At 57.5% G+C, this 137,185-nt stretch overlaps 4 protein-coding genes across 17 annotated transcripts in view; 3 read left to right on the top strand and 1 right to left on the bottom strand.

Moving 5' to 3' along the window:
- PLEKHG5 (pleckstrin homology and RhoGEF domain containing G5) overlaps positions 1-62,690 on the top strand; it is a 76,453-nt gene extending 13,763 nt beyond the window's left edge. Inside the window, exons 1-23 of one of the 8 annotated variants that reach the window (XM_059716896.1) lie at positions 6,500-6,711; positions 20,104-20,180; positions 42,935-43,064; positions 43,476-43,578; positions 43,945-44,005; positions 44,129-44,272; positions 44,377-44,468; positions 45,156-45,292; positions 46,002-46,165; positions 53,461-53,646; positions 54,093-54,263; positions 54,802-54,897; positions 55,375-55,425; positions 55,980-56,129; positions 56,212-56,322; positions 56,408-56,557; positions 56,839-56,976; positions 57,057-57,176; positions 57,489-57,621; positions 58,215-58,330; positions 58,750-58,907; positions 59,260-60,228; positions 60,562-62,690. In XM_059716896.1, the coding sequence (XP_059572879.1) occupies positions 6,579-6,711; positions 20,104-20,180; positions 42,935-43,064; positions 43,476-43,578; positions 43,945-44,005; positions 44,129-44,272; positions 44,377-44,468; positions 45,156-45,292; positions 46,002-46,165; positions 53,461-53,646; positions 54,093-54,263; positions 54,802-54,897; positions 55,375-55,425; positions 55,980-56,129; positions 56,212-56,322; positions 56,408-56,557; positions 56,839-56,976; positions 57,057-57,176; positions 57,489-57,621; positions 58,215-58,330; positions 58,750-58,907; positions 59,260-60,228; positions 60,562-60,571 (3,600 nt within the window). In that variant the 5' untranslated portion in view covers positions 6,500-6,578 and the 3' untranslated portion in view covers positions 60,572-62,690. The other 7 variants (XM_059716897.1, XM_059716898.1, XM_059716900.1 and 4 more) reach the window with 7 other exon arrangements.
- Positions 62,691-66,739: 4,049 nt separating this feature from the next.
- TNFRSF25 (TNF receptor superfamily member 25) lies at positions 66,740-73,523 on the top strand. Of its 2 annotated transcripts, none has more exons than XM_019498425.2 (9): positions 66,740-68,980; positions 69,431-69,562; positions 69,719-69,871; positions 70,124-70,205; positions 70,568-70,632; positions 70,886-70,993; positions 71,118-71,152; positions 71,454-71,610; positions 71,704-73,523. In XM_019498425.2, exons 1-9 carry the CDS (start codon positions 68,968-68,970, stop codon positions 71,991-71,993), a joined length of 1,035 nt encoding a protein of 344 aa, XP_019353970.1. In that variant the 5' UTR covers positions 66,740-68,967; the 3' UTR covers positions 71,994-73,523. The 2 variants fall into 2 exon arrangements, with proteins under 2 accessions (XP_019353970.1, XP_019353969.1); XM_019498424.2 differs by having other exon boundaries at positions 71,115-71,152.
- Positions 73,524-74,431: 908 nt separating this feature from the next.
- ESPN (espin) lies at positions 74,432-119,804 on the bottom strand. Of its 5 annotated transcripts, XM_019498426.2 has the most exons (14): positions 119,157-119,793; positions 116,337-116,530; positions 105,160-105,346; positions 104,677-104,859; positions 104,186-104,317; positions 102,707-102,926; positions 99,963-100,252; positions 92,644-92,805; positions 91,923-92,115; positions 83,876-84,021; positions 82,895-83,170; positions 75,592-75,671; positions 75,487-75,498; positions 74,432-75,309 (listed from the first exon to the last, which is right to left on the bottom strand). In XM_019498426.2, exons 1-14 carry the CDS (start codon positions 119,451-119,453, stop codon positions 75,162-75,164), a joined length of 2,520 nt encoding a protein of 839 aa, XP_019353971.2. In that variant the 5' UTR covers positions 119,454-119,793; the 3' UTR covers positions 74,432-75,161. The 5 variants fall into 5 exon arrangements, with proteins under 5 accessions (XP_019353971.2, XP_059572300.1, XP_059572302.1 ...); XM_059716317.1 differs by lacking the exon at positions 75,487-75,498 and having other exon boundaries at positions 119,157-119,792; XM_059716316.1 differs by lacking the exons at positions 74,432-75,309; positions 75,487-75,498; positions 75,592-75,671 and adding an exon at positions 77,740-80,644 and having other exon boundaries at positions 119,157-119,804.
- A 7,929-nt stretch (positions 119,805-127,733) lies between these two features.
- HES2 (hes family bHLH transcription factor 2) lies at positions 127,734-129,296 on the top strand. Of its 2 annotated transcripts, XM_059716354.1 has the most exons (4): positions 127,737-127,884; positions 127,980-128,075; positions 128,218-128,302; positions 128,400-128,740. In XM_059716354.1, exons 1-4 carry the CDS (start codon positions 127,804-127,806, stop codon positions 128,675-128,677), a joined length of 540 nt encoding a protein of 179 aa, XP_059572337.1. In that variant the 5' UTR covers positions 127,737-127,803; the 3' UTR covers positions 128,678-128,740. The 2 variants fall into 2 exon arrangements, with proteins under 2 accessions (XP_059572336.1, XP_059572337.1); XM_059716353.1 differs by having other exon boundaries at positions 127,734-127,884; positions 128,218-129,296.
- Positions 129,297-137,185: the final 7,889 nt, after the last annotated feature.

Below are 137,185 nucleotides of genomic sequence, written 5' to 3'. Positions count from 1 at the left end.
CAGAAGCAAAGTAATTCTCTTCTCGCTGATACCATGGCTGATGAAGTTCTTGGGTGTCTTCTCACTCATACTGTTTGCTTTGAGGAGGAACAGTTGGGAAAGGCCTTCTGTTGTGCAGGAACAGACTGCTAGGTGCAGCTGGCATCAGCTAATTTGCTGAGTCCATTGTGAATGTGCAGAGCATGGAGCAGGCAGCTCACTTGCTGATGAGTGGGCCAGGGCCAGAGCAGGTACTCCTGGTTTGTGGCTGTTACACAAGTGCACCTTATATTTTTTCTGTTATCTTGTCCTGCTAAAATGTGGTGACTCATGCTGCTTTCTCCCTCTTGCACCCTGCAGCTTTGGTCCTGATGGACCTGGGCTGAGCAAGTGCAGTGGGATGCTCTGGCTGCTAGATTTCTTCCAGCTCCACTGCAGAGTTGTGCACAGCAAGGTTTGAGTTGTGCATTGGGAGCTCTTTCTGGAGAGGGGCAGCCTGACTTGGTTGGCAAGACCACAGGTGCTTATGGATTCTTCCACGCTTGGCCATGACTAGGAGTGTTCACCCCTCCTGTTGATAATCCCTTGGTATGGATAAGGTCAGGCAGAAGTGTTCTGCACCCACCTTCCAGTGGGGCACAGCCATTTGGGTCTCCACTCTCTGTTCATGTTTTCTCTACTAAACTCACTCAATCTGTAGTTTCATGGCTCACCCCCAGTTGGCACTTCCAGCCTTCTGAGACTCTGGATTGTGGTTGGTTGGTTCTCTTTGAAATGCAGCTGTTCTCCCGTCACTTGTTTTACTGGCTGTGAGTCTAGCAGGCTGACTGTCGTGGCTGGTCTGGTGTACAGGGTGAGGGAAACGGTCCCGTTCACCCCTGCTCCAGTACCAAACAGCAGTCCAGGCTGGCCTTCTTATGTTGTATATCCATTGTAAAGACAGAGATCCAGGTGTGAATACTTCATTTCTGCTCCTGGAGGACTCAGTTTCTCAGACAGCATTCAAGGCAGAAGAAAAGCTAGATGCCGGTCACCTATCTGCAGTGGATATGCCCCAGCCCCCCAACGCACGCACATGCACCATCATGCAGGGTGTTTCTTTTTCCTGTGCATAGGGTCTTATGCTAATCAGTACAGGTTTGGTTCTGTCCTTCTGGGCCTGGGCTTACCTTAGAGTGCTGGTGTTGTCTGTCAATCTGAGGCAAGATTGAATTTGTATCAAAGAAACTCCAGACAAAGCCGAGAGGACTGGCCTGAATAACCAATGAGCAGAGAATATGAAGCTGAAAGAAAAGCTTGTGTAATCTGCACAGAAGAATGCAGGCACAGAGGCTTTGGATCTTCTCCGTGGCAGAGTCAGTTTATGGAAAATGTGGTTTGATGTAGACAAGCCTACCACAATAAGTCTGGGGCAACAAACCAGAAACAAAGTGCACTCTCAATGGAGTGGCTGTGCAGCAGCATAGCTTCCCAGGGAGGGGATATGAAGGTGGTTATAAAAGAATGCTCCGAAACAGCCAGGCTGCAGCATGGTGGAAATGCAACAGATATATTGCGGGAAGTGTAAGGGAGGGACTGCAAATGGGAGGAAGAGGCAGGCAAAGAGCAGTGGCAAACTGCGGGGCTGGTTGGAACAGCATCTTCCCAAGGGGCCATTCCTTGGAAGCATACTGGCCACATCAAGTCCAGAGCCTACCCTGTCTGGGGCATCTTCTTCCTCCACTGCTTTCTGCCCGCCTCCCTTGGAACCTGACTCATTCTCCGCCGTGCTCTCTGCCTTTATCTCAGCAGGACATTGGGTCACTGTGTTAAAACTGCCAGAGCGTGTGGGCTTGCCAGAGTACAGGCAGGTTGCAGTACTCTGAACTGGGGGCACCCTGAGGAATGAGAACTGAAGGTCATAGCCAACAGAGATGGGAGAGGTCACAGGCAAAAGTGCAAAGAGTGACAGAGAAGCCTTCGGGGAGGGACAGGGCTACTGTGTCAGAGTAGTTTACCTGACAGTGTTTGGCACTCACTGGGTGTATGGTATTCCATGCCACCTTTTTACAGGGAAGTGACTGGTTGTCTGCATCTGTGACAGAGCATTCTGGAGGAGCCCTTGTCTGGAAGGATCTGACAGGCAGAGCTGAGAAACTTGGGAAAGGAAATGATTTCCTCATTGAGTCTGACCTTTCTGTGTCCTTTCTCCTCACCAACTTGTTGGTTCTTGCATTAAACTGTTATTAGTCTGTGATCAGGCTGTTGGGGCCTGGCCTGGTGATGCTAAGTGCATATGGTTCACAATCTAGCACAGCAAAGCACTGCATGTTAGGGAGATGGTGTGTAGAGGTGAAGTCAAAAAAGGTGAGCAGGTCCTGCCGCTGCCTTGTCCTGTTCTTTTGGTTTCTTTGTCAGAGCCCCCTCCCCCCCCCGCTGGAGGTAAATGAACCCTGCTCCTGCCCCTGGCCCAGAGCAGTGTTATGTTCCCCAATGCCAACCCTGGGTGCAAAGTGAGCATCTTGCACTGGCACAGAGGCCAGGTCCCAGTGCTGGCCGCCCAATGGGAAAAGCAGAGGGGGTCAAGATGTCACCTTGGCAGGAAGTGCTGCAGAAGCCCTGAGCACTTGAGCTCCTTGTGTGCTGGGCTGGGAGCAGAGGGCTCTGTGCCAATGTCATGAGAGCACATAGCTAGAGCTCAAAGGCCCTCGGGAAAGTTGGCCCCCCTTTTTTTTCCCAGAAACATTTTTCTTTTGCTTGCCTTTCACGCTGATGACCCTCAGAGGAAAGACCCGGACATTGGCATGGAGTCTGCCAAGCTGGTAGCTTGCCAGAAGCTGGAGGCTTGTGCCTGATTTACATATATATGCATAATTGTCTTGAGTGCGCACAGCCACATTTGGTGCCTTGTTGGCTGGGTAGACCTTTGTCTGATCAACCTTTGTGCTTGTCCCGCAGCCCTTCAAAGGGAATGACCCAGGGGCTGGGTTCTTTATGTCCTGGGTTAGGTGCATCTCTTCAGCCCCAGCCCATGCTTGCAGGACTTAGGTACTGTGGTGAATGGCTGACAGGCCCTTGCATTGTGTTCCCTGGGGAAGAGCATATTTGGGACTCTGGGGGATCCAAGGAGGTTGTGAAGGGCTGTGCTGCAAATCTGATCACTTAGTGGAAGAGCTGTGAGCAGCTGCTCCATGGTGACTGCAGGTTTCTGTGGTGAGGGCCTGAGTTTCCTGACTACGCAGTTGTTCTCACTGTAGCCAGTCCCTCTGTCTGTGGTCTTCCTTGTTGAGGGGACAGAGAAGCTGGTGAGAAGGGGGAAAGAGGAGAGCAGGGTGGAGCCATGGGAGAAGTTTAGTAAAGGAGGGTTCCATCCCTTGGCACCCTGCAAGCTCCCTTCTGTCCCCCCAGCCTGTGGGAGGGGAAGAGTTTGCCTATCTCAAGCTGTAGACATTTGTGCTTTTAAGCTCTTGAGTTCTCCAGTTGACTATTGCACATAGACAAGCTGGCAGCTGCCACACAGTCCCACTCCAGACACGTGTGGCAACCTGTGATTCATAAACCAACTGTTCTCTTCCGTACTCACATTCTCACAGTGGCACCCAGCTCTCTGTGCCTGGAGCATTCACACTGCATTTGCACTTTCCTGACAGCCACTTGCCCCAAAAGCACATGGACCAGGAAGCAGTCAGACCTTGGTTGGTCAGTCCCTTCTTGTTGCCCTCAGAATTTCCTATGGCCGGTGGCTATTCCAAACCTGGCAGGTTTGGCTGCCATTGGGTGGACCTCACTACAACTCCTTATTAAATAATAGGATGGTATAAATTCTGGTCAAGTAGGAGGTGGCTACCGGAAGCCTGAATGCCTCCCACAGCCGAAATGTGGTTGCTTATGGCCTGGGTCTGAGTCTCCTTAGCTCTTTCCTACCCTTGTGAGACTTGCCCTCATTCAGTTGTGCCTCCTGGTCGCAGGCTGACTCCAGGCAGGAGAGAAGCAGCAGAATGAGCCAGCTGCAAACCTGTCTCCATCTGCGTCCTCTGCCCCAGAACAATACTTCCCCATAGTGCTTTGCGGTCTCCCATATCATCTGATTCTGAACAATTGAAAAGAAAGTGTCAATGAATCTTGCATAACTAGGGAGAGATGACAGGTGTAGGTTGTAGCCGTGTTGGTCTAAGGACACAGGCAGACAAGGTTCTTTGGGTGAATCTGATATCTTTTATTAGACCAACTTAAATAGTTGGAAAACAATTATTAAGCAAGCTTTCGGGTTCAAAAACCCTTCGTTAGGCTAAGGAAGTTTCTGCAGTTGGTGCATGCTCTTCCTGGATGGAATGGAAAGTAAAGAAGCCAGAGGCTGGTCGGGTATGCATACAAGACAGGTAGTCAGTGAAAATGCAGATCGAGGAGTCAATGGGTGAGAGACAGGCTGGGGGGGAGAGAAGGGGGATGAATAATGGAGAGAGACCTGGGGAGTCAGATGTCAGGCAGGTTATAATGTGTCATAAATCCAATGTCTATATTTAGTCTATGATTTTTAGTATCCAGGAGGTGGTTGAAGTGGAGTTCATAGGCTTGTCTCTGGGAACCAGAGCACATACCAGAGCACGTACCAACTGCAGAAACTTCCTTAGCCTGATGAAGGGTTTTTGAACCCGAAAGCTTGCTTAATAATTGTTTTCCAACTATTTAAGTTGGTCTAATAAAAGATATCAGATTCACCCAAAGAACCTTGTCTGCCAGGGAGAGATGCACATTTGCAGTGCAGCTGCTGTGGGTGTATCCTGAATTGCTCTGGGGTTCTGTGGCCAGCAAATGGTTTATCTGAAAGGGCAGGCCGAAGTGCTCAGCCAAGCCAAAAGGCGTCCTGAAGCTGGTAACCCAGAGGGACCAGGCGCTTTCAGTATGCAAGGGAGGGATGTAAGTGGCATTGCCTCCTGTTGCCTTTGGTCCTGCAGACTGAATAACCAGGTGCCCATTTGCGTCCGGGTCAGCCTTTGGCAGGAATCCAAAGTGGGGCTTGAACTCTTGCTTGTGGAGTCACAGCAAGAATGAAACAATCCAGCCCCATCATGGGCAGGATCTGTCTGCTGGGTGGTTGGGGTTTCTTGGGGCTGTAGAGGACTGTGAATTGTGCTGTCATCCCCAACCCTGTTCCATCACCAAACTCCCTAGAAGCTTTTTGCAGACTGCTTCTGAAATTGCTTGTCAAGAAAATCTGTGGAGAGGGCCTGGCCCACGGAGCTAGCTATGCACCTAGCCGGGTTTTAGACCCTGCACAAACCTTTTCCAATTGCTCATACTGAAGGGGGAAATTCCATTGTGTGAGCCAGGGTGAGCTGGAACAGAACTTTACCGCAGTCTTAAAACTTGAATCGCAACCAGGTGTCTGAACAGAGAGTGGAAATTGGGAGCATTAGTGATGTTTGCTGGTGCCTGGAGCATGTAGTTTAACTGTTGTGTTGCCAGGGTCTCCATGCTGGCAGACACTTGCTAACCAATGTAGTGTTCCCGACACCGTGGCTTGAGCACCAAGGTGAAACACTCTGGTTTGTCAAGTCTGCTATAGGGTATTTATCGAGGCATGGCTTCATGCTGTCATGAATCCTACCAGTGCCATGGGTGGTTGTGACTTCAGCATTGTCAGATTTTCATTTGTGATCCCTGTGATTGAGCTCTAATCCCTGTTCAGAGAACTGGGCAAATGCTGGGGTGAGTTGGTATCAAGCCCCATGCTGGTGTGGTTGCACCCAGATTGGCCCAGGCACTCTGCACAAGATGCCTTAATTGCAGCATTCCCAAGTGCTAATCCTTGGCTCAGGATAGGGCTGATCTCTGGGGTGGGGATAGTTGGTGTTTCCTAGATGAGCCAGATGGGGAGTGATGGCTGGAGCTCCTTATTCACTGTTCAGGGACTGAGCTCTCTTGTCCCATCTGGAGAACAGCATGGCTAGGACTCTTCCCTTCTCCAGCATGGTCTCTCCTGTCTTTCACACAGCTGCAGCCTGCAGTCCACCCACCTGACACTGACCCCTCTTTCTCCAGGGCTGGAAATGGTCAGTGACTTTTCTTAATGGTAGCAAAATGCGTGTCAAAACAGGCACTGTCCATACCTCATGCTGGCTGTTGCAGTTAACACTGGGTTTGCACTGTGAACTTCCTTCCTGGGGAAAAGGTGCAGGAGTAGGGGATGGGGAGACATTCTTCTTTTGGGAGGTTATTGTGCAGGCAGAATGGCTGAACTGCCCTATTCTTCCCAGTGGCCAGAATAATCACATACGCGTCCTGTCCCCTCAGCTGATTTTCTGTCTGAGATGGTGGAAAGTGAAATGTGTGCAATGTCTGTAGGAGTCTGAAGAAAGCCCCTTTGTCTGCCCCTTTGAGCATCGCCCAGGCTCAAGCAGCACCCTCCACCACTCCAGGACTCCCGCGCCTCAGGATGAATGCAGTGCTTGTCCAGAAACCGGGACCTGTTCTGTGCAGCTGAGTTCCAGTCTTCTTCTGCTAGTCCCACAGATGGTATTGCTGTGGAAACATGCTGCGGGCACCCTTTCAAGCAGCAAAGAGCCATAACCCTCTTCTGGTTGTTGGGCAAACAAGGAAGAGACCCGAACCTCTTCAACATGTTTCTGTACTGGAAGAAGCGGGGCGCATATGAGCTGGAAGCTCTCCCGACATCTCTGACAGAGCTGGAATATGGGGCAGTGGAACGCTTCTCCTGGAGCTCCACCTTGGATATTATTGAGGACCTTGGGGGTAGGTTGGCTTTGCTGTGGGGATGGGAAGGTTGCTCCGTGGGCAATGGCTGAGGTTGCCCAACTAGCATGCACATGCTGTTCCTGCTGCTGAGAGCCAGCTGGCAAAGAAGCAACCAGCTTTTCCTTCATAGACATTTTGTGGGGGGCTCTGCCCCAGCCCTAGATGGGTGACCTACATTGCACTCAGCAGGTGTGAGAATGCAGGTCTGGCTTGCCAACCTGCTGTTAGCTCTCTGCAGCTCTAGGCTTGCTCCCATGTGGGGAGGGTAAGGGCAGGTTACAGATGAATGCTGGGATGGAGCATGGAGTCACTTGCCTCTAGTGCTAGGAGAAAGCTCTCCCAGGAGGTATGGATATATATGACAGCTCCCAGCACCTGGTTTCTGTTAATCGAAAACCAATTGCTGGGGCCTCCCTTGCCCATAGTGCTTGCTGCCTGCTGTCTGAATGTTTAGTTTCAGTCCAGATAGGCACCGAATTCTGGGGGTGTTTTGTGAGGTGGGTAAAGATAGTGATGAATGCACCTTCCTGTCTGGGCAGTGTGAGGGGCAGGACTTGGTGCCCTGCCACCACTTTGCTTCCCTGTGTCACCTGCATAGTAGGAGCATGACTTAGCTGGCAGCACTTGGGTGTTCAGAGGGCTGATGCTAAGGGCGGGCAGCCTGTCTACCTGGCTTAGCATCTGACATCCACCTCAGCCCACAGGGTGTGGGCAATGAGTGGCTCATGGTCTGAGCTGTGCAGGTCTGCCTTGCTCTGGGGTGAAGACTGAGAGAACTCTCCCACCAAGTCTGGAATTGGGGGCTTTCCAGGTAGACCCTGAACCAACCAGGCATGGTAGCAGGAGGGCAGCATATGTTTTCCCTAGAGTCTAGAGGTTTTCCGCTCGGCACTTTTGGACTTTGCTCTTAGCATAGAAATAAAGGAAAGATCTGGCTTTTGGGTGGGGTTTGGGATGAAGCTCCTGTCCCAGCCTGCATCTGATCCTCAGATTGGGTTTGGGTTTGTGCATTTTCATAAAGCCTATCCCCATTGCAACAGAAAGTCCTGGGTCCCCCTGAGGCCAGGCCATAACTGATTGCCAGGATGAGGCCAGCAGGGCTCCATCCCTCTTCTCCTACCTGCAGGGCAGAGCTGTGCTAATGCAGGCCTGGCGTCCCGGGTTTGGCCAAGGGCTGCCTGTCCCTTCTCTGTCTGAGTTTTCAGTATGTTTAAAAAACTTCCTCTTGCCTGCATGAAAGAATTTCTGATTTGTGCCCATTATTATTCATAATAGGTCAACTGCAATGATAATTCCAGCAGGCCAGCCAATAGGGCTGCTGTTACTAAGCCACCAGACACCATGGCGATGCAGCCTCGGACAGAGTGGTTATTGTGTTCTCCAGGGACTGGTTTCAGCATGTGGGCAGCAAAGCTTCACAGCAGGCACATTACTCCCATCCCTATCCGATAAAGTCATGAGTCTGGCCCCGCTCACCCTGGGGCTTATCACTAGCAGGAGCCTGTTCCCCAGAGCTGTGGGCCTCTCCTCTCCTGGCCCTTGTGCTACCCATGGGATCCTGTCCCCACTCTTGTGGTATACATGTCCCTGGCTGCTTCCAGGGGCTGTGGCTGCATGGCAGTGCATTCCACTGTGGCAGGGGAGTGCAGATGGAGCCACCCTGGCATCTGACCTGGGGAGGGGTGAGGGGCAGCTTTGAAGCAGCCCATCATGTGGAGGAGCTACAAGGGACAGAGACTAACCTGGCTTGAGCATGTGCAGTCTTAGGGGGCTGAAGAGGGCTGATATCATAGGCCTGGGGGGTTGTGGTGGGGGTTGTGGTGGCTGCTGGGGTCAGCTTTCATGACGTAGAGGCTGGGGTCAGCTCACACAAACTCTAATTGAGCTGTTGATACAGGGGAGAAGGGAATATGCCTCAGGTCGCTCCTTGCAATCTGGTCTCAGATGTGCTGAAGCTCAGCTCAGCTTGGTGTAGCCTCTCCTCCACATACCAGCATACAGCCCTCTGGCCTCCAACTGTCTGCTGCAAGGTCTCCCCAGAACAGCCTTCCTCTAAGCCCTATGCTGCTGCAACTGAGAGACTGGAGGCTTCAGCCCACCCTCTCAACTGGCTGTCACCAAAGGATGTGTGGCAGAAAATGGCCTGTTGCCCATCTGCATGCACACACTAGTACCTGCTATGGCCTGGTTGGCCACATCTCTGCAGCAAGCAGGTGAAATGCTCCTCTGGTTTCTGCAAGGCTCAATGCTGCTAGTTTCTGTTGGCCCAGAGAATAAGCTGATTATCTCTAGCCTGACCAGCACATTGCTGTGTGTGTCTGCTGCTGGGAGCCAGCACATCTTGTCTGGATTCTGCAGAAGGAGGCATGAGCAACTGGTTTCTCCCAAGTCTGGGGGGGGGTGGAACTCGCAGAAGGTGGTGGCAGCAGCGGCAACCCTGTAAGGGGGGGCATGTGCCCCCTGTGCTCTCCTACCAGTCATCTATGGAAGGAGGGTTTATTCTCCCAGCAGGAACAGTGTTAACTGCTCTGTCTGTGTTTGTGCGTTCCCCCCTGTCAGTCTGTGGGGATCCCAGTGGGAAGAAGCTTCTGCAAAGGCATGTGCAGGTTGAGGAAAGGGACCAGGGGTCAGATTGTTCCCTTCCAGAAGACAAAGCTCAAGTAGTTCCTGCTCTGGCCCTCAAAATCAAATGGTATGGACATGTTTGTTCCTTGATACAAGGAAGCTCCTCAGCTTTGGGATCACAGCCTGCTGCTCTGGACTCAAAAGCAAAAGACAAATTTGTGCTTTTGAGGCAAAAAAAAAAAAAAAAAAAGAAAGGGCTAAGGCCCCAAGCATGCCAAGCATGTGCTTCATATACCTGAATGCCCTCAGTGTCCCATGGCCGCTTCCTGCTGAGCAGTGGTATTGCTAACTGTGCCACTGAGCTGCTCTCCTACTCACTAGGCATGCATGTGCACTATCCTGCAGGCCCTTGGCATTTGATATGAAGGCAGACCCATGTCCAGCCCCAAGAAGCATACAATGTACAAATAAGCCAGGGAGAGAGGCAGCCTGCTGACAGCTGACCCAATGGATGACACAGAGCTGCTGAATTGGGTGTTAGAAATAGGAAAAGAAAGAGGAGAAACCACCTCTGGCAACACGGAAGTGGTGACTCATGGATGCTGCATGGAGGCAGAAACCAGCCCAGTTCTGGGAGACATCTGGTCTCTGGCCCATCATGGCAAACCCTGACAGGTGACTGCAGGCCATGAGTGAGGCATTTTGGCCCACCCCTACAACACCACTTCTTACAAAGGAGCATTTGCTGCAGAATGTGGTGCTCGTTCCTGAGATGGAAGCTCCTAGTTTCCATGGCATTGCTCCCTCACTTGGCAGGGACTACGGCCTGTGTCTCGGGCTCTCTCAGTGGCCTGGGAAGAGTCAGTTCTCTCCAGTGTGTACCACAGTGTCCTGAAAATGGAAATCCATCCCCCTGTCTCCTCACTGCCCTTGGTGGCTCAGTCCTATACCAGCCCAATGACAGTTCTACTTGGATTCTCGAGCAGCACTCGGGTGTTGGAGGAGATATGAGATTTTTTTGGGCCAAGAGCAAGGAGCACTGAATTGCTGGGGCTGGGAACTCCTCCCCGTTGCCTTAGCTGGACTCTGGTCTCCACTGATTCTGCTGAGGGGCCTGAGGCTTTGGGGGACTGAATTCAGGCAGTCCAAGAGAACACTGTGTGTGGCTAAATATGTTTTGTTACTAGTTCCTAGGATGTCCGTCTCTTCTAAGCACCACAAATACCCCAAAATATTAATGTGATGGGAGGTGGAGGGGCTGCCAGCCAGTCGCTGGAAGGAATAAGCACGCTTCATTCAGATTAAATGAAGGAGCAATTAAATCGTAGCAGAAACTCCAGGGTCACCTTGAGGCCAAGTCTTGCCTGATTGCCAGAAGGAGGCTGGCAGGTCCTTTTTGTGGTGAGAGCTGAAGCAAGGTACAGGCCAGCATAGTGAGTACCAAGCAGTAAGTAGCCAAGCGGTGAGAGCTGAGGTGTTTCTCTGGTACTAGTCAGCGGATGCAGGAGTGGGGGCATCATTTGGTTTGCATGTATGTACCCTTGCCTGTGCCAGAGACAGGTGACAAGAGCAAGCAGAGAGCCAGAGAAGCAGTGGTGAGCATGGCTCTAGGAATAAGCCGGGACTCAGAGCTGCTTGTGGTCACAGGTCTGGCTGGAAAGGCAGCCTTGGCTGTCTGGGCAAGGAGACTGCTTGCTGTGTTCAGGATTTGGTGCAAATAAATGACAGTACCCAGAATTGTCTGACTCATGGGAGAAGTCCAGCAAGGCCTTAGGCATTGGTGAGCTGCATGAGCCTTTAAGAAGTGTTGATGGTCTAAGAGTCTTCATCAGTCTGAATAAAGGAGGCACTTTTCAGTGAATCCTGCTCTTAGCCAAGGCTGTCCCTTGCTTCTCCCACAGGATTCAGCCTGTGAGCAGCAGCTGAAGCCTTGGGAATCTGGGCAGGTGGCTGCATGTAGGACTCCATGAGGATGGATGGGAAGGATTTCTGTGCAGAGGCTGGGGTACATGTTTCCTTGCAGTGACATGGCTCAGCCCTCATCAGATACCACATTCAAGCTGGAAAACTGTCCTTTCCCAGGAGATCAGCTTCATGTTGGTCTCTCTCCTGTTGGGTCACAGCTCTGTCCATTTCCTGGCTGAGGTGGATTCTTTATTCTGGCTTTGCCTTCCATAGCAGGGTGTATAGGCAGCTGCTTGAGATGACTGGCCTTGGCTGTGAGATGCCTTGAATGAAATGGCCTGACCCAGGCCCGTGTGGTCTCTGCCTGCTCACCCTTGCCTATTCCTCTCTTCCCAGCAATGGGGTGACCTGCACTAAAGGATGTGAGCATGAAACTTGGCCAGCAAGGGCATGCTCTGCTGCAGGTTGCTAATCTGCACCCATTCTCTTGGGGCGGTGTGTTCTGGAGTGAACTGTCATGTTGCACTGGCTAGTCTGGGGTCAGGGAGTGAGTGATGATGAGTCATTTTGTTTCAGCCTGGGAGCTGCTGGGGCAGGGAGGATGAAGCCTTAGAGTGGAAACTACAGCCTTATATTTGTATTGGCCTCACACAGAGTGCCAGAAATGCTGTGTTTGGCTAGTCTTTTTGGTGGTTTTGAAAGGACAAAGGCAGCTTTTCCACAAGCAGTCTTGCCCTCATCCTGGCTGACATGCTTTCCCAGTCTGGCCAGTGCAAAGAGCCATTCTGACCAGTGGTGCTGACCAGTGCACATGCTACCCAACCAGGGGAACAGAGGGGACAGCTCCTGTCATTCCTGGAGTTCCTGCCTCATCTCCAGGCCACAGAGCACTGCCACTGTTCCTGGGTACTGTGGGGTTAGCCCAGCACCAGCAAGTCCCATAGTCTGTACAGGTGGTATGGCTCCTTGGCGAGAGCAGTGCTGGGGCAGAGCCCATGGGTCCCAGCACTACTGAGGGTCCTGCTACTGTCCTTGGGATTTAGCTGCTCATCGCATCTTGCGGGGGGGGGGGGGGTGAGGGGGTAGGGGATGACCTTCCTCTGTAGCATGGGTCACAGCCCACTTCCTAGGGTGATCACCTTGTGGGCATTGCTGACACCTTGGAAATTCACAGTCTCCCTGCTGTCTCCCAGTGCTGCCCTGTTGTTTTAGAGGCCTCTGGATTTCGTGCCACAGACTTCAGTGTGTGTTACCGGGAAGTGGGGTGTTGGGGGCTCCTGGAGTGCAGAAGAGCAGGTATGGGTGTTTCTGCAGATCCCTCTTGGCTTGCAAGATTGCTTGTGATCACATTGGCTGGGCTCTGATCCTCCTAGCCCTGTGCAGTCCTGTAGGTATTACCTGTGCAAAGGAGGATCTGCCTGACACCTGTCAGTATGTAGTGGTGGTGGTGGTCGTGGCGGTGGTTGTGGAGTGGGGATTGGCTCTTGGAGGAGCAGGACTGATTTACTAGGGGCTAGCAAGCAGCCCTGTCTTGTCATGTTCAGGGTTGCCAAACCTAGTGCCCACAGAAAGCAGTTGGAGCAGGCAGCTTGTGGGGGTAGGTCCCTGTGCTCCAGTGAGCCAAGTGAGGCTCCCTCTTTTGTGTCACTGTGCTGGGGGAGAGAATTTGCCCCTCCTCATGGACTTCCTGCCCACTTGTCTCCTGGGTTTCTGCATGGCGCTGGCCATTTGCTTTTGGCTAAGTAACACACAGCTCCTGATGCCAGATTGGGAGGAAAGTGGGGTTGGGGAAGAGGAGACAACAATGGAGGCTGTGGCCTGGGCATGAGCTGAGTGTCTTAAGGAACTAGATTCCTCATTTGCCTAAGCATCCTTCTGGCCCAGGCAGCTCTGCCATGTGGAGATTCCCTGTTCCTGTTGTGCCTGTCACTTCAGTGGCTGCATTCAGGTCAGGCTCAGGATTGAGGTCCCCTATGTTCCTGCCTTGTGTTAATACAGTGCCTTTCCTCTACAGCACAAAGTCCCAGAGGAGCTGGGTGAAGCCATCTCTGACTGGGAGCTCTGGCTGGTGGCTCCATCCCTGCACAGAGTCAGAAGCCTCAGGCTCAAGAGTCTAGTGCCCTGCATAGACTGCAGGGCACTTCCCAACACGGTGCTCCAGGTCCTTGCAGTCTGGGAGAGGGGCTGGGATTCCAGAGAGCTAGGTCCACCTTCCTCCTCCACCACTCGCTCCCTGGGCCAGTCACTGCACTGCGGATCCCCCTGGCTTAGACACTGGTGCTCTCCCTCACAACCAGCTGTCCTTGCAAGGGTTGGAAAGCACCCTACAAGCATGGCTGCCTGCAGTGAGAGGGCAGCAAGAGGCCATGTAGCAGGCTGGTCTCTGCTCAGCACAGCATTCCCTCAGGCTGCTGGGCTTGGCTCCCTGTGTGTTGCCACTGGCACTGAGGCTGTTCTTCATGCTGCTTGCCCTGATTCCCCATGTCCCACACACCATACCCTGCAGAGCCCCGTGCTTTGCTGTCTCTGTTCCTGCTCCCGGCGTAGACTCGGCTGCTTGGGGCAGGGGCTGGGTGGGTCTAGGTGTCCCCTCCATATCAAAAGACACATGGGGATGAAGGAATGAGTGCTCCAGCCTTGACTAGGTCATGCTGCTGTGTGTGTGACAGGAGGTGCTGACACCCTCAGCCTGCAAAGTCATGCTGGGGGATGCAGAGGGGTCCTCTGGGGGAGGCAGAGCTCTCCATGCTTCACCCTGTCCTCTTGTGCTCTACTCCCTTTGCATGTGCTCTGTATTGTTGCTCTGCCTGGCCTTCTCCTACTTGCTATTTTTTTTCCTTGGTTCTGTCAGCACCTGCTTTTGCCTTCTGCTGGATCCTGTCTGCCTGGCCACATCCTTCCTTGCTTAGCCTGCCTCCTGCCTTTGCTCCTGGGTTCTTCTCCTATTGCGTAAACAAGGAGGCCCTGAGGGAATGGCCTAATGATAACATCTCCCTACTGGGGTATGGGCCCCTTTCTGGGTTTGAGACTAGCAGGTGGAGGTGGAAGCTGGAGCTCCAGATGTGAATTAGAGCCTAGGATCAAAGGTAAATTCTTTGATATACAATCAAGTTGGATGGAAGCTTGTGGTCAGGTTGGCAGGAACAGCCTAGGCCTTGGCTGCAGGCTTGGGGGTGAGATGTTAAATATAAACTCAGGCCACATTTCCTAAGCATGGCAGCCACACACACTGCCACCTGCACAAAGAGCAGCCCTGTTCTGACTCATTTGTTTGAAACTTAATGTCTTGAGCCAAATCAGTTCTATCAACTGAGCACAGCCTAATAGTTCAAGTCTGTGTGGCATTACCACCAGCAAGTATCCTGCCTCCTAGACTTTTTAGCCTGGGGCTTCTGACTCTGTGCAGGGATGGAGCCACCAGCCAGAGCTTCCAGTCTGAGATGGCTTCACCCAGCTCCTCTGGGCCTTTCATTGCAAAATTGCTGGAAAACAGAGCTGTGGCTAGTGCTCAGCTGTCTGCATCTCAGGCATGCTGAGCTATAGCTGCATACTAAGTTACTGCCATGTTTGTCTTGGGGACAGGACAGGAGAGTTGGATGGTGGCCAGGTGTTGTGGGCTGGGCCCCAGCACATGTGCAGCTTGAGGCTGCCTGTATGCTGGTGGTTTTGCCTATGGATGCTGGGGTTACCTCTCCCAGGGTCCTACCCATTGCTCCATGCTCTTTCCTGACACACGGAGTGTTTTCGCACCCCTTGGCCTTGCTGCGGGCATGAGAACACTCCCTGGGGCCCCATATTCTCAGCTCTCAGGGTTATCATCATGGGGCAGTCATACTGGCATTGGACCAACCCTGACTGGGATGCCCTGATGGGAACAAAGCCTTTCTGAGGGAAACTGTGGATTGCAATCATTGCATTAACCCATGAACCCCAGGCCCTTCCCAGCCTGCCAACCCCGCACATTCCTAAGATGCCTGGCTGTCGCCTCTGCAGGCTGATGGGCGGCAGCAGGACAGCCTGAATTATACTCAGAACCACTCTGGGGAGCAGCCTGTCTGGGTGCAAACCCTGCAGTCACCTACACTGGGCACCTAGATGCAGGGGCACAATGGAGATGACAAGTAGGAGCCCCAGGAGCCTTGAGAAAGCAGCTCTGAGGAGGTGCCCTCTGAGACCACGCATAACCATCCAGAGTGCACAGATCCTAGACAGCCCCTTCCTTCCCCTCCTTGGTGCAATCCCTTCCACCTGTCATGTCGTCCATCGCATCCTGCTGCTCCTGTTTTGGTGTTCATGTTTCATGGTAGTGCCTTTGTTCGTATGTATGTGAGAAGCTCAGCAAGTTGGATTGGGTCCATGCAGAGATGTGTGGGGGATGTGCCCCCTCCCCTCTGTTCTGATGAGCCCACTTCAAAGTGGAGTCTGATGCCTGAGCCTCAGCCTGCAGGTGGGTCATCCCACTTACAGCTGCACTTAACCCACGAGGAACTGAGGGCTGCTGCTCTGGCAACGCACATTATTACCTCAAGGTGGTCTTGGGCAAAGCCCTGGGAGTGTGCTAGAGGCAGAGCAGCCCTGCCAGGGCCCACACAGCCTTCAGGCCAGTCTCAAAGGGACTGGTCTCAGAGGGCACCTCCTCAGAGCTGCTTTCTCAAGGCTCCTGGGGCTCCTACTTGTCATCTCCATTGTGCCCCTGCACCCAGGTGCCCTGCACACATGTGCTAGAGGTCCAGATTGGTCATCTGGACCAATCCAAAACCAGTCCCTTTGAGACTGGCCTGAAGGCTGTGTGGGCCCTGGCAGGGCTGCTCTGCCTGGCTTAGCATTTCACAGCATGTTTAGTAAAATGGGAAGACATTTGTAAGCATGAGGCTGCAAGGGCCACATTTGGTTTGGAAAGGGTGGAAACAAGCTGGTTTAACTTGTGTGGAATTTCCTTGCTCTTCAGTGCAAACAGTTTGCTGACACCAAAACGGATTTCAAACCCTTTCCTTTCAGTATTGTCAGAGCGGTGGGTTCCTCCAAGCAGAACTTGGTTCTCGAGCTTTGACAACCTCTGTGTGGGCTTGGAGCCCTGAGAGCTGGGGGCTAAGCACTGTGCAGTCTTGGAAGCTGCTGTGTGACTGGTGGTGGGATCCTGGAGGAGTGGGGTAGTTCTGTCTGCGCCAGCACTGAGGCTGTGGGGGCAGCTGCAATGCCTGCCAGCAGGACCAGAGGAACCCAGCTACATTCACGTAGACTTTCTCTGCTAAGCCCAGCAACTGGGGTAGGGACAGCTCCTTAAATTCCCTCCAGCCTGATTCCTGGGGCTTAGGGTCACTACAACAAGCCACAGGACTTGGCTTTTCTGCATTGATTAATGGCCATAGAGACCAGGAGTTGGTCCTGACAGCTAACACAGGCAACCCTGCAGCTCAGCCATGCGTTTGCTTGCCCCAGGGCAGGTATCCACAGCCTGGATGAGCAGAGCAGTCTTGGGGCAGAGGCATCAGCTTACCATGGCTCCCCTGAGCAGGGTCCAGGGCACCTGGCTGAGACAGAAATTCTCAGTACCCACAGAGCCAAGACGCCACCTTGCCCAGGAGGGCACTGTGCATCTGGCATGCCTAGCTGCAGATGCCTCTTAGCAAGGTTGCGGCAGCATGGCTTGTCTGTTGAGATCATAGCTCCTTTTGCTGCCCCCTCCCTGGATTCCTGCAGGGAGCTGCAGCTGAGCTCCAGCTCTTGCTTCTGCGTGATTGTGTTCCCAGGCAGTCTGTGATATACACACTTCTTCAGTGTGCGGTTGTGTCTGTATCTCCCTGCTGCGCTTCTCGTTCCTGACGGGTGCTCGCCTTGGAAACATTCCTGCTGCTCCTCTGCTCTGGCTTCCATCACTGATGGGTGAGTGTTGGGCTCTTTATGGGGGCTGGGAGCAGAGCAGCTCAGGTCTCCCCTTCTGCAGAGGGCTTGGGGCAGGACCAGCTGGCTCTTTGTCACAATAGGCTCATTAGTAGTAATGCAACATTGAGAAACCACATAAGGGAAAGAAGATACTGCCAAAATAATCCCTGCAAAGTCTCTGAACAGAAAGACTGCACAGTGGCAGGATAGGACAAGATGTGGTGTCTGGAGTGCAGTGCCATGCAGGTGTAGAGGAAGGAGCCTATCTGCTTCCCCATCCTGCTGAGTGAGCCCTGGGTACCTGGGGAGCTTCTTGAGAGGGGGCAGCCTCTGAGAGCCTTGAGCACTTGTGGGGGCAGGGGTAGACTGCTGTATTTTGTCATGTCCTGTTGCCTACCATGACAAGAAATGACAATGTGTGCATTGTCCAGCTGTGCTCTCCGAATGGACTCCCAGGGCATATGTATCTGCTTCTAGCACAAGAGCTAGAACTAGATAGGACATGATAAAATAGCTGGGCTGTACCCTGTGCTTGTACCTTGTGGGTTTGGTACTTATGGGATGGTCTTTGAGCCTGACTTCATTGCTCAACCTCTGGATAGTAACCTGAGCTGGAGCCTGTGCCTGCACATCCCTGCAGCAGATCCAGAAGCAACCTTCCGTGTCTGAAACCACCCAAGTGCTGCAGTTGCCCAGGGTGTCTGTATTTATTAGCCAGGAGACGGATCACACATAATCCAAGTGACACAGCTCTACTGTGCAGCTTACAGAAGCTGAGGCTGTAAGGTAGGATACAATGGCATTGATGTTGGCTCTCTGGGCATCTCCTTTCCCTGCTTTCAGGATGCTGTACAACGGTCAGGATAGGTAAGAGAGCATCTCAGGATGGTGGGAGCAGTGCTGAGCCAGTGCTAGTAGCACCTCTCACAGGTGGCCACTCTGTTGGGGGCTTTGATCCCAAGAAAACACTGTATTTTGATACAGATCTGTTGGTAGTCACCTGCTATTAGCAGCAGCCATCATGTGACCACTGTGTGGTGGCACCATGTGGACCCCGCAGCTGGGAGGGGATCCAGATTGGCCTGCTGACCTGTTTGGGGGGGGGGGGGGGGGCTGGTTGTGAAATCCACAGTTTGGATCCCCTGAGAACTGAGGGCTCTGACCTGCTCTTGGCACTAGCAGCCTTTGGAAACCTCCCCTGTGCCTTCACTTGTTTTAGTTCTGGGGCACCCTGAACCAGTGCTACCAGGGCTGCCATGCTGCCTTCTATCACGCTACTGATTCCTCCATGCAAGGACCCCTCCTGTGCTATGAGGGAAGAGAGAGGGTGGATAGAAGTGGCAAGTAGGTTTCGAACCGAGCTGGGACACAGCTGTTGGATCAGGCCTTTCTGTTCTCACTAGAAGAGGGTCTATCTGTAAGGCTTCTGAAAAGGCCTGTTGGTCACCTTGAGAGTGATGGGTGAAGACGAACAGCCATGAGCTGGCTGTCTCAGGAAGCCAGGGGCTGCAGTTGGCTGGAACCATAGCTCTGAGCTACCTGTCAGTGGTAAGGGTAGTGGCCTTTTAAACACTCTGTGTTTATGGTATCTCTGCACTGCATAATCAGAGCCTTAACATAACACTTCAGCCAGTTGTAGTCTCCCAGAGCAGTTGGCAGTGAGGTCAGAGGTTTCCTACATGAGGTTGTGCTCCAGCACTGAGCCATAGGAGTTTTGTTCCAGCACTTCCCAGCACAGCTGCTAAAAGCCTACACTGGGCTCCAGTGTTTGCCAGTGCCTTGCTGCCCTTTCTTTGTGTAACTCCCAGACAGTGCTGGGGTCTCTGGCACTGGCCCTTGTGGTACTTAGTGCTACCAAAAACAAGTGCACCCGTGTGTAATGCAGAGGCAACCTTTCACTGAGACCTGCTGGGTGACTGCAGAGCAGGGTAGGACTTTCCTGGCCTGCAGTGAGATTGCAGTTACCTTGAGAGGGGCATTGCATCCAGAAAGAACAAAGGGGGAATAAGTCTCGCACTCAGCCTCTTGGAGATCTCTCTGCCCCCATTGCTGAGCTGAGCCAGAACCACTTCAGGGGCTGAAAGAACTGGACAAATCCTCCTTTGCCTGGTTGCTTCCATTTGTAGGACAGGGCCAGCATGGACACCTGACATGGCAGTGATAGTGCCAGGTGAGGGTGCCTGACTGCATGTCTCCACAGGATGCCACAGTTATGCAGTAATATGGCTGTGCAGTAATACTAATCATCAGCTTGCTGCTAGTGGGTCCCATGGGGGCTGAGGAATGGGGTCTGTACTGGGCTGGCCCCATCACTGAGGGTTCCCGGGCACATGCCTGTGGCAAAGGGGTGGCCATCTCTCGGCAGGAGAGGGCAAATCCCTCTCCAGACAGCCTTGCTCCCCTTTCTTTGCTAAGGGCTTTTACTGACTTAGGACCCAAGACACCAAATAGAGTGAGTGGTACAGTCCTGTGCCCTCAGAGCCCCACCACTATGCTCACAGCTTCCCCAGGGCCAGGGGGGAGGGAAGGGGCTCTTGCACTGGTCAGATTGGGCAGCTCCTTGCTGAGTTCCTACAGGTATATGACTGACAACTCCAGCCCCAGGGGCTAAGCAGGCAGGAGACAGGTCCCAACTCTGAAACAGTTTTCATACTGTGTGCAATCCAAGGCCCCAGCCAGCTGCTCCAGCTCTGCTCTGCTGTGTAGAGAGGACGCCTGTAGGCCAGCACTGCTGGTGCAGGGAGCAGAGCAGCAGGAGCAGGGTTTTTGGCACACTCCGTCTGCGGTACAGATTTCCTGTGCATGGGTGCCAGCTCCGGTTTAATGGTGTTGTGCCCCAAAGCTGATGCTATCCAAAGGGTGCTTGTGAGTATTGGACTTGGCTGGCTCCTGAGTTGCAGACCTGGGAGGGAGCGCTGTCACCTGAAAGGAAGTGCGGCCTTCCAGGGAACAATCAGAAGCCTCGTCTGGCTGTGCCTGATGATTGCCTCTGTAGCCCAGCTCTGCATGGCTAACTTCATCTTCCTTCTTCTCCAGATGAACGGACGGCAACGGAGGAAAAGGTTCTGCATTGCCAAAGCCCAGATTGCATTGACAGAAGGAGAGCGGTCAGGGTAAGGTTGCAGCTTCTTTGCTTGGGAGAGAGGGCTCAGGATGTGGCACTTTTGGAGGGGGTAGCGGGGAGTGCTTGCTGGGTATAAGGAGTTTCATTGAGGAGGGAGACAATGTTCTTAGCTCTAGGACTTTCTGTGACTAGGCCTACCCTTGGAGTTGGCAAGGCCAAACCTTCTGGGTTATCTTGTTGGGCAGAGGTTTCTGCACAGAGCTTTGGGGCTGCCAGAGCTTTCAGTGGATATTAACTGAGCTCGAGCGTTCTTGGTGGTAGTGTTGAGGGAAGTAGCTGTCCGTGGACACAGCCAGTGCGATGGGGAGCCTGGTGAGACATCATGCATCGCAGGGCTGTTGGGATGCAAGAGGGATAAAGGAGCATGAGGGCTTTCCCTCCCCTTCCTCCTGCTGCAGTGGGTCTCACATAAGGTTTTTCAGGTTGTTGGCAGAGTCACATTTTCAGGCTGCCACAGGTGCCGGCTGCTACCAAGCCAGTTGTTTAAAGTTGGTTATTGGGCTTCGAATGCTCCTTGCAAGAAGGACTCTTCCTCTGCATGGAGTTGAGGCACAGGGAGCCTCCATTCTGGGGCCAGCTGGCCTCCTGCTGCTTTTGCCTTTACTAGAGCAATAAGGGGAGTGGCAGGATCCCAGCGAGTACAGGCTGAGCACAGTGCCAGGACCACTGATAAGGTAGATGCAAGGGCATACAGCAGGGGCAGGCAATTATTTTGAGCAGAGGGCCACTTACTGAGTTTTGGCAAGCCATTGAGGGCCGCATGACAGGCAGCCAGGGACAGATAAATATTAATTTTCTAAAATTTTTAGAGGCCCTGTGGACCAGATAGAATGGCCTGACGGGCTGCATCCAGCCCACAGGCCACATTTTACCCACCCCTGGCGTACAGGGACCCAAGTTCCCCAGCAATGCCTGATGCTGACATATGACTGGCCTTAATAGTGTGTGGGAGCAGGGGAGAGGGAGGGGGCCACGTGGTAGGGTGACCACCTTTTACAAACTGGAAGGTGGGACACATGTCCACTTCCTGCCTCCACTCCCCACCTCCCCCCTGTGGCATGGCCAGAGCAGAGTGGAGCAGAGCCCATGGGGGGCAGGGGCGGATGTGGGCTGCCCGCTGCAGGCTTGGGGCTCCCCGCCCTGCTGTTCTGCCCCAGAAGCCTCGCACTGGCCGCACTGTTATGCTGAGGTGCCCGCTGCCAGCCCAGAAGCAGTGAGGGGCACAACTCTGTGCTGCTGCTGCTGGGCGGGCAGGGAGTGCCTCACCATGGTGACATGGCCAGCCCCAGGGGCAAGATAGCATGTCAGGGAGCCCCAAGCCCAAATCCTCACCCGCTCTGTGCACAAATCTAGGGGACGTATTCCTGACCCCTGACAAGGGCGTATTCCTGACCCCAGCCAGGGGCGTATTCTTGCACGCACACATGCACATGGTTCCCCCTGCCTCCTGGTCTCCCCAGCCCCTTGCAAGCTGGAACTCTGCCAGCCTGCAGGGGGAAACCTGCCATTTCCCATGCTTTTTTTTCTCAATGAACGGAAAACCCGCACGACACTACGAATCTGGGACAAATGCTGTCCCAGAATCATGCACCCCAGGACCAGGACTTGATGTTCCCATTCTGGGACTGTTCTGCCCGGTTAGTGATGGATGGTCACCCTACCACATGGCTGGATCCAAGGTGGATGGCAGTGGGGTGGGTCTGGCCTAGTTTGAGTCTTGAGCAATAGCTGGACTCAGTGTCTCCTCTCATGGGTCCCTGGGGCTGAGAGAGACAAACTGCATTGAACTGTGTGGCTTGAGGAGCACTCTGGTGCTGGGCACTGGCACTGTTGGGAAAGGGAAGCATACCTTTTGCGTTTGCTGTCTGACGTGCCTACAACTGCAAGCTGGATGGGAGTTAGTAATCAGGGATGGCCATGAAGACTACTGTTTTGCCATTGCTGTGACCCAGCCTGGATGTTTTCCACCTCTTTGACTTTTCTGAGCTGTTCTGAAGCCTGAAGGTGAGAGGCACTGTATTAGACTGCAGAACTGGGTGGGTGGGGGGTGGAATGCATATGCATGTGTGTACAACATGCATGCAGCGAAGACAAGGGCATGGGGGGACTGGTTGGTCTGTTACATGGTTTTTATGGAAAGGCTCTTTGCTGGGGCAAACCGTTTCAGGGCAGATGGTGACGCTTTCTGCAGCCTGTTCTATCCAGTAGTTCAAACACTGCATTTACTGAAAGCCATGTAGTTATTGATAAATGGAGAATGTCAGTAACTGTTTCGGAAAATACTTGGACAAAAATCTCGGCTACAACATCATGAACAAAACTCAGAGAAGTGGAAAATGGGACCATTTCAAACCCAGAGCTAGAGGGGGAGCTTGGACACATTTCTTGCAGTGGTTTCCCCATGTTTGCCCAGTCTCGCTCTGTTACATGTTGATAATGAATTCTGGCTGGGATGAGCCATCAGCCATCAGGAGGGATGTTTAAGAGGAGGGCCGGGCCAAGGGGACTCCAGGCACAGCACATAGGACTTGTGGGGAGGGTCTGTTGTGATACCCCCGAGGTAGCAGTTCTAGGGCTCAGGGTTGTGGTTCGCCAGCTCAGTGGCGTATACCACTCCATGGTGTTCTGGTTTTAGCTCTCTCTGCTGTGTTGTGAGCTGGGGGCACTCCTCCTGCAGCCAGCCCCTGATGCAGGAGTGGTAATGCTTGCGCAATGGTTTCAGTTGTTTCTCACGCTTCATTTGTGTCTCATGTCATATGAGTCTTCGCTACCCCTGTGTGCCTGCAGTGAGAGTTGCCAGGATTCTCAGCTTATCTCCAGGGATCCTGGTTTTCTCTGTTTAAAAATCACAAGTTCTCTGACAATAAATCACAAATTCTCTGATTAACACCCCCCACCCACTATCTGCATTTTTCTGCGATTAAAATGAAATGTTACTATATATATATAGGTATTAGTTGAACACAATGTTTTATTGATATATTTACAAATTTAAAGCAATTTGGGAGCCTACCAGTGCCTCAATCACTATAATAAAATAAATTCTAAATACCTATAAATTCTGGCATTTGATTTTGGGGTTTTTATTGGAGAAAATCTGCCTTCTTTACTCACCAGGCCACAGATCCAGCTGCATCTGTTCCCCTGCTGCTTTGTGGCACTGAGAAGCCTTGATATGCTGGTGCCTTGCCCCTGCCCATGACATTGTCCCTCAATCCCGACCTACAGCCCCCCCGCCTTGCCAGTGCCCCCCTTACTTTCAACCCACAGCTGTCCTGCCCTGCTGGTGCCCCTCACTCCCGACCCCCAGCCTTGTCAGAGCCCTTCACTCCTGACCTAGAGTCCACCAGCCCTGCTGGTGTCCTTCACTCCCAACCTACAGCTCCCTGGCTCTGCCAGTGTCCCTCACTCACAGCCCATAGTCCCCCAGCCCTACTGGTGCCCCTCGCCTCTGATTCCCAACCCAACGCCCCCACCCTCAGTGTATGAGGAAGGGAGTGCATGTGTGGGGAAGGTGGGAGGCACAGGTAGGGGGGCACGTGCCCTTCGAGATCTCTGCACCCACAGCAGGGTGCTGGGCTGGAGCCTGGCCGGACGAGCTCCGTGGCCCAGCGGCTGGGATCCAGCACTGGAGGGAGTGCTGCATTGCTATGATGAAGCATGGAAGCAGCAGTGGTGTGGAGTTGTGCCCTTGGGTGGGCAGGAGGCACCTTACCTTGGCAGCCATGGTGGCATAGTGCTGCTTCCAGCACCAGGTCCCCCTGCTGGGCTGTGGAGGTGGCTCCTTCAGAACTGATTGGGCTTGACTTCAGCCCTGGCCCTGCTGTAGGCACAGAAATCTTGGGGGGCACATGGCCCCCCCCCCCTCCCCGCCGCATGGCTCGTGCCCCCTTGCCCTCTTCCTGCATGGTGTGTGCTCCTCCCTCCCCCAGCCCCATATGTGGCCTATGCCCCTTCCCCCCACATAGACTTACCTGCAGGAAACCGTGGGAGCTGTTCTTCACCACTGCTTGGCTGCCATGTGCATGTGTGTGCATGCATGCATGTGGTACCCCTTGCCCGATTGCCCTCTCCTGCTCCCCGCAGCCTCAAACAGTCTCCTTGCAGGCTGGAACTTGCCAGCCTGCGAGTAGAAACCTGCCGTTTCCTGCATTTTTCTCCTTTTAAAGGAGAAAATCTGTTGTTTTCTCCTTTAAAAGAAAAAAATCCATGTTTTTCTCCATAAAAGAAGAAAGTCCTCATTTTTTTTTGTGCTTTTCTGCAGCAAATGGAAAACCCAGATCCCTGTTCATCTCTTATGCATTCAGCTGTTACATAAGAAATACCAACTTTCCACCTCACTGATTTATTTTTGCACATGAGGATGGGAAGGGCTTTTATGGTTTGTGTAGACTGCAGAGCTGTTTCCAGTGAAGTGTGGACTGTGTCTGTCTGTCTGAGGCTCTTTCAAGAGGGGCACACAGCAGCTTCTCTGCATTTCCAAGTACCAGTAAAGCAGGACAGTGGAGCTGATGGGCCAGGGCCATTGGGAGGATGGCAGCCAGTTCTCCCATACTGGTCATCTAGCTGAACACCCAGATCTGGCCCATTGGCCAGCCAATCCAGGCTGCCAGAGCCACTCTTCACATGCCTTATTTTGGAAGCAGAGCACTTTCCATAGCAGGAACAGCATCCAAACTGTAATATTACCCAGTTATCAAGAGGTGCAACTTGCAGGACTCCAGTGCACTGACCTCTGTGAGCTTTGAGTTGTGTGTGCTCCCTGGAGCGGCCTGGGTTCAGTTGCCAGGGCAGTGGGATGTGGGCCTGGGTTAACCAGCTGGTGCTAATGGCTGGGCTGCACCCTCCTTGGCAGATGGGGGCCACCAGCCTTGTACACCCAGGCCAGGAGCATCACCCAGAAGGGCACCTGTATATCTGGGAGCTTGAGGATCCCTTTATGTATGGCACACACCTCTCAGGCCCAGCACACAGGGGGCATGCTTTTACAGGGAAAGGGGAGGTGTCCTTCTCACTGGTGGAGTGCGGGTGCAGTTTCCCATCTCTTGGATTTCTGGGTGAGTAGATGAAGTGGAAGTCAGGTGTGTTTCTAACCTACTTTTATACAGATCAGACATCTGTTTCCCACTCCATCAGCTCCTGGGCACCCAGGGGTTGGTGAGTGTGGCACAGAGGTGGCAACCTCCATGCCTGTGTGGGAATCAGCAGAAAACAGAGCCACTCCCAAGTTCTCTGAGCACCCAAGGGGTACAGGAACCCTCCAGGTGGCACTTGTCCTGGGCCCAGTACCTGCATAGGAGTGAGCTTTGAGTTTCAGGCTGTGCTGCACAATGGGCTCATTGTGAAAGCCAGGCTCCCTTCAGTGCGGGAGTCAGGGCATGCACAAGAGGCTGCTACTGCTGCTCTGGCACTGACATCAGTGCTAACGAAGACAGGAGTCAGAGAATGAGCTCATGCTGCTCCCAGGCCTGCCAGGAAGTCTCCGTTCCTCCCTGGCTGGATGCACAGTGTAGCCTGCTAGCTTCAGCCAAGCAGCACAGGGAAGAGCAAAGCAGAGTACAGTGAGCACACTGGGCTGTACTCTGCCCTGGGCTTTTCTTCCTGGGCTTGGCAGGGAGCAGTGCCCAGCTTCAGGGCAGGCTTGGAACTCCCACAGCTCTGGACTCTTCTCATAACCTGAGAACACCAAGGCTGGTGCTGGGTGGTCACTGCTCTGTGGCCCAGGTGGATCCAGAGGGAGCCAGCAGACCACAGGGAGCCTGGCGGGGCTTTAGCTTCCCAGCCACAGCTGCTCGCATTTTTCCCAATCTGATATAATTCAGTTAATCTCATTGAGCCTGCTCATCCTGTTTAGCTGCATGTAAAGAATTAGCTTGCAAGTTGACACGAGCTGCAGAAGAAAGCACCTTGGATTGTACCCCAGGCAATCTGTCCCTGCAGGGTTCTGCATCTGCTCTCTGCCAGTGCCGTCCCCTCCCTCCCAGGATCAAGGCAGATGGGAGCAAGGGCCTGTGGCATGGCCCAGGGGCTGAAGGTGCCCATGTCCTGCTGCACACTTCTTACTTAAAGGCATCTGGGGCAGGATTACTGCACTCTGAGCATGATGGCATTGCCCAGGCACTGGGAATCAGGGCAGTGAGATCTGTTGAGGGCACAAGATCCATGGGAACAGCAGGTGTTCGTCACAGCCGCATCCTGCCCTCAGATTTATCCAGGCCCAGTGTGCTGGTCAGGGGAGCATTTCTAGTGACTCCAACTTTCTGTGCCAGAGGTGCTGGCAACCAGATGGAGCCAAGGAGCAAAGTGTGAAGATTAGGGGCCACCACTGAGAAGCATCTTCAGGCACCGGTGGGGATCTGTAAGTGAAAGGCTCTGTTGGCCATTGCTGTGCTCTGTTGCCCACTCACTGTGAATACGATAGACCAGAGGTCTGCCCCATTGCTGCCAGGGGCCCACAGAGGCACCAGGGAGTTTTAAAGCCAAAAAGAGTTTTCCCTCTCTCCCTGCCTGCTTTGCCCTGGAAGCAGCAAGGGCCTCAGCCAGGTGAGTTGCACAGCTGTGTGTCTGTTCCTGAAAGCTGACAGCTGTAACTTGGTGGAGATGCCTGGAAACTGCTGGTAAAAGCCAGTGCATCTTCATGCCCCAGAGAGCAGAAGCTGGAGCAGCCTTTGTGACTGTGGTGTCTCATGGCCATAACCACCCCCTCTCCTGCAGCATTTTCAAGCTCCCTTGAGTGGGGCTGCCTGTGGGAGGCCATGATTTACAGCCTCCTGGGGATACATATGCTCACACATGCTGCATGACTGTCGCACAAGGGGCCTGGCCGCAGAGTGGTGGGTCAGTTCATTCTGCTTGGAGGCACCTGCACTGAACATTTACATGTCTAAGCTTGGTTCTGCCCCAGAGCAGAGGGTCTGCGAGTCACTGACCCTGCAAGATCCCTCAGGGCATGGGGGACAGTCTCTGGCTGTCTTTCTGCACATCCCTGTGACTAGAAATAGCACCACACTGGACCTCTTCTAATCTAATTGATCCTCGCTGTCAAGCTGGAGTGGATTTAGGACCTCTTATCTTGTGCTGCTCAACCAGCTCGGTTGGTTCGGGAGTGTGCTCTGGGAATGCTCTTCGCGCCTTTTGCACCAACACTCCAGGAAGCTGTACTCCCTGCTACCATGTAAGCCATAGCTCCTTTCCAGGGCCTGCTTTATCCCAGGTAAGCATGTGGGTACAGCATGTATTTGGGGTGCCTGGGGCAGGATCCAGCAGTGTCATGACACTGGAAGTGTAGTGAGTGTTTGCTGGCATAGCAGCCTGCTTGCATCCAGCACTACCTGGCTTGCCCTGAGGCTGCCCTTCTAGAGGGTTGTTAGTATTCCCATAGACACAGCTTCCCTGCCACTCAGGTGGCCTGATGGTAGGTCAGCCTGCTGCCGGTGACAATGGTGGCTGGGGTGAAGTCAGCAAATGCCAGTACCTAGCAGAGATAGGCTTGTGCCTTGAGCAGGCACTGGCAGGCATGTGTGAGGCAGGCTCTCCTATCTGCTGGAGGAGGTGTTGTGCCAATGCTCAGGCTGTGCCATCCTACTTCTGACTGCTGTTGGGTTTGACTCTGCCTCTCCGGGGCCAGAAGATCCTCTGGGAGCTGCAGCTCTTGCTGCAGAATGAGGTGCCTAGGTCCTTGATGCTGCAGCCTCTTGGAGCTGCACTCCCTGTGAGCGTGGGTGCAGCACAGGGATTTATGGAGGGATCTATGTTGCCTGGTCCCAGCTCTCTAAGAGTTCAGGTCTGTGAAGGGCTGTCCTGGCAACTGGAAGAAGTTAGGATGCTCTCCTGAGGAGTCCTTGTATACAGAGGGATTTGCCTGACAGCCCCTCTGTTGAGAGCTCCCTACTGCCCCTCTTGGTCCTGCAGAACTGTAGCTGGTTGGTCTCCACAGCAGGGGCTGAGGCTTACCTGGCCATAGCAGCATCTGTCAGCTCTGTTGTGGAGCACAGGATGGGCACCAGGCACTGTGCTGTGCCCTCAAATTAGATTTGGATTACAGAGGGGTCTGTTCTAGGGCTCCCTACTCCAGGAGCTGCTGCTTGTTTTGTACATGGGTGCTTGGCTGGGGGGTTCTTTGGGAACTCTCTGAAGAGATCTTGTCTGGCCTGGCATGCTGTGGCCCCACAGAAGGGGAGCAGAGGGAGCTAGGGCTGCCCTATAAACCCTGCTACTGCTGCTGGGAGGCAGCAGTGATTGGGACAGACCTGGAGCCTAGGGTTATAGTCCAGCCTCTGCCACTGACTCACTGGGATCCCTGGCCAGCTCAGGCAGCCAGTCTGTCTCTCAGTTTGCCTGCTTTTGGCCATCTTGGCACAGACCCTGTACAGTCTGCTCTCATGTCATCCCCACCCCACCCATCTCAGTGTTGCTTGGCTAGTCTGATCTCAGCAGGGCAGGCTCTGTCCGTCAGGGCACTACAGAGGTAACATACTGCCTGCAATGCAGAGGGCAGCTGCTACTGCCCAGGCAGTGCAAGTGGCCAACTGAGGTTGAGGGGAGGCACATTTCCTGGCCCAGCCCAGCACTGTCTTCTAGGCATTGCCATTACCTTGCTCAGCTGGGTCACAGGCTGGTAGAGGCTGCTGCAATGTGCCTTACACCAGGCCTAACCACTGGCAGAAGAAGCACTGCCAGATGCTCCTGGAGCTGCAGGCACTACAGGCAGCCTGGAGCAGCTTGGACACCATCCACCAGCCCGTTTCCCTGCAGCTGCGCAGTAGGCAGGTCCTGGCAGCAGGATGCTCCATTGCTGTACAGCTGCTGACAGCCAGGAGCCAGCCAGATCCTGGGAGCTTGTGGGCTGGGCTCTTCCTGTGTTGTGGCCACATCTGTCTGGCACTTCTGCAGCGCCCCAGCAGATGGCATCATTTGCCAGTCACTGGCAGCCAGGGTGCTGATGTGTGGCAGAGATCCTTGCCACCCAGTGGCTGGCCATCTTCCCTGTACAGCCAGGGCAGAGGCAGGGGGTGATGCTGGGGGTTCTCTGGCCTGGCAGCCCTCTCCCTGCATCTTGTGCTCCTGGGAGGCCTATGAGAAACTTGCATTGCACTCTGGTACTGGCATGGCAGCTGCTGCACAGTCCTGTGGCTGGGAGCACTGGATTCCTCTCACAGGCAGGCTGGCTCCTGGTGGTCAGCAGCGGTGCAGCAGTGGAGCATCCTGGTGCCATGACCTGCCTGCTGCGCACCTGGGAGACAGGCTGGATGGTGGCTGAGCTGCTCCAGGCTGCCTGTAATGTGTGCAACTCCAGGAGCAGCTGGGCCTGTTGTGAAGCACATTGCATCAGCCTCTGCCAGACTGTGCCCCTGCTGAGCAAGGTACTTATGCCCAGAAGATGTAGCTGTTGCCCATGGCACTGGTGGGACAAGGACTGAGAGCAGGCTGGGCGGTGGGGGAGAGATGGTGTGAGTGGGATTTCCTCTCCATGAACCACAGCTCAACCCTGCAGGCCCTCCAGCTGATTGGTTACCCATGGGCATCTTCTCTGGGAAATGTGGGTTGCAGGGAAGGAGGGCTTCATCAAGGAGAGGATGGTCCTGTGGGCGGGAGGTTAATGCAGCTGCTGATAGTGCCACCCTCTCCTCATGCCAGTGGGGCCTCCTGCAGGGCAGGGCAGGGCAGGGCAGGTGTGCGGCCTGGTGGTGCTGCCAGCCTCAGCTCAGCCCGGCGGCCCCGGCGGAGATCTGCCAGGCCAGCTGCTTGGACTTCCTTGGCGCGGGTGGCTCCCCGGGGGCTGCGGCAGACCCAGGCGCTGGGGCAGCTGGTACCAGCGGAGCGCCCCAGGGGTCGATCTTGCGGCCAGTTTTGTTCAACATCTTCATTAACAATCTAGACGACCAGACGCTGCTGCTTTCGCCACCGTGCGGGGCCTTCGGGGCCCACGGGGCTGCCCGGCGCCACGAGCCGCCAGCTCCGGAGCGGCCCGCGGGGGCAGGGCGCAGTGCGGAGGAGCCGGGCCGGGCACGGGAGGCTGCGCGCCCCGCCGGGGGTCCCGCACCAGGGCCGGAGCGCTGCCGGCGCCCGGCCGGAGCCCGCGGCCCGCCTCTGCCTGCGCGCCGCGCTCCCCGGGGACGCGGCCCGGTGCCGGCGCTCGGGGCGGGGCGGCGGCGGTGCGGCAGCGGCGGGGAGGGCAGGAGCACGCCCGAGGCGCGGGGCCCGGAGGCCGGTGAGTCGGCGGAGCGGGGCCGGCGCGGTGCCTGGCCCCCAGGCAGGGGCCCTGGAGCGGGGGCCGGCCCGCGGCTTTTGCCCCCGTCCCAGCCGCAGCGGAGTCCGCGGGGTGCGAAGTCCCCGGGGCAGCGGCCGCTGCTGGTCCCAGTCCGCGCCGGGCTCCTTTGGGCAGGGACCTCCGACAGCAGCCGCCGCATGCCGGCACCCCTTGCAGGCTCGGGGGCTGCGAGCGCCGCTGGTAAACCGCGGGGCTCACGTGCGGGCCGGGCTCGCCTGCCCGCGGCTGCTCCCTCTCGCCGGCTCAGGCCTCCATCTGCCCGCAGGCCCCGGGCTCTGCCTCTTCGTGCCCAGGGATATTTTCCTGCGTGTCTCTATCACTGGAGAATCTGGGGCAGAGACCGGCTGGCTGGGGGAGAGCTTGCTGCCACCAGCCATTTCTTCACCTGTCCCACATACCCTGCCAGAGGCACCCACTCTGGCCCCAAGCCTGTAGCTGCTGCTGGAAGGTGCCAGCCAAGCGCTTCTCCTTTCGCTGCTGGGCCATGGCTAGTCCTGGGTTTCCAAGGCAGCTCTGTAATTGCAAGGAGCTCTGGGCGTGTTTGTCAGCAGCCGAAGGCAGGTGCTGTTGGTGGTGAGTGCTCAAATGGCTTGGATGAAAAGCTGGCCGGGGGATCCCACATGGCAGATGGCAGGACCTAGCTGTGTGGGAGGACTGGGGGCTCCGGTGCCAGCGGAGGGGACCAAGTATATGCCATTTTCCCAGGGCTCTTCCTCACCTCAGTGGTGGGTCATGTGGGAGGCAGGTGAGATCTGGAACCTGAGTGGTTTGTTTCCAAGCGGCTCTGAGCCACTAGACGCTGACTGCTCCCAGCATGCTCAGGCAGCACAGGCAAGGCCAGGCTCCCATCTATGGCACCGCCTTCTCAGGGAGCACAGCCTCTCCGTGGAGCCGACCTCTGCACAACACTCAGTGCTGCACTTGCCAATGAGGTCTGCCCTGGAGCTTGGTGGGGTTTCAGGCTTCTGCAGAGCCTCAAACGGCATCCAGGGAGTGCTGCCTGCACTATGCGCTCCAGCAGCCCAGCAAGAGCCTGGGTACCCTGGCAAGTACAAACGCTGTCCCAGCACGCCCGGCTAGCCTGCTCCACCGCTCTCTGTACACAGGGCCAGGCCACCTGACAGGCTGAGTCCTGTTGTCTGGAGCTCCCAGGAGGATTCTGCCTGTGGTGGGGATTTTCCATAGCACAGTGTCCCTGCTTGAGTGCCTGCTGCCCAGCCTCCCTGCACATGTCTGGCACCTGGACAGGGGACCCCCTTCCCAGCCAGGGGCCAAGGCTAGGGGACTCCGGCTGATAAGGGTAGAGCCATTGGCCCCTCCCACAGGCGTAGGCTGGGTTGCAGTCCATCTTCTTTCCCTTTGCAGTTGCATAACTGCCTGCAGAGACTAAGCCTGGCTGTGTCTAATTCCCATGTAAGACTTGGGAGAAGTGAGCCACAGGTCCATGCGCAGGGATGTTCCCAGCTTTGGGGCCCATCACTGGTGCTGTGAGGGACAGCGCACATCTTGCAGCTGCCTCAAAATGCTTCCCTCCTGCCTTGCACACAGACACGGGGGCTGCATACAGGCCCATGGGGGAAGGAAGTTGCATCTGCAGCATGGAGGGGTTGGGAGGGGTCTGGCTCTGAGGGGATTCTCATGGCTCTTGCTACAGAAAATGAAAATTGTGTTTTCCCTCAGGCTCCAGCTGTCATATAATCATAGAAAGTTAGGGTTGGAAGGGACCTCAGGAGGTCATCTAGTCCAACCCCCTGCTCAAAACAGGACCATCTCAAACTAGATCATTCCAGATAGGGCTTTGTCAAGATGGGCCTTAAAAAACCTCCAAGGAAGGAGATTCCACCATATCTGTAGGTAACCCATTCCAGCGCTTCACCATCCTCCAAGTGAGAAAGTTTTTCCTAATATCCAATGTAAACTTCCCTTGCTACAACTTGAGACTGTTGCTCCTTGATCTGTCATCTGCCACTACTGAAAACAGCTTAGCTTCATCCTCTTTGGACCCAGAACTAGACGTAGTTGAAGGCTGCTATCAAATCCCCTCTCAGTCTTCTTGTCTGCAGAATAAATAAACCCAGTTCCCTCAGCCTCTCTTCATAAGACATGTGCCTCAGCCCCTGAACCATTTTTGTGGCTCTCTGCTGGACCCTCTCCAACTTGTCCACTTTCTTTCTATAGGAGGGGGGGCCCAAAACTGGTCATAGCATTCCAGATGTGGCCTAACCAGTGCAGTATAGAACAGAATCATTACTTTCCTTGATCTGCTGGCAGCACTTCTCCTAATGCAGCCCAATGTGCTGTTAGCCTTCTTGGCAACGAGGACACACTGTTGGCTCATATTCAGTTTACCATCCACTGTAACCCCCAGGTCCTTTTCTGCAGAGCTGCTGCTTAGCCAGTCAGTCCCTAGGCTGTAACAGTGCATGGGATTCTTCTGTCCTAAGTGTAGGACTTTGTACTTGTCCTTGTTGAACTTCATGAGATTTCTTCTGGTCCAATCTTCCAATTTGTCTAGGTCACTCTGAATCCTAGCCTTACCTTCCAGTGTATCTACTACATCCCCCAGCTCGGTGTCATCTGCGAACTTGCTGAGGATGCATGCTATGCCATCTTCTAGATTGTTAATAAAGATGTTGAGCAAAACTGGCCCCTGGATCGACCCCTGGGGCACTCCACATCATACTGGCTGCCAACTAGACTTTGAGCCGTTGATTACTACCCATTGAGCCTGACAATCCAGCCAGCTTTCTGTCCACCTTAAAATCAATTCATCTAACCCATACTCAGGGTTGAATTAACATATAGGCACATGCCTAGGGCCCTAAGTGAAGAACAAGTCCAGTTGTGCTTATTTTACATATTATAATTATGGAATGAAAAAAGTAGGGGGCCATGTCCTGCCCATACTTCCTCAGCTTGCTTGCAAGAATGCTGTGGGAGGTGGTATCAAAAGCCTTGCTAAAGTCAAGGTATATTATGTCCACTGCTTTCCTGGCATCCACTAAGTCAGTTATCTCATCACAGAAGGCAGTCAGGTTGGTCAGGCATGAGTTGCCCTTGGTGAATCCACGTTGACTGTTCCTAATAACTTTCTTCTCCAAGTGCTTAGAAATGGGTTCTTTGCGGACCTGCTCCATTATTTTTCTGGGGACTAAGGTAAGGCTGATCAATCTGTAGTTCCCTAGATCCTCGTTCTTTCCTTTCTTAAAGATGAGCGCTATATTTGGCATTTTCCAATTGTCTGAGACCTCCCCCGATCGCCATGAGTTTTCAAATATAATGGCCAGTGGCTCCACACTTCCCCAAGTGAGAGTAAATGGTTTGTGTATTCCCTGACCTTCCAGATTGGTGCATTGTGGGGACAGGGCTGGTACTAGGGAGCATGGGGCAGAGCCAGTCACCTGGGGTTTGGGGCAGAGCTGGTGGCACCTACCTGTGCAGTGTCTGCTGTAGCCAGTACTGTCATGGGGTGTCCTTGTCATCCATACAGGTGAAGTCTTGGCCTTTCTGTGCAGGGGAAGCAGGGCCACCTTTTCCTGTCTAGCATGGGGTCAGGGCAAGCTGAGTTATAAACCTTTGTTTATAAAACATGGAGCAGCAGCATGGCATCCCGGAGCAGTGGGTTGGAGCCAGCTGCCCAGTGACTGTGGCCCCAGTACCCAAGTGATGGCCCCTTGTAGGCCAGAGATATGCCTGGCTGGGCTTTCCTGCAGCACTAGCAACAGGGTCCCCTGGGGCAGGAACTGGGTTCCCTGTTGGGGTTAGAGGTTCCTGAGCCCTGTGCTTCCTGCTGAGGATTTGTTATTCATTCAGGGCCAACTGGTCTTGAGTATCTGTTGCAGCAATTCAGCGGTGAGTCATAAACGGGGAGAGAACAGGCTAATGGATGTGTCTGGGCTCTGCTGAGGGCCAGAGCAGGATCTCAGCTTCTTGCCTTGATGGAGGGCTGCCTCTGCTCTGAAGGGCTGTCCTGTGAGTGGGACTGCCTCCAAACCTTAAAAACACACACACACAAACATCATCATCATCTAGCAAAAGCTTTTCTTCACATACGTTATATCACATTTAAAGCCCATGCATCTGTTACAATAAATGCACCCGTGGATCAGCGCTCCCGCGCACCCGACCACAGCCCTTTCCCTAACCCAATCACTCTTTTAGTCCTAGCCCCGATTTTGGGGTTTACATTCTCAGCTCATTCACTGTCATTGTCACTGTCACAGTTGCTATCTGCTGTTGCTGTCCCCAAGTCTGCCGGAGCACAGCCTCACCATGGCAATGGTGAAGGTGGGGCTGGGCTGAGCATGGTGGAACAAGCCAGAAGGCATGTCCTTCCAATGGGTTGTGTAAGTCTTTGCCTCAAAGTTGGGGGACAGGGACAGGAGAGGTTAACGCTGGTGAGGGCCAGCTGGGCAGGGTGTGAGGTCCTTCTGCTGCCCCAGCACTCCTGAGCGGGGCTGCTGCCTCCTGGCCAGGCACCTTGTACAGGAGCCTTACTGCCCTGCATAGGGCATGCTTATTCCCTGGTTCAGCAAGCAGGAGCTGCCGCAGCTGCGGTTGGGCTCTGCTCCTCCCCACAGCTGCCACCCTCTGTTCAGCCAGGATGACTCTTCCCCAGGAGCAGGTCCTGGCATGCTGGGCAGGGAGGCTTCCCGGCAGCAGACACCACCAGCAGGGCCTGGGAGCTCCACAGCCCTACTTCTGTCTAAGTGGGGGCGGGCCCCAGGGGAGAGGTGGGGATGAGGAAGAGGGTGGTGCAGGTCCCAGGTGGGGCAGACACCATGCATAGGGCTGCAAGGAGAACACTGCCTCTCCCTGTGCTTGCTGCTGCGTCCCTGCAACTTTGGGCTGTCCTGGGCTGCTTCATTTCATCACAAGGCAGCTTCCCTGTCCTTCCAGAGGTGTCAATAGGGAACCTGGCAGGGGAAACATCATTATCAGCTAAAGCGGTTTTCCTAGGAACAGGGGATAACCACATTTCTGACAGAGGTAATGTGTTCATTGCTTTATGCCCACTTTATGGAAGTGGGAGACTTCTCCCTAGTTCGCTCCTGCGGCCGTATGGCTGAGGGCAAGCGAAACTCAGGGGAATCTGAATCCCAAGCCTCTGGGCTTGGGCCTGCACATAGGATGCCCGCCAAATGATCTGGAAACAACTGAAGCCCCAGGTAGGGGTGGAGGATGTTTGCGTGTTGCAGGGCCACATATGGTTCTTGAATGACTCATGGATTTGGAATTTGACTTGGAACATGAACATTTTTACTCAAAAAAAAAAAAAAAAAAAAAAAAGTCAGTGGGGTTGAAGCTCTGGGATGTTCCTGCTCCAGGCTCTGCACCCTGGCCTGACTATTTAGAAGCATCTGGCCAGGGGTTGGTGATGTTATCGCCAAAGCACCTTTTGATGAGGTCCTAAAATAGAACCCAGGTGCCCCAGCTCTCAGTCCTTTGTGCAAAGTGCAGGGCCCTGCCTGTACTGCTCAGGCAATGACCTGTGTGTTAGCCCCATGGCTGCTCCCCAGAGCTGGCTTTTCCCAGCAGAGCTGGCCCAGCTCTCACTGCCATGAGCAGGCAGCCTGTGCAGCTGCCGTGCCTCTGCAGTCTCCATAGCAATGGCTATTTATAAGCCGCCCCCTTGGGAATGGAAGGCTGAATTCCAGTGGATATTTGGTCGCCAGCAGGGCAGGGCCTGGCGTTGCTAGGGGCTGGGCTGGGCTGTTCCCAGGGCATCTCCGGAGATGGTATCGTGCGTGGTAGGCTGCTCTGAAGTAATGCATGGCTGTTTTTTTGGCTGCACTGAGGCACTACCAAGCTGCTCAGCGCACAGCACAGGGAGCTTGGAAAGGGCCTCACCAGAGCGAGGAGCGTGTGGGAGCTTCCTGGGCCTCGAACCAGCCATGAAGGCACATCCTGAGGAGTGAGTGAGGGGGACAGAGGCTTTAATGTGGGTCATGCTTCCCCGTCAGAGGAGTTTGCCTCTAAGCAAAGTGGTGGGACTTGCAGGGAAGGGATTTGGCCTCCAGCAAAGGGACATTTGGGGTGAGCACGGCCCACTGGAGTGGGAGGGGATGGGAGGAGGAAGAGGAGCTTAGAGCATCTGGAGATAGGGTATATATGCATGAAAACTGCCATCCCAGAACACAGCAGAGCTGGACCAGGTCTTGAGATGAGAGTAGTGCATGCACGGTGGTACTTTCTCACCAGGGAGCCCAAGGGAGTGATCTGCCCTCAGCCTTGCCAGCACTTGAGGCTTTAGGGCAGGTTTGGCTGAAAAGAACAGTTAGGGACTTGGAGGCACATGGAGGTTGGGTTGATGCAGCCCGGGACTTTTGGGGTGAGGTGACTGCTGTCAAAATGGGGTGGACTGGCAAGCATCTGACATGGTGCCAGGTGAGGGCAGAGGTGGAGCCCAGGAAAAGAGGGGAGAGGTAGGAAGTAGCTATGCAGAGGGGTTGTTTCAAATGGGAAAGCTGGACAAGGGGATCGGTGGGGTTCTGTCATGGGGCTGCTATGACATGAGATGCCCTTTTGCGAGGCTGGCACACACTGTCCCAAAATCTGCAGATGGTTTGTGCTGAGAGGCACTGCTCTACAGAGTGCCTGCAGGGTGCCACTCCATGTGACTGCACTGGCTGGTCTACAGGTATGGCCCCCTGCTGACTGCCCCTAGGTGGTCCACAAGTCAGGCCAGGGCTGGGCTGGGCACCTTTTGTTGAACCCCACCCTTAGCACTGTGTGAACTTGCTGCAGCTGCAGCAAGTCCCCAGGGGCCAGCGCTGAGCCCTGGCTGAAACAATGCTACATTTATCCAGGAACAATAGGAGCTGCTGGGACAAACAGACAGACTGGCTTGGAGATGGAGGTTGATAAATGTGTGAGTGGGACTGCATGGCGAGGGGCTGCGACTGCAGGGGAGCAGGCTCAGGGGCCAGCAGGTCCCTGCTTATTCTACACCCCCCAGTATCCCAGCCTTTGTGAAGTCCAGACCTGCAGTTGCCCCAGCATCTGAACCCAGGCACCCCAGCTTGGACACCACTAACTGCAGGGAGAGGACATGAGCACAGACAGGGCTGCAGCCTGGAGTGGCTGTGGGGGCAGGCATGGGGACAGCAGCTACTGGGAAGGGGTACCTGCAGAGTGGGCTGGTCCATGAGAGAGGAGGTACTGTTTCTGTTGCAAGGCTGTGGCCTGTGGCTCCACAAGTGTGGCCAGGATGGGGGTGGTGGTGGCAGTGTGAGGCTTAGCTCTGAGCTTGGAGGCAGGTGCTGGATGGAGGTGGTGGTGGCTCCCACCAGCCAGATCTAGGCCTAGCAGCTCACCAGGCTCTGTGCTGGCATGCCAAGAAGGCTGTCCTGGTACCCTGCACATTGGTGCGTGGCTTCCTCCTGGCTGTGCTGTGGAAACTTTGACCATGACAGTGTGGCATCCTTTGGGCCTTATTTGCCATGACATTAACCCATCACTCTTCTCGCTGTCATGGCTGCAGAGGACTAGCAGTGAAATTTCATCATTGGTCCTGGCTGTGTAGTGACACAGGCTATTGGACAGCAGCAGTTCACTTGCAGGACTTGGCCCTTGGACACCAGGGCCTGTGGCACTAGTTTCTGTGCTCTGCTGTCCAGCCCCGTGAGCTCTGCCAAGGGAACCATGGTGTCCAGGCTGGCTCTCCAGATTGTCTTTTTGCAAGCTGGGTGATGGGTGCAAGGGGAATGGGTTTTGTTCCTGTCTTCCCCAGTGTCCCATGGTTCATACTGGAGGTGCTGCCTCAAGAGCTTCCTGCAACTGCTGCTATGCCTAGGAGTGCCAGGCTGAGTGCACAGCGTGGGCTAGAAGGTCCTTTTTGCAGTGCATGTGTAGCAGGCTGTGATGGGATCCTCCTCCCTCCAGCTCCAGCTCTGGCTGCAGTTCTGTGGCATGGAGAGCACTGTGCACACAGTCCCTGCTCTGCTTTGTGCCCAGGTCAGGAGTAGGGGTGCTGGGCTGCCTTGGCTTCCTGCCATAAAAGCCCTGGTGTTAGGAACAGTGAGCTGGGCCAGTGCGCAGTGCAGAGCATAAACGCTTGGCGTCCACTTTTGACCTGGTAGCTGGCAAGTCTGGCCCCCGCTCTGCTGATTGCAGGAATCCGGAGGGCAGGCCAGTGCAAGAGCCACTGGCAGGGCATGTACCTGCTGTGGCCCGACCAGCGTGGTGTATGCAGATGGGGGCTTCAGAAACCTGACACTTGAGCTCATGGTTAGGTTACTGATCCTGCCGCTCATTTAGGAGGGCATGTATCTTTCCAGGAGCCCTGGAGGCTTAAGTTCCAGCTGACAGGTGTGTGTGTGTTTGTGGGGGGCAGGGGAGCCAGAGCAGAGGCCAGCTCAGGAGGGGTCCTCCCCACTACAGCCTGTCTGCACAAACAAGGTGGAGCAGATAGGGCACACTGACTTCTTACTCACTCCAAACCCCAGTGATGCCCCACCTGCTTAGTCAACAGCCTGTCACCGGGGAGATTCCACCCAAAGCCAAAGCCTGCCCAGGAAGATGAGTCAGTGAGGTTTATGCCGAGGATGCAGGCAGCCCAGCTTGCTTCATGGGCTTTGGGGGAGTCTGGGCTGCTGGACAGGACAGGCTGCCCCACAGAGCAGAGCACTTTCCTGTCTTGTCATGGGTGCTGGCTGAGCTGAGGTCCTCATTTTCAGTGCTGGCTGCTATGGGCAGAGGTGAGTCTGGAGCCGGGGGATTAGTGGTTTGTGTTTCCCAGGGCCTGTGTCTGCCTTGTCAAAGGAGACTCTTTGTTGTTCTTGCCGCCTGGGCCATGGGCTGCTGGCATTAGCTTTCACAGTTGCCGCAAGCTGCTAGTGATATACCCCTGAGCTGCAGCTGCTGTGCTGTGTTCCCTGCGTCAGGCGGACTGGACATTTGCCTCCTTGTTCCAGGGGAGTCCAACTGATTGCGCAGGCAGCGTGTTCCCCCTCACAGGCCTAGGTGGAGTAAACGCCCCTCGCTTCTCCTGTGTGTGCATGTGCATGTGCATCTGTGTGTGCATGCGCCTGTGTGTGCTATCATATTTGTCTAGTTCCCTGCAGAGGCAGCCTGGTTTCCCCTCCCCCCAGTGGCCTTCCCTTCCCCCAGCTCCTTCCCATTCATAAGGCTGCATTGCAGCGGCTGTGAATAGCTGCCTGTGCCTTCATACCGAATCCAGCCAGACAGGCTTACGGGGGTGAGTGCTGAGGCTCCATGCTGTGCTCTGGGCTGAGCCCCTGGGACTCTGGTGGTGTCAATCCCAGGGAGGGGTTGTGCCCAATCTGGGTGACATTGGGGCACAAAGTCCTTCCCAGGGAGCAGGGATGGTGATGTGCTGGCAGCAGCTGCAGGCGCAGTACTGGTCACACATCTGGCAGGCAGATATTTAGTCCATGGAATAAGAACCAGGTAGTGATGTGGCAGGGAGCCTGGGCATGTCTGGGGGACGCTGCATGGCGGGACCAAGCAAACTTCTCCCCGGGAGGGGAGTCCCAGAGCTGTGCCTGGGTCTGGGTGGCTGTGCTGTGGGAGGGCTATGCCTTGTCTGGGGGAGGTGGTGTCTGGTGAGGACTTCCGTTACTGCCTGTGTTTGCTTTTCTTGCCATGCTGCATCTCATCACAGGTGCTGTCCCCTTGCATTTGCCGCTGGAGCATCCTGGCCCCAGCCCTGCAGGGTGTTGGTGACGGAGCCTGTGACAGCATTTGGGAGCTCTGGCTTTGTCCCAGGCTGCAGTCAGGACCAGCTGGCACTTGTCTTGGTGCTGCCCTTCCCAGTCAAACCCTGGGTGGCAGCAGCGCATGTCCAGGGGACTGGCTCCAGGGGTGTGTGAACAGGGTCCTGGGGACAGCTCCCAGAACAGGGCAGATGTGTGGGACCTGCAGGTGCTCCTGGCATGAGCACACATTTGTGGGATCCCAGGGCACATGGAACTGGGTGGGAAGGAATGTAAACACATGGTGGCGCTTTTGGCATTACGCCTAGCCCTGCTTCCGCATGAGGGCAAAACTAGGGCTCTGCCCCAGTTCTGCCTGATTTTCACACTGCATTACCTGTCGCTGGTTTTGATATTCACAGCCCTGGGGTGAGGGCACTGTGCTTGCAGTGGCTATCCTGTTGCTGCCTGTGGGCTCTGAGCTGGACTTGGGGAGTGTGGCAGGGAGCTGGCATGTTTGGGGGCCTGGAGGTGTTGTACATTCACTGGCAGGCTTCAGGGCTGGCCTTCACCTCTAAGCATAGCCACAGCTTGGGAGCTGCATTGCTCATTTGCTCTGAGCTGCCAGAGCTATTACCAGTACCCAGTGGTGCTGGCCACCTGGCTCTGGGGCAGGGAACTTGGTCCCTGGCTGCATGCTCCCAGCTGCAGCACTATTGAGTGAGTTACAAACCTTTGCAGCGTTCTCAGGGCCTGCACGCGTGACCTGCACACGTGGGCTGCTTGCACATGTGCTCTGTCTGGGAGCAGGGCAGCCAGGCTGACTTGGCTGGGGCTGTGTAGGGCAGCTCAGATCCCCTCCAGAAGGCAGAGCCAGTAGTGGAGGCAGGAAGGTGGAGCTCTGTGGAGACTGGGAGGGGCCAACTCCCTGCAGAACAACCCACTCTGGCTATCTAAGCTGGAGGTGGGTCAGTGCTGCGTGCCCCTCATAGTCTTGAGCTCAGCACACAGTACCATGAATCTGCTTTTCACTAGCTTCAGGTCCTTTGGGAATGGGCCAGCAGAGGCTGGTGGCAGGATCCCCCAAGGAATGCAGCTGGGGATTGCTGCTTCTCCAGCTCTGCTCAGAGCCACAGGAGGGGCCCAAGCATTGGAGGGACTAGGGACGGAGACTGAGAGGTAGAGTCTGTGCCAGGGGAAGAGCTTCCTTGGGTGAGTCACAGCTGGGGACAGCCCAGCATAGCTTCCCTGGCCTGGCCTGCCTTGGCCTGGCACAGTTTTTCCCTGGCAGCAGCCCAGCCAGGGGGAGGCAGCTCCCAGCTCTGGGCCAGCTCAGCCTGGTTCCTGTTGGCTCAGTCCTGGGAAAAGGGCTCCCAGCTGGGATTGCAGTGCCCCCTGCCCTAGGTTTGTGGTGGGGAGTACTCCCTGCCTTGCCTTGCACTCCATTCCTGCCAGGGCATATTCCCCTGACCCTACTGGCCCAGATGGCCAAGGGAAGTGCCCAGGCACTATGTTGTTCTGCCACCACCTGGGAGACCCCAGAATGCCCAGTGCCATTGTGCCCACATATGGGGCAGAGCTGGCATACTAGTGGGGCTTGGCATGAGAGAGTGCTTCAGTTCTGATGTCAGTGGGCCTGGGTAAGGAAGGAGGGCAGAAAGGGGGCAAGGGCTGGAAATGAGGGACTGTTTCCTCTTCCACCCTTCATGGAGCTCAGGCTGCATGGGGTCCCTCTGCTCCCTGGGGTGCTGCCTCCTGGTCTGGTGCTGAGAATGTTCCCTGTGGCCTCAGGCCTTCCAAAGAGGCGTCCTTCCAAGGCCCTTGGTCCAGCAGGGCATGGTGTGCTGTCCCCTGCTTAAAACAATTTCCTGCATGTGCTGCCCTTTGTTTGTTTCCTCCTGAGGACATCCTACCTCCTGAAACACAGGCACTGAGCACATAGGCGGTACAGGGCACAAGGGCTGCCAAACAGAGCCACATGGTCTGTGGGTCCTGGCTGAAGGCGTGGAGTACTGTGGGGAGCATAGGACTGAAACCATGAGGCAGGCAGGAGGGAGAGCACCAGGGCAGCCTGGCTGCTGCAGGCTGGGTGAGCCATGCTGGCCAGGGGTCATGCCCCACACAGCGAGTGTATAAAAATAGTTCCCGTGGCTGGTGAGAAGTGCAGCCCTGGGGAGGCCGCACAATGGGAGGAAGGCGGCCTGGCTCACAGGCATTGTTTCACAGCAGACACTTGCTTCCTCAGCCCTGTATTGGGGACACTGATATTTGAAACACAAAGCAACCAGCCACAGCCTCTTCTGTGTGCCCAGGGCTCGCGATACAATAGTGCTTGGCCCCAGGAAGGCCCTGGCCTGGGAACCTAGCAGTGCCTCCTCAAGCTGTGCTCATGACCAGGGTACTATCCATCTGTGGAGCCTGGTGGCCCCAGCCATGCTTGCCAGGCAGTGAGTATGGGCAGGGCAAGGGGCATGGGGCAGGCTGAGTTGGACTCTGTGTGCGTGGATGGGCTGGGTGCAAGGGGCAGTGACCCTCTGCTCACGAGGCCTGGCTGTGCCAGAGAGCATCCCTCCCTTAGCATGGGACTCCAGCCATGAATGAGCTGAGCTGCAGTCTGGTCCTGCGTGGCAGCCTGGCCTCACCTGGCCTGCAAGAAAGGTCTATGCACATGGATGGTGGGCAGGCTACAGGGCAGAGGGAGCTGCCTGGTAGCCACATGGGCTCAGAGAACCCCTCCTGTCAGGACCTGGGGGCTGCCTCCCTGCACTTTGCCATGTGTAGCTCTGGCTCTATGTTAGGGCACCTTGTATCTCACAGGTATGCCATCATGCGGAGTGCCAACAGCTGAACCACCACAGTCCCCTGAGCCTGTGCGAAGCCTGTGACAGCAGGTTTCACAGCACCATGCACTTTGATGGACACATACGCTTCGACCTGCCCCCGCAAGGTGAGAGTGCAACTGGTGGAGGGGGCCCAGCTGACAATAGCCTAGCCACCTCGTGCATGTATCATCTCCTTGGGCAGGGCAGGGTGCCTGGTAGCTGTGCCAGAGCAGGGAGAAAGCAGCAGCAGGGCCAGGGCAGTTTGCTCCCAGCTGCATCCAACCATCTAGCCTCCCCTGGAGAATATTCCCAGGGCTGAGGGCCTCATGTGTTGTAGCATGGCTATGCAGGGGGGGATGTCTTGCCCAGCAAGGCACCAGACAGGAAGGGGAATATTTTAAGAGGAAGGTTTGTCAACACAGAGGTTGCAGTGAGGGGCCTGTCAGCACAGAGACTGCCCCACCCTCCAGCCAGCCCCTGTCACATGGGGAAGGGCAGACCCCATGGTGTGACATGTATGTCTCTTCTGGTTGCAGGTTCCATTCTGGCCCGGAACGTGTCCACACGCTCATGCCCTCCACGCACCAGCCCTGCCTCTGACGTGGAGGAAGATGATGAGGGGCTGATGGATGGGAAGGGGTGAGTGCCCAGCTGGGCAGGGCTGGTGGTGGGCCTTGCTGCTCTCTGGGGAATGAGATATGTTGGGCCCAAAGTGAGTGGGGGGCTGGGCCAGGGGCATTTAACACAAGAGAACATAGCCCTGGGGAACAGCTCAAGGCACAACTTACTCTTGAGGCACCACTGCTAGTGCCTCAGTGAGTCTTGATGAGGACCCAGGGTTCCTGGCTACTCCAGAGGACCCTGACCTGACAGCGTGCTGAGTGCCATCCTGGCAGGGACTCAGCCATGCTGGTGAGGGCTAGCCTTCAGGGAAGCCCCTGGTCTGGGATCAGAGCCCCAGAGCACAGGTGTTCCCTGTAACCATGCATTCGGTTGTACCTATAGAGACAAGAAGAGCTCGGCACTGAAGCTCCCCAAGAAGAAAGCCCGGCGGAGACACACGGATGTAAGGAGCCCAGCCTGGAGTGTGGGGCGGGGAGATCTGGGCTGGCGCAGGGGTGCCAGGCCTGAGAGGTGGAACAGCTGTGGAGCAAGCACCCTGGTGACCCTGGCCTGTGTGCTGTGGTAGTCTGCAGGGTGCAGGGAGCATGAGCTGCAGCTGAAACAGCCTCAGAGCCAGCTGCACCCCAGCTGTACAGACAGGCCTATACCTGAGAATGGGTCGTGGAGCTCCATGGAGCCAGGGGTTGCTGTACCTACAGGGGACTGCCAGGTGGGTGGGAGCCACAGGACTGACCCTGCAAAGGGTGAGGGCTGGTGATGTTGAGCCCCAGGGTGTGAGAAAGGGTCTTGCTGACCAGCCTGCCCTTGCCTCAGGACCCCAGCAAAGAGTGCTTCACCCTCAAGTTCGACTTGAATGTGGACATTGAGACAGAGATTGTCCCAGCCATGAAGAAGAAATCCCTGGGGTGAGTCTGCCAAGGCTGCCTGCTGGGCATGGGACTGCCTTTCCCCTAAACAGTCTTGGCCCTGGGACTATTCCTGTGGGTGGGGAGCATGGGTTTGGCTTGGGACTGCAGGCGCCATCAAGAGAGTATCCTGGACAGGGCTCAGCCATGGAGCCTGGGTGTTGAAACACCAGCGTGGCCACCTCAAAACCCTACCTCCAGCCCAGCTCCTGGCTCAATGGCACCCCGTGCCCTGGCCTCCTTGGGCTTGGGCTGGGCTGCTCAGTGGTGCACCAGCTGGACCTGGTCACGTGCTTTTAGTCCTGCCCTATGCTGAGGCAGTGGGTACAGGCCTATGGTTGGCTCAACCCTGCAGTTTGACCAGAGTCCTTTGCTTGCCAGCAACACTCACCAGATTGCTGAATAGGCATCTGCCATGTACTAGTGCAAGGAATCACCCCTCTCTTGGCTTTGGCAGCTGTTGAAGGGGAGAATAGCCAGCCCTCCCCTTCCCCCTGAGCTCTCACTCTCCCCCTGGGGCCTGGAGCCCTCTGGCTGGGTGCCTGGGCCCTCTCTCCCTTGTGGCCTGTCTCAGTACAGTCAGCCTGGCACACCCAGCCCAAAGCCTGTTGATGGACCCTTCTCACTCCGAGCCCAGATCTGGGGGCAGGAGGGAAATCCTGCTACTGCCTGCTCCCGTGTGCGCAGGGAGGTGCTGCTGCCAGTGTTCGAGAGGAAAGGCATCGAGCAGAGCAAGGTGGACATATATCTGGACCAGTCCAACACGCCTCTGTCACTCCACTTTGAAGCCTACCGCTTTGGGGGACACTACCTGCGAGTGAAAGGTGCGTCCTGCATCAGGTTAGGCTGGGAGATAGCCTCAGAGCTGGTGGATTGACAGTGCATTGCAGAGAGGGCAGTGTGCAGGTGGTGGACGAGTGGGATGTCCCTCCTCCCCTCTGTTACATAGGCTTGGTTGCATCCCTCGGACGAGGAGCAAGTGAGGAACCTTCCCTGAGAGGGCACCCGGTCCCGCTCAGCCTGGGTTGGGGATGCTGCCCTGTTCTAAGCTGGTGCAAATTCAGACTGTGCTGGGAAACAGCCCATGACCTTACCAGAACCAGCCTCGCTGTGACCTGCCACAGCCCTGGACATGGGCTTCCTTCTCCTCTGGCCAGAGAGCTGTGCCGGAAGGCACCTGCTGCAAGCCACAGGAGCCATGAGTTCCAGCAGAGCTGAACTTGGCACACTTGCCCTAGGGGCTGGGCTGGACATGCTGTGGCGCTCACTGGTGAGCATCAGACTTGCAGTGCTGGGGGAGGTCTGGGCTTCACCCTGCCCCTGTGCTGATAGTGCTGCAGTTGCTGCGGGTTCCCCAGACCCTGCACTATTCCTGTTCTCAGACTATCTGGCAGTGCCCTTGGTGGGTGTCCAGCATGCTTGTGTGGGTAACCCTGCCTGTGCTCAGAGGACATGACCAGCTAGCCCCAGCATGTGGGTGGGTGCTGTACAGGAGCTCTGCCACTGATGGCCCTACCTGTGCTTCCTTCGTAGCCAAACCTGGAGATGAACTCAAGGTGGAGCAGGCTGTGAAAGATTTCAGATCCCTGAGCCTGCCCATCCTGCGGTCCTCAGGTGCTGGCTCCACTGTCCTCTTCACTTCTGTGCCCGACCAGTTGGAGCAGCCACTCTTCCACCGGGAGAGCATGGACATCCTGGTGAGTGTGGCCATGGTCTGGTGTGGTCTGTGCTCATGGGAAACAAGTGGGAGTCACTGAGCCACGTGGCAAGACTCAGTAGGCACCACTGTGCTGCCACATCTGAGAGGAAGTGCCCATGGCAAAGGCTATCTGGAAGAAATGTCATTCAATGTAAGAGGCAGCTAAGTCCTCATAGCCAATGCTGGTGGGCTCTGGGGAGATTGCACTTGTAGTGGATTTTCAGGTCAGGCTGGACTGTGGGGGCTGTTAGAGGTTCCTCATTCTGCATTAGCAGCATGACCTGGCTTATGGAGCAGAGACAGTGTGGTCAGGCAGCTGGCCCCACAGGTGGGTGGTATCTCCTCGAGCTGAGAGGGCTCTTCTTTCTCTCTTCTGAACCTTGGCTGCCACTGCATCATGTCTGTATTTCTGTAACTAGCCAGTAGGCAGATAGGATCAGGACGTGGGCAATAAATGGAGCCATAGCTGGGCATGTGTTTATTTGTTAAGTGATAGCTTCAGCTCACCAGGGCCTGGCTCCTTGATAAGGTGCAGTTGTGGTCCATAAGCAAATCTTCCATCTGTCAGCCCCAGTGGATTGTTTGCACACCAGGGACAAGGCCATGTTGTGGGGAAGTCCCTCCCCCCACAAGCTGTACCACAAAGTTCCTCCCATCCTTCTCCCCCTGCCAATCATCTCCTGTATCTCCCAATCTGCAGGGTGCAAGTGCCTCCTACATATTGGCTTAGAACTGCTTCCTTCCCTCCCTCCCTCCCTGGAATGCAGCTGCCTCTGGGTTGAGCTTAAAGCAGATGCCAGGCAGCAGAGTCCAGGCAGGGTTGAGAGGGTGAAGGAAGATTGCTCCAGCTGCCACTGTGGCAGGGACTCAGGAGGCACAGTGCCAAGAAGAGGCTGTGAGCTCTGCATACTCTTAGTAGGTGCTGAGGCATGGCTGGAGGAGTTTTTTTGGTAAAAATTATATATATATATATATATATATATATATATACCTGTACTTCCAACACAGTGCCAAGTGGCCCCTGTAGTTCATTTGGCAGACCAAATGCCAGAGGATTTGGGGTTTAAAAAAAAATATATTTGTGTGTGTGTGTGTGTGTATATATATATATATATATATATATAGTTACATAGTTACATAGATGCACACGCAGCATTCCGCATAAGCATTTCTACGCAAATCTTAAATGTATTTAAACCCCGCGCACACATTACAATGGTCACACCTGTGCATCGATGCGTTCCCGCACACCTGTCCACAGTCCTTTCTGTAATGTAGTCTCTTAGTTCTCCCCCTGCTGTTGGGGTTTACATTGTCCGTTTATTCCCTATCTTTTTTGTTGTCACTGTCACGCTCACTGTTGCTTCCGCTGCTGCTGACACTGCTGTTGTCATCGTTGTTGTTTCAAGGTCTGGTTGGGTCACTGTCATCTTCATTATAGCTGAACACTCCGCCTCTCAGAGTGTCCTTAAATAGCCTTTGCCAAGAGTCCCTTTGCCAAGTGGAGTTGGCTGTATCTTCTCCGTCCTCTCTCACCGCTTTTTGGTAGCAGGACTGGAGTTCACTCAGAAACATTTTGACAATCTGTTTCCTCGACCTCTGTGTGTCTACACTAGTTGGTTCCTGCATTGCCACAGGGTGCTCCTGACACAGGACACAAACTAGTCGATGCAAGCTGTTAGGGACCCCTGCTGTTTAGCTAGGTGTCCGTACAGTGCCACCTCCCTTGTCATCAGCCTGACGCCTGTCACCTCTTCTGAGCACCAGCTGCGCTTTGCAAGTCCTGACTGTGGGAACCAGAAGAGCTGCTAGGAGACAGAGCAAATAGCCAGGGCAGGGAAAAGAGGGTAGGATGAGCATGGTGAAAACAGCTGGGTGGGGTGGAGCCATGTCACAGCCAGGGGTGAGCCCAGGCCATACAGATGCACCTGAAGTTAACTCTCAGCCTGCTGCCAGGAGTCCCAGGATCTGGCTGCTCTCTCTCCATTGGCCCCAGGAACCTTCCTAAGCACCTGGCCAACAGCAGGTGGCTGGCTGCTGGCTCCTGGAAGGGGCCCATGAGGCACTGTGTTTTCATGGCAGTGAAGCTGGGGCCTGCGTCAGTAGAGGGCAGTGTTGAATTGGCTGTTTGGGCTCCCCTTCTGCCTGGGCTTCAAGGTAGAGGGCTGGGAAGCATCTGCAACAAGTGAGACAGGGCAGTGGCCAGAGGCCCTGTCTGGTGGGACTCTGAGGTGTGTGTGGGGTGGGTGGTTTGTGAGGATGTGTGTGTGTGACCCTGCCTGGTATGTGAGCTTGACCGATGGGACTGTGCAGCCCTGCCTTTGCCTCTGCTGCTGCCTCTGCCTCTGTTGGGTGCATACACAACGGCAGGGTAGGAACCAGGCTGCTGGGCCTGGCTGCCTGTCTGGGGCAAAGCCCAGGCCTTTGGCCAGTGCCACCTCATCTGGGAGCAGGCAGGTGCACTTTTCTGCCAGAGCTGTTGCACAGGTAGCAGAGTGCTTGTGGCCCATCCTGGCATGTCCTGTAGCCCCAGTTGACAGTGTCCAGGTCTGGGCCTTGTTTCCTGAGAGAGACAGCCTGGCACCACTCCTGGTAGCTGGCTTCAACCCTTACCCCTGCCCCCACCCCCACATAAAGCTTCTCTCTGTGCTGAGCCCAGGCAGGGGCTGTTTTTGCTGCAGGCAGGAAGGCCCACTCCTGCCTCTGTCTCAGCTCCTTACACTTCATTGCCTCACAGCTGTGAGGTGGCAGGTCCTGCTCTGCCAGGACAGAGCTGTTGGTAGTCTGAGTTGGGGCAGGTGCTCAGCCTGGCAGGGCTGCCCACACCTTCACAGCTGACACTGCAGCAGATCCTGTGTGGGGTGCCAGGGCTGGGAGCAGCTTCTCTGCCCAGCTTGCAGCACGCAGCCCCATAATCTGTATGCAGACAGACAGTGGGGGTGTCAGGAGACACCCAGCTCCTGCCAGCTGGCAGTGGTTGCGTGTGCCTGGTGTAGGTGGGGTCGATGCTGATACCAAGATCAGGGCTGGTTGCCACAACAAAGGCAAACAGGAACTAGTCTTCAGTGTGCACTGCATTTCTGAGGGCCTGGTACTGGAGCCTGTCCTAGTCTGGGCTGCAACTTCTTGACCTGCCGCAGGATTGGCTTGTCTCAGAGTCCTCACCAGGGGTGTGCCGCCCCAGCTGGGCAGTGCCTCTGTAGCTTGCTCCCCGAAAGGCCCTATGGTTCCTGGCAGGCAGGTGTGAGCAGGGCTCCACTCGCTTCCCTTGAACCCTCTTCCAGGGCTGCACTGTGGACTCCTGGCCTCAGATAAAGGATGATAACAGGGCTCACCCAACCCTTGCTGCAAGAGCAGACTTCGCTCCAGTCTGGGCCTCCACCACAGTCGGCCTGATGCTGAGCCCGCGATCCAAGACCTGGTATTTCAAAAATGATAGGACCTACCAGGTCCCTGAGCAGAGCTACCTCACGCGCTTCAGCCCTCTCCCTGGAAGCCCCCCGACCCCAGCTAGGATACCTACCCTGGTGGAAAAGCTGGCGGTGTCCCCTGGGTTTGTGGCTGAGCGAATCCAACATTACAATGCTTTTTTGGGGGCTCCCCGCCCCCCCACGAGGATGGCTGGCCTGGGGATGACCCCAGCAGGAGAGAAGCCAGCAAGCCAGGAGCATCGGCAGAGCAATGCCAGTGGCCGAGGATTTAGGCCATGCTTCAGGGGGGAGATGCAAGCTCTGGAGCTGGACTGCCACAGGGCAGCCAGAGACCACCTGGGACAGGAGGTGGCAGGGTGCACAAACAGAGTGAGTATCCTCAGGGGCAGCGTGGTGGGATCCCCTTGGAAATGGAGGCTGGGCTCCTGCCCCTTGATGAGAGAGTGCTCAGGAGCAGGGGTCACTCTGGCTTCTGGGACACAGGGCAGCAGTTTCACTTCCCTGGGGAACTTCCTTGCCTAGCTATGCCTAGCCTGCCTGTGGGAGCACCCCTTCTGCCCCTCTGCTCTTTCAGCCCCTCTGTCCAGACTTTCACAATCCCTTGCTCCCACCGTTATGGATGCAGCTAGTCCCATCATGGGTTGTCTTCAGCTACTCTGATTCCAGCCCCTGTGCAGACATGTCAGATGGGTGTCCAGGTGCTTCCCTCCACAAGGTTCTTGGGGCTGCCAGCAGGCAGAACTTGTGCTTGAGTACATCCAGTGTCATGACCACATGAGTATAACAGCACATGGAGAACTCCTCACAGGGTCTGGGATAGGAGTGTCCCCAGGAGTGAACTCTGGGGGCGTCAGCAGGCAGCACCAGTCACTTGCCTTCACCATCATCTGGTTATAAAGGGCAGTGCAAGCCCCAGCCCTGTGACTGCCCTGCCTGGGCCAGCCTGCAAGATACTCTAAGGCCATTAGCACAGTGCCAGGAGAAGGTATGCGCCTGGTGTGGGCAGCTGACAATACCGGCATCCTTGTGCTGAGAGACGGAGGGGAAGCCCTGCACCCTGGCATGTTCCTAGTGGGCAGGGGTTCCATCTCCAAAGGCCAGGCACACAGATCTCTGCCCTGCATCAGCCCACAGGGAACATGTGTGGCCAGGGGGGTGCCGGAGGGGGAGCGGGTAGGCTGCATCTGTGAGGAGTGACAGGTGGCAGCCAGGCATGCTGCCAGGCAGTAGCCATCCCTGGGCAAAGCGGGTAGGATAAGGCTGGCTTGTCATCTGCGAGCATACAGGGAGCTGGCTGCAGGGGCACAATGCAAGAGAGGAACAGCTCCAGAGGCGTAGCTCCAGCAGCAGCAGCTACCCCCACAGCACCAGGGTACTGCTTTGGGGAGCTGCCAGGTAGAAACCCACTCCTCCCTCCAGGCCACTTGCCCCTGGGCCCAAGGAGCTGTAGGTCCTGATGGGTGATTGACAGCTGGAGGCCCTTTGCAGCACAGTCTGCAGCCTAGAGGAAGGGTTCCTTATCTGCAGCCAGCTGCTCTCAGACTCATTAGTACCCTTCCTGCTGCCTGTGCTCCTGACTCCTGGGCAGGGAAAGGGCTTGGAAAGGCTGCCAGGCCAGCACACCAGGCTGCAGCAGTCCTGGGGCTTTGATCTTGACCGCTGAATGGCTCCAATCTGTTTAGTTTATCTAGACAGGAGGGTAATTAGGTTTTCTCTGCAGGCCCCACCTCCCTTTGTCAAGTAGACTCTCAATCCCTCCAGAGCAGGGCTGGGTGCTTTCTGCTGGGGACTGGGGCTGAGGGAAGACCCCCTGAGTCTCTGCTCTGCTGTGGGGCCCCCAGGACTTGGCCTGGCCTGCTGTGGGGCTCAGGTGGGTGCCCTGCACCCACGCAAGGGTCAGACATTGTTTCCTCTGTGGCCCTGTCCTTGGCACGCATTGGGCACTACCTCAGGCTTGGCATGAAGGAGAAACCAGGCATTACAGTGATGTTTGGCCCCCCTCAAGGCTTGGAGGGGGCCTATGCTCCATGAGTGAGGGCGACACAAGGATTCCCTCCAGGGACGTGGTCAGCCAGGTCAGTGTGCTGTGGGGCAGGCAGGAGGGGCAAGGCACTGCTGCCTGCAGCTGTGCTCGGTTTGCAGCTCAGGGAACTGGGCAAGGTGCTCTGATCCGCCAAGAGGAGAGCAAGGGGAGTGTGGGAGGGAGGGACCAAGACCTCCTAAGTCTGGCTCAGACAGTGTGTGGAGGGCCAGGGGTTCATGGGAGAGGTGCTGCAGCTGGTCAGGGTCTGAGCCCTCTGGGCAGTGCCTGGCATTAGGTCCAGGCCCATGGCCAAGGTTCTTCCTCTATGCTGCTATGCTACATGGCCTTGCTGCTCCCCCTCCATGGCCCTGGGCACTGAACCCCTGTGTCCTTCAGCTCCCCCTGCCCCCAGCGGCAGGGCAAGCATCTGGGTGGGATGGTATTGAGAGACTGAGTGAATATGCTGCTGTGAGGCACTCGGGCACTGCCTCCATGAAGAGGAAGGGTACATTTGTGTGTCTCAGTAGTGGTGAGGGTGGAGGTAGACAGCTGCTGGCTTCAGCTTCTGGAGTGAGAGGGACAGCCTGAGCAGGTCAGCACCTGGAGTGATTCCATCAGGAGATGGGAGGAGTGTGGTATCAGGGAAGCAGTGGGGGCTCCAGCTAGGTCTGGGCTGTTTTTGATGTGGGCATGGGCTGGGCTGCTCCTGTGTGCCTTTGGCAGGCCACAGACTTAACTGTCCCCTGACAGCTTGGGGTGGAGAGGTCTCACTGCACTGTTTGGCAATGCTAGTACTTGGGGTTTTTCCCACTCTGCTGGTGCCTGCCTGTGCTAATACTGTGGTCCAGGGACTGGGACCAGCTCTGAGAGAGCAAAGGTGCTAAACTGAGGGGTATGCTATGGGGTTGGAGAACATGGCTGTAGCCCATGGGCTGTGGAGACCAAGCTGAGCCCAGCCTGACTCAAGAGTCTGGGTGAAGAGTGTAGAGCTCTGTGCACCCATCCATCCCACAGGCAAGGGCTGCAGAGGCAGCTGGGAGTTGTGTGCCCACAGCAAGCAGCATTGTCTGGCTGTCATTTGCTGATCTCTGCTTGGAAGGGCAGAGATGAGCTGTTGCAGATGCAATTCCTGATGCATAGGGAGCATGACCCGCTGGGGAGCTGGGGTCGTGGGGCTCATGGAGCCATAGAAAACACAAAGGGGCCTGGAATTTGCTCTTTCCCACCTTCCCACATGAGGCTATGGCAGGGCTCTGGGCTTTGCTCTGGAGCTGAGGTGCACAGGTCCCTTCTGCAGGGACTGGTGGGCTGTAGCCACCTGGGTGAGCCCATGGAGATATCTCCATCCGTCTCTAGCAGCATTGGTGCAGGGCCCAGTGGTGCAGGAACCTGCAGAGCCTGCTTCCTTGAGAGTTGAGGCCCAGGGGGCCAGCACTGCCCACTGCATTGAGTGGTGGTGCTTGGGACCCAACATGGCCCCTGGTCCTGAGTTTCCTCAGCCTCACAAGTGGTAGGGAAGTAGTGATCACCAGCACCATAAGCTGCAGGTGCCTGGTGCTGGGCATCCCCAACAGACCAGTGCCCAGTGAGCTGCCCAGAACATGCTCAGTGTCTCTGGCCACAGCCTCCACCTCTGGCACCCAGAGAGGAACAAGTACATGGGACAGGCAGCTCCCAGGGGTGCAGGGTTATACCCACCTGTGCACACCCCACATGTAGGTGGTGCAGGCAAGGTGCTGGCTCCTGTGGATGCTGCCAGGGCAAGGAGAGACAGAGTGAGTGTCTGCTGTGCACTCCTTGCTGCTGCCTCAGGTTTTGGTTCTACTCTGCCTGTTCCAGGCACCAGGTCGACGGAGGAAGAATATGACTGAGTTCTTGGGGGACACAAGCATCCCAGGGGCTGAGCCTGCACTGCATGGCAGCAGCTCCCTGCCTAGCAGCAGCAGCGACACCTGGAAGAACCGTGCTGCCAGCCGCTTCAGTGGTTTCTTTGGCTCCGGTGCCAGCACTGGCCCATCAGGACGGGTAGGTTGTGTGAGCCAGCTGAGCCACAGTATCTAGGGCTGGGTGGGGAGTGACTGCTAAGGGCTTCTGCAGTGGCATGGAAGGGACAGGGAGGGTGGGCAGTGCAGTCCATACCCCATACCTTTCCACTTTCCACTGCCTGTGGGCACTGTGCGATCTGGGGAGGTCTGGTCCCACTCCCTTGGGTGCCCTCTGATCTCCACGCTGCCCATGCATGCGAGCAGTCTAGGCAGTGACTCTGCCCACCCCTCCTGGCACGAATCTCCTAATAGTCAGGCCATGCATCCATGTTGCTTAGGGCTCAGATACCTGCCCGATCCCTTCCTCGCCTGTGGGGCTGGGAACCTGGGAGCTCTGCTCTTGCTCCCTGGAGCAAGCTGCCTCAAGGGGGTCCAGACATGCCTAGGCCATGACTCCTGACCAGGGTGCTGTGCTCTTCCCTCCAGGAGATCGACAAGATGGAGCAGCTGGAGAGCAGGCTCCACAGCTACAGCATCTTAGGACTCCCCAAGCCCCCACAGCAGCTCTACTTTGACAAGGACTCCTGGGAGGAGAAGGGTGATGATGCCAATCTGTTCATGGAGGACAGCTGGCAGGAGATCATTGAGGGCACAGAGGTGGGGCACAATGCACTCGTGGATGTTGACTCAAGCCAGCCTGCCGTGATGGGGGTTGCCACAGCCCTGGCACCCTTTGTAGGCTATGGGCAGGTGCATTGGGCTGAGGCAGGGGCGGGGGCCTGCTGCCTGCCACCAGGAGCCTCCTGCAGAGATGCTTCCAGCTGCTGCTGAGTCCCTGGGGATCCTTGTCCCCTCCCAGTGCCTGTGTGCAGCTGGTCAAGCATAGCAGCTGCCCTGAGCCTCCCCTGGTCCCATCAGGTGGCCAAGCAGGTGGGGTGGGGGCTTTATCTCCTGGGCTCCTCCCTGCTCCTGCCTGGAGTGCTATCCTGGTGGTATCTGATTCCCTAGAGCCTGCATGCCCTGAGCCTTGCCTAAGCTGCCTTGGAGCCTAGGGCCAATAGTGGCAGGTGGGAGTGCTGTCACCATGGAGGCTGGGCTGCGAGATGCTATCTTCCTTGGTGTTGCTGCTGCCTCTGTCAGCTGCTGGGTTTTGGCACCACAGCCTTGGTGCTGAGCTCTCTGTGCCCTTCTGTAGGCCCTGACACGCCGGCAGTGCCACCAGCAGGAGGCCATCTGGGAGCTGCTGCACACAGAGGCTACCTACATCCGGAAACTGAAAGTGATCACAGATGTGAGTCCCATCCCACCCCTGCCACAGGCACTTGGGCAGAGCCAGCCTCCCAGAGGGCCAGCCAAGGGGACAATCCTTGGGGGTGCGGTCGCAGAGACCTCCTGGTCCTGGGAGGCAGTGATGACTGTGCTAGGGGCAGAGGACCAAGCCATGGGCCTGTCATGTGGCTCTGTCCATGCTAGGAGCAGGGGTGGACAGGTTCTGTGGGTGGCTGGCCCTCACCCTGCTGTGAGCAGTCTTGGCCCCTCCTGCAGGATTCTGTGGTGCACCTATCAGCCCTTCCCTGCCTCCAGCCCCCAGTGGGCAAGAGAAGCTGAGAGACCAGCCAGGGCACAGGGCAACCCAGGCAGGTTGGCTCTGCCTTTGCTGGTCCCTGTAACTTTTCGTACAGGCTGGAGACCCTGGCAGGTGCCAGGGAAGTTTACTGGGGGGCTGGATGTATCTGCTCTACACTATGCTCTCTGCTTATTTGTGCAGCTTTTCCTCTGCTGTCTGCTGAGCCTGCAGGACTTGGGGCTGCTGTGTGAGGTAAGGGCTTGGCGGAGACAGGACAATGGACAAGGGCTGCTGGCCACAGAGTGTTTCTTGGGCCTGAGCCTGGGGCTCTCAACAGCCTGCACCACAGGCCACCTCAGGGAAATGTGTGCCCCTTAACCAGCCCTTCCCTCCATCCACACAGTGCAGTGTCACAGGGACGTGGGAGGTGTCAGACGAAGAGGGGGTCCCACCTCCTACTCCTGCTGCTGAGGGGCAGGACTTAGGCTTGGGTCCCTGGGATAAACACCAGAAGCTCAGCTTCTGGGACCAGTGGAGAGCCCCACAGAGCATGTGGTGAGACCCCCATCCCCCAGGGCCCTGCAGTGAGCATGTCCTTATTCTGAGGCAGCACAGCCTATGCCAACTCCAAGCATGTTTCATGGGCTGCTGGAGAAGCTAAGGGAAGGAGGCAATCGCGGTCCCCTGCCCTGTGGGCCAGCATACAGGGAGTTCCTGGCTGCAGTGCATGCTCCTGCTAGGCCCTCTTGGGTGATCCTTGCCTTGCTCTGAGTTGACCCTGCTGCCATGCCTTGCCTTCCCTGCAGGTAGAAGCTGAGCGCCTGTTCAGCAACATCCAGGAGATCATCCAGCTGCACTGTTCGCTGTGGGACAGTGTGATGTTCCCTGTGCTGGAGAAGGCCCGTAGGACCAGGACACTGCTGGACCCTGTGGACTTCCTGAAAGGGTTCAAAGCGGTAGGTGGGGTGCCCGTGCCTGGGCTGGGGGCTCAGGTGGGGGGTTCTGTGCACCCACTGAGTGGTCTTACTTGCCGTGCAGTTTGGCACTCTCTTCCAGCCCTACATCCGATACTGCATGGAGGAGGAGGGCTGCATGGAGTACATGCGCATGCTGCTGAGAGACAGCGACCTCTTCCGCGTCTACGTAACAGTAAGTCCTGAGATGGGGTGGGGGCAGGGATGATGCCAAGGCCCCCCACAGCCTAGCCCCACTGACCCTGTCCCTGTGTTTTCAGTGGGCAGAGAAGCACAAGCAGTGCAACCGCCTGAAGCTCAGCGACATGCTGGTGAAGCCGCACCAGCGCCTCACCAAGTACCCGCTCCTGCTTAAGTCAGTGCTGAAGAAGACAGATGATGCCTGCACCAGGGATGCTATCATCACTATGGTAACCTGTCAGGGGATGCCTGGACACCAGGGAGGCTGGGAGGGAAATGCCTGTTTTGCTTAGACAGCATGCACCTGGGCATTGCTGTCTGCATGCCGCTGTGCCAGGCTGGGGCACCCTGTGCCCTGCCTGAGGACACAGCTGCTTATGGAAGGTGCTGCACAGGGAATTGTCCCCAGCTTCTGCAGCAGGAGTCAGTTGTGCTCAGGGGGACTGACACCCTGGCAGAGGTTGTGAGTCAAGCCTGTTGGTGTCTGCTCTGAGCGCTCCCGCCATTGCAGATCACCTCAGTGGAGCAGTTCATCAACCACGTGAACTCACGGATGCGGCAGCGGCAGGAACAGCAGCGGCTGGCTGCCATCATCAGCCGCATTGATGCCTACGAGGTGGTGGAGAGCAGCACCGATGAGGTGGACAAGGTAGGCTGGGGCTGAAGCTGGCCAGGGCTAGGTGTGCCCTGCACACCACACCCTGACTGCCTCTCTGCTCTGCCCTGCAGCTCCTGAAGGAGTTCCTGCGCCTAGATCTGACAGCCCCCATCCCAGGTGCCTCCCCTGAGGATACACGGCAGCTCCTCCTGGAGGGCAGCCTGAAGATGAAGGAAGGTAAAGACAGCAAGGTAAGGGACACCACCAGAGCAGAAGCCCCTTGTAGCTGGCCTTCGACTTATCAATATCTTGGCTCTGTGGTTAAGACACTGCCTCCCTGGCTTCTCTCTTGGATGCTGTGGGCTTGACACAGAAGCTTCTGGGTGGGTGGCAGTGCCTGTGACTGCAGCTGCTCTTGGGGGCACTTCCCCTGCCCACTGGGAGGGTTAGCCCAACTGAGGTCAATGGTGTGACATTGCCTAGGGGTGTCCCCTGGGCTGAGGAGTCCCTGCCCTCCAGTTGTACTGCAACACAGTCCCATGGCCTATGGCTCTTGCCCCCAGATGGATGTCTACTGCTTCCTCTTCACGGACCTCTTCCTCATCACTAAGCCAGTGAAGAAGGTTGAGCGCACCAAGGTTGTCCGGCAGCCTCTGCTGGTGGACAAGATTGTCTGCCGGGAGCTCAAGGACCCTGGTGAGGAGCATGCGGGTCTGAGGGCTGGGGTGGGCACGGGGCTTTGCACTGCTCTCTCACCTTTTGAGTTTTTCCTCGTGGTCCAGCAGAGCCATCCTGCCTTGCCTTAGTTGGGAGAGGTCACCTGAGGACTCCCCTCCTTCCCCCTGCCCTGCCAGCTGGGACTCTTCCCTTTGCCATCCTGGGCACAGAGACCTGACCTCTTGATGATGCTAGCTTTAAGGGCAGAGGAAAGAGCCCCATCATGCCACCATGCCCAATGTGGGCTGTTGCCAGCTGGACCCACCCTTGCCCATGCCTTCTAGGTGCTGCATGGCCTATCTTCCTGCACCATCAGTTCTGCCCTTCTGCAAAGGAGTTTGGCATTTGGTGGCCTGAACCTACCTCCGTACTACCCTGGCCTGCCCTAGAGCTGTGTTCACCCTGCAGCAGGCTCTGCTGTCTGCCCAGCCTAGCCTGGGGATACGGGCATCCCCCTGGCCAGGCAGCATATCTCTGGTCTGGCCTGCACTGGTAAGACAGTGCCTCTGCTGCAGGTCCCTGGGGGAGCCCCTTGCTTACACCTGGCTTCTGCCTGCTTGTGCCCCCGGCAGGCTCCTTCCTCCTGATCTATCTCAATGAGTTTCGGAGTGCTGTGGGTGCCTACACCTTCCAGGCCAGCGGGCAGTCCCTATGCCGTGGATGGACTGATGCACTTTACAATGCCCAGGTAATGCCTGGAGCATCCAGCAAGGTCTGTGCCTCAAGGCAGTGGGGGTTCTGTGGGGCTGGTGTTCCTGTGGGGAGGAAACAGCCCCATGGCCAGTGCTGTGGCCCTGGCTTTGGCATGGTGCCTGGTCTGGTTTTGCCTGTGTTATGCTGGGTACCCATGGAATAGCATGGTGTGTGCCCATGGCCCATGCATGGGGGCAGAGTCTCCATGGCAGTAGGGGTGAGCTGTGTGCCCTGGTGTGGCAAGGCCACTAACCTTCTCTCTGCTAGCTCTGGGTGATAAGGGAGTGAGCTGCTGTCTTGGGACAGGACACTCAAGCAGGCTACGGCCAAGCAGGCTGCTCCTGACAGTGGGTCATGGGGGCATGTCACAGTATGCAGCATTTCCATGTTAAAGGCTGTTCTGTCTGCCTGCAGAATTTGCTGCAGCAGCTGCGTGTCCAGGAGCACCAGCGCAGCCAGCGACAGCAGCTGCAGAGCCTGCAGGAGGAGGAGGACGGGGAGAGTGGGGCCTCGGCTGCCAGCTCGCCTACCATCCTGCGCAAGAGCAGCAACAGTCTTGACTCCCAGCAGTGGTATGGCCCAGCCCACCCACACATGCCCACATGGTACAGCCCAGTGCTCCCACACCCCCCCCCAGGACTTCAGGCCCGTTCGGGTGGGGTGGAGATGGGGAACTTGACCCCAGTGATGTATCTGCAGTGACCAGCCAGTGGGTAGTGCACCCCGGAGCTGGAGCCACCTGCTGCTGGAATGGCCCAGACACTTGCAGACTGGGATTCTCCCCACCACAGGGGCTGCCTCCCCTCACTGTCTGCTCATGCCCCTACCTGGTCCTGCTGTCTGCAGCATCTCACTGCCAGCCCCATACCCTGCCCAGTCTCCCCATGCCTTCAGCTCCTTCCTGACAGCCTCTCTCCCTCTCAGCCCCTCTGATAGCTCCACAGAGACCATCTCGGTGGTGGTGGTGGATGCCAGTGGGGAGCTCTCCTCCCCAGACTTCGAGGTGGAGCCATTCAGCTCACCATCAGATGAGACCTCCATAAGTACCACCGCTTCATCTACCACGCCCACCCGGGAGCTCCTCAATGGGAGTGGGGAGCCTGCCAGTGCCCTCCCCATCCCTGGCACCCACAGCAGCCTGGCACTGGAGACCGGCAGCACCTGGTCAGCATCCATGGATAGTGCCTATGGCACCTTGTCGCCTGCCTCCCTGCAGGAGTTGGGGGAGGTGCAGCCACCAGGGCCAGCAGGGGAAGACTCACAGCGCATCTCGCCCAAGCTGCGCCGCCGGACACCCGTGCAGCTCCTGCCCTGCCGTGCCCGTGTGCTCAAATCCAAGTCAGAGGCCAGCCTCTTGCAGCTCTTTGCAGCCTCCCCATTTGGCCCAGAGGCCTCCCTCACCCAGAGCAAGAGCCTCTCCGACCTGTGCGCAACTCCATCTTCATCTCCAGGGCGAGTGGTGTTCCTGGCTGGCTCGGTTGTGGGGGTCCCAGCCAGCTGCCCGAGGACTAGTGGGTTGGGTGGCAAATGCATTGGAGCCCCACTGGACAGCAGCAACCTGCAGGGCAGCCGGGCAAGTGGCCTGAGTGCCTGCAGCAGCAGCAGCGGTGGCAGCTCTGCCTCAGAGCTCTCGGAGCCTGAGGAGCCTGTGTTCCACCAGGGTCTTGCCTGCTCTGCAGGGAGCCCTGCAGGAACACCCCCAACTGAGCCTCTGGTCACTGATGTCCCCTGCCGGGCACTCAGCACCTCCCTGACAGAGTGTTGCCCAGAAGAGCTGCCCACTGCCCGCCGGACACTCTCAGACCCACAGGCGGCCCAGCACCGCAAGCTGACGTTGGCGCAACTCCACAGGCTCCGGACCACACTGCTTCTGAACTCCACGCTGACTGCCTCGTAAGTGCTACAAGCCAAGCTACAGCTTCCAGCTCCCCGGCTGCCTCTGGGTAGAGCCTGCTGATGCCAGGAACCGGGGGGCTGGGCTGTCTCAGGTGCTCAGGTCACCATGCAGGGCATTGGCGGGGGAGAACCAGGGCTTCTTACAGCCTCCTTGCAGTTGGAGCTTGCTTCCTAGCTCAGCAGTCTGGAGATCATCTCCTTGCAGTAAAGAGGAGATAATGCTGTGAGGGGAGGGCTCTTAGACAGTGAGGGTAGCATGTGCAACTGGCTATGGGCCTGGAGAGCACCCACCAATAGGCTGCTAAGAGCTGCTCTGTCTGTGTCTTGCAGGGAGGTCTGAGCCAATGGGAGGAGCGTGACGCCAGCACCACCTGTTCCACCTCTCCATGACGATGTAGCATCATGCCCAAGGTGGCGGGAGCTCTAGCTGGCCTCTGCCCTGTCTACATGTGTGCATGCATGTGCCTGCACATGGTGAGCAGGGACCAGGCTGCATGGGTGTGCATGCACGCAGATGCACATGCACCAGGTGTATGTGCCAGGATGGCATGAGTGCATGTGCACACCCAGGGCGGGCTTGTACTGGGAGCATGTACACATAGGAACAGTGAGCCAGTGGAGCTGTGACTGAGTGCCTCTCGAAGGAGGATGCCTGGGCAGGGCAGGTGGCCTCCCCAGGACTCCAGCCAGCTCGAAACTTCTTCCTTGCACTTGGCATCATCAGGAGCTGCCTGCCCCTTTCTGAACTGTGGGGTAGGCATCAGGCAGAGGGTGTAACTTACCTGCCCCGCTGCTTTGCATGGAACAATTACCAGCCAGACATAGGACAGCCTTGCCCACTGGGCCACCTCCGTGGATGTAGCTAGGAGAGACACAAGTGAAACACTGCGTGCAGAACAGGCACACAGAGGCTGGGCAGAGCCCTGCCCAGACCCTGTGATAGGAGGGCCCTGCTGAGCTCTGAGTCACACCCTTGCCATCAGTGCCTCTTGTCCTGGGCTCTGCGATGCTCGATGGCAGGTTATTCACATGCTAGCTTCCTGCAGTGGGGACAAGGCTGCCCAGGTACCACTCACCTCATCCTGGCAGGACACAGCAGGCCCAGCAGCCGCCCCACAGCTTGTGATCCTGCCCAGCTGGGACCCAGGGCAGCTGATCATTTGCCCCTTGCTCTCCAGAGTCAAGCTGGGGGTACTGGGCCCAGTGCACTTTACCTGCTTTTCCTGCAGAGGGGCTGACCCCATAAAAGTGGGGGAAGGCAGTTTGGCTGACCTCAGGGCTCCCAAGTGATCTCCCCTGGGGGACAGGGAGCACATGTAAGTGTTTCCTGGCAGGAGGAGCTATCCTGAAACTGCAACCTCGCTATAATGACCACAGTGGTCCAAGGTGTGTGTCTAACATGCCAACAGGAGCCTAGAGCCAAAGCCAGGGTGACCATAAGAGCCCCCAGAGCCCAGGCAGCTCCTGCTCCATCACCCCTAACCAGTCTGCTTGGTCCTGGATAGCCTCCCCAGTGTTTTACCTCCGTGGGCACCATGCACCCTGCTATGTATTCCTTTTGGGACACTGGGTGGGATATATTGGACATCAGCTCTATGGAGATACCCTTGAGATACAGGGAAGGGATCAGTATGTTGGCAGTGGGTGCAGAGGGCAGAGGGCTGTGGTGGGCAGGCCCTGGGCTGGCAAGCACAGTGCTGCATGCACGCACCCATGATGACCAGGTGCCTCTTAAGGCCACAGTGGGCAGGAAGGTGGCAGGCTTTAACTGCTGGCAGTGTTGGGCCACGAGGGCAGCAGAGTGTGGCTGGGAATGCAGGCACCATCGGTGCCCCAGAGAAAAGAGAAGACTGAGGAGCAGGGGGCTGCTGCTTGCCCAGACCTGGCTCAGCTGGGAGTGGGGCATGCTCCTTGCTCGTTGCTGCAGCTTCATTTGCTGGGGTGAGGCTGGGGGCTCACACACTCTTGAGGGAGCCAGTGACTGTGGGGGAGACCAGCCACTCCTCTTCTAACAGGCACATCCCACTGACAGTGGGACAGGCTGCTGAAAAGAGGTGCCTGGGGAATGGCTGGATGGAGCAGCATGGGAGCAGGACTGACAGACATGGCCCCTGTGGCCTGGCTCCCATGGGGGTGCTGATGAGGGAGAGAGCAGGGTGTGCCTGGCAGGAAGCCCTAGGCCATGTTCCTGAGCTGCATACTTATTCATCTTGGAGTGGGTTTTCCAGAGCTGTGTCATAGCAGTGGGGGATGTGGGGCCTGGCCACTCCCTCTGTGCTCCTTGGGCCAGGGCCAGGGAGGAGTGAGGGTGGAGGGGCCAGGGAGTGTGGTGCTCTGGGTTTTCAGAGCTGTCCGGTATTGTCGTCTAACACTAACCTCTTCAGTGCACCTACTCCCTGCTGCACATCCCACTTACGCAGTATTTAACAGGTGAAGCATTAAACATAGCTGAGCGCACACTTCCACTGTCCGCCTGTCCTTCTGACTTGGGGGTGGCTTGTTGGCTCCACAGCTCTGGCATCTCACACTTACTGCCAGGCTAAGGCAAGGGCAGGGTCTTTGGGGCTGGCAGGGGTGAAGGAGAGCCACCGGATGCTGTTCTCCCCCCCAATAGTCCCGGGGAGCTGTGGGGGCAAGAATATCCACCATGTGATGCCCTGATGAGTCCCTGACAGGGGCAAGTCCTGGGGCATGTTTAGAACCTTCCTCCCAGTCCTATGCTGTCTGGGGTCTCAGGGAACCCCATGGGCTTCCAGGGGTGCAGAACAGGGCCTCCACTCCACAGCAGTCCAGGCCTGCTGTTTTGGGGCAGCCCCACATCCTGGATGCTGCCACCCCCTGACACAGCACACTTGCTGTGGTGGTTTTACCTGGAAGGAGAAACTGTGAGCAAGCAGTTGTGGGTTTCCCCAGGAAGAAGGAAGAAGGTCTGGGGGGGGTGATGCTTGCTTCTCCCCACACAGCACATCCGGTGGAGGCCTGTGCCTCCTGTGGCAGGAGGGGTTGTGGTACCTGGTGGCTGGGGGCTTCCTGCAAGCAGGGCCCTGCCCTCTGCCATAAAGCTCCTGTGTATCTCCCCCACAGGGCATGACATGGCTTGGGGCAGTTGATGAAACAAAGCTGCCACGGAACAGCTGATCTGGAGTGTTAAGTGCCTCTCAGGCCTCCTCCAGCCCAGGGCATCCCGAGGCTCTCACCATGCAGCCAGGAGTATGGTGCTGGGGCCCAACTATGGCCTGCTCCAGGCAGATGCTCTTTTACAGGTCCTGGCCAGCAAGAATGGCTCTGGCTCCTAAAGGGGCTCAGCTACATGCAGGGTGTGTGCTGTGTGTGTGTGTGCGTATGTGTCCACAGGTGTGCATGCCTGCCTGCCTGCGTGTGTCTATGCGTATCTGCATGCATCTGTGCATGCATGTCTGTCTATGTGTGAATATCTGTGTGTCTGCATATCGGTGCATGTCTACTTCCTGCAGGAATGAGGAGTTTCAGCCACACGGCTTGCCCAAGGGCCCTCCCTTGGCCCTGGTGAGGGCAGGTGCCCAGGCTTGGCCTAGCCACATGCTTGGACTCCTGGACAGGAGGTGGAGCAAATGAGCTGTATGCAAAAGTGCAGTGAGCCATGTCGTGTCCATGGGGCTGTGCAGATGGCCTCTGTTCAAGCTGCCCTGGAGTCAGCGCTGGAGATGTATGCACATGCTGCTCTTTGCTAGAGACAGACAGCATCAGCAACAACACCTACAGGGAGTGGTGTCAGAGTGGCCCCTTCTCATAGCCCTGGGGACAGGGGCCATGGTGCCTGCACTGTGGCTCCCAGAATGAGTGCTGGGTGTCCTGTCCCAAGTTTGGCCTGGAGTCAGGAGCCTTCAAGCTGGCAGATGTCTAATTGCCTCTTTGCTCCCTCGGTGCTTCCCAGTTCCAAAGGCAGGAACACCCCCAAAGGCTGTGCGCTGGCATTCTCCCACCAGAGCTGGACCTGAGGGATGAGGAACTGTGGTCACTGGCCTGAGGTGGGAGAGTTGTGAAGGGACCAAGAGGGGACCAGGCTGCTGCCCACAGGGGCCTGGCTCCCAGGAAGGGAGGTGTGGGGGGTACCCAAACCACAGAGGGATTCCAGGCTGGGATTCCTGAGTGCTGCCCTGTGCTAGTGGGCACCCTGCCAGGCAGATCCCCTGCGCACGCAGCCCCAGGATGCTGTCATGTGGTTTCACACCCCGGGACTCATTTCCAAACATGTATTTCCTCTGCTGCGGTGTGTGTGTAAAAGCCTCCGTGGGCAGGGCTCGTGCTCACTCGCCTCCTGTCACGGCACACAGGCTGCTAGCAAGAACATGGGCTGCCTGCTTGCCTGTCGCTCTTGTACCAGGCCATGACCCCCTCGGCTTGCTGGCCACTCCACAAAGGACTTTCTCTCTGCATCACCCTGTTATGACCAGCCCAGATCGGGCTCAAGGATGAAGAGCTGGTCCTTGATGGTAGCCTGGGTGAGTACTGTGTGGGCTTGCAGCCAAGCTGGAAGTGGCAGGGACCCAGGGCCCTGAAGGTGGAGGGGCTGGCAGGCTGCTATGCTGTCTGCTCCTCTATTTCCTACAACTCCAAATTCTATTTCTCCTGCTTCTCCTCAGTGGCTCAGGGATGGGGGAGCCAATAACAATGTCTCAGTTCCTGCCTGATAACTGGAGCCCTCTGGCTGCTGCCGGGAAAGGAGCTGGGCTTGTGGGTGGAGGCAGCAGGTCAGACTCAGAGGCTTTCCAGGAAAGAGCTGACAGCTGCGAGTACAAGTGGGCAGGTGGTTGAACCACCCACCTCTCTTGATCATCCAAACCTTGGATACGTAAGGCTTCCTTGGCTCTGGGCTTAAATGCAGGTACCTCTGGGGTAGAACTTGGTGGCTTTTTAACAGTGTACAGCAGCACAGCAGTCCTACATCCAGGGACCAAGTGAAAAGGTGCAGGAGCCAGGGCAAAGGGGTCTGAGGCTACATTCCAAACTGCAGGCCCCAGCCCCTGTGCAGATGAATAGCAACACAACTTATGCCCCAGGAGGAATCAAGGTCACGGGCTGTGGCTGATAGGGGAAAGCCCAGCCTGCAGTTCCCGGCGTCCTGGGGTTGGGGCTTGGGCTATGGAACCAAGGAACCGCAGAATCAAGGTCACAGTCACTGTGGGTGGCTGTGCTACCCCATCTGGCTGGCAGTGCTAGAAGGAGGCAGCTGACAGAGCTGCTTGTGCTCTGCAGACTGGGCTGGTTTCTCACTGTGCTGTGTGTGCAGAGGTGCAGCAGGAAGCAGGCTTGCTTCCCTACATAAGGCAGCCCTCTAAGGGTGTCAGTGCTGCTTCAGTGGTAAGGCTGTGCCATGCTGGGGCAGGGGCAGGGCTGGCATCACCTCCTGGCACAGGTCTCTGGGGGGACAACACTGGCTGGCTGAGCTGCTCAGGGGGCTGTACCCCTCTTGCTGGTCCTGCCCCAGCAAAGCCTGGTTGGGGGCAGGCTGTGGGTGGTGTGTAGCCTCCAGCCCCTGAGGGGTGGAGGGAAGCTGTAGGCGGCCCCATTCAGGGGTGCATAAACTGCTCTGGATGAAGTGGTGCTATGTCAAGGGGCTTGTCTAACCTGTGGTTCAGGGGGATACTTGATGCCTGGAGGATCTGACCCCTGTGTACCTGGCCTTGGGAGCCACTTGAGGGGACAGTGCTGGCTAGGCATGCTGCCTGCAGCAGGAGGGTGATGGACACACACCAACCCTGCCAGCACTCAGAACCTGTTTTATGTGAGGGGCCCAGGGAGAAACAGGATTGCCTGACATGGGGCTGGCAACAATGGCAGTGGCCTCTACAACCTGGTCAGGGATGGTCTTGCCCTCTGCGTGCAAGGTTGTGGGGAGGGGTGCAGGACTATGAGCAGCAGCGCTGGGTTCAGCTGTCTAGCACTGGGGCAGGCTGGAGGCTCCCCCCATTGCACAGTCCTGGACAGAGCTAGGAGGTGGCTTGGCTGGAGGCTGCATGGGGGTGGGGGTCAGACAGCCCAGTCCATTGCTGGTCACCTGCCACCTCAGGGCATGGGGCAGCAGGATGCTGGAAGAGTGGGAGCCAGCACTGGTGTGAGGCGCTGGGGGCAGGGAGCCAGGTCACAGGGCAAGGGAGAAGTTGGGCCTCCCTGGCTTGCAGGGTCCTTGCCATGCACCCAATGGCAGAGACAGGGCCCAGGGGGCTTGCTGTGTTAAGCTCGGCTGGTACTATTGGCATCACACTGCAGCCCCTGGGCTGTGGGAGGATGGTGCTGTGGGGTGAGCAGGAGCACTGACTCAGCTATGCCACAAGTGGGGGGGGGGGGGGGGAGGAGTCTGGGTTCCCCGCAGAGGCCCTGATCTGATCACAGAGCTATGCAAATGGGTGAATGCCTGGATGGTTTCCAGCCAAGCCATGGAGGGTGTGATAGAAAATGATGCAGCCCTTTAATCAGGCAATCTTGGCTGGGAAAGCCGCCCACAGTGCTGGAATCCCCAGGACCCGCCCCCCCCCCCCCCCAGCACCAGCCCAGGACCCTGGAGTGCCGGCATATGCCCCTTGTAAGCTCACCCACCTTCCCCAGGGAAGGCCAGGGCCACTGTGCCAGAGAGCATCCCTGCTGCTATGCTGGCAAGGCCCAGGCCCTGGCCCCCAGCGCTGCCATGAGGGGCAGGTCAGGACTGGGGGTGGAAGGGACGACAGGGTGGTGGCATTGCCCAGGCAGGCCCTGTGCTCCACTAAGCTAAGTGTGGGACCAGTTCCCTCCTCCTGAGACATGAAAGGCCAGCTCTGTTGCACCCTTGGGGAAGCGGTGACATAGATGGGAATGTACAGTGCCAAGCACAGCTGGGCCACAGGGCCTCAGGCCAAGGGGTTGAGCAGGGACCAGCCCCACTGTCTGAGACCCCACTGTTGTCCCCCTCCACTCCTACCACATGGCCCAGCTGAGGGTGTTGGCTCCAGAAGCCCCCGCAAGTGGCTGAGCTGCCATGACCTACTTGGGGCATGCGTCACCAGCGCGATACCATCGAGGAGCTTGTGTTCTGGGCATGGCTTCCTCCTCAGGAGGAAATCGCCGCCTCCAAGCCCAGACACCAAGCACAGAGATAAAAGAGCGGGGAACAAGTATTACGCTGTGTTAACCCTTCATGGCCTGGCCTGCTACACACATGCACCTGCCTGTTGCCCCAGCCAGCCCTCCCCCTGCACATGCTGATATGGGGGCAGGGGCCATGGGCCATGGGGGTAGCCTGGGGGTTGAGGAGCAGGGCTGGTAGAAGGTGTTGGCAGAGGGTTGGGTGTCTCAGTCACTGAGGCTTGTCCTGTGCAGCTGGTAGTGAGGAGCCCAGAGCCCTGGCATGGATGGTCCTATCTGCTTCACACAGAGTGCACCCTGGTCTGGCTGTGGGGCTTGGAGCTGAGCTGGCTGGTGGGCACTGAGGTCTTTCAGCTGCTACCCTTAGCTGTTGCCCCTTTAGCCACCCAAGGGGAGTAAGCTCCCTGAGTTTGGTGCCCTGCTCATTGCCCAATCTGGGCAGGGTGCTGTAGGGTCTGGGAATGCCCAGATGGGCAGGGCAGGATGCACAGGGGGGCCAGGGGCTAGGGACTGCCTGCTGAGGTGCCTGGGGCTGGAGGTGCTTGGGTCTGACTTGGCAGCAAGGCTGTGAGGTTGGAACTGCCACGAGGATGTGTTGACAGGCTCGGGGTCTCACCCTGCTGTTCTGGGGTCACCTCCATTGCCCCAGCTGCCTGCAGTACAGCCAGGCTGTGACACCAGTGGGGCAGTGGCAGGGTGGAGTAGCACTGAATAGCTGGTTGGGGGCACCTGCAGTGGAGGGTGCCCAGCCCTGCTCCATGCCCAGCAGAGCATAAGCCCCACGTGCTGCAGGGCAGAATCATGGCTTCCTTTTTTCCGAGCAGCCCGCAGTTCTTGGGAAGGTGGCGAGTAGCAGTGCCACTTCCAGGAACTGCTGTGCTGACTCTGTGCATGCAGCAGGCTCCTTGGCCCTCACCACCAGCCTCCCCATTACCAGCAAGCGGGGGAGTGGCCCTGACTGCGGTCACATGTCCCCAACAGCACTTCCCTGTAGCATCAGGCAAGCCAGGTCCCTCTGCTCACATGCTGTGGTGGGTGGGGAGCGCTGCTGGCATGCGTGAGGAAATATGCTGTGGGGGCATTCCCAGTGCAGGGCTGTGTGCCCAGGCCAGCCTATGAAGGATGCCCAGCCCTGTGCCCTGTGTGCCCCAGGCCCAGGGGAACAGGCACAGGTTGGGCAGGGCGAGGCAGGGTAGAGAGAGCTATGCAGTGGGCCAGGCCTGGGCCAGGGAACCTGGTGTTGCAGTCATTCTGGTCTGATAACATGACCTGTTAGGGCTTCAGAGAACCTCCCCCCTGACTGCCCCCCCAGCTCACAACAGTCCCACCCCCCCATTTATACCTGTCCTCCTCTCCCCTCATCACAGCAGCAGTGCCACCTGGTGGGCAGCTGGGTCCCTGGCGCTGGGACTGCCCCTCTCTGCTCCTGCCCTGACCCCTTCTCTCTGCTCCCAGATTTGTCTGACTGCGCTCCTTGCGGTGACAGGCAGCAGGTCTGAGCACCCAGGTCCCAGGTGGCCTCATGCTTATGAGCACCGTGACAAGTTGAGGAGGGAGAGGAGCTCGCTGGAGCAGGCTTCTAAGCTCTCTTGCCCGGATGGTCAGTTGCAGCTTCAAGGCACCCAGCACTGCTGCAAAATGTGCCCACCAGGTGAGGCTTTCTACTCACAGGGGGTGAAGACCTGAGGGGTCTGGGAGGGCTGCAGCACCTTGCTTTGTGCCAGCTACCTGAGGGGCATGAGGGCTGCAGCCATGATGGGGCTGGGCTGCAGAATCATCCTGTCGGGCAGCAGGGAACTCAGGGATAGCATGCAAGGGGTTTGCCCATGGGCAGCTGAGAAGGAACCCAGGCATCCAGACACCCAGGCCTGGGCTTTAACCACTGCAATTGGCCTCCCCTGCACATAAAGAGGGGTGGAGGTGGGAGCAGAGGCTGGATCCAGCCCAATGGAGGCAGAGCAGTGCTGGGCTCTGAAGTTCTTAGCTGGGGAACCCCTGCTCCCTGAACAGGCCTGGCCAGGCTCTGGGCTTGCCTGCTGGACCCTGCCTGTGAACCAGGTGGGGTCCAGTAGCACATTGCCAGCTGCTGCTGTTTGCATAGGGACATTCATGGAGTCCCCCTGTGCCTACGCTGGTGAGGAGCCCACCTGCAGGCACTGCCCCACTGGCACCTTCCTCTCTGCCTGCAACACCATGCTTGAGTGCCTCGCCTGCTCTGAGTGCGATGCCCAAGGTAGGAGGCTGCCTGAGCAAAGGCACTAGCCAGGCTGGGACAGCAGCCAGGCCAGGCCCCTGTGCTGGTGGGTGGTGGCATGTGGGGACATGTGCTACCCTGCTTGCCGGGCACGGCCCCCTCCCTGCCCTGTGCACTAAGCCTGCCTGCATTCAGTTTCCGAAGTTGTGCTGAAGAACTGCACTGCCACCAGCAATGTGGAGTGTGGCTGTCGGCCAGGCTACTTCCAACGGTGCAACCAGCCTTCCTGTAAGGACTTCACCTGCACACAGTGTCGCCAGTGCCGGGGCAGATCCACTCGCCGCAACTGTGAGTACCTTAGCTGCCCCTGAGCCCCCACACTACCTCCTGCCCTTCCCTGCTGCCCTCCTGGCTGTGCTGTTGGAGTATCACTGCCTGCAGTGAACCCAGCAGCACTGCATCAGAAGCAGCTGCAGCAGCAGCTGCTCCTGGCATGTGGCAAGTGTGTTGCCACAGCCCTGCTGTGTGACAAAATGCTCCTTCTGCCATGGGCCTGGCCTGGCTCAGCTTGCAGGTGGTAACAGATGCCATTGCTTTCAGGTTCATCCAGGGAAGACACACAGTGTGGGGACTGCAAGCCTGGCTTCTTCCTAGAAGGCAGCGAGTGCCAACCCTGTGCCAGGTAAATCCCAGGCTCTTGTCCTGCTTCCTGCCCGAATACCTAGGTATCTTGCTCCACTCCCTGCCTCATGCACCAGCCAGCAGGACACTGTTCCAGGGGCTGAGAGTACTTCAGCCTCCTGTGATGCATTCATCCCCTTCACGGAGGCAGGGGCTGGGCTGGCCTTGGTGGCACCCTGTGTCTGAGCAGGCATGGGGCAGCTGTTTGCATGCCTATGCATCTGTGTGTGTGCGTACACTGGTGAGAGGGTCCCTGTGGGTTAGTGTACTCTCTCCCTGTGCAGGCCATGCCATGGAGCAGGCATGCCCTCAGGCCAAGTGGGGAGCTGCCCACAATGCTTGCCTTCACCATTTCCTTTCCAGCAAGGGCCTCGAGTGGTGTGGTGACAGCTGTGAGAAGACATGTGGCAGCCCCAACCTGCCTGCAGGTATGTGGGGTATGGAGACCAGGGGTAGGGAGGTGCCAGGCCTCATTGGAGCTCATGGGCCCCAAACATGCCCTAAGGTGCCATGGGGTATGAGTCCAGCAGTATCGTTGCAGGAAGCCTGGGCAGAACAGCTCCTGCCTCCATCTGCAGCCAGGTGCATGAGGACTGGCCCAGCACAGGGACAGTCCCATGGTCTGGGGCACAAAGTAGGCAACTGGGCTCTCTGGACACCCTCTCCCATGGCTTATTGCAGGAACCGGCCTGGAGTACCTCCTGCTGTGCCTCATTGGGCCCCTCCTCCTGGGAGCTCTTGTCGCCTACCACAAGAGGAGGCAGCTTAGCCAGGACACCTTGAGCACTGGTAACCCTCCCATGCTGAGCCAGCAGCCTCCCTTTGGGACTGAGCTCTGGAGCTGGCCAGGTGGCCATGCCCAGGGGCAGGGCAGGGTTGTTCATCCACTGACTTCTGCTTCTTTCCCCAGCAGATGAGGTTGCAATTCGAGACTTGATGCTGCAGAAGGTGAGAGTCCATGGGAGCCTGGGGCCTCTGGCCCGTGTATGGTGTGGGTGTGTGGCCACCCAAGGCCAACCAGAAGGTTCCCTGCTGCACACCCCTGCCATGCCCTGCCCCATAGGTCTCATAGGGCTCCTTGGCTCTGGCCTTGCCTCCCAGCCCCTGGCCTCCTGGCCAGTGAGGAAGCTCTGCTGTTCCTCCTGTCCCCTGGCTAGTAGTGGCTCTCAGCCCCAGGTGTTTCTCAGTGTCAGGGCTGGCCTCTTTGGGGTCACAGCTTTCTTCAGACAGGCTGCTCTGCTCCCTCCAGGCTGAGCCGTGTTTGCCTGATGCCACAGCCCCAAGCCTGGAGTCCCAGAACCTGCTCCAGCTGAACCTAACAGAGTCACTGCAGATGAATGGTGCTGCCTGGGCCGCTACTGCCTCCTGCAGCTTGTCCTCCAAGGAGCCCCACCAGGATGCACCAAGTAAGCAGTGCCTTCACATCCCCTGCATGGCTCACACTTCTCCCTGCTGCCTGATGGACAGTTTGCGCGCTGACCCCACCTGCTGTCCCTCAGGCCCCCCACGTGGCAGCGTGCTGCAGCCGGGCAGCCAGCTGTATGACATCATTGATGCGGTACCTGTCCGGCGCTGGAAGGAGTTCATGCGTGTGCTGGAGCTGCGGGATGCTGAGATTGAAGTGGTGGAGATGGAGTTCACCCATGTCCGGGACCAGCAGTATGAGATGCTGAAGCGCTGGTGCCAGCAGCGGCATGCCACGCTTAATGCTGTCATCCATGCCCTGGAGCGCATGGAGCTGTCTGGCTGTGCTGAGGAGCTCCGGCATCGGCTTCAGTGCTTCTCGTGAGCCAGTGCCCAGCCCATCACCCTTAAGTGACAGAGCCAGCCTGGAGGTGGGGGCTTGGGGAGCACATTGATAGAAAGGACTTGCTGCATCCCTGGCATTAGCTGGATCAGGAGGCCCTGGCTTCCACTTGCAGCAGGTGCTCGTGCTCTGCACTGTGTTGTGAAAAAGGCTCATGGCACAGCCAAGCCTGTGGCAGCCCCTCAACACTGCAAGGGCAAGAGGCATGCAGGGAAGCACAGCATAGCCTGCTCCCTGCCCTGGCCTTCCTAGAGACTTCAGCTCCAACTCTATAAACACTAGGACCACAGGAGCACAGACCCTGCTCATTTGCCCCCTGGACACAATGCTCCCTGGGGGCCTCAGGGCTCACACACACCTGTGTCAGCTACCTTGGCACTTCGGCCTGCCTCATTAGCCCTAAGCTATGCCAGTGAACCCTTGGGCATGCTCAGCTAGCTGCACAGGGCCTGGTTCAGCACAGGGGCTTTGCCCCAGGTACTCCCATCTAGTGCCTCACTGACGGAGGCAAATGTGCCCCGCTGATAGTGATGAAGCATAGGCAGGGTGAGTTTCCCAATCATGGGGGTGTTTGATGAGAGCTCCGTCTGCCACAGGCCACTCAGGAGGTTGCTGGGGAGTGGGATAGACCTGTGGCTCTCCCATATTGCTCAGGGAGTGGCGCTCAGGCTGTGGGTGGGTGGGCAAGTGGGTGCTGTGTACCAGTAAGTATTGTTACTTATCCTCTGTAGACATTTTATGTCAGTTACTTGTGTTGGCTCTGCCCAGCAGTAGCAGGGCAGGGCTGGTGTGTTCTCAGCCATCAGTATGATGGGACTGGACTGCAGTTCTCTGCTGGGGGTTCCCTGCCTCAGCCAGGGGATGGGACAGCTGTTGGCTTTATTTATATGCTTTGTGTTGCTGAATGATCAGAGCTGGGTTACATCCGTGGAACCCAGGGCTTAGTCCTGCAGGGCAGGTGGGATGGGGGAGGGAAATTCCAGGGCTGGCATCTCTGTGAGGGGTGGGGGGTGATCAAGGAAAGCATGCAAGATGATTGGGCAGGGGGTATTTCTTGGTTGGTCTGTCTGGAAGATAAAAGGGGATGCCCAGCTCCTGTGGTATCCATTTGTGGGTGCTGCATCTCTTATGGGAGTGTTGGGGCACATGACAGCACCCTGGGACTCGGGGCTGGTGGGGGTGGCCTTGCTGTGGAGCTGCCTATGGCAGAGGGGTACACCACACGCATGAGGGAGGCACATCAGTGCAAGGTCAGACAGTGAGAAAGGGTAGAAGCAGCTGAAAGAGGAACAGGGCCAGTGAGGCCCAGCAGCAGGTACTTGGAATGGGTCCTGTGGCCATGCCAGCACCTGGCTTAGGGTCGGACAATTCCTCACCCCCAGCCTAAGGTGGATCTTCCCCTTAGCTGCTTCCCTGCTGTACCTCCCCTGTCTCCAAACCTCCCCAGAACCCCCTGATCTAACATGCTGGAACATTGGATCACATGCAATAAAATGGTCTGGACTGAGGTGAGCAACTGCAGCTAATTTTGTTAATGGTTAACTCCTGGTCTTGCTGTGTAATGGCCCTCACTGAACCCATCTCCTCCCTTCACTGCACTCAGTGAACTTGGGCAGGGCAGTCCCAGCCCCACCCTGTGCTGTGTGGGGTTGCCCAGGCCCTGGTCTGCCTACTGGGAGTAGCTCTTTTCTGGGGGCGGGGGAAGTGTTGTGCTGCTGTGTGATGAGCACTGCTGTGCAAGCCGATGCTGCCCAGCCCATGCTGCCCACCCTGGGGACCAGCTCATAGCCAGCAGACATGCAGCTGGGCACTGCTCTTAGGTGCTGCTGGACTAAAGCAGAATGGTAAGGGGGCATGCACCTGGGTGTGTGCAGTGGGGTGAAGTCCTAGTACAGTGTCAGCTGCCTGCAGCAGGGGCATGGGAGCAGCCACTGGCTGTACAGTGCTGGTACTGAGGCTCAGGCCAGTGAGTGAGTACCCCTGTCCCATGGGATATATCAAGCACAGCCTCACTAGCCTGCCAAGCTCAGCCAGCAGAGCCTGGATGTCCCAGAAGCACCTAGAGTGCTTCTAGGCCCACCCAGGGGACCCTGCAGCAGGTGGGGGTGATTCCCAGCCATGCAGGTTCCTCTTGCCTGTGGCTTACCAAGATTCTGCCCTGAAGGTGTGACTGAGTGGAGGCACCACTGGGCAGACCAGCCTGGATGCAGCTCAGGCCCCAGTCTGGATGGTGTGGGTATGACAGAGCCAGCCAGCCCCTGGTATTGCTAAGGAGTACAGAGCCCTGCTGCCTGAGAAGGCTGGTTGGGAAAAGCTGGGACAGCCATCATGGATGCCTAGGGCTGCTGTAACTGGGTGTGTGGGGTGGGCCTCCCCAGGCTGGTCATGGGAAAAGGCAAACCTGGAAGGAGACACTGGGCAGGGCTTTACAGTTTTAATCGGCGAAACTGCAGAAGAGCTAAGTCAGAAACAAGCTGGAGAGTCCCTCGCTAGAGCGAACACATGACAAAAACATATAGAAAACAACATGACCCCCCGCTTCCCTCCCTTCCCTCCCCCTGGATGGGAGCAGGGCTCAACATGATATGGCAGCTGAAGAAACATCTCACCCCCTGGCTGGCCCGTGGACAAGTCATCCACCACAGGCTGCCCTGGAGAAGACCCTGTATCGTGAAATACAGATGTACATCTGAAGTGCGGGGCAGAGGCTGAGGGCAATGGGACAGCACTGGGAAAGGCGCTGCTGCAGCAGAGCCCAGGTGCACTGCATCCCTGAGCCCACAAGCAGTGTGCTTGGGGAAACCGCTAGGGTTGCCACCTACCACAGGAGAAGTTGGGGCTCACAGTGAACAGGTGACTGGGGCAGGGGAGCCAGCAGCGTGGTGCAGCATGGTAGGGGACAGTTCAGTGAGGGGATGAAGGGAACCTGGCCCTCTCCCTCCACGAGCGTCTCTGTCTGCGGCATGCTGGTGGGGCCCCACAGTCCAGCACCATGCCAGCATGGAGGGTAGAGCCACCTGCTAGCAGGGCCTGCAAACATGGATGGCCATGGCGAGTGGCTTTCCCCCTCCTACTGAACAGCTCGTGCCATGGGAGAGCAAAGGAAGAAAGGGCTTACATTCACGCAAGGGAGGCAGGAACATGGGGCAACTAATGCTTTGCTATGTCCCCTTTCTTCAGGATAATCTGCCTCTGCCAGGGGGCCAGCTTTGTCTCATCGTACCCCAGAGTCCTTAGCTTTTCTGACTGCTCCTTCTCCTTCTCCTCCTCTTCCCGCTTCAGCTTTTCTTGCTCTTTTCTATTTGGGAACAAAGCAGAGGGCTGTGTTGGTTACAGTACCCAGACACCTGCGCCAACCCCTTCACAGACAGGGGATCAAGCCTGCAAAGCCTCAGATGCCAGCCTCCCATGGCCACCAGCATAGGCCAGGGTGTGGCTCCACATCTGCAGCGAGGGAGTGGGAAGAAGCACTCACCGTTTCTGCTCTCTGTGAAAGCAAGGAGAAGAAAACCATTAGCTCTGAGTCATGGGACAGTGGGTCAGGCCCGTACAGACTGTGGGGGTAAGGGGGACCGCTCACCTCTCCTCCTCCAGCTTCTTCCGCAGGATGTCTCTCCTCCAGGCTGGCATCATGGCCAAGCGTGCTTCCTCCTCCTGCTCCTGCAACACAACACAAGGCATTAAGGAGGACCCTGGGGGTAGGGGTGCGGCAGCAAAGGGAAGTTGTACTGGGGAGAATGCTCCTCTGAGCTATCCCAACCCTAGAGACAGCCCCTGGACAGCCCACTGGGAAGGGGGACAAGAAGTGCAGGCTGCAGGGGAAGGAAAAGTGTAGAGGACAGCCACTGGGAGATGCAGAACAGTTCATTTTCCCCAGGAAGGAGGAAGGTCCAGCTTCAACCACACAAGAGAAACAGAGAGTGTTTCAGAAAAGAGCTGCCATGGTCCAGGTGCAGAGAACCCAGAGGGTGTGTGGCTCAGGGTGTACCTAGATGGCCCCAGCCAGTGAGGTCTCAGTAACCCAGCAGGAACACCCTCACCACCTTGTCTGGGCTGGAGGAGGGCCTCTCTGGTTTGGAAAGGCTTGCATAGAGCAGAGATGCCAGAGGCCAGAGCTGCAATTCCAGGAAGCATGGAGGCCAAGCAAATGGGAGCAGGGCTCAGCAGAGGCAGTGAATTTGCCTCCAGGAGCTGGAAAGCTACTTGTGCAGGTGATGCAAAGTGGAGGAACAGGTACCTGTCCTGCAACACGTGCCACAGGCTGGCAATCAAGTCCTGCTGGAGCCAGTGCAACAGGTGATGTTTCAGCACCAGACATGGGAGCAGGACTTCACCGCCTGCCTCACTGGCACTGCCATGGGGTCCTCCAGCTGCCATGGCATCCCAGGCTCAGCAGCAGCATGTACCCCATTGACCTTGGCAGGGGCATCAGGCCATGAGCTAGCCTCTAGCCCAGACACTGAAGGGACACCAGGCATGGGGCTTGACAGCTCTTGTGCTGCTACAAGCTGCGGCCAGTGCTCCCCATCTGATCTCCTCAGGCTGTGTCCAGGTGGTACCAGGGCCACTCACGGTGCATGGATGTGCTGAGCTTTGACACTGTCTGCCAGCTCTCAGGCAGCAAATCAGCAAGGTAGGCACCAGCAGTGATCCTGGCCTTCAGGGCTGTGCTGGACAAGCCCTGGGGCAGTGTCCTGTGTGGGAGCTGCATCCTGCATAGAGTGTAACCACTAGCACAGCTGCCAGGGAAAGAGTGGTTGCCTAAAGCAGCACCTGTTGCCAGGGTCCTCTGTCCCTTACCAGGGACTGGGGCCATGCACAGCTGCTGGTATCTTGCCCTCTACTCTGGTTAATTACTAATTGAGGGGGGTGCTGCTCCCACAGGATGCAATGGTCCCCAAGAGACTGTCCAACCCCTGCAGCCCATCATGGCCTGACCACCTTGCCTGTGTCCTCTCTGGTGTGGGAAATGTCATGAGAATGCCTCCCCCCTCCCCCCCTACATGTTCCCAGGGATTCAAAAAACTGCTAGGCTGGGCAAGACCCAAGCACATCCCCATAAAGGCAGCAGGGAATAGGAGTGGGCCCGTGTTTCTGCTGGGGCTTGCTCTGTCACAGCATTGCCCTTGCTGTCTCCCAAGCTCTTTGCACAATGTATGCCCCCCCCCCCCCCCCAATGCTCAAGGCTGCTGGGCTGGAAAGGAAGCCCCAACTGATCCATGCTGGCAGAGAGAACTGTCCTCAGGACTGCCATTGCAGCTGCCCATTAGCAAGGACAGGTCAGGCTTTCAGCACAACACCGGGGTCTTGCAGGACAGCACAAGGGCACTGGCCCTTAGGGAGCCCATGCCCCTTTGAATGCTCAGGACTGCCAGGGCTGGGAGATGCCTGCAGGGAGACTCTGTATATAGCAGTGACTCCCTCCCTCTCATCTCTAGATTACTGTTTTCTTGCTGCAGTAACCAGGCTGTGTGGTTGGGACTGTGCACTGTGGCAGGCAGCATGCTGACCCTGCACCTAAGTGCTGGCTTGGCAGCAGGTCTTGACCAGTTTTCCCTTTGCTGCTGTAGCTACAGCATCAGGTCCTGCTGATCACAAAGTGACTTGTCCTTTTGCTTGGGTATGCAGTGCCCCCTGCCCCTGCCCAGCAGCCACAGACAACCCAGTGACTGCACCCTGTGCCCCCCAGTATGGTGTCTGTAAAACTGAACCCCCTGACCCATCCCTCCAAAGCAAAAGACATGTGCTCCCTTCCCAGAGCAGAGCGCTTTATTATTTAACAGTAGCACTAATCCTTACAGAAGCTGCAAGACACATGCACACACAGCCTGCTGCACAGCACACCTCACTCCCAAACCTATGTACAAGGAGCCAGACTTGTGTCTCTGCTACAGGTACGGGTAGAGCACGCAACACACTTTGCAATCGTTAAAGGTTCAAGCAGGTCTGTGGTGGGGAAGTACACAATGCAAAAGGGAATTTTCCACAGGGCTGGAAGAGAAGGTCTGGAGTAGCCTGCTGGAACCAGAACCCAGTGCCTGGAGACCAAGTAGTAAAATCAAGCCGGTGCTGGGTCTGGAAACTGGGTTAATGAGGCCGTGGTTATGATGTGCTTTTGCACTGGCTGAGGATGGCTGGGAGATGCTTGCTGTGCTGCGTGGTTCCACAGCACCTCCTCCCCAGCAGCAGAAGCCCAGTGGCATCTGCAAGATGGAGCATGCTGGAAACACAATGGGATTCCCATGGTCATAGGGGATCACGGCCTTCCGCAGCTTGTGCAGGAAAGGAGAAGGCAGGCTGATATCTGAATGCCCCTGGAGCCTGGTGCATGCTCAACAATCCTCAGACAGCTGTGCCCATCAGTGCCTTGAGGGGCTGTTGTCTAGACAGAGGAACAGTGTGATTCCAGCCTCACAAGGACTCTGGGATGGTGGCTGCAGTTCTCGCCCAGGCAAAATGGTTGCAGCCTTTAGTGGAGTTGCTGTGTCTGAGGCTCCTGCATGACGAAGACGAGGACAGGAGTCCCTCTGGTACTGTGCTGACTTGCTTCTGCTCAGAGCCCCCTGTCTGCATGGCCAACACCTTCCCAGTGAGGTGCAACTGGGGACTGGAGCCCTCGCAGGTCTCTGTTCTACAGCTCTTACCCCAGACATGACACATGTCATGGTTTCTCTGCACCGCCTGCAGAGGTCATCTCAGAGAGTTGACAGAGCCCAGACCCTCTTGCCTATATACAGGGTTGTCCCCTGCTTCTCCAACAGTGCTGCCCTCCATGCTGATGGGCGGCATGTCCCTTCCACAGGGGCTGTGGTGGAGGAGTGGCTATGGCCAGTGCTTGGGGCCCACTAGTTGCTGGGGCTGGGGGTGAGCGCGCCTCCTGCAGCATGCATAGGGGCCCGCAAGAGCATTCAGATGTCAAACATCTCTGCCTCCTTATCTTTCCAGAATGAGAAGCTACGGTCTATGTAACGACAGATGTCATCGCTGCTAAACTCCCCCAGCTCAGACACCAGTTGGACGGAGTTCTTCCGGGTTTTGGGTAGTGGGGCTCGGCCTGGGTCCATAGGGATTGGGGCTGGCTGTGGGGTGTCACTGGCCAGGACCCTAGCAGATTCCTGATGGGGTGGTGGGGCTGGTGGGGCTGGCGGAGCTGCAGCTGGTGACTGTGACAGGGCAGTAGCTGTGCCCCTGAGTCCCAGGCTATCCCCAAAGAACTCCTGTTTGAGGTCCTCAAAGCCATCAAGCCAGTCGCGCCGGCCAGCCTCTACCTCCTCGAGCACAGCCTTGTGGAAGCTGCGGATGAGCTCCCAGTTGTGACTGCCCAGCCGGTCGAACATCTCATAGCAAAGCAGGTGCCGGAACTTGCGCTCCTCCCGTGTCAGGTTCATCTCGAGGAGCTGGAAGTAGCCCAGCATGAAGAGGTCCAGCGAGAGGCTGTCATAATGCACGGGCGCACCCCCTACGTGCGGCAGGAAGTGCTCTGGCCAGTACAGCATGTTGGTGCGGCTCAGGCGCCGGATCTGCCGTGTGGGCACCTGGCTGATGATGTCCCGCCACTGTGAGAGCAGGTTCCCCACCACCTGTCGCTGTTTCATGAAGTACAGGAGCCGGTCATCCTCGCTGGGTGGCTTCCCTGCTGCCTGCCGTATGGGGCGGGCCTGCCGTACTGATTCAGTGAAGGTCCACTTCCTCCAGTGCTCCAGAAAGAGGTAGACAATACGCTCCTTGCGCATGTCAATGTAGTCCTGCACGCAGCTCAGCTCTGTCTGCACTGGCAGGCTCCGTGTCAGGTGGTCAGGACTAAACAAAGCCTCTGCAAAGGGATCTGTTGCCACCTTTTGTGTCTCCACCTCTTGGGAGAGTGGGGGCTCTGCCTCAGCATAGGCCAGTCCCAGGGCTGGCTCTGTGCCATTGGTGGCCACCTCCTCACTCACAGTGGCAAAGGGGTCACTGCTGGTAACATAGTCTTCCTCCAGAATGGGTTCGCGGTTGTAGCCATAAGGCACAGTGCCCACGGGTAGGGACCGTTTCCTTTTGTACACCCTGCTGCCACTGCTGCACATGTCGTCGGGTGCCAGGGACTGTGTGTACAGCTCGTAGTTGGCCTTAAGGTTCTTGACTGACACGCCGCACTGCAGGATCTCCCTCTCTACCTCCTCCCTGGTTGAGCTGAAGGACTGCGACCGCCCAATGTTTGTTGGTGCCCCCTCGGGTGGGACGCTGGCAGCACAGGGTGCTGGCTCTGGCAGGTCAGGAGTCAAAAGGTCACCCAGCTGGACCTCCTTGCCCCCAAGTGTCGCCAGCAGGATGGCCATGCTCTTCAGCAGGGTTGAGATCTTGCTACACCAGGCCGGGAGGTCATCGGCACGGCCCTGCATGCGCTTGGGGTTCACTGTGAAGTGCTCCTTCACCAGGGCAGCTGAGACAGGCAGCAGCTGCTGCAGCTCGTGCTCCAGCTGTTCCAGCTCGCTCTCCACCTTCTGAACCTTGTGCATCACCTGGAGATTCTCAATCTGCCGTTCAATACGCAGGATGTCCTCCTCCGTCATGAGCTGCCCAAAGGGTCCCAGAATCCCATTATGGGCATGGGAGTATCTCCAGCACTCCTGCGGATAGTAATTCCCGGTCTCCAGCTAAGGCAGGGGGGAAAAAACAGAGGGAAAAATGTCTCCCTCAGGAGCTAGCTCCATACTGTCCTGTCTCTGCACACGTGCGCGACTTTACATGTCCTTAGTGGTGTAATGGCAATGGCCAGGCTGGAACGCTGACCGCAAGGAGGGCGGGAGAGCAGAGGCAAAGGCGGCAGGCACAGAGCGAATGGAGTGAGTCAGTGGAGCTGGTGGAGAGACCTCGCTGTCTGCATCTCGCGCACACGGCAGGAGAGAGAACTTTGTTAAGGAGGTGCTGTCCCAAGTCCCTGCCCGGAGGAGACGGCCAGGGGTATTTCCAGGAACCGTTCACTCATTACACCACTGAATGACCATGTAAGGCATTTAAACCTGCAGTATCATCTTGGCATGAAATCTGGGACTTGTGTTTCTCAGCTGCCCCTAGGTTGGGATATTGGAGTAGATCCTGACAGCTATGCTCCCAAGCCTAACATTGGCTATGCTGTTGTCTCTGCAGCCACATTTGCCCTGCAGCCCATGGGGGAGCTGGTCCCCTTGGGTGCAGAGTGCCACCCCACTCCCTGCTGCCTGCCTGGAATACTGCAGTTTAAATGCATTTCGCAGCTGACCAGAGCAATGCAAAGAACGTAGAACCATGCAGGGCATGCAAAACTCCACCGCACACATAAAACACCCCAACCAACCTCATGGTAAGGTGGAACCGGCACCCCTGCATGACCTCAGAGCCCAGCTGGGTCTCAGGCCTGTGCTGGTGCTTGTTTCCTGGTCCATGAGCACCCCCAGGTTAATGAGGACACAGGAGATGATGCTGTGAAACATCCTGTGTGTCTGCCTTGGCTCTAATAAAACTGTGTGTGCAGTGCCTCCCCCTATCTGGCCTTTCTATCGCTACGCTGGGAGCCCTGCCCAAGCCAGCACTCTACAAACACTATTTACCCACCATACTCTGCATCTGGCTCCAGCAAATCAGCTGTGTCAACAGGCGGAGGCCAGAAGCAGCATGTCTCTACAGGGCTGCCAGCAGCCAGGGCCTTCCTGCCTCTGCTGTGCCCTGGAGAGTCCACTAGCCTGCACTGTCCTTCCCTTCAGTCTGGTTTCTGGTGCTTCCCTGGCCTAGCCTGTGGGCAGCTTGGAGAAGGCTGTTCCCTGCTGTCCCAGAGGGACCCACCTGTCAGTGTATGCCCTGCTCCAGGGCAGCCTCAGCTGCTGCATGTGGCATGGTCTCCAGTCGAGCAGCTCAGCCAGGCTCTGGCTCTGGCTCTGGCTCTGGCTCTGTTGGGTGGTTTGCATGCTCAGGCTTCACTGCAAACACCTCCATCACTGGGGCTACACTTTCTGCTAGGAAGGCACTGAGGTTTGTTGCAAACAGGTTTAATCTGTAAGTATGGTGTCCATACACCAGACAGGGACCTCATTAGTATGGCCAGGGCTGCTCTGCACCTGCTGGGCAAGCAGCAGTCATGCTGGGCATGTGCCTGCTGGAGCCACCTGGGCTTAAGTGGCAGCTGTGCTGGGAGCTCAGCAGGGAGGGCCAGTGTCCTAGAGTCTATGGCCTGCTTGCAGTCCAAGGAGGGGCTCCAGGCTGGAAAAAACCCCACTTCCTGGCTCTAGTCCCAAGGAGTCCATCCATTCCCACCTTCAGACCCTCTCCCAAGAGCCCTAGGTAGAAGTATTACAGCTCCTGCCCCCAGCCTTACTTGAAGGCAGTGCAGAGCCAGAGTATTGACAGAGCCAGGAGGTCAGACATGTCCCTGAAAGCATGAAGCATTAAGCCCTGGCCACCAGGTGGGGAAGCTGGGGTGTGTGCAGGACTGAGTGAGTCATCCTGGGCTTTGCTCTCCCTCAGCATCAGGCCAGGGTTGGTGGAGAGGCTGGAGCCTTTCTCCTGAATCTCCCTTTTCATTTGAGTCAGTCCTTTTCCCTGCATGTTGCTATAACCCCTGAGACAAGCCTGTGAGCCAGGGCACAGTGGCCCAGCCCTGGAGCCTGAAGATGCTGTGCAGGAAAATGGAATCTCCCACAGTGCACTCGCCCAGCGGGGAGGGATAATGTGGCCTGGCCCCTGACCCCATCGGGTCCTGCTGGCTACCTGAAGGGTTTCTGCTGCCCCCACCTGCCAGATCCAGCCTGAGGGTGTTTCCAGTATTTGCCAGGGTGTTTTGCATGCACAGGAGGAACACGGTCACAGGCCCACCACCCCACGTGGAACAGGCAGGGCACACAGGCAGGCATGCATGGCACCCACCCTCATACCTTCCGCTTCTGCTCCTCCTCCTCCTGAATCTTCATCTGCAGCTTGCGCACCATCACCTGCCGCTTCCACTCGGGGATGGGCCGGCCCTGCTCATCATGTGTTGGGATCAGGGCCTCTACATCCACCTGGTTGCTCTGAACTGAGGCAGGGAGTGCCATGGTGCCATTGACAACTGGCTCAGGGGATCCAGTGGTTGCGGAGCCGACAGTGGTATCTGGGGTGGCTGGCGGGGTTGGCGTCTGAGCAGGAGATGGGGAGGAGGCTGGCATCTCCATCTGAAAGGGAAGAAAAGACAGGGAGCTTTACAAAGGGCAGGTGCCTCCATGTGGGGGGCAGTACAGGGTCACCCTGCACGCCAGCCCACACAGGGGACACCCGTCATCTCTGGCTGAGCTCTCTAATCCATGCATGGCATGCGGGGCTCAGGAGCCCCATGGGGCTTTGGAAGCAGTGTCCAGGGCTATCTCTGAGGATGCTGGAGCACAGATGCTTGCCCTGGCACCATCCCTATCCCCGCTCCCCACTCAGGGCAGTGCCTGAGCCTGGGCAGGATAGTGAGGTCAGGTGACAGTGGGCTGGTCCCCGCAGCCTCCGTTGGGCTGTTTCCCCTTACTGACATGCTTGTGTTGGCAGCAGCAGGAGTCCTGCTGGTACCTACACTTGCCCTGGGAACATTCAGACCCTGGCAGAGCCAGCTTTTCCCCATTGATCTAGAAATGCAAACCTCCAGAGCTCCGTATGCCACAGGGGCACGTGAGACCTATGGCTGCCTGAGGGGAGAAATGCCTCCCCAACCCACCCCAATTCCCAGCCTCACAGCTCCCTCCCTGGCTGCTAGCTACTGCTTACAGTGCAAAATGGATTCCAGCTTGCTGTGACAATGCCAGCCAATTCAATTTGCCATCCATAATTAAGAGCTAATCCCCCCAAGCCCAACTGTCCCCCTCAAAGCAACAAAGACACTGGTGAGCGTGACATACATTGGCCCCCACTTGGCCACTGCCTGAGAAGACTGTGGTGAAGCCTTTGCTCTGTGGGGTTGGTTTGAGGCTCTTCCCTGCCTTGATCTCAGCCAGGAGCTCAGAGTTGTCACCAGTGGGGGACATCATGTTGAACGACTTGGTACCTGCAGGTGGGAGATGGTTGCAGGTGAGAAGACACAGAAAATGACCCTAGAGGGACTGTACCCCAGGCCCCCCACTCCAGCCCACAGCTGGGCCTGGTGCTGCAGCTTGGAGCAAAATGGACTGCAGTGACTGGGCAAGAGGCCCCATCAGCAGCTCCCACTCCCTGGCCCTCATGATGCTACCAATATCTCCTGCAGCTATAGGCAGGGAGTGAGGCTGTGCTTTGGTTGCAGGGGTCCCCACTATGTGGGACTTTACTGGTCACAACTAACCCACCAAGTCCCCCTTTGGGAGCAGCAGGTGGCCCAGGCAAGCCAGAGTCCTGGCTGCCATTCTCCACACCAACTGTGCAATCCCACAGCACTGTCCCATGTGGAGTTTAGCACAGCAGGAGGGATCAGTGAAGCTGTCTCAGGCCTTGTGAGACAATCCCACCCCAGCAATCCAACTTGCACCAGCCCAGGCAGGCTTTTCTGGCCCTTCCCCTGCCCCTGGCTTGTGCAAGGTCTTTCCAGGCATCTGTTGCCCAGGCTCTGCAGAACCCCTTGGAGCCCAGTGTCCCTCATGGAACCTTGCCCATGTAAGTAGCTGGTCTTTCATCCTGTCACCACCAACAGAAGCAACCACAACAGAAGCAATGTTCCTGCTTCTGCCTCCAGGGATGTGGCCATGTTCCTCATGAGACAAGAAGCAAACTTCCAATCCCCCATCCCACACAGTGTAAGCGCCAGCCCAGGTGGGGGCCCCACAGCAGGCCCAGACTGACCTTCCCACACTCACAGCTGAAGCAAGCTGCCTGGAGCTGCTGCAAGGGCCTGAGCTGCCAGGTACCAGACCCAGTATCACAAAAACCCTGCTCATGCCCCAACAAGCCTTGCCTACACCTAGAAATAGAAATGCAGAGAGGAAGAAGGTGCCAGTACTCCAGTGGGCCACAGCTCACTGCAGAGCTTGTAGAGACCCCCCCCAGTCCCAGTTTATCTCACCAGCACACACAGACTGCTCCCAGATCAGCTGCCCTGGCCAGTGAAGGATGGACTCACTAGGCACCTCTCCTCTACTCAACGCTGCTGAGGCCAAGCCTCCCTGTTCACTCCCAGTCCAAATTAAACCTCAAGCAACCATGGCTGGGAGTAAAGCAGAGCGCAGTCACGTGGGAAGCCAGCCCAGCCAGTGTAGCTCCTGTTCCAGGGTGCTGCCTTCCGGCAAGGTCAGAGCAAGCACATCTCTGTGCCTGCTGCCTCCTGCTCTGCCCGCAGTGCTCAGTGCCCTGCTCCTTTGCTGCCAATGTGGGGATTCACCACTCCTGTCCGAGGAAGCCACATGTGAGATTAAGCAGGGATAAGCAGATGGGCAGTGGGATCAGAGCAAGGGCAGCCAGGTAAGCCCAACTCCCTGGCCTTCCTGGTCCTTTAGCCCGCTGACCCCTGTGCTGGAGAGAGGGCAGCCCCATGCTGCATGCCACCAGTTCCCCAATACAGATGGGATCTGGGGTGTTAAGGCAGGAGGGGAGCATGCCCAAACGCAGCCAGCATTCCAGTTAGCTTGGCTACAAGCCACTGTTATGAAGTGGGACCTACAGGTTGGTTAGAGCAGGTCTCAACCACGTGGGGATGCGCCACTGCCCAGCAGGAGCTGAGTGCAATTGCTGCCACCCTGGTTCCCATACTTGCCCTGCTGTGCTCGATCTGCTGCGGTGGGGGCTGTGCAGCCCCAGACCTTCTGCCTGTCTGCAGCCCCACGCGAGCGTGCTATCTCCTTCACCCAGCACACAGGCTGGGCCATGGGAGTGAGTGGCCAGGACGTCCTACCATCCCATTTGATTGCAGGGAGGCCAAGTGCTTCCCCTGCTGATGCAGAAAGTGGGTTTGAAGTGCTCTCCCCTTCTGCTGGGGATTGGGCTGCTGGACAAAGGGCTGTTGGGACGAATGACCCACTTGGGACAAGGAAAGGTCATTAAGCATCAGCTGAGACCCCAAATCCCCCTGGCCTTGGTGTTAATCAGCCAGGCACAGCTGCCAAACTGCCAGCAGTAATGAGCTGTTGGTGGCCAAGGCCCCGACAGGATTCACGTCTTGCTAATGCCGGATGTATGAGCACACACAAAGGCGCTACTGTGTAGGCCAAGGGTAGCGCATCCTGGAGCCATGCAGTTTGCAGCGGGAGCAATGTCCTGACAAGAGTGGTCACAGTCACCCTCATCAATGCAAACCAGCAAGCAGGTGGCAAGAGGGGCTGCAGGCACCATAGCAATGACACTGGCAATTCTGGGATTGCGGGTGCACTGCCCTGTGGCCCAGGGTCACTGACGAATCCCAGGGAAAGGGACTGGAGCACACTTCCAGGGATGTGAGCTTGACTCTGCTCCCATGGTGCCAATGGTGCCAGCCAGGCATGGATTGCACCTCTGCTGCAGGACCCACGAGGTGGAGGGCGGTTCTCCCAAGGACTCCATTTGCTCTCATCTCACTGTCCCAGAGGTCAGTAGGAGCTTGGCCACTGCCTCCCTGTGAGCTGCCTTAGGGGAGAGTGGAGTGCCTGGAGAGCCCCTCCCTGCAGGTGGGTGCTGTGCTCAGTGGGCATTATGGACTCTTTATTGGGTGACAGAAGCACAATGGTGGCCTTTGTCTCTAACCTGCCCCAACCCCGCCGCTGTAACTGCTGCCAGGTGCCTGCTTAGTGGGCTTAGCTCAGCCCCTTCACACTGGAATCCAAATCCCCTGAATGTTTGAGCCTTTCAGTCCAGGGTCAGAGCTGAGAGGGGATCACTCCAGCCCCACCAATCTGGTCCCAGACTGCCAGTTGTGCTGGTCACACTGAGCTGGGGTCCACCCCAGGGCAGGACTACGCTGGCTTCCCTGGAGCACAGCTATCATTACTGGGGGTGCAGTTTGCAGGTGCATGGCCTTGGCAGCTCAATGGCATACTCCTGCTAAGCAGTAAGAGCAAGGGGCCCATGGGGCCCTTCTTGGCCAGCAGGTGCAGGTAACGGTGTGGAGCATTCTCAGGAACACTCTAACCTCAATCATACCATGGCAAGGCACAGCTGGCAAGCAGGCCTCTTTGAGACAGCCTCCTTGGCTTGTATTGGCCTTGCTGTCCATGCTCTCAGTACAGAGAAGCTGGGGGAACGGGGGTGGGGGGCAGCCTCCAATCAGCCATCATACCAGGACTCTCACATAAAAGGGCTGGATCTGCACCCCCAAGACACACTACCCTTCTGTGAGGCAGGGCCTTTCTAATAGCTCGGCCATATGGCTGCGGCATTCTGACTGGCTGGGCTGACTTGGGGGCAACAGCACGTGGCACACTCAGTCCTGTGGCAATAGCCAGTGTTCTGTCCTCCAGCTTCCCACTGGAGCTGGGACAGTGAGTCTGCATTTGGGGCAACAGCTCTGTGCCCTTGCCTCAGTTTCCCTCTATGTAAGAGGGGCCTGATGCCCACCAGGGTCTGGTTAGCTTGTGCACGAGGGCTAGCAGGTTGCTGCTGATGTGTCACTCTTGTAGACAAAACAGGCCACGTGGCACTATTGCTTGTGAGCTCTGCCAAGCTGGCTCTGCTCAGGAGCTCATGAGGTTTCTTGCTTCCTTTCCTTCTTGCTCAGGAGGCTTTTGTTTCCTTTAACCCTTGGTACTTTTAGATGGCTCTTGTGGTTCAGTTTAGCATTGCCGGCCCCCCAAAGTGGCACTGAGTTCCTCAGGCTCCCGCCTCTGCTCTCCACAAACCAGGTGCAGGGAGACACCTGAAGGACCAGGTCTCCAGAGACTTGGCTCAGGTCTCTGCAGTATCCCTCCGCCCCAACACCAGGCTGCACAGGGGCCCAATTCTGCCCCACCAAAGGAGGCATGAACTTCACCACCCAAGAGGCCTGGGGCACAGTCACCAGCAGGGGCCACTTCCTGCCACATACTGGCAATGGGGGCACGCATGGCAAGTTTCTCTCAGCCCCCATGGCACCACCCAAGAAATTGCTCTGCAGCACATGCAGGGTGCACACAGCTGCTGAGCCCCACTCTGGCACTCCTGGCAACAGAAACCAGCCTAAAGCTGGCACCACACAGCAGCAACTCCCCAGCCCCACCCCCCAGAGAAGCCTCCCACTGGGCTAAATAATGCATATGTGGGAATGGCTGGGGCCTGTTCGCCCCGCCACCACAGGTTGTGCACTGCTGTCATCAATATTTGATAAGAGAACAGAGGGGCGGAGGCACTGTTGTTCCCCTGGCACCAACAGGTGCTTGGAGGGGGTCTCTGTTGCTGCAGGGCAGCAAAGCCCACCAGCCGGAAGCCTCCAAGTCTCTCTAGCTTACCCTTGAATCTGGGGCACTTTGGCTCAAGTCCCTGTGCATGACCCCCATCCTCTGTGTTGCCCCTGCATTCAGAGGACACTGGAATAGGAAGCCAAAAGAGAGGAGGGCAGGCAGCAAGGGAAAGGCTGTCCTGCTCTGCATCATCCACTCCAGCATGCCTTCAGTGGCTGCCAGCTGTTAGGCTGTGGAAAGGGGACTGGGTCCTTGCCAGCAGGAGGCACTTGCAGCACACTTGCTGCATGCCAACTGCCTGGTTCAGTGGGAGGATGGCACCTTCACTAGTAGCCCGGACACACTCCTACCAGAGCTCCCTGTACAGGTTAGGCCCTGTACTTGAAGTCAAAGAGCTGTGCCCTGGGCCTGACCACTGGATGCTGAGCACGGGTAGGGGCTGCAAACTGCAGGCTGTGCAGCCTCATCTCCTTGCCATGCTTCACCCTGTGGGCAGTTGCTGGGTGTGGGGAAAGTTAGCTGGGCTCTGGGGACCTCCCTTCTGACAGCTGGTAAGACCACCTTCAGTTCCTAAATGCCCCAGGGACTCACCTCCAGGTTTCCCCATCCTTAAAGTGTTTCCTGCCCCAGTTACAGTGCCTGTGGCAGACAGGGAGAGGTTTGCAAGATGGGAATGGACTGAGCACTATTAAACCATGCAGATCAGAAAGGGCTGAGCAGGGCATGGCCCCTCTGCCCACAAGCCAGCCACAGTACTTACTCTTCATTTGTCTCAGAGATTTTCCTTCTAGGAGGCAGAGAGAGCAGAGAAGCAGCACAGTGTGGTTAGGCACAGAGGCATGCAGTCACCAGAACATAAGACAGGAGAGATGGAGCCGGCAGCGAGAGCAAGTGGGTATGAGAAGGCATGAGTGACATCCCGCAGAGCGAGGCCGTGAAGAGAATGACAGAGAAGTCCAGGAGGGATGGAGCGAAGGTGAGAAAACAGATGAGAAACAAAATGGACAGTGAGTGCAGAGGAGAGGGTGTTCTGGGCACCAGCCATGGGGAGATGCACCCTAGACCCAGCGCTGTGTGGCAGGGCTCACCACCCAGCCATGGCGTCTGCTAAACCTGCCTTCACCTAGGCATGGGTGAGCAGGGGCTGCTGGCCTCCACCCCAGTGTTGCATTGAGAGCAGAGACCTGGGGGGTTGGGCTCAGCCCCACACTGTGTCTGTACTGCTGTAGCCCATGTGATCAAGGCCCACGAGCCTGAAACCTTGAGGGAGGGGCCAGGGGGCAGCTTCCATGGTAATTGCCTTTCCCTGCCCAGCCAAGCCCAGCCCAGCCCCAGGTGTGAGTGCCTCATGCCCTGATCTGTGAACTATGGGCACAAACACTCGGCCTGCTGCACACGGCAGCGCCCCAGGTACCTTCTCTTCCAAAAGCCTGGCCCTGGACAAGGCGGGTGAGCCCAGCCCCAGCCCTGCCTCTGAGCAAGGCAGTCAGCTTAGCACAAAGGGAGAGAGACTTTCCACAGTGTGGGATGGTGCCAGGCCCCAAGAGCCCTGCTGTACCCCCTGCCTGGGCTGAGTGAAGGAGGGTTCTTGATCTAGGTTTGCCCAAAACAGCTCAGGCACATGGCAGACCAGCTTTCTGCACAAGATCACCGCACACACGGGGTTGTAACATTACAACCCCCTGTCCCCCTAGTGTAGAAAGGCTGAGGAAGATGCAATATGGGGAGCTGAGGCTTTGGGAAAGACATGTGCTGGGGCTCTCTAAAGGTGTGTCTTCTACCTTCACTGGCAAGGGAAGAATTAACCTATTCCTCTAGCCCAAGGAAGGGATCTAGGTGCTGGTGCTGAGTGCAGGGCCAGGGCTGGGCCAGCTGCAGACCCTTGGGCTGTTTTCCCAAGCAGTTTGAAAAAAATGGGCTGCTTGGGGCTGGCAAAGCTTGACAGCATAAGTCGAGCATGGGAAGGTGGCAGGGCTGCCTCTGCACTGGTGGAGCTCTGCAGAGTCTGGGGAGCTTGGGGAATGCTCCTTGCAGAAGCTCTACTTCACTGCACTCACTTCCTATGGTGCTCTCAATGGAAGGGGAGGGATGGGCACTGCCCTGCCAGGCCCAGGAGCAGGGGCACTGGCTAGGTTGGGATAGGGGCCCCCGCAGGACAGTGCCATTGAAAGCCTTGGGGACCTGCCATCCCTTCTCCCTGGGTCTCTGCCCTTGTCCAGGCTGCCAAGGCCAAGCCCAGACCAGACACCCAAGAATGCTTGAGACAGGGCCAGACTTTGCAGCCCAGCAGCCTGCCAATGAAGAAGCAGGCTTCACAGAGATGCCAGAGAGAGGGTGCACTTTACCTGTGGCTGCTGTGAGCAGTGAAGGGCACAAGGAGGGCAGTGGTTCCCCTAAGAGGGGCTAGACAGGGGCACTGCCTTCCTGGGGGCTGCTTCAGTCCAGTAGGCTCTGACTGCCTGGCCTTGCTGGGCTGTGAGAACAGTCCTCCATGTGGTCCTGAAGAGCTGATCCCTGCAGGGGCACTATGTGATGCCCTACACACAGGGATCATGGAGACATAGATATCTACCTTGGTTAGTCTGTCAGGTGCAAATCTACCCTTCCTGCTACAGGACAGGGGACCAGGTCCAAGCTTCTGCTGCAGCCTCACTAGGCCAGTTTTGGCTCCTCTGGTGCCTGTGAGTGCTCACCTGGCCCACAGGATTACTGCTGTGGCTGGTGTGGCACATGTCCCTGCCCAGGGGCACATGGAATTCAAGCACATTGGCAATGGTGGTGCAGAAGGGCACACACACCATGCTGTGTTGCACAGGATGTCAGAACTACTGAGCTGCCCAGCAGGGCCTGGTGGGGAGAAGGGTTGTTGTCTGCACTGCACTCCACTGCTCCATTCTTGCCCTGCTCAAGAAGACTGAGCAGAGACCTCAGATGTTCTGGGGAGTGGGGAAGGGGGCAAGCTCTGGGTTGTGCTGCAGAGGGAGCTCCGCACTGGTGGCATGGAGGGGGCTGCTATGGAGCCAAGGGTAGCCTGGGGGAGCTTGGCTCAGGCAAACAGCACCTGGCTCTAAGGAGGGGAGGGGTGGCCCTGTTGATTGACTTGGGTTCACCCACACTCCTTTGCTGAGCTCTGCACACTCCCTGGCCCGGCTTGCACGCGAGGGAGGCAAAGGTCAGGGAACAGTGTGAGTACATGGCAAATGCCCAGGGCTCTAACCACAGAGTCCCTGCCCCGCCTCTTCCTCCTCCTCAGCCTGTTGGCTCCTGGCTGCCATCTGGAGAGCTGCTTGGTCTCTATGCAGGTGCTGCCTGGGAACACCTCATTAGAGCAGGCAGTCCCTGGATGTCCCTGGCTCCCTGCCCTCCTGCCTGCTAAGTGCTGTTCTGGGCTGCAGCTGCAGCTTTTGCGACAAAGTGGGGACTATCCTGTGGGTCAAGAACCATCCCTGCAGTCTGGCAGTGCTTTGGGCTGAGGACAAGGTTGTGACAAGCTGACCACCCCACAGGTGGTCTGTGTCCCTTAGTAAGGCCTTGCGGAGTGTGTTCTGGCTGCTTGCTCTACCAGACCCCTTAGCAATGCCCTGCTCCCTCACCTGGGCACCCTGCATGTAACAGAGTCCCAGAGCTCACAACTTACTTCCCGTGGAGGAGGACGCACGGCGCTGGCTGGCAGCAGGCACCTGAGTCTCCGTTGGCAGCGGCGGGGGTGGGGGTGGGGGGCAGACGCTCTCGGGGAGTGGCGGGGGTGGGGGTGGGGTAGGCAGCTCCCCCACAGACTTGTTCTCCACCGAGCTCCCATTGTGCATGTTGTTGTTGGAGAGCAGAGAGGCCTTAAAGAGATGAAAATAAGGCAGTGAGGTAGGGCCAGCGCTCCAGGGAGGCGTGAAAGCTCTCTAGTGGGGATACCCCTTGCTGGGGCTGAGGAGGCCTCTCATGGCCAGGGCTCAGAGTGTCTGCAGGCTGTCTTGTGGCTTGGCTTTGCTTTGCTGTCAGTGCAAGGGGCTGTGCACTGCTGGAGACGGAGCTGCGGGGCACACTCAGCCCACTCCCCACCAAGCATCTGACTTCGGCTGAGCAGCGGGATGAGGCTGAGACCTGCCCACCCACTTACCCAAGCAGCTGAACACTTGCTGCTAGTCGAGGCTGGGGCTAGACAGGCCCCCATGGTGGGAGTCCATGTCCTAGCCCCCTCTCCAGACTCACTTGCACTTCAGGCTCACTTGCAGGCTGAGCCATGAGCTATGGCTGGCATCCCCTCTGCTCCCCACTCTTCACTGCAGACCCAGCAGGCACTGTCCAGGCCTGGGGACATCTGGGGTCTGCATGTCTGAGGGGCTGGGGCTGGGACTGGTGCTGACCTCTTCACTGTGCGCCATGGCCTGGGTGCTGGGGGGCTCCCCCGCACTGCTGCCCAGGTGCTTGTAGTAGTCTCCTGTGCTGGGCTGCTTGCTGAAGTTCCTTGACCTCCTGCTGGAGTCGACTCGCCTCAGGCCTTCGGGGCTGTTGTCTCGGGAGGTCAGCTGTAAACAGCAGAAGCCAGGGCTGGTTAAGGCAGAGCGTTACAGGCCCAGGCTGAGCTCAGGGCTCCATGGTGCCAGGCCCTGCAAATACATGGGGGCAAGGGAGATGGTTCCTGCCCCATCTACACACTGGACAGCCAGACCAGGGGTTCTCAACCTTTTTTAAATCAAGCCTCTCCTGCATTAGCCTCAAGTGTCCCCTCAGAAAATCTCAGCTCTCAGCTTTTCATTCATTTCTTGATTACAGAAAAATAATAGAGCAAGTCATCTCTTGGAGAGAGCTCAGAAAGACCACAACAGGGCAGGAAGGTTCTGACACTATGGATTCCTATTGGAAACTGCTGGGTTTATCTAGTGAATCATGTGTAGCTGTTTGCATGCTTAACAGTAGTAATATGTATGGCACCCTGAATCATCCTGACAAGGATCTCACATGCCCACAAACATGGCTGTAAACAGTCCTGTTGCTAAACAGCCCAGCCTGCAGGCAGGAGCAGTAGCAGTGGTCTATCACCTGGGTGTGTGTATCGCTGGTTTTGCACATCGCACAGCCAACAGCCTGAGTGGGATGTGGCAGGTGTGGTGCGGGGGCCCTGGTGAGCCTCACTCATCTGTGCCACAGGCCAGGGGAGTCCTCAGAGGTGCTGAGCCAGGTGTGAGAAAGCGAGTGACAGGTGCCATCCCTCCTTTCATGTGTGGCCTAAGGGCTGCTCACATAGGCCCTGCTGAGCCTGGAGCAAGGAGACAGCTGCAAGGGGCACGGGAGCCCCACAGGGCATGACTGCTCCTCCCCTCACCCTGGGCAGGCTCCTGCTCACTGCTCACGTGGCAGTGGGAGGTACAGCAAACACCTGCAGTTGGGAACTGGTCTCCAGCCCTGAAAGTCCAGTTTGCATTGCTGGGAGGTCTGCTGGCTCCAATGTGACCTGCAAGGTGCAGTGTTCACCTGTGATCTGGCAGACTGGGGTCCCAGCTCTGCACCACACAGACTCCTGTGTGAGCTGGTCGTGCCCTCCTCTCTCTGTGGCCCAGTCCTTGCCCATAGGAAGCGAACCCTGCCCTCAAACCCCAGGGCTCTATGGGGAAGCGTGCAGTAAGCTGTGCACAGGGAGGGAATTCCATGGCTGGCAACTGCCTCTGCAGGCCCCTGGCCTGGGATGGGACAGAGGTACAATATATCTAGCTGCTGCTGTGTGAACTTCCCTAACAGCAGGGCCAGCAAGCCCCACGCAGATGGGCTGGAGAGACCTGCTATGTTCTTTCTGTTAGCATCAGAACCTGGCCCCAGCTCAGATGTGCCCTCGTTCTGGAGTCCAGGCCATTCGCATTGGCTGTGACTTTGCATGGCTGCACCTTCTACAGTGGGAACATGGAACAGGCCTGTCCGCACCAGTAGCTGCCTCCATGCTGCCTTTACTCATGCAGCTGGCTTGAGAGACAGAGTTAAACTGTACTTTCACTGACACAGAGAACTCTGTTGGCTTCAAGGCAGGGTACCCAGCAGCATCCCACACTGGCAGGGCCCCAGTGTCTGACAGCTCTTGGGAGTGAGTTCTCTCTCCAACCCTGATCTCTGCTGACACTCTGCCTGCTGCTGCAGTGATGTGCTGTACGCAGCAGGGGGTGCTGTGCCAGATGAGCCCCAGCTCTGTTGTCCCAGCAGCTGGGCAACTGGGTTAGAGGGACTGGCCCTTTCCATTTCCAAGAGACCCTGCCCAGGCAGGAGTCGAGATGCTGACACAAAAACCCTGCAGTGACAGCAGTGGGTACTGATAACATGATGCAGTTGTGGCAGCGCTACCTTGCCAGGACCCTGCACTGGGGGCCAGGAGCATGATGCAAACAATAGAAATGCAGAACAGGGCTCCAGGGACCATGCGGGGAGGATGCGAGGCACTGGCAAGCCTTGGCACCACAGCCTGCGCTAGTAAACAGCCGCACACTCTTCCCTTCTCCCCTCTGCCTGGGGAAGGAGCGCTCAGGCACAGGCAGGGCTCTGTGCCCACAGGGACAACAGTGGGTTGGGACCCAGGAAGGAAAGGAGGATGGAGTGAGGAAAGCATGGAGAAGCCCTCAGCTCCACAGGACAGAGGGCTGCAAATGCAGGAGGAACTCAAAGGAGAGGAACACAGGTGCCAGGAAGGCAGGCAGAGAGACCGCAGGGCACAGACATACGGAGGGACAGAACTATGCCTCATGTGGATCAGCCCCTGGGCTTCAGGGAAGGTTCCTCAGGTCCCCATTGCCTACAGACCACCCCCCACTGCCCTCACCCCCTTCTGCACTGAAGCACTTGGGCTGGGCTGCAGAAGGGGAGAAGTCATAGGAGTCCCATCAGACCCTGCTGTGCTTGACGCTTAACTGGAGCTCGCCGCAGCCAGATACATCTCCCGCTTCCCAGCCCACATAGTTACACCTTTCCCTTAGCCTGGCCACTGTTTCCCAAGACATGCCAGCCCACTGTTCTGCCAGTCCCCCTGCATGCAATTATACCACTGCTGCAGCCCCTTGCTGGCAGGCACAGCTGGGTATATCAGGGCAAAGGGCTTTATGACACAGCACAGAGCCTGGATCCAGGCCCAGCACTCACTGCCCCCCACACACTTCACAAAGCCCTGGCACCCACCGGACCCTTCCCCTGGCCATGCTCTGCCAAGGGCTGGGGATGTGCTGGGGGACAAAGCAAAAGCCCCTCTTACCTGTGCCTGGCTTGGCTAAGACCTGCTCCACCTGCTGCCTGAGAGCGATGCGCCACCCGACACCTGGCCTCAGCACAGCGCTGACACCTGAGCCAGGCTCTCCAGTTACAGCTGCTTGCTAACAAGGCACCCACACCTATCAGCTCACCTGGCCATGACATCACTCCAGAGGCATCAGCCAATCCTGGGGCAGAGGCTCCCATTTCTCCTCACTAAGACATAACTAAACATTAGCCCTGCCATGGGCATCACTGGCCCACCACCTTTCTCTTGCCCATCTGTGGCTAGGAGTCATGGACAGGCCCCAGACTCAGGCCTGGCTGGGAGGAGGCTGGGTGGAGAGTGCTGACAAGGCAGGGAGGCCCTGGGGCAGTTCCACAACCCTGTTTGTGATATATACTTGCTGATCAGCAGGAAGCTCAGCTCAGTGCAAGAGCTGGCCCCTGCCCTCAAAGTGGCACCACCTGCACCTGGGGAAGGGGCACAGGTATCACCCTTTGCAGTGGGCACCAGTTTGGTGGAGGACACAAATGCATCATATACCTGGACTTGAGTAAGGCTCATAAGCCAGTCCCACATACTAACCCATAAGCAAACCAGAGGAATGTGGGCTAGGCACTCTTAGTGGTGGGTGAGCACAGAACTGGCTGAACAATTTCAAGCAGAGTGTAACTATCAATGGGTCAATGTCAGAATAGTAAGAAGCCTCCAGCAGGGTTACATGGGGTTTGTGCAGGGCCCAGTGCTGTTTAATATGCTTGCTAATGACCTGGATGTGGGAGCAGAGAGCTCCTGGAGCAACAGGCCTGGGAGAAGCTGCAAGCACTTTGGAGGGCAGGAGCAGAATTCTAAAGGATCTTACACAGCCAGGGACCTGGGCACAAGATAGGAATGGAGCAGAGACAAGTGCAAAGTGCTGCACCTGTGGAAGCAACACCCAATGCAAAAATGCAGATGATGGGAGAACTGCCTGGGCAGGAGTGCTGCTTAGAAGGAGCTGGAGGTCCTGGTGGACAAGACGCCACAGACAGGCTAGACATACACTGCACAAAAAGGGTGCACACGCTTAGGGGCTGCACTGACATAAGCACTGCAGTAGTACTTGGTGCAGGCTGGGCTGCTGCTGGGTACTGTCCTGGTCACTGCAATTTCAGAGGGAGTCAGAGACCCTGGAGAAAATCCAAATGGCAGAAGTAGGGAGGACTGAGTGCACTGACTCACATCACACTAAGCCCCCAAGTCAGTCAGACCAATACATAATACATGTACTGACCCTGCTAAGCCAGAGAAGGAGCTGGGTTAGACACCACTTGATTGCCTGGTTCAGTCCTGGTTCAGGCTGCCAGCAGGGCAATGGCTGCAGTGTTAGGGAGTGAATAGCAGCATGATGAGGGCAGTGCCATGCTGATGACAGCCCAAACATCCCTGGTACCCTGGACAGCAGGTCCTACAGATGCTCTGCCAACACTTAGGCCCACTTCATCTTTGTTAGCTGACAGTGTCCATGGGCTAGACTGGAAGTCGGGAGCCCAGCACACACGCTTCCTCTATTTGCACTCAGTACTAGACTGCACTAGCTGATGGGGATGGCAAGAGCCAGCTGGCATCCAGATGCTTAGGGCAGGAGTGGTAGGGCACTTGGCTAGGTTGGACATGTACTGTCAACATCATAGTTGGGGCATCAGTGGGTGGAGAGCTGGGAGTGTCCCTGCCCACCTGCATGAAAATGAACTGGCAATGTAAGCCCCTGGAGGCTCCCAGACACCAGAAGTATCTCCCCACTGAGCCCAGTGGGACCTGCTGGTATGTGAGCTACAGGCTGGGATGGAGCTGACCCCAGGCAAGGCAGGAGACTGTGCCAGGGAGCACTGCAGCCACTGATCAGAGAATGGGACTTAGAAAGGGGCTTGGCAGAGTAACATGGCTCAGCCCCCTGCCTGGCCTATGCAAACAGAGCTCTGAGCCCCTCTGCCCCCTCCATGCATGATGGCCAAACCTCTCTGCACAGCATCCCTCCCCCAAGACAAACCCCAACCCATGGCAGAATGGGCAGAATGGATAAAGCATGTGGGATTGCTGAGTTGGGCAGGCCTTTTGCCCAGATGAGCCAGTAAGGCTCCATGGCCCACATGCCACAGAGCTGCTGGCTCTCCAGCCACCCTCTCCAGGGTGAGTGGACTGCTTGCCAGCAGCACCACTATTCCCAGAATGATCCTTGGCAGAGATATGTGCATCCAGAGGAGACTGTGCTGAGCAAAGCCCTGAAGGTATGGTCTCTAGGGATGGCCTTGGATCATGCACAGGCCTGAACAGCCCGTGCTGTCTGCCTGCACATGTAGAAGCAAGACTGGCTGTAACAGCCTCAGGCCTGTGGGGCAAAAACCCAGCAAGTCTACTGGGGAGGCGAGGGCTGCAGCAGCCATTTGTTCTCCATGGTTTGTACATGGGAAGGCTTTCTAGGCATTTTGTATGTACCTTGGGCAGGTCTAATAGTAACAGGGCTCTTCTTTATGTGGGAGAAGTAGCCACCAGGCCTCTGCAGGGAGTAGCTTTCAGGGAACATGGGATGCAGAGGTGTGAGCACCACCCCTATCTCTGTCAGGAGCTCCAACATGCAAATGTGTTTTGCATATTGGTATCTGGGCCAAACAGAGCCCAGGAGCTGCAGCCATCAGTATCTAGGGATGGCAAAGTGCTGCCTGAGCAATGCTGGAGCTAGGGTGGACAGGGTCCGTGGGGTGGGCAGAGCCTAGCCAGCTATGTGCTCCAGGCAGCAGTGCCCCCTGGCCTAGAGGGAGAAGCGGGGGCAGTGCAAGGCAGATTGCATTACAGCCTCCACTGCTGCCATCCTATTCTTGGGATTTGTTTGCTGCCTGGCCCGGCGGGCTCTCACCACCCTGTTGGCGGCTCAGTTGTTGGTGTCTCTTTCCTCTGTATGGTGCTGAAAACAGGCATGTTCAATTGTTAATGACCCTGCCGCGGCAGGATCATTATCTGGGCAAGTGCCGACATTGTGCAGGTAGCGATTATGCAGGGCCTGGCTTTAGTAACCCTCCCTCCTGCGGATCCATTTCCAACCAACTGATACTCCCCTGCCTGCTGGCCATGGGGCTCACTCCATGAGCTAGGTAGTTTTCTCCTGGAAGTGACACATCCACTTGACCCATTGGCTGTGGGGGATGCTCTCCAGGCCCACTACACTGCACTGCACTACACTACATGGTGCACTGCATTGCTCTCAGCCTGCCCTCAGGGCTGCCTGCATCTCATTACTACCATTGCCCATGTTCAAGAGATGAGATCTGTGGTGGGAGGCTCCAGCTGGCTATGCCTAGTCTGTCTTGCTCAGAGGGAAACCCCCTCCTCTCTCCAGGCTGGAGGTATTGGGAAGGTACTAGCTGGTGCTGCACTGGCTCCAGGTCTGCTGCGCCACCCGGGGGTCACATTGCAGAGAAATGGGACACTCGTGTATTTATTTTCTTGCAACGCTATCTGTGCTACACAATCCAGGCCCAACCAAAGGCTTGCACTGCCCATGCTACTTGGCATGCAGCAAGGCTCCTGATTGAATCCAGCCTTGCTGCTTTCTTGCGCCCACAGGCATGCACACGACGCAAAGTGCCAGTTTTGGCCCTGCCTCTCCCTCTCCTTCTCACTAGTGTTCACCCCCAGTGTTTCCATCCCAATAACAGATGAGGAAGAGAGAAGCCATGGAGATAGTTTGAGCCCTTATCCTGCTGTTCCAACCCTTCCCTAGGCCTCTCACATTGGCAGGGCTGTCCATCCAGACAGGCAGGCACCGAGGCAGAAGTATTTCCCTGCTACAGCCAGCCTGAGGTGCTGTGCTGGGGGTTGGGAACAGCTGGGGCATTTGCTAAGTAGGAGGACAGGCCAGAGCCTTAGCCACCCTCAGAGCTGAAACCAGCCCCTCCCCGCCTGACAACCCCCCTCCAATTAAGCAAATTATAAATACAGCCATCACAGTTTCCAAACTGCAGCCCTGGCCAGAAGTGGCGAAGACGCAAGAGCTTCACAGAGCACCTATTGTCCTCTCTGGCTCTGCTGCTCCCTGGCAGGCTATGACAGCCACAGAGCCATGCTCCCCATGCTCACTGGGGTGCTGCCTTCCTAGGGTACCTCTCCCACCCCTGGAGCAGAGTGAGAGTGTAACATCACCTGTGCACACTGAGAAGGCCCTGGTCCAGGTCAGGATTCACCTCCCACCCCCATTAATGATGGATCCCCAGAGAAGCAATTACTGCTGCTCCAAACTTTATCGCATTGCAGTGAGCATCCTGGGAGAGCCCCCAGCCCCAGGCCCCTGGCCAGACCCTTCCTGGATCCTACTGTAGTGCAGCCACTGAGCCCAGACAGTGGGAAGTGAAAGCCATCTGCCAGGGGCTTTGCTAGGATGCCACCCTGGGGTGCAGTGCAGCGCAGCACAGTGCAGGGGGTTACCTCTTTCTTCAGCACCTCACTCTCCACGTGGCGCAGGTTGTTCTTCATCTGCACGTAGATCTCTGCCGTGTGCTGGGCCTCAGGGGGGCTCGGCGCGGGGTAGCTGGGGGGTGGGGGGGGCAGCCTGGCAAGTAGGGGTGGGGGAGGTGGTGGGAAGCTGGGGGGAGGGGGTGGAGGAGGGGGAGGGGGTGGGGATGCCTCGCTCAACTTCTTGTCTGCACCCGGCCGGATCTCAGGGTTGAGCATGTCCATGTACGTCTGCATGTCTGTGATGGTTGTCGTGGCAATCCCTGTGGGGGAGACCAGCCTGTCATGGTGGCTGCGGTGGGAGCCATGTGCCTGCACCCACCCCAGAGTAAGACCCTCCCAGTACAGAGCTAAGGCTGCGAGGACAGGCACTGCCACTGCTCCCACCACCTTCACTGACTCCCAGGAGAGTTTCTACTTCAGGCTACCCTCCAGGGTTTTGAGGGGGTGGAGGAGGTACTGACAGTGCGAATGCCAGGACAGGGCCTCGGAGTCACCCTGTCAGAGCCCTGTGCACTCCCAGGGCCTGGCCAGCTAGGGAGTGTGGGGCACACTGGGGCAGCTTGTATCTGTGTGGGTCTGTGCAAAGCACAGCTAGGGGTGCCCTTGGGTTGGGCTGAGACCTGCCTTTCACCAATGGAAGGGTGAAGTGGCTCGCATGCACGCTTCAAGCAGAATCGGGGCAAAATACCACTGGCAGCATCAGCAGAGACAGCTGGAAATGTGTGGAGCCTTCTGGCTGCTACAGGGATGGAGTCTGCCTCTGCATAAGGGGCTGCAGGCCCAGGCCCTCTCTGGTAAGCTCTGTGCAGACCTGGTTACCCCACAGCCTTCCCGCTGAGTGAAGATAGTCACTGGGGCAACTCACTGCCTTACAAAAACTCCTCTGGGCAGGGGCCCCTTCCTCCTTCTGTCTGCAAATGCAGCTTGCAGCGAGGGCATGGCTAACCAATTGCAGGAACCTATGCCTGAAGAAGGGCGATTGCGTCCGAAAGCTTGCTAGTAACTTTTCCCCAAGTACTCAGTTGATCTAATAAAAGATACCACATCGACTCGAAGAACCTTGCCTGATTGCAGGAACAGCACTCAGGAACGTTGAGCAGGACACTGGCCATCTGGACCAAGTAGTTCACCCCAAAAGAGGGTTGGCCCTTGCCCCCGTGCCCTGAGATGGGGCTGGAGCCAGGCCAGCAGTGATCCAGGCAGAGCACTTCCACCAGGGGGCACTGGTGTTGCCCATCAATGCCCCCCAGTGGCTGCAGCCAGCAGCCAGCCAAACCCACAGGTACCAGGCTGGCAGCAGGGCCAGACTACTGCTGCTGCTTGGCACCCTGCTCTCTCTGAGACAGCAGGGCCTCCCTGGGCATCTTTACCAGTTACAAAGAATACTCAGACTGTAGCAGGCAAGGAGAGCAGGTCGTGGTATATCTTTCCCTGCAAGGCAGCACTGGGAGCAGTTCTATTTCCCTGGCAGGCACTGAGGTCCCAGGAATGAAGACTCATTTCTGCACTCTCTGATTAAGACAAAGGGGGAACTGGACAGGCACCACCGGCAAGGTGCCCTGCCTGGCAGCTCCATCTGCACCTGCCCAGACAGGCCGCTTCCTCTGCCGGCCACAGGCCAGGAGAGCTTTGTTGCTGGCCCCTGTTGTTGCTGTGCTGGGGCAGGCCCCAGCCCTGGACTCAGTGCCTTCCCATCAAGGCTGGTTTTTTTTTAATTTCATGCCTCAGGCCAAATTAGCCAAATCAGTTCTGAATTCTATCGACTGAGCAGAGCTCGGTAGTTCAAGTCTGTGTGGCACTACCACCTGGGGCTTCAGATACTCCTAAATCTATGGCAGACATCCTATGTGCAGGCCCCACGCTTGGAGAACTTGGAGTTCAGATGCTCCCAAGTCTCACTTTCACTTAGTCAAAAAACCAAAGCAAGCTTGGGAGAAATCCTCCATCTCCATAAAAATAAAGCATGTAACCAAGATCCTCCCATTGGGAGGCTATAGTAGATTCTTATAGGGGTGCCTGCCCACAGTGCATTGGACGAGTCTCCACTCTTAACTACACAAAGACATTCAAGGCGATCTTGGCCCACAAAAGGCCAAAATCCCACATGCAAGCCCCTGTGCAGGGAGCACACTTGATCTGGGCCAAAAGGCTGAGAAGCGATTGAGAAGGGCACAGGAAAAGAAAGTGCTGCAGCTGCTGGATCCCCAGGGAGTCCCAGAGCGGGGGTAGTGAGACCAGCTCAACCAATTGGATCATGGGAGGTTGGAGGTGATGTGCCATATGCAGATTCCTACATCCTGACTGGCTGCCACCCACAGCAGCACCCTCCACCCCACATCTCCATAGTGCGTGCTGTCTTCTGTGGCACCAGACTGGCCAGTAGGGAAGCAGTTCAAGGGACTTCTTTGCATGGTCTCAGGAAGCGGCAGGATCTGGTGGCACACCCATTGGCTTACTGTGATGAGCCAGTGCTCCTTTTGCTGCACCAGCCCCTTGCGCCTCCCTCCACCCCCCCACACCCACCCACTCACCATGGCTGTGGGAGGGCCAGGAAGGTGATTTGCATATGGCTTTCCCTTTATGTTGCATGCATGGCCCTGGATGCTCCTTTTGCCCATGCCTGCCCCCCATGCCACCCTCTGAGCCCCAAGGACTCTGCATCATATCCCAAGGCAGTCCCTGCAAGCACAGGGCAGGGGCATCCTGGGACTTACTGGTGCCTTGGCTGGCATGCTGGCAGCCACGCTTCTCGCCCGTGCTGGACTGGCTGGAGTTGCAGGAGTCATAGTTGGACAAGGTGCTGGTGGGTGACCCGATGTCAAAGTGAGCCTGCTGAGCCGACATAGTGGTGTTGGGTGATGACATGCCTGAGTCAGGCTGCTTGAGCTCCAGATCAGCAGAGGGGTCACGGGACAGGACGCGGTGCTCCATGCTCTGCAGGTCCAACAGGCACTGTGTTAAGTCCTGATAAGTTCTGCCCAGTGGCTCTTCTACCTGGAATCTGCTGTCCTGCCTTATTGCCAGCAGAAGGACCTGGGAGCACCTCTCCACTTGGCCCCCAAGTGAAACAGCTGTGGAGTCCATGCACTCCATTAGTGTGGGTGCACACAGGACCAGGGAGGGTCCAGCTCAGAGATACCTGAAAGCCCCAAGAAAGTGCTTTATCACTCAGGTCTGGGAGTCAGGACCTGAGCCAGGGCATGTGGTGCAGGGGTCTGGATAAAGGAGTCTGGAGTCACAGGGGCATGGCTACACTGATTGTCCCTATGCTGGGCCCTGGGAGTCAGGCATGTGCATTTGTAAGTGGGTGAATGAAGAGTGAGACCAGCATCTCCTTTCCTTAAACAATTTCCATATCTGTGAGCAGCCCAGCCCTCTTCCAGCTGTGACTGCCCCCTTCCATCTCAGCAGCTGACCCCAGGGTGAACCTGCCAGCCCCTGTCTGGCTGCAGCCCCTACAGGAGGAGCTCCCTGGCCTATTCCTGAAGCTCCCTGCCCCCCTGCCCCGGAGCTGGGAGATGGGACTCATGCTGCCCCTGCTCCTGACTCACCGGGTCATTTTGTGCTTGTGGGCCTGCTGTGGTGCAAACACTTGTTGAGCTCATTGCAAATTGCAGCCCTGCTCTCCCTTGGGGCCATTGCAGGCATCCTAGCTATTCAGGGCATCCCAGCTGCATTCATTACTTGGTGGCTCCAGCTGCCAGGTGTTCACCAGTTCTCATAATGAAGGAGCCCAAGGGAACACCATTCTGGGACACGGCATCCCTTGAGCCCCAGTCTGTCAGAGTTGAGCGGTAGCAGGAAACACAAACCCAGGGCTGCTCAGCTGCAGCCTAATGACCTGCACCCTCCCCTGCAGCACAGCAGGGCCCGGCTTCTGGAGTGTGAGTGGTATGCACCAACCTCTAGCAGCAGCACTCGGCAAAATGGTACCTGGAGGCAGTCAGCAAGGCACTGGCAGATCAGCTGCCCTGGGTATCATGAAAGCCAAGGAACAGAATGGGCTGGCAGAAACCCAGCGAAGGACAGTGCTGTGCACTGCACCCGCAGCCTGCTGCCCCCTGGATCACCATGCTGAGTGGGCTTGTCCCCACCTCCTTTCTGCTCTGGCTTTTCTCCCCCATTCCCAGTGTAGCACCTGCCCTATGCCCAGCCCAGCTGGGAGTTAGGAAGGTGTTGGCAGCATGCCCTACCATGTTCTCAACAGTGCGGAGGTACTTGGCACAGTGGTTGTGCCCATTGTAGTCAGCGAGATCGGCAGCTGTATAGCCATCATGGTCCCGCACCCCCAGGTTAACGCCATTCACAACGAGGATCTGGCAGCACTGGAAGGAAATGACAAGAGGGACAACTGGATAAGGGAGGCCTCAGCAGGACACCTGCTTTCAGGCTGTCACCCAAGGCAGTGTGAGACTAGGCCCTGCTGTGAGAATGCTGCATGCAGGCAGGTCCACACCATTGCACTACAGAGGGTAGAGCTGTTGTTCCAAGGCACGATGTCCCCATCCCTCCCACCCCTCCCCTCCCCTGCCTTGCCCTGCCAGAGGCTTTTCCCTGCATACGGCCCAACACCACCCATCCATCCCTCATGCAGGCCCTTGTGCTCTCCAGAGCCCAGGTGCTGTTAGGACAGGCCTGTCCCCATCCCCCAGCATGGCTGTGCCCCCACCCCTGCCCTGCTGACCTCCAGCTCCCCATTCTCAGCTGCATCATGCAAGGGCGTGCCACCCCAGGCGTCGGTGCAGATCTCGCCCCCATGCAGTAGGAGCCAGCTCAGCACTTTGGCATGGCCACGGCTGGCCGCGAAGTGCATGGCAGTGGCACCATCGTCATCCTGCTCCGAGAGGCTGATGTCCGTGAAGCTCATCTGTGAAAGGCCAGAGGGCAGGCAGGAGAGAGGGTGAGTGGCTTGGGACCATCTGGGTGGGTAACACAGCAAGCCGCCCACAGATGCACTAGTCTCAGGGGGAGCCAAGCCCCAGGGGTTTTCCCTCATTCTCCATAAGACTCCCTGAATAGGAGCCTGCCCACAGTAAGACCAAAGGCCCCATCCCTCCTAGAGCCTAGACCTCAGGGGACACTCAGAAGTGGGAGGCTGGTGTCCAGACCTCAGTGCACTCTTCCACCAGCCAGCCTCATGGCCTGTGCTGCCTAGGTGGGCACTCACCAGCCAGACGATGACCGTGTTGTGGCCCATCTGGGCGGCAGCATGCAGGGGGGTCATCCCATCATTGGCGCGTGTGTGGGGATCAGCCGCGCAGTCCTTCACCAAGTACTGGACAGTCTCCAGGTGGCCTTCCTGGCAGGCTAGGTAGAGGGGTGTGGCACCATTCTTGGTCTGTGCACTAACCGTGCTGCAATGAGAGCAGGGCAAGCTGGCTGTGGGTTGTCTGGCACCCTGCATTGCCCCCTCCCCCTACCTGGTCCACCTCAGCCAGTCACACTGACAAGCCCCTGTGCACAATGTACCAGTGCAGCATGCCAGGCACCTCCTCATGACCAGCTACCTAGAGTAAGAGCCTCCTACAGCTGCCAGCTTGTGGAACTGCATCTTCAGCTCAGGCAGTGCAGGGTGTGCTCTGGGTGACAAGGGACATTCCTGCCCATCCCACCACAGGGAGCTAAACAAGATCCATGGTGCTGGGTAGGGCATGGGATCAGCTCAGTACTGTTGAGCACCCCTGGGCCCTGCAGGGTATGGGTGCTAATTACCACTGGGACAACCTCATGGAGTGCCTCTCCACCCTGCTCTGCTCCCCCAGCACTCAGCACACTCCCTGCTTGGTCACACACTCTGCAGCAGGTCACAGTTAATCAGGGCACTTAGGCTAATCTTCTCCCTCCCTCTGGGTGCCTTTGGATGCTGCCATTTAGCAGCACTGTTCAGTAAGCAGCTTAGGCACCAATAAACACAGGGAGGTGGCAGCAGGCCCTGCTCACTGGAGACAAGGGAAGAGGTAAAATGGAAGGGGTGTTTGCATGAAGCAGGAGGCCAGCCTGGTACGGCAGGAGTGGTGCAGCTGGGGCCTGGTGAGAGGGCTGAGACTGAAGGTGTGAAGGCAGGGCATGCCTACTGAAGGCAGTTAAGCAGGTAATACAGACAAGGAGGCAGGTCTGCCCTCACATCCTGCCCTGGGCTCTGTGGGCTCATTGGCTGGGACACAGGGCAGACAGACCCCTTTTCCAGCACCAAAGAGGCCATGCAATACAGAGCAGCAAAGAACTCCAGGTCAAGTCCTTGGTGCTGAAATTCCTGGGGCTCAGCTGAGCCCCACCAAGCACAACTCAGCCCTGGGGCTGAGCCTGTCAGACAGGCAGGTGCACTCAGCTCCTGCTCCTTCTGCTTTTGGCTCACCAGGGGTTGCCCACTCTATATAAGATTGTTTAATATTTCATTCTGAAAGAACAATAAACACTTCAGGGTGTTCTCAAATATGCCCCAGCCCCTTAATGATTGATCCTGTCATTCTGAGATGCTGGCAGCCACAGCCTTCCCCTCCTTGCAGACCACCCCACACCCCAGTGCCTGCTGCTCACCTGCTCTCAGAGCTGCCTCTGCCTAGTGCTTTAGCAGTCAGGTGCCATACCACATAAGTGAGACCTGAGCACTGTGCTGGAACAACTGTGCCATGAGCACTGCACTGGGGGCTGCCCCAGTGCCCAGCCTGAAAGCAGAGAGACAGGGAGTACCCAGACCCAGCAGTGGGGCTGGAGGCCCAGGGCAGGAGTAGGGAGGGACCCCTGGCCTTGTGCCTGTCAGCCTCTGCCTGGTAATTGTAGAACAGATAATAGCACTTGACTTGATTACCTGCTAATTACAGGAATGGTTGCATATTTAAGCTCATAATTAATGGTTTTCCAACTCCAGAACAAGGCAATGGGTTGTTAATCAATTTCGGTAAGGCAGCTTGGAGCTGTGGGATCCCCTCCGGGTGGCCATGTGGGCAAAGTGCTGGGCCAGATGGTGGGGCCTCAGGATTGGCCCCAGTGGTCTCTGCACCAGCTGCTGGCTCTAACTGGAGGGATCTGAACTGTCTTATATACCTGGCTGGTACAAGCCCTTCAGAGCCACCCCATGGACCCTGGATTGTGGGTTCACCCTGCTCAGGGAGAGCCTGGGCCCAGACCTCTCACTGCAGGCATCTGGAAGGGCTATGCCTGTGGTACACAGTGGCAGTGACAGTGGAACCAGACCTGGGAATCAAACAGTCCTGCTGCCTCAGCTTAACAGGCCACAGACCCTAGCCAGGTTGTGTAGCACTGCCAAGCACCACAGGCTCCATCTGGGGCTAAGCTCCACAGTGTTCCTATGGCTGGAATGCAAGCAATGCAGCCATGTGAGCTGGAGAGGGCTGGGAGCAGGAACTGCTAGTGCCCGAGGGAGCTGAGGTGGGCCTCAGCAAGGAGCTTTGGGCAAATATGGTTAATGCACTGCTCAGGTCCAGGGGCTGCTGGACCCAACCCCTGTGCTTGAGCGCTGTAGTGGAGACATGGCTGTACAGCGCTACCCCTCGGTGATGCCCTCCTTCTGGCACATCAGCATGCTCCCTTACAGGTTGGAGCCGCTCTTTCTTCTAGCCCCCAGGCCTGCTGCCATCCTGATAAGCTATATCTCCACACCCCATTGGGGACATGCCAGCAGCTGAAGCTTGCTATTGCTACACAATTTACAGCCTGTCCCTTCTCCCAAGCTCAGTGGCCCCGCTTAAATCATCACTCCCCAGATCTGCTCTATTGTGTTGGGGCTCAGATAGCACCAAAGGCGCCAGGACAATGCTGCCTGTCACTGCAGTGGGTGACAGTGGTGGGCCCAAGACCCAAGCAAGTGGTGGGGTTAGCACTGTCCCACCAGCAAAGGGGCTTGTAGCACGGTGGGACAGGCAGGTGCATGTCAAGGAGCTGAGGCCTCTCCACTGAAGGCTGCTGCTGCCTATGGACTATAGCTTGAGACTCAAGTGTGCAGAGCTGGGGGGCATCCCCAGGACTAGAGGCATCTGCAGTTGAGGGGATTCTTACCTGCCCCAGGCACTCACCCCAGCGGTAAATGGGAAGGGCAGAAGTGCTGGAAGCCCTCCTGAGCCTCCCTGGCTGCCTCTGTTAACTTGGACATGCACCATGTTCCCAGCCCTAGGGCCCAGGGATGGTGGTGCTGCCTCCAGCCAGAGCTGACATGCTTGTAACCGCCAGGGGAGAGTGTCTGAGACTGTAGTCCCCAGACAGGAGAGAGAGCAACCCACACTGGGTCTGTGGAGCTAGACTTATGCTGTGGCTCAGCCTGCAGCTCCCCAGGAACTCAACCTCCTCCCTGCACTCTGCTGAGATTTGGCCTTACACTTTCCCTCAACTCAGGCTGTGCCCCTTGTCCTGCTATCACCCCTGGCCCTGGAGCCTAAGGTCTGCATTCCTCTAGCCTAGTGCCAGCTGGAGTCTCAACTTTGGTGCCAGGGAAACTGCATGGAGCTAGGGAAAGGGCAGCTGCAGAAACTGAAGGAAACTACTGGCGAGATAGACAGACAGGAAGTTGCAAGGGAAGGCAGGGAGTTTGCACTGAGTTCTCCTGCAGAGGGTCACTGCTTATCCTTTGGCCTGGCAGCAGGCTTTGCAATGGTCCCTCTACACCCTCCTGACTCACCAGACCGACTGGCTGCAGGGATGCAGAGCAAGAGCCCTGCCTCCTGTGTGTCTGTATTAGTTTCCCCAGACTAGCTGACAAGAGGTTGGCTGCTGCTGGTTGCTATAGCAATCCCAACAAACAATGCAGGATGGAAAACGGCACTGGTTACCATTGATTGCCATTTGCCAAGCTGATTAAGAATTAATAAGGCAAAGCCTGTGGCAGTGATCAGGTTTAAGAGATGCAGATTAGGGGCAGTATTAGGAGTGCTGCAGAGAATGTCCTCAGCCTTGCCCAGATGGAGCCTCCAGTGGCTGGCGTCCATCAGCCTGTCAGCCCTAGGCCACTGTTGTCCATAATGCCAATTACATTAATTTAGCCACTAAGGTTTAATACAGTCTGCAGGCCTGGCCACAGCATGTGGATAAAAGGTGGAGAGTGGCTGGATAGGCAAGGTTACTTTCATGCCGCTTTGGCCAGTACCCACCTGTTGGCTGCAATGAGTGGCTCATGATGTGGCATGATCTGCACAAGGAACAGCTTTGCAGGGGGGTTCCAGGGAGAGGGAAGGGATCCAGTAGAGACAGGGGGAACCTTTGGCCCATGTCTAGGCCTAAATGGACTAGAGGTTTGCTCAGTGGCAGGACCCTCAGGGATGGATGCTACATAAACACCATGGGGAACTGGCCAATGCCATGTGAGTAGTTGGCCGCAGAATTCTGCAGTGCCTGGCTCTCCAGCACACAGGCACCTGGACCAAGCACAGGGAAGCCAGTAATAAGCAAGAAGCCAGCCAGCCAGAGCTCACAGTGGCCAGTAACCTAGCCCCTGCTGTGAAGGCTTCATCCTGTGCAATGGGACAGGTGGAGGAGATGCCAGGATCCCTAGCAAAGGCACTCAGGCAGCGCAGGCCCAGGGGACCAGAAGAAAGCTGTTATATATTGAATACCTTGTGCTGTCCTGGGGAATGCCCCTAGTTCCAGCCAAGTCCAGGGGCTGGACAGCCCCATCTGCACGTGCTTGGCTCAGACCTGTGGGAGTGCAGCCACAACCTGGCCTGCAGGGAGTGTACTCCATCCTTACACCACTGTTCCATGAGAGCCAGACTGCATGTGCATGTTCCCCACAAAGCCAGGGCCCGGGCTGCTCCTGTGGCAGTGCCTCTTGGTTGCCAGGAGCTGCTATGGCCCTGTTCACAAGGTTTTTGTGCATGGAGTCACAAAGGTAAGGAATAAACTTGGAGCATGTTGCACTGTGGAGGCTACATGCAGGCAAGAATGCTGCACTTGAGCAAGGGAGAGTTGGAAAGGTGTATTAGGGCGGGGCCCACTCACTGTTAGGGGCTGCATCCTGTGTAGGCAGTTCTCCTAAACCCGCACAGCTCAACTTCCATGAGACAATAGCCAGGAAGTAGGGAAGCTCATTTGCCTGTGCTGCCAGCACTTTCTCTCCCAGCACCCAGGTAGCCTGAAGGAGAAGGGGCAAGCACTCACCCTGCACACCAAAAGGTGAGAAACAGGGATGCAACACAAGGCAAAAAGCATGAGAAGCACAGGAGCCATGGGCAGAGGAACAAACTGAAGTGGGTAGGAGAATGTATGGGGAACCCCAAATGAGAGGGGCCTGGAACTATCTCCCACAACTGGCAGCCTGCATTCTAGCATTCCTTACATTTTAAGGCTTTGTAACCAGATCTTTCAGTTTAACACAGTTATTTTTGCTACCTTCTCCACTCCCCCCCCAGGTACACACACACACAATCTCACTTGCACTTCTAAGTTGAACTAATGCTGCAGTAGCCATATCCTGCCAGGTAGCTGGTACCTGCAGGATCAGAGATAGAATTTCAAAGGGCTGAAATGGAGCCCGCCTCATGCAGCAAGCAGGAGGTTCTGTGAACAGAGAGATCTTACCCAGGAGTAAATAATTCATGGGATTTCTTAACTAAAGAGGGCAGGTGAGCACAGCAAAAGTAACTGCAGGAGATGCATAAAATTAAACCATGCCAGGTCTGTGACTCAGATGTAGTTAATTAAAAGCCTGCTTAGCAAAATTCCAGGCCCCATTCTCTGCTGGGCTCATTGGCTGGGGGTCCAGGAGAGCTCTTCCCAGTGCTCAGCAGGGTTTCTGTCCTGTCAATCATGTAGGCTTTGCTGGGTATCCTGCAGTTAAACTAACTCTGCCCCCCACCCCCCAACCCCAAGCTGGCAAGGAATATTGAGCTGTTACATGCTTCCAGCATGCAAGGTGTGAGCTTTGTTTGCAACAGCCACCTTGCACTGAAGTGACTCTGCAGCACTTGTCTCTTTCTCCAGTTTGCCTCTTCCTCTGTGCATGCTCCCCTGTGGTCTGAGCATTAACCCTTCATCCACACATGCCTCCTCCCTGAGATACTGTAGTCTCTTTAGTTTCCATGTATTTACCTGTAGGGGCTAATCTGCTCAGAAGGGTCTGATTGTAAAAGGAAGCAGCATGGGGGGTGGGGTGGAGAGGGTCTCTGCTGCAAAGTCTGCTTGGTGGTGTCCCCATGCAAGCCCAGGCATGCAGGCAGGTGAGTCCCTGGTAGCCCCACTCCCAGCCCATGGAGACACTGACTGGAGTGCTATGACAGAAACTATGGGTTGGCCAGCTCAAGGCATGAGTAACAGCTTCTCTCCCCAGTCCATGGTTTGCAAGTATGCCTGCTCTGTGTGAGCAGGAACAGGTGTGTATGACCACAGTTGACCAGTCCATGGCTGCTCCAAGGGCTGCATGCCATCGAGGCTGTTTTGTAGTTATGCAAGTGTCCAGAAGTGGCACAGGGACAGGAATGACTGGGGCAACTGCAGTCATGGGTTAGGATTGTAAACCAGGGGTCTGAGGTGCCTGGACAATAAAGAGCTGTACTTGTGTGAGGGCAGCCAAGGTAAAACCCTTGTGTTATGACATCTGCCCTTCAGCCCCTACCTGCAGTGCATGAGGTGGAACTGGAATGTCCATGTTCATGATGAAGACAGGAACCTTTGGACATATTCCTTTGCCTCAAAAGCAGGACCATGCATTCTCTATCAGGCAGCAGAACTAAAGTGATCATGGGACTCTGTTGCCAGGAGCTCTGCCTGGGCCTTGTCTAGTTATTAGACTCTAATACCCTCTGGCATCCCTTTCTGTATTTTCCACCTCTTCACCACAGCCCTGGTGCTCAGAGCAACAGGAGGGGGCAGGGAGCAGGAGGGGGCCTTGAGAGGCCAGCAGGCTGCAGAACATAGGCCAGGGGCTGTCACTAGCACTGCAGATCAGGCAGCAATGGAAGTGACTGTAACACTGACAGTGACAAGGAAAGGGAATGAACTGAGAATATAAACCCCAAATCATGGCTTGGACTAAGGGACTGCAATTGGGTTAGGGAAGGGCAGTGAGTGGGGGCGTGGGGGTTCAGGGGAGCAGGTGCATTTATTGTAACTGGTGCGTGTTTGCGTGGGTTTCTTGATGTGGTTTAAGGGCATGATGGAAAGTTTATGATAGAAGATGTATATATATAACTATATCTATCTATCTATAGACACACACGCACGCACACACACGCACACATACATATACATACATACATATAGGGGCGGAGGTGTGTTTATTGTAACAAGTACGCGGATTTCTTAATGTGGTTTAAGGGTACAATGGAAAGTTTATGATAGAAGATGTATATATATATTATATATATATAACTATATATAACTATATATATATACTTAAAAAAAAAAGATTAGGTCCTACACTATACATAACACCTCTTCCTGGTCAAGGCCTCAGCTAACCAGTAGCTGTGGGCTGTTTCACACCCAATCCCCAAGAGAGTAACCCCCTAAAAGTATCTCTCCAGAAATCAGGGCACACTGAAAACTCACACATGACCCCATTGACAGCAGTCAGCTGATGCTAGGAGAAGCAGGACACAAAAACTCACAGAAAAGAGGCTGCAGGATGGGGTGGCCTGGGAGCAGGAGTATGGGGGACAGGATGAGACTAGCTTTCCTCCCCACCTCCTCCCAACTTCAACCACTAGAGAGAAGATGGTACCAGAATGACCCAGCAATAAACTCAACATCTGTTGATCTCTATTTGTATTTCCAAAGCACCTGTCATCATAACAGCTGGGCTGGGAATGACCCAGGTGCTGGGCCTGGGTGATGGCTGGGTGCTGTGCAGCCAAGCACCCTTAGCACTGCCTGTGCACTATACCTGCCCACGCTGCCTGGCCTTTCCCCTGGATTAACACAGGGAGCCCCTCTGGCATCTGAGGTCTGCGAATGCTCCAGCCTGCTTGGTGCTGTGGGTTGCCACTTCAGCCTCCCAACCAGCTTTTGAGTAAGCTCTGCTTTTTCTGCAAGGAGCCAGCCTGGGGCATCAAATGGCTGAGCCAGGTCCAGCTAAAACCCCCAAGTAGCCCTGGGAAAACTGGTGAGTTTAGCCGGTAGTGGTCTCCATCTCCAGCTGGCAAAGGGACACTTGGTACATGATTTTTCAAGACACCCCCCCCCCCCGACCCGGGGTGGGGTGGGGAACAGACAGTGACAGTGAAGAGGACATTGAGACAACCAGATCAGAAGACAGTGATGAGGACAGCAGCAGCAACAGCAGCAGTGGGTCCTTCAACGAAAGCGACAGTGAATGTACTGAGTTTTAAACCCCGTACTTGGGGACCAGAATAAGAGACAGGGGGATTGAGGAAAACAATGTCTAGCAGACAGGTGTGCGGGAGTGCCATTCTGCAGCTGCATATATTGTAACAGGTGTGCATGTTTTCCTCTGGTGGGTTAAGGCGGTAATGAACAAGGACTAGAAGGTGTATATATCTATATCTATAACTTTTATATACATAAGACATATATTTTTACACAAAAAAGAGGTCACACTGCTTGGCCTCTCCCCTGGATTAACACAGGAAGCCGCTCTGTGCAGCTGAGGTCTGTGCATGCTCCAGCCCCACTTGGTGCTGGGGGTTGCCACCTCAGCCTCCCAGCCAGCCAACCTTGGAGTGAGCTCTGCTTTTTCTGCAAGGAGCCAGTCTGGGGCATCAAATGGCTGAGCCAGGTCCAGCCAAAACCCCCAAGTAGCCCTGGGAAAACTGGTGAGCTTAGCCAGTGGTGGTCTTCATCTCCAGCACATTTGGTAAGTGCCTTACTGCAAGCAACAGGCTTTGTATTTGTGGGTCAGGCTAGAGCTAAGTGGACACAGTTGGCTTTGCTCTTCCTGTGGCCTGGGGGCTGCCTGATGTGAGGTGCTGTGGCTGAAGGAGAGGCTTGTGGCCACAGACACAGTGCTGAGTGCCCATAACACCATTCCTATCAACCATTTGGCTTCTCCTTTTCCTTGTCCATTTGCTTAGATTTTGGGGGCTTCCTGGCTCTTCCTAGGACAATATAATGTGTACGTGGGACACTGATTACCATGAGGGTTATTAATAACCCTGTCCTGCTGCCCATCATGGAAAGCAGCTTAGAGCTTGGTAATCTGCTGGGTATAGCTCCCCAGGTTTAATTGACCTGCTTCCCTCACCCCGATGACATTATACCTGTTCCTTGCTGTAGGTTTGGCCTAGGCACCCACCTCCCCAGCAGGCTGGACAGGGGTCTCAGTGCATCCCACCCTGAACTTGGAGGCTGCTCAGAGTGCAGTTCTCCCTGTCCCTTTGGGATGGCTGTCTTAAGTATTGTAATCACTGAGTATTATATTAAACCCTGAAGCTCATGGGGAATGCATGTCTTTTTGGGCCTTGGGCTGTCTGCCCACAGGGGAATGCCACCCCACTATAGATGTGGGCATGACTCCATGGAACTAAGGGGGCTGGTGCCAGCAAGGAATGTAGTCTGGCTTCTGGCTGGCATCCTGGGTCAATAGTGGAGGCCTGGGGGTGCATGGCCCCCTTATGACCCAATGTTCCTGCTGTGCTGCAACCAAGTGGGCATGGACATCTCTGCACATGTTTGAGCAGCCCTGTCTCTCCAGTAGGCAGGCTGAGCCATTTACATAACAACAGCTCAGACAAAAGTGGCTGTGTTATCACTAGCTCCAAGAGCCCCATGAACAAACCCTCATCAGCACTGGCTGCAACAGGGAGCCATATTTCCATCAGAAGTTAATGCGCAGCCTTGCCCCCTTTGTTGCCAGGATAATGGAGAGCAGGCACTTGCTTCCCTGCTGTGATAAAGCTGTCATAGCAAGAGAAAGCACTGGTGTTACAAATGAGAGCCAGGCTGACAGCAGCCTCCGCAGGCTGCATCCCTGAGATGTCCTATGGAAGTGATATGGGCTGCCCTACTCTGCTAGCAGTGCAGAGCCTGCAGAGGCATGGGCAGGAAAGCAACTTTGTTCTCCCCAGAAAACCCACCCCCTAAATAAAGCTACTCATTGACAAGGCCCAGGGCTGGGGCCAGCAAGTGATTTGGTTTGGTACAGCAATGAATTTGAAGAGTCTATGTAACACTTGAAAATTAAAACAGCAAAGAAAACCAAGTGGGCAGGATGGTAAAGAACTGATGCCAGCCATGCACTGGGCCTATCTCCTTTCTCAAGCCCTCATCTAGAGGATGCAACTTTAGGAGTGTTTTATGCCCAGTTTGTACAAGCACAACTTAGGCAGCAGGTGCCAGGAGGCAGACAACCAGCTCCTACACCTAGAACCTCCTGCATTATCGCGCACAGGCAACCAATTTCTAGGGGCCAAACAATAGCTAACACCCTCAAGTCAATATTTACAGGTGCAAATTGGTTCTGCCTTCCCATCGGCCATTCACAATCATGTCACAGAATCATAGAATGAAGGACCTGCAAGATCATCAAGTCCAGTCCCCTGCCACGGGCAGGAACGTATTGGGCTCAAACCAGCTCAACAAGGTACTTATCCAGCCTCATCTTGAACACATCCAAGGATGGTGACTGCACCACCTCTGCCGGCAGTGTGTTCCAGATTCTGGTAACCCTTACAGAAAACAAGTTTTTTCTTATGTCCAGCCTAAATTTTCCCTCAGTTAGCTTGTGCCCATTGGCCCTCATCCTCCCTTGAGGTGCCTTCCTGAAGAATTGCTCCCCTAGATCTTGATGCTCACCCCTAATATACTTATAGGTAGCTATCAAGTCACTTCTCAGTCTTCTCTTACTCAGACTGAATAGGCCCAGTTCCTGGAGTCTCTCCTCCTAGGGCCTATCCTCCAGGCCCCTAATCATACGGGTGGCCCTCCTTTGTTAGCTAGAGTTTCCCACCTGCTTCAGCAACAAGGCCCCTCCTTCAACAAAGCCACAGCTAAGGCCTGTGAGATGAGATCCTCAAAGCAAATACTAAGAACCCTCTGCTATGCAGGAAAACCTCTGGCATGCTTTCCTTGCACTCAAACAGCAGCAGGAAGCAGGTAATATGCAAAAAGGGGAGTCTTCTCAGCACACTTGCAACTTCCCAAGAAGCTGCAGCCGTTCAGCAAATCAACAATGCTACAAGGCAGGAGGGCAAAAGTACAAAACTGTGAGAGGCTTTTAGCCACGTGGAAACTGCAACTTGTAGTCTGGGGCCACCTCTGTTATGCATAAATTGAAGGCCAGAATGCCCAAGTCCCCCTAGCTATTCTAACCCAGGCAACAAACACAAAAGAACAAAGAATGAATACCGTACTCCCCTCCCTCCCCCCGCCCCGCCCCTGCACCTGCACCTGCAAACACGCACACACACATACACATACACACAAGAAGGGAATTCCTCTTACCTTGGAGAGTGTCCCAGGAGAAGTCGCAGTGAAGGGAAGTCTCCTTTGGCTGCAGCATAGTGAACAGGCAAGGCTCCTGTGTCTGTGGCTGCCAGGGTGTCGCTGCCTCCAAAGCGCAGCAGCCAGTCTATTACTTCGTGGTGACCAAAGCGGGCTGCGAGGTGCAGGACAGTGGCACCAGAACTGTCTGTGTCCTGCAAGTAGTGAACAGGAAGCAATTAGGGCCCCATCCTGCTGAAGGGACACAGTGCATGTGGGTACATGCAGCTGGACCCACACCCTTCTGGGATGTGTGGGGGCAGGGTGTTGGAGGCTGTAAGACTAGGCTGGGGCTGCCTATAAACAGTGGATGGACAAAGGCTCTCAGCAGCCCACATGCAGGTGGGAAAGGAAGCCTCAGGGGAGATACCCCATAGAATGGGCAGAAGGAGGGAAGCATGGAAAGATGCTATAGCAGCATAGGGCAAAGCAGCCAGCAGCTAGGCTACCATGAGCACTGGTGCAGGGTGCAGAGGCAGCAGAGGGAAAGATCCCACTCACTGCTGTGAGGCCCTCTGGGCCCACAGCCCTGACCCACTGCATGGGAAGTAATGACTGGAGGCTCAGCCCTGCTTCAGCCCCTCTGCATCACTATGGCTATGGTGCTGGCTGGGTGGGGCTCCTGTCAGTTCCTCCAGGACAGGGATGTGCTCGAGGGGGAAGTTGCCCTGTGGCCTTGTGCCACCACCTCAGCCACAAGCACAGAGGGGTGTGACCAGGACCTAGCTATGGAAAATTCATGGGGAGGGCTGAGCTGTTCTGTGTGGAAGCATGTCTATGTGAAAGCAAAAGTCATTCATCAACCAAAAGCCCATGGAAAGACTTCCTCTTTTGCATTGTAAGGGAACACTTGTTCCCCCACTGACACTTGCTGCCTATCCCAGGAACCTATGCCATCTCAGATGAGCTGGCTGGGGGCTGGGGACTGGGCCAGTCCTCTCTGTAACATACATCCTGCATCAGGGATGGATAATGGCTTGTTCTTCCTAGGCTCAGACAGGCGCATTGATGGGTATGGGATCCCACTGCCCCATTGGTCAAGCACAGAGGAAGCTGGCTTTTCACTGTGTGGCCAGAATGGTGGGAGCACATGAGGCCAGGCCTTCAGCCCTGAGCTACATGGATCCTGCACACTCATCTTATTCAGCTGTGCTCAAGGCAAAATGAAGCAGCTTGTAGAGCTTGCCCAAGGTGGCTCCTAGCAGTTCTGGGCCTGCCTTCTTTACTCCAGCATCTCTCCTTCTTCCCTCTTTGCAAGCCACAAGAACATCACATGTTTCCACCTCTCAGTTACACCTGGAAGCTGCTTATCCCTAATGCACCAGTGTGGGTTGCATAAGCTATGAACAGTCCCATTCCCACTCCCAAAGCAGGGACATGGAGGCTAGACACCAGTTATGCTGTCGCCTGGCATCTCCAGAAGTGTGTTAAGAAGTGCAAGGGTAATCTTGTCTGTCTGGCTTTGCCTTCAGCAAAGCTGAGTGATGTCTGGCCCATACAAAAATAACTTGTCCAGCCATCTTCCGCAGCCCATAGGCAAGCATTTCATTTGACCACTGAACTTGGACCTCATGACCAACCACAGCTGCAACAGAACTTTGCCAAGCCCCCAACCTTAGCAACCACACACCTGGTACTGTTGGGACAGAGCTCCAGAGGGGACCCTACCTTCATGTGATTTTATATTTGTGTACACTAGGGCCAAACCCAAGGTCCTGACTCAGGCAAACATCCCCTGAAGCCAGTAGCATTTACATGCACAAGATATGGAATGAGAGCTGAATTGGAGACAGTCAGGCCCTGTGCTGCCTGGTATTGCACAGGGGCCTGGCCAGGCTGGATAGCATCTTAGGGCAAGCTAAGTAGCATCTTGGGACCCAACCCATTGCACATGCCACCTGAGCCAAGTCTGGGGCCAAGACACCCCTTGTAAATAGTGCTGTAGCCCCTTGTGCTCCTTCCCCTGCCCCCAGGGACACTGTTTCAGGTGCTGGCTGGAGCCCCTGCTCTGCTGCCACCTCCCTCACTCACTCACACCCACCCACCCACCCAGTCCTCGGCTGCATGTTCACACATTGCTGACCTGGGGTAACAGAGAGGCAGAGAACACAGGGGTCTCCCACTGAACTGCCAATCCCCTGGGGACAGGAGGAAGCCCCAGGGCTTGAGGGATTTCTGCATCAGTGACAGCTCTGCAGGGGCAGCTGTTACCTGCCTGCAAGAACCTGCCCCCTGCACCCCCCAGCAGGCTCCAGCCCTTTTCTCTCTCCTGACTGCCTCTGAGCCCCATGTGAACCAAAGCTCTGCATTTACAGCCCCCTGGGCTGCAGGAAAGTCCAGGCCTGCGGAAGCCCCCTCTCCCTGGGCCAGCACCCAGGGAGCAAAGGGCTCCAGCTCCCTCTCGGTTGGGACCCTGGGCAGGGCAGGATGGGCAGGGACCCACTGTCCTCGGGCTGCAGAAACAGAACAACACCCCGAAGGGACTAATCCCGGGACTTGCCCGGAGCAGGATGCGGAGAGGACGCAGTGTTCCGACTCGGGTAAGGGGACCAGGACCTCAGACAGCGCCCGTTGAGCCACCCACACATTAGGCAGAAGAGACCTGCTGAGGTCGGCGAGGCCAAGGACCCTCCTCCCCCCGGGGCTCTCCGCGCGCAAGCCTCCCGGACGGCGCTCACGGACCGGCTACCCCGACCACGCCGTGGAGCCGTCTGTGCGCCCCGCCGGGGCCGGGGCCGGGGCCGGGGGACACACAGGGCCCGAGACCCACGCGCCGCCCACCTGAACTCCGCAGCCTCCCTGGGCGAGCAGCCACTGCAGACAGGCCAGGTTGCCGGTGGCGGCCGCGTCGTGCGCCGCGGTGGCCCCGTTGCGGGCGCGGGCGTCGCCGCGCAGCGCCGCCTCCTCCACCAGGTAGCGCAGGCAGTTGAGCTTGCCGGCGCGGGCGGCGTGGTGCGCGGGCGAGGCGCCCAGCGGGTCCCGGAGCCCGGGCCGCAGCAGCCCCTCGGCCCGCAGCGCCCTCAGCGTGTCCACGTCGCCCTGGCGGGCCGCGAGCAGCGCGCGCTCCAGCGCTGCCATCCTGCCGGCCGGGCGCGGGCCGCCACTCAGCGGCCGGGGGGCGCCATGGGGCGGCCGCAGCCCGGAGCGCGGAGCGGCCGCCGCGCAGTGAGCCCCGGGGAAGGCGCTGCCGGCTGGGCTCGGGGGCCGGGCGGGGCGTCTGCCGCCCCGGGCACCTGGAGCGGGACCGGCGCCCCTGGCCGGCCGCCCCCCGGGCCCGCGGCTGTGCGCTCTCGCGTCCCCTCGCTCCGCGGTCAGGCGGGCTGCGGCTGCGGCTGCGGCTGCCGGGCCCCGAGAGGCGCGCGGCGCGGCATAGCCCGGCCTTGGAGCTGGCGGCCCCGGACGAACTCCCGTCGGCGCCCGCAGCCCGGGTCTGGGCCGGAGCAGCCAGGAGGCGGCTGCAGCTCGGCTCGGCCCGCCCCCGCCGGCTCCTCCTTCCCCTCGTGTCCCCCTGGGCAGGAGCAGGAGCGCCCGCCCCGCCCCGCCCCGCCCCGCCGCAGGAAGGGGTTAAACAGGCCGGGGCGGGGTGCGCGGTGCTCGCTGCTCCGCACAGCCGCCAGGGCCCGGCCTGCCCGAGCGCCCCGGGGCGGGACGGCACCCCCGAAGCCGGCCGGGGCGAGCTGTCCGTGTCCCGCGGCCGGGCAAGCTCCGACCCCCGAGACAGGCGGCCTGCCCCCCCGGGCCCGGCGTGCGGAGCCGGCAGCAGCACAGCGCGGGGCGCAGCCGTCAGGTCCCGCCGAGCAGCCGCTCCGGCCCCCGCCCTGCGCGGCCGCTTCCCCCAGGGCCGCGAGCAGCGCTGACCCGTGACCGGAGGCGCCGCCGCAGCACCCGGGCCTCGCTCGGGACCGCCCCGGGGCAGACACACACCTGCCGGAGCGGGGGCGGCCCCGTGCTGCTCTGCCCCCAGGCAGGACCAGGGCCTCGGCTGGCCCAGAGCTGCGGCGGCTGCGCGGGCACTGCTCCCCCCAGGCGGCAGCGCGGTGCGCCCCGAGCCAGGAGGCGGCCGGCGAGCGGGGTGCGCGGCCCGCGGCCGGGGCAGGCCCGGGGGCAGCTGGACTCGGGGAATGGGCCTGGCCCCGGCGACAGCATCGCCCCGGCCCGGGACCTGTCTCGGGCGCTGCCCCTGCCCCGAGGAGCGCTCCGCGTCGGCGACCGCCGCTGTCCTGCTCGCCCGCCCGCCGCTCCCGCCGCTGCGATGCCTGCTCCGCAGCCGCTGCCGGGGCTCCGTGCCCTGAGCTTCCCGCGCCAGAGGAGCCGGACCGCCCGGGGACCCGGCCTGGCGGAGGGACGCGGGAAAGAGCGGCAGCGGCCGGCGGGCTCGAGAGCCCAGGCCCCCGGGCGAGGAGCTCGCGGGCCGGGTGCTGCCGGCGCCCGTCGGCCGGGGCGGGCCGGGCCGGCCCGGTCACACGTAGGTGCCGTCGGCAGCGGGGCGCCCGGCGTCGGCCCCCTCCTCTGCGGCGGCCGCGCGGGGCTCCCTTCCGAGCCGGGCCCGGCGGCAGGACAGAGCGGCCGCGCCCAGCGCCGCCAGGCCGCCGCCCGCCGCCAGCCACAGCGAGGAGCCGAACTCGAAGCCGGGCAGGCCGGGGATCCGGAGAGACACCTGCGGGGAAACAGAGCACGGCCGCGGCCTTGGGTCCTGGCGGTTTGTCCGGGCGCCCTGCGGGGGCGGCCCTGCTTCGCCCCGCCGGCCCCAGGGGATCCCGCACGTGAGCTCGCGGAGGGGCCCGCGCCTCCCCGTCGGCCCCGGCCCCGGCCCCGGCCAGCTGGTCTCCACCCATAGCTCCTCGGCGGGCGCCAGAGCCATGCGCCCTACCTCGTGCTGGTGCCGGGAGTACACGTACGCGCAGTACCGCGCCGAGCCCGCCGAGGACGATAGGCCTGCAAGCAGCGCTCCGTGAGAGCCCGGCCCGGCACGGCCCGGCCCACCCAGCCTCTCGGAAGGGCTAGGAGGGGACCCCGCTGCCCCCCTGCACAGGCGGCGGGGAGCAAATGGGAGAGGGGCCGGCTCTTTCCCCAGGGGAGCATCTTCTTTCTTCGCTGCCATCCAGCAACAAACCGAGCAGTCTCCTGCCCGCTCCGGCCGTAGCTGCACAGGGGGCCCGCGGGGCGCCTCAGCCCGGGTGCGGGTGTCAGCACGGGTCTGATGGTGTTATCACAGGTGGGGGCATTGGCGGGGGCGGGGGGGCTGTTATCACGGGTGCGGGCGTTTGCAGTGGTGCGGGAGTGTTATCACGCGTGTCCGCTCTGCATTCTCCCCCGCGGGCGGGATGTGCCCGAGCTCCTCCCCGCGCCTCCGGTCGTACCCGCGAGGAAGCCGAGCCCCGTGGCCAGGCGGAGGCAGAGGCGCTTGGCGCCGGGGCTCGGGCAACAGCCGAAGTACTCGGAGCCCAGGAGCAGGCAGGGGAAGGCGGCGGCGCTGGCGAGGCCGGACGCGATCAGCAGCGTCCTGGTGAGGACCACGGCAGCTGAGCCAAAGGGAGCGACGAGCCGTGAGCGTCCCCGGGCCGGGGCCGGGGCCGGGGTGCGGAGCCGGCCGCGTGTCCCCGGCGAGGCGCTGCGGCCGGCCCACGCGCGGGCCTGGGGCTGAGCGGGACTCGCGGGAGCGGGCAGCGGCGTTCGGGGCCGACCGCGGGGGCAGGCCAGCCGGAGGTCGCCGCCGCGTGTGCCTGCCCTGGAGCGGGGGCCGGGATCGGGGCGCTGCCCCCGGGTAGGCTCATCCCCGCCCCTGGTCACTGGCTGCCGCCCGCCACCTCCACCCCCCAGTCCCGCACCAACTCCGGCATCCCCCCCAGGGGGCCGCGCCCTGCTCTCAGGCGGCCCCGAGCGAGTGGCAGAGGTGGCCTGCCCACTCTCTGCGGTACCTGGCTGTGGGTTCAGGTAGGAGCCGAATACGTCGCAGGTCCAGATCCTCACAAGCTTGTCCCAGATGCACTCTCCCCAGAGGCCCCGGCACCGCATGCTCAGCACCACCGAGCCTTTACTGTTGATCTGGGAGAGGCAGCCGTGAAAGCTGGCTTGTCCCCCGCGCCTCCTCTCTTGCAGCGCCCGCACCGGCTCTCCTCTGCAGCCCTGCACCGGCAGTCCGACTTGGGCAGCTGCTCTGAACTGTTTGCCTGCCCTGGGCTCTGCTGAGGTCCTGTCTCCCCCAAGGCCTGGCCACTGCTGGACAGGGTCAATGCTCCCACAGACAGAGGCTTGTCAGGCCTCACCCTCAGCCCCTCTAGGGAATGAGAGAGGTGCTAGGAGTCATGGTGATAGCCACATGGGCACTAGAGACCTTCAGGTGGGCAATCCCTTTGGGGCTGAGCAGCTGAAGCTGGGCCCGCAGATGCAGGGTTTCATGTTAGGTTGGGACAGGCAGTCTGCAAGGGACACTGCCTGTCTGAATCCTTGGCCCATGCTGTCCTTCAGCATGCAGCTCTCAGTAGCCCTGTGAATTTTCCCTCCCAAAAGCAGCATTAAGGGCAATGAAGAACACATTACCTGCCAGCAGTCCATGCAGAGTGATGCTAGGGTGCAGGCCATGGCAAAGGCCCCACACAGGAGGGAGAGGACACTGGTGGCACTGCCCATGGGCACCAGGGAGGGAGAGCAGCAGCAGCTTGGCTGGAAGCTGCACAAAGGTGATGATCAGCACCTGTCTGGGACAGGCAGCATCTGGCTGGGTCCGGCAGAGAGCAGAGTCCTGGGCTGTGCCTGACTTAAGGGCCCCTCCATGGAGCCTTTTCTGAGTGCCTCTTTGCTGAGCTGGCAGCACAGAGCCCATGACCAAGTGCACTGAAGCAGGGGTTCTTCCCAAGCACATACCAGGTCCAGCCCAGACGTGTGCTGCACCCAGTCAGGAGGCTGGCTCCTGAGAGTCTGTGCCCAGCCTGAATGTCATGCAGAACAAATGAGGCAGGCCAGGGCCCCTCTGGTCATGCTGTGTTCCAGGAGGCCTGACATTAAAGCTGTGTTGCAGAGCAGCAGGGAAGACTGAATTCCCAGCCAGATCTTTCCACTGCCTGGTCTTCTTGCCTTATCCTACCTGCAGTCCTTCCAGAGGCTTGTCTCTGCAGGACGGGCAGGTACATCCTGAGTCCTGGCTCCAGCATGTTCCTGCCCTCCTTGCTTGTGATGGAAACGTGTTTCCTCTCACACCTGCCATCATTGCACAAGCACAGGGCTCTGGCCCTGCTGCCCAGACCAAGCCATTGGGTGGCAGAGACCTTTCCACACTTTAGCCACCAGGTGGCACTAAACGCCTGCCAGCTGCAGGAGCACCACCTGCCATAGCCAGGCAGGGATGGGAACACAGGGCTGTCTTGCTGCCCCACTTTACCCCAACCTTTGTGACCTTGGAGTGAACACACCCATTTGAAGCAAATCAGGCCTGCCCTGCCCTGAGAGGAATCAGCTTCCTGTGGCTGTTTCCAGCCACACTCTGGTGCAGTCTGCTCCACCCAGCCATCCCACCTATCGGACCATTAGCGGTGGGTGAGTCCTTAGAGGGCTCTGTGGAGTTCCTGGCATGTCTTCCCTTCAGGGCATAGGCTGTACCTGCCCATCCATCTGTCCAGTTGAGGTCCCTGTCCCTTGATACTGGGGAGCAGCACTTTGGCCACACCAAGTGCAGATAAGTATATTCTCAGTCCCCACAGTATCATCCTCTAGTCACTGTACCTGGACTGGTACCTTTCCAGCACCACCCAGCCAGCAAGCACCCTGCTCCAGGGGAAGAGCCTGTGTTCTCAGGCAAGCTGACTCTCTCCTCCCTGAAGCCCCTGCCTGGGCTGTCTCAAGGAGACTGGCATGTCTGTCTCCTGGTGAGGTAGTTATGGGAGCAGATGGGCACTCAGTGGCATGTTCCTTTCTGGCGTCTCAGAGTATCCCACTGCTGCATCCACCAGGCTGCACTTTGGCAGAGAAGTATGGTATCTATTATACCAGCACAGAAACCTTGCTGCTAATAGTCCTCCACAACTGCACAAACACCTGTAACCTGTAGCACTAACCAGCACTTGGCTTTGGCAAGTCACTGGCTCAAAGCTTTACCTCGTTTTGGTCTTTGAGGCCTGATTGTTCTCAGAGCCTATCGCTGTCATGAAGGAGAGTCAGCAAGACAGTCTGAGCCATGGAAGTAAAGATCAATCCTGGACAGCTTCTGCTGCTGGCTTATCTTTACCTGATGAACACCCTGCAGGGAAGCAGCTTGGGTAAACCCCTTTAATGTTGCCTCCTCCTCCTAGGTGCCCTACTGAACTCCAGCTGCAGTCTGAACTCCAGTCTGGGCTGGAGTTCAGACTGCAGCAACCCATTCCTGTCAGCAAGCCAGAGAGGGAGGGAGAGGCAATTCCTGGGCAGGGAGGTGCATTGAGGCTGCAGTCAGAGCCTGCATGCAGTTCCCTGCATCTGATTGCCTTCTCAGAGGCCCCTGCCCCAGCTCACTGTGCAGTCAGGTAGAGGTTGCTTTTTCTTGTTGCTCTGGAGCAGTTCCCTGCTGTGTGCAGGCTCAGGCAGATGTCTCTGTTCTGGTGACACAGAAGAGCCCTCCCCTTTGCTGGACTCTGGGTTAGGCTGCCTGCAGCCACTGCTGTCAGTTGTCCTGGGCTGGGCCAGTGTTCTCCCCCCTGGAAATGTTGACTCTGGCTCACTGCAGACTGGGGCAGATGTTGCTGTGTTTACTGCACTAGGGCTGCATTTTCAAGCTGCTAGAGCTAAAAAGCTACCAACAGTAAGTTAGTAAGCACCTGACTCCAGAGTCTTGAGCCTGGGCCTTGGAAGCCATGCTCTAATCTGACTGCCTGGGATGCAGCTGGAGCAGCCAGGCCACACCCAGGCAAAACTGGACTGGTAGCTTGCCACCCCTGAACCAGAGGCAGTGGGCTTCATCTCAGTGCACAAAGGCTTCCTGGGTGCAGGCAGAGAGCAAGGGAGTGACTTCTGGGGAAGTCATATGAAAATGCACCTTTGTGGAGGTAGCTGATTATGCAGGTGGCCAGTCAGGTGCCAGGGAGACCATTCTGACAGAGGGCTTGCAGCCAGCATGCTGCAATCCTTCGCAGGCTTGGTTCACCTCCCCAGTGCTCACCCTCTTTGCTGCACTCCCAAACATCTCTGCTCAGACTGCATGGTCCTTAGGGCAGGCTCCTGGGTGTGCAGTGGCTGGAGCGTGGGATACTGAGCTCTGTCTGGAGCTCTGTGTGCTCCCATCATGGAAGTTGTAAATGAGCGATCAGGGGAGGTTCTGCCTGCTGGAAAGATAACAGACCGGAGCAGAGGACTGCAGGGGAGACCTCCTACTGAGAGCCAAGATAGGGGGAGATGAACACAAGGCCCTTCACTCCTGCCTTGGCCCTTCCTCTTGCAGTCTCTTCACCTGAGCAAGGCTGGTGAGCCAGGGGGATGGGCCTCACAGACAGGGGCAGGACAGCCCCAAAGGTGAGAAAGCCTTGCAGCCATCAGCTCAGGAGTCAGTGGGGCTTCTGTGACCAGAACGAGGTGCCCATCAGTGCCTCATGCTCCAATGGGTACAATTTCCTCCTCCCAGAAATAGTCTAAGCCAGGCTGCAGTAATGAATGCCTATGGGGTGGGCTCCTCAGGGCTTGCTGAGTCCTGGAGTAAACAGGGCAGGCGATGTGGGCATGCTCACATAGGTGAGATCCACCGCACTGGCAGTCCTGGCTCCAGAGCTCTTGGGACCAAAGCAGGGTGCAACCCCTCCCCCAGGCAACATTTTAAGCCAGGAACTCTGTAGCGGCACCTTCACACAAGCATCCAGGGATTGCCCCGGTGCTGCTGCTATCACAACATCGCTCAAGGCAAACCTCCCCTCCCTGCTGCTAGGAAGTCGTTTCTGTATCGAGGCCGGGCCTGGGACTGTCTCGCTCAGGCAGGTGGGTTCAGCTGGCAGCTGAGACTCTTCCGCCTCATCCCTACATGCGAGCATCCCATGGTCTGTGTCCAGATGCAGACACCTCTGTGGTGAGCCCTGGCAGCTGCTTGACAGCTGAGTAGCACAGCGGCTCAGAAGGTCAGGGCAGCAAGCGAAGGTATATCTAGATCCTGGCGTGGAGCTGTATGTCCTGCAGACGGGAGCAGCTCAGTGCCCAGCGGGATCTGCCTGCAAGAGCACAGCGGGGAACAAAGCCCGCCGCGCTCCCCGCTGGACTCGAGGGCCGACGGGCAGAAGCGCGGGCTCAGACAGCACCCGGTCCCGCTAGCCCCTGCGAGAGCCCAGCCCGGCTCCCCGCGGCGACGCAGCAGCTCCCGCCGGCCGGCGGCCCGAGCCCTCCCGCACGGGGCGCGCACGCGGCCTGGCGGGAAGAGCTCTCCCCGCTCCCTGGTGCGGCCGCTTCTCCGGTCCCCGGGGCTCTGGGGGGCCGAGCCCGTGCGCCCCCCTGCCGTGGCCCTGGCCCGGGCGGCGCCGGAGCAGCGGGACACGCGCCGGGCCTGAGCCGCAGTCTCCATCCCTGAGGGACAGCGGCGGCGCGGCCAAACGCGGCAGGCTAATGCAAGCGGCCGACAGCCGAGGCCGCCCCGGCGGGGGGGTCCTGACCGCAGGCGGAGCTGCCCCACGCGGGGAGCGCGGTAGCACCCGCCGGTCGGAGCCCGCACATCCCGACGGGCGCCCAGCACCCTGGACAGCGCCCCCATGCCCTGCGGCCAGGCACAGCTCCCGCGGTCCCCACGGCACGTAACCCGCGGCGCTGCCCCCGGGGTCCGGGCTCTCCGGCACTGGGCGGCCCCGACGGATCCGGATCCGGATCGCCCGACCCGGGAGGAGGCGGAGCCCCGGCGCGCGCGGGCAACCCCAGGACAGCGCGGCGGGGAGGGGGGGAGGGCCTGGCGGGCTAATCCAGGCGGCCGCCCGGGGCCGTCGCACAGCAGGGCTCCGTCCCGGCCCCGGCCCCGGCCCCGACTCCTGGGCGGTGCCCGAAGCGGCTAGCGCCGTGGGAAGGCAGGGCCCGCCGGGCAGCACCCTGCAGCCTGGCTCCCGCTTGTCCCGACGGACCGCGAAGCGGGCGGCGCCGCAAGGCCCTTCCACCCTCCCGCCCGGAGCGCTGCACTTCCTGCCCGGGACAGCGCCGCCCTCCCCCCCGCTCTGCGGGGGTCAAGAAGGCCCCGGGTCGCTGCCCCGCCCCGCCCCGCCCCGCCCAGCCCCGCAGCATTGCGACCCTGCCCCGGGCCAAGACCGGGCAGACGGGGCTGGGCCTGGCGGGCCCGGCCCTGCCCCGGGCGCCCCCTCCACTCCACACCCCAGCCGGTGCAGCCAAGCCGCGGGGCGGCGCCCTCAGAGGCAGCTACTTAAAAGGCGGGAGCTGCGTCGGGGCGCGATTCCGCCTACAGCGGCACCGGTCGCGGGGAGCAGGAGCGCGGGGCCGAGGCACCATGTCCCCGCACAGCGCCGCGCCCTGCCGCCCCCAGCCCGGCGCGCACTGCAGAGCCGGGGACGCCGCCGAGCAGCGCAAGGTGAGCGGGGACCCCCGGCCACGGCCCGGCCCGGCCCGCCAGCGGCCCCCGGGCACCTGCCTGCGCCCGCCTGACCCGCGCCCTTGTGCCCGCAGACCCTGAAGCCGCTGATGGAGAAGCGCAGAAGGGCCCGCATCAACGAGAGCCTCAACCAACTGAAGACCCTCATCCTGCCGCTCGTCGGCAAGGACGTGAGTGCCGGCCGCCCCGCTCCGCCCCGCCTCTCCCCTCCCCTCCCCTCCCCTCCCCTCCCCTCCCCTCCCCGCCCCGCTCTGCCCGGTGCCCGGTGCCCGGCGCCGGCGCGACCGCCCTGACGCTGCCTCCTTCTCGCAGAGCTCGCGCTACTCCAAGCTGGAGAAGGCGGACATCCTGGAGATGACCGTGCGGTTCCTCCAGGAGCTCCCTGCGCCCGGCTCCGGTGAGTGTCCCGGCCCGGCCCGGCCAGCCGGCCGCTTCCTCCCGGCCGCCGACGGGCGTCTGTCCCCGCCCGCGCCCACCCGCGTGTCTCTCCGCAGACCCCGCCGAGGGCTACCGGGAGGGCTACCGCGCCTGCCTGGCGCGCCTCGCCGGCCTGCTGGCCAAGGGCCGCCTCCTGGACCGGGACGCCGGCCGCCGCCTGCTCGAGCACCTGCAGCGAGCCAGCGCCGAGCCCGCCCGCCGCCCCCGCCGCGGCCCCGCGGGCTGGCAGCCGGGTCTCCCGCGCGCGGTGCCGCTGGGCCCGGCAGGGGGCGGCGCGGGGCGGGCGGGGCCCTGCTCGCCGGCGGCGGGCGCGGGGCTCTGGCGGCCGTGGTAGCGCCGCGCGGGAGGGCGCCGTCGAGTGCTCCCCGGCCGGGCCACATGGGAGCCGCAGCCCGGGGCTGAGCTGCGAGCGCGCCAGCGGTCGGGCCGGCCGGGCCGCGCCGAGACACGGTCTCTTCATTTGTCGCGAGGGCGACGCTTTCCGCTCGCTCCTGCCCCGAGCCGGCGGAGCAGGCGCTGGAGGGGCCCGGGAGCAGCAGGAGGCCGCGCTGCAGAGCGGCGCCCGGGAGCTGCAGCCCCCCGCCGGGTGGTACAGCAACGTCGGGGTGATCGAGGGGCCGCGGGCAGCCCTGGTCTCCCCTCCCGCAGTGCCCCACCGCTGAACACGGGCAGCTGCGCACGGTGGTCGCCCGAGGAGACAGGCCTGGAGCCCTGGCAAGTGCATCCGGCCATGGCGGCCTGGATTGGGGCCGAGCCTGCAAGGGTGGAACTGAGTGGAGCGCCCAGGGCAGTGGGCACAAGGCATGGGAGGCTCCAGGGGAACCATAGGGGTGCATCCCTTCTGCAAGCTGTGCCGCAGGCTCAGGCGCTTCTCACCAGAAAGGCTGGAGAATGCCGCTTACTGCAGGAGCGCTCTGTCCATGGTGTTATTAAAGTCCAGTTTCTCTCTGTAAGGCTTCTGCAGATTTCTTGTGGTTCAGGAGTCCCTGTTCCTGGCCTCTGACTGGACTGTCCTGCCACAGGCCTAACTGGCAGGGCCTCTAGGTTGGCTCTGTCTGTCTCTTAGCCCTGCTGGGCTGCCAGTGCCAGCCTGTGCTTCCCCAGTCAGGGCTGGGGTGGGAACACAGGGAGCTGCTGGCAGCACTGGCCCAGGTGAAGGCAGAGTTCCAGGCCCTTTGGCACCCAGAAGCGTGCATCTGCCATGGGTGTCAAGTACATGGGGACCCAAGGGCCTTGGCCTCCCTTGGGAAGAGGGCTGTCACTTGAAATGCATAAAACTTTCCACATGTCCATCATCTTAGGCTTTCCCCCCACTCCCAGCAAAAATAAAAGTTGGCACCTGTGGGTCTTCCCATGTCTAGATGTGACAGGCACTGATTGCAAGGCTCCCCTGCAATGCCCCGGGGGGATCTAGAAGGAGATGCTCAGGGGCAATGGCACTTATATCATTTGTTTCAGTGCTTGGCAGTTCTCTTTCAGCCTGGCCTCAGCCCTGATATGCTGTGGCACAAGTTCTGCCCTTATGCAATGCTCTGCCATCTCACGTAGTGTTGCACTCCTGAGATCATGTCTCGTCTTGTCACCGCCAGTGCAGGCTGGCAAACTGGAGCCTGCTGAGGGCTTGGAGCTACCTGTGCTCCTGAGGTTCCTGTGGGAGTGGTATCCAGCCCACACAGCCTCCCAGAGGCCCAGGCTGCATGAACCCATTACTGTCATGATGGGGACATTGGGGTGCCCTTCTGATGGGAAGTGGCCCCCACATGCAGGGATGCAGAGAAGACAGGCCTGCAGATCTTGGGAGTGATGGGGTGGGTTGGGACAAATTGGATGCACACCCTGGCCTTGCAGGCCAGGATCCAAGGAGGGGCAAAGGATGTGGATACTCCATCAAGTCCAGGGAGGGAGAGCCAAGTTCTATTCAGGGCTCAGATGTTTTCCAGTCTGTCCAGCTAGTGGGAAGCTGCCTAAGCTGGGGACTGGGACCCCTGCATATGTGTGTGTGTGGGGGGGGGGCCTTTGGGGAGACCACAGCATCACAAACAGCACATGGCCATCACATCTGGGGCTGCATGTAATTAAGGGGACCCATGTGCTAACCTCTGTTGCCTGTTATGTACTTCCTCCTATAGCTATAGGTATTGTAATCCCATAGCTTCTGCTTCTTCCCAGGGGGTAGAAGTGAGATGGGTGCAGCAAGGAGCTTCAATGTTCTCCTCCTCAGCCCTGGAGAGGAGAAGCAAAGTGCTTGGAATTCATGAGCTGCACAGAAGTTTCAGTGGAAGGAGGGCGGACCTCAGTACTCCCTGGCTCGGGGCTGGCGTCACTGGACCCTGCTCTGCCAACAGGCAGCCTGGTTGACCTGCAGTTACCTCCCATCGGTCCTCCAGAAGAAGCAGCACTTGCATGCTCCCACCAGCCACAGTCCTTTGATAGCAATTCTCTATCACACCCCTTCTATTTATGTAGGTAGCAGGGATGTGGGATGGGGTATCTGTGGCAGCTGCCTCCTGTGATAGGAAGCTCATGTTCCCCCACTCTGAACTCTCATTCTCCCCACCTTCATTTGCACCTCTCTGTCCCCATGTGCTCTGCTGGAATCAAAAGCAGCCTCTGATTTAGCATTGTCAGTGGTTCTTAGGGCAGATCTGGGCAGTAGCTGAGACCTAGCTCAACTACCATCTCTATGTAGCAGGTCCCCCCAGAGGGCTTGTAGACAAAGCAGCTCAGCCCCAGAGAGCAGAGAATGTGATGTGAGGGCTCTCAGCACTTGGCCTCTGGGCAGCCTGGTGGCACTTTGGGCATTAGGATGGCTTTGTGACTCAGGCACTCACCAAGCTGGTCCTTGAGAGAACAGGAACTCCACTCTGCTCCTGGCTCCCTCTGCAACCATAACCAAGTCTAAGCCAAGGACTGAGACCTTGCAGAGCCTGAATCCCCAGCCTCTAATGCCCAGGGGTCTAGCCTCTGACATGGGCTCTGGATCCCAGATGTGGGCTTTAAATCCAGCTCCACAGATGCTGCTGTTTCTCTCCCAGAGCTGCAGGAAGCAGCTGTTGCCCTGAGCATCCTCTGGAAGGTATCTTGCTTGGAAGGGTCTGATCAGGGAGAACATTTATGCACTTTACATGAAACAGGAGCTGGGTAAAGTGAATGGAGTCCCTCCCTCTAACCACTTGTTGGCCCTGAATCAACTCCTTTCCACCCAGCCTTTGCATAGCCACCCCCCTTGAAGGTGCTGAGTGGAGTAGGGGATGCTTGGGGCTTCTGAACAGCAGCTTGTACTCCCTGCTGCCTAGGGGAGTCATCCATGACTGTGCTATAAAGTGGGCCTCTGGGGAGCTGTGTGGGCTGCATACCATGCAGGGGCTGTGAGGGAGTAAGGGCACATGCATTGGGCCCAGCTCTGGCATGAGATGGAGCTGCTGTTTTAAGGGGAATGCTGTTGTTGCACAGGTTGGTGGATGCCCAGCTAACTGTGCAGGGTACTGAGGGCCCAGGGTAGCAGTTTGCAGGTAGGCAGGCCTCATGTCCTTAGGGGTGGCGCCATCCCTCTGCAGGGTGTAACTCCCAGATGTGGCACCTTGGCAAAACTACAGGAGAGTAGAGTTCCCAGCCACCACCCCTGAGCTCTTGGACGTGTCTGCCAGCCCCTCCCAGGCAGTAATTGCTGTACAATTGCTTCAAGCACCTAGCCTGTCTGGGAGGAACTCTCTGGGGGCACAAGCAGCAGGCAGAGTGCTTCCAGGCTGACTTGCTCTGGTCCAGTCAGGAACACGAGCATTGATATATCCTGGGGAGGAAGGCAGAGACCACATAATGGATTGCCGCTGAGCTTGTGCCCTTTTCCTGGGGACTTCTCCATTGCTCCCAACTCCTATATGGGATCTCCTCTTGCTTCAGGCCACTTCATATCTCTTTCTCAGTTTCTCCACCACTGAATGGGGAAGGAGTGACTGCCCTCCCTCACAACAGGGGTGCTGTGAAAAATAATCAGTTCATTAATATCAGTGAAGTGCTTTGAAGCAGGAGATGTGAGGTCTCATGTGGCGTTAGCCTGCCTGGCTGAGGCTCACAGTTCTATCATGCATTTGCTCCCAGGAAGACATGCCTGTTCTGTCTCATGCCCTTTCTCTGTAAACAAGAAGTTTTGTTTCTTTACACAATGTCTAATCAATTTGTAGGCCTTATTTCCATGGGGTGCTGAGCAGGCTGGGAGCTTAACCCAGCTCAGAGTGAGGTTGGGTGAATTAGTGGAGGAAAGGCCCAGGGGGCACTGAACATGGCAGATAGGGGGACACCCTGTGACTCAGAGATTCAGAAACTTCAGAATGCCGGGGGCTGTGGCAGGAGAGGAGCAAGAGGTAGAAGGGTCTAGATGTGCATTGTTCTCTGCTGCTGTATGAGGCCAGATGCTGGGCTAGAGGGGCCAACAGGCTGGTCTGGTTCTTGTGCTCTTATCACTGATCATTGCCTTTCATCAGTAGAAGGCTGGGGGTATTTCAGAGCAGGCAAAGGGCAGGACCTCAGCTGAAGGCTAAAGCTTGCCTGAAAGGGTGACTGTGACCCCAAGCAGAGCTGGGTTGGAGGGTTTCCCCATCTGCAATATTGGTAGTGGTTCTGGGCCTGGTGCTGGTTTCTCCTCTCTCCCTCCCTCCCTCCTCCCCAGTTCACATCTTCCTGCTTCCAAGACCAGACCCTGAACCCATGGGGGAGGGCTGGTTGGGTACACAAGGTCAGATGGGAAGTAGGGGGGCGGGTGGAGGGCTGTGCACAGCAATACTATATTTATCCACAATACCTTGAGCACGCTGCTGCCACAGAACAGCCAAGCACTGCCAGCCTGGGGCCTGAACAGCACACCTGGGGTCTATAATTGTACAGCCTCCATTGGTTTCTTTTCTATATCCCCTCTGTACCCAGTGCCCTCCTGCTGAGCATCAGCAGACTCCTGGGCTGCCCAGAGGCTCCTGAAGGTTGCCCTGGCTGTGCAGTGGTACAGGCATTCACCACCCAGTGAAGCTGCTCCTGGGAGGCTGGCTGCTGAGCTGACTTAAGACTTGCTGCATGTCTTCGCCTGCCCCTGACTCTGCCAGGCCACAGGGTCAAGTCTGGTGTTCCTTGGGTGTGGGCTGGGGGTGGGGAGAGAGTGAGCTGGGAAGGGCAAATCCTGCCTTGCATCTCTCAATCCTGACTTCACTGGGGTTGTACTTACCGCTTTTAACCTGGTGTTTATCTTGTAACCAGGACCAGGACTGGACCCCATGTTCCTGCAACAGGCTTCACACTCCCTCTGTCCCTCACCTGGCATGCCTGCCTTCTGCAAAGCCTGGGGTTCCCCAGGCATGGGCAGGACTTTGCTAGCAGGGAGCAGGGCACGCTGCATGCATGTTGGGTGAGGTACTTGTTCAAGTGTGTGTCTGAGTGCCTTGAACATGGGGTCCTCAGCCACAGCCAAGCATTGGTAGGAATTTAAAGTGTCCCACATGCAGCCACTGCAGCCAGCCTGGACAAAGGGAAGATAAAGCAGGACCTTCCTGTCTGCAGTGCCACTCTTCCTGACCCTGTGATAGATAGTGTTCCTGACACACACTACAAGTCATGTGAGTGTATGTGGGGGCACCCCTGGCCCTGGTGTCCCTCCTGCCCTCTTGCTGTGGGTTCCTTGCTGCGCAGGTCTCCCCACTGCGGTGTGGCTCTGTGTGCTCTGTCTCCTGCCTGAGCTCCTCCTGGGTGCTGCAGCAGGCCTGAGGAGAGCTGCCTGGGCATGCAGCACAAAGAGCAGTGGCTCAGCCACCCACGGGGTGGGTGTGAGTAAGCAGTTTCACTCTACCTTTCCAGGGTCTGGGGCGAGGCCCCAGGCAGTGAAGGGATTGGTAATTGCACTTCAACAGAGGCTGCAGGAGTGTGGGAAACCAGCACAATGACTTGCCTAGATCCACACACGTGTCTGGATGTGCATTTCTGCCTCACGCCAGCTTGGCTCCTGCTCTGGAATATAGCAGGCAGGAGCTACATTTGCACAGAAAGTCTGCGCCCTTCTAACTTGGGCTGTGTCCCTACCATGGCCTGACCTCCACAAGGCACAGATGCCATGCACCAGTGTCCCCTCTGTCCCCCCCATGGAGCTTGGCTGCCATCTGATCAGAGAGAGGCTACCCCCAGGCAGGTCCCACTGAAGGCTCCCCTGAGCAGCACTCCATGGGATACACTGGGGCCTCTGGGAACCTCTGTAAAAGCACAACAAATAGCAGCTGTGGCTGGCACTTCTCCCTGCTAGGCTTCCCTGTGCTGCAGGCACCAGCATCTCTGCCTAGCTCACAGGCCTACAAGGGTGGGTTCTGCATGCTGCAGGAAGGGCTGCTGGAGGGGAGCAGCTCTGCACCTCGGGGATGCTGCTCTCGGGGCTGCTGCATGCTGACTTGCAAAGGTATCGTGGTCCCTGGTGCAGAGGAGAGCCAGACACTAGCATAGCACAGCCCCTATCTGGTCTGAGGCTCAGAGTGAGGCTTCTCTGGTGGAGATAAGCTGGCAGGGCACAGACAGGCAGCAGGATGGTTGGTGCCAATCCAGGGGAGCCTGAGCTCTGCCCATTGTGCAGCCAGACCCTCTGTCATACTGTGTCCCCATCTCTGAGTTCCCAGCTCCTGCTGCTGGGCAAACTGACAGGAAGCCCAGGCATGGGCAGGACTTTGGTGTTCCTTGCTGCGCAGGTCTCCTCACTACAGTGTGGCTCTGTGTGCTCTGTCTCCTGCCTGAGCTCCTCCTGGGTGCTGCAGCAGGCCTGCGGAGAGCTGCCTGGGCATGCAGCACAGAGAGCAGTGGCTCAGCCACCTACAGTGTGGGTGTGAATAAGCAGTTTCACTCTACCTTTCCAGGGTCTGGGACGAGACCCCAGGCAGTGAAGGCAGCCCTCCAGCAGCCCTTCCTGCAGCATGCAGTGGCGCAGTGGCGCACGGGCCTTCAGTAGCGCACGAGCCTTCGTGGCGCACGGGCCAGGTCCTGGAGGACTGGAAAAGGGCCAATGTGCTCCCCATTTTCGAGAAGGGGAGGAAGGAGGACCCAGGCAACTATAGGCCAGTCAGTCTCACCTCCATCCTAGGCAAAGTCTTTGAAAAAATTATCAAGGCTTACATTTGCAAGAGCCCGGCAGGACAAATTATGCTGAGGGGAAACCAGCACGGGTTTGTAGCAGGTAGATCATGCCTGACTAATCTAGTCTCTTTTTATGACCAGGTTACAAAATGCCTGGACGCAGGAATAGGGGTTGGTGTCGTATACTTAGACTTCAGAAAGGCCTTCGTTACGGTATCCCACACCATACTGGTGAACAAGTTAAGAGACTGTGACTTGGATAACTACACAGTCCGGTGGGTGGCGAATTGGCTAGAGGGTCACACCCAGAGAGTCGTAGTGGTTGGGTCGGTATCGACCTGGAAGGGTGTGGGCAGTGGGGTCCCGCAGGGCTCGGTCCTTGGACCGATACTCTTCAATATCTTCATCAGTGACTTGGTTGAGGGAGTGAAGTGTACTCTGTGCAAGTCTGCGGATGACATAAAACTGTGGGGAGAAGTGGACACGCTGGAGGGCAGGGAACAACTACAAGCAGACCTGGACAGATTGGACATATGGGCGGAAAACAACAGAATGCAATTCAACAAGGAGAAATGCAAAGTGCTGCACCTAGGGAGGAAAAATGTCCAGCATACCTACTGCCTAGGAAATGACCTGCTTGGTGGAACGGAAGCAGAAAGGGATCCTGGAGTTCTAGTGGACTCCAAGATGAACATGAGCCGGCAGTGTGACAAAGCCATCAGAAAAGCTAATGGCACTTTATCGTGCATCAGCAGATGCATGACGAACAGATCCAAGGAGGTGATACTTCCCCATCCAGTTTTGGGCGCCACACTTCAAGAGGGATGTGGATAACCTGGAGAGGGTCCAGAGAAGGGCCACTCGTATGGTTAAGGGCTTGCAGGCCAAGTCCTATGAGGAGAGACTGGGGCACCTGGACCTCCGCAAGAGAAGGTTGAGAGGCGACCTTGTGACTGCCTATAAGCTCATCACAGGGGCACAGAAGGGGATTGGTGAGGTTTTATTCGCCAAGGCGCCCCCAGGGGTTACAAGAAATAATGGCTATAAGCTAGCAGAGAGCAGATTTAGATTGGACATTAGGAAGAACTTCTTCACAGTTAGAGTGGCCAAGGTCTGGAATGGGCTCCCAAGGGAGGTGGTGCTCTCCCCTACCCTGGGGGTCTTCAAGAGGAGGTTGGATATGCATCTAGCTGGGGTCATCTAGACCCAGCACTCTTTCCTGCCTATGCAGGGGGTTGGACTCGATGATCTATTGAGGTCCCTTCCGACCCTAACATCTATGAATCTATGAAGCAGCTGAGAGGCTGCCTGGGAAGGCTTCTATCAGGAAATCTGCACTAATGAGCGTCTCTTGGAAGTGGTTTCAGCTGGAGGAGGTGGAAGCATGACCCCAGAATCTGCATGTATCTTCCTGAGCCTGTGGGTGGAGCTGTGCTCAGTTTCGGTCTGGTGTCTCTCCCAAGCTTGTGCACGCATGGGTGCTGCAATGCAGCCTGCCCCAGGGAGATCCCCACAGTGCTTCACAGCACAGTGAGATGGTGCCTGGCACTGACTCTAGGTACCTCTAGGGCAGACTAAGCTCTGTAATTACCCCTTGCCTCAGCTTCCCCAGAGCCAGGTGAGACACAGAAATGAACAGGGAGCTGGCCTCAGACTGCTGCTAGCAGCTGTGTCTAGGCATGACCTAGTGTCAGACACTTTCAGGGCCAGGAGCCTGACCAGCTCATGAAAGCCTGGGAATGCTCTCCTC

This window comes from Alligator mississippiensis, chromosome 13, assembly GCF_030867095.1.
Source record: "Alligator mississippiensis isolate rAllMis1 chromosome 13, rAllMis1, whole genome shotgun sequence".
NCBI classification, from domain to species: Eukaryota; Metazoa; Chordata; order Crocodylia; family Alligatoridae; genus Alligator; species Alligator mississippiensis.
This window is presented reverse-complemented; position numbering and strand designations above follow the sequence as displayed.

Excerpts from the sequence above, each read along its gene's own strand:
- TNFRSF25 (XM_019498424.2), top strand. Across the intron at positions 69,563-69,718 it reads CTCTGAGTGCGATGCCCAAG|TTTCCGAAGTTGTGCTGAAG; the intron begins GTAGGAGGCTGC and ends GCCTGCATTCAG. Across the intron at positions 71,611-71,703 it reads GCCCCACCAGGATGCACCAA|GCCCCCCACGTGGCAGCGTG; the intron begins GTAAGCAGTGCC and ends GCTGTCCCTCAG.
- ESPN (XM_059716316.1), bottom strand. The coding sequence starts at position 119,453 with ATGGCAGCGCTGGAGCGCGCGCTGCTCGCGGCCCGCCAGGGCGACGTG. Across the intron at positions 104,318-104,676 it reads CTGAGAATGGGGAGCTGGAG|TGCTGCCAGATCCTCGTTGT; the intron begins GTCAGCAGGGCA and ends ATTTCCTTCCAG. Across the intron at positions 84,022-91,922 it reads TGCGTCCTCCTCCACGGGAA|GTACCAAGTCGTTCAACATG; the intron begins GTAAGTTGTGAG and ends TCCCACCTGCAG.
- HES2 (XM_059716353.1), top strand. The coding sequence starts at position 127,804 with ATGTCCCCGCACAGCGCCGCGCCCTGCCGCCCCCAGCCCGGCGCGCAC. Across the intron at positions 127,885-127,979 it reads ACGCCGCCGAGCAGCGCAAG|ACCCTGAAGCCGCTGATGGA; the intron begins GTGAGCGGGGAC and ends TTGTGCCCGCAG. Across the intron at positions 128,076-128,217 it reads TGCCGCTCGTCGGCAAGGAC|AGCTCGCGCTACTCCAAGCT; the intron begins GTGAGTGCCGGC and ends TCCTTCTCGCAG.